Genomic DNA, 102,501 nt, shown 5'->3' on the forward strand with positions numbered 1-102,501 from the left:
TTATGAATGTTGTTATTGCATTGTCTCACATAAATTATCAAACTAAAAGTAATATATCAATAACAGACTGTTCACTATATATATTGCCAGCAACACGCATATTAAAGAACTATTAAACTGTATAGAATATGTAGATTAATTCATGTTCCAATAAATGTATAGAGACCATTACAAAACCCCAAAACAATCTGGAACTTATATATATATGCACTCTATATTCGGAGTGGAAAAGAGAAAAGATGTTCAAGGATGTTTTAATGAACTGTCCGGGAGATGGCAGCATTGAGTAATTTATTTTTTTAGAATTGGATTGCAACACTTCTCGTATCCTCTTTCACCCTAACAGTGAAATAAAAGTTACGCATGCAGCACATTTCAGTACTGTAAACGGCAAATCATGTTGAATATTCAGTTTAATTTAGCATATAATGATTTCGGGAAATATATTTAACGGCTTGACCCCACATTGGAGAAATTCTCCAGGAAATCTCTACCACATAATTCTGCTGTAAAAGATAATGATAGCATAGATTTGGATTTCCAGCTATGATAAATCTCCACTCATCAATAAAAGTCTTTATTCAGGGCCCAACTGCATAGACAATAGGTAAAATCTGTGATTTGTGGCTCCATGCTAATAGGAAACAAAAATAACAAAATAAGTCACTGCTGAGTTTGAACTATAAACATCCCCACAAATGAAAATCACACAAAAATCTTCTATTGTCACTGGTACAGTCAAAATCGGTCTCAAAACTATGCATCCTGTATGCATATCCTATTTTCAATTCCCAGCTCCAAACGTGTCTCTTCTTTTAATTTCTCATACCCTTTTGCTATTATTGGTCTTCTTTGAACGGTACAGAACTTTGGAATCCAATTTATGTGGAAAACATTATGCAACATAAAGTTGCATTATTTATTTTAAAATGTTGCTCACGGGGATAGTCTTAGCTCAGTGTTCTGAGCCGCCCAGAGGACAACAATCTTACTTCGGCACAGGAGAGTCACTCTGTATTATGTTACAGAAATCTCCAATTCCATAGACATTCATGAACGGTTTACGGATGGATTTTATTTGTTTGGGTGGGAGAGGGTTGGGGAACGTTTCTGTTTTGAATTCAGCGGTTGCATTAATTTCTTTCGATCTTTATCCTCTTTGAAAGGGAAGCCTCAATTGCACTAATATGGTGGAGAGCGGAGATAGATGCGGGGGGGACGACATGATTTTCAGCACTCTTATGTCTATATTGCAGATCAGGCAACACTGGAGTTTAGACGCAGCTTGTATGTGGTAGGTGGGGGGAGGAGGGAGCCTCGTGGTTACAACGCAGCAACAGCGCCTCGATCAAAGTTGCCACACTGCAGAGATTCACTCGCAAGCCCCTAGTTTATAAATAACACGCCAGTGAATGGCGTCTACGCCTTTTTACTACGCTCCACTCCTCAACCTAGCCTGGGCGCCTCCCCCCGTGGCGGGGTTGAGGGACAGGCCGCGCTGCCAATAGGAAGGCAGCCCCCCAGGGCGCAGAGCGGCTCAGGGCCCGAAGGTAATTGCAGCCGCAGCGGCGCTGAATGAAAGGAGCGGCGGGCGGGGAGGAGGGGGCGGATTGGAATGCCGCGGCACCAGGCTAGGTTGGAGCCTCCCTCGGCCGCTGCTGGGATGGTCCACGCACTGGCGCCGTCACGTGTTTCTCTCCTTGGAGTGAGACTGAGTCTCGGCGGCGGCTGGAGGGGGCCGGACTCATAAACACAGACACCGCCGCTTGTTTGGGTTTGGGGCGCTCGGAAACTCCGAGGAGCAGCCGGAGGAGGAGAAGTCAGCCAGGCAGCCCCAGACCCGCCTTCAGCCTGGGGCACAGGAGGGGGCTTTGCTGCTGGCCTCGGCGCCTTTCCCGACTGGAATGAGGAGGAGGAGGAAGAGAGGATGTTCCTTCCCCACTTGGGCTGCTTCCCCTCCTGCTGCTGCCTGGTTGCATTTTGTGTTGAAATGGCACTTTCTCTTCCTAACGAGATGGGACTGAATGGGGTCGCCAGCCTCCTCACGCATAAGCAGCAGCGGCCACAGCGCTGATTTTTGGGCTGGGCTGTGTTTTAGGGGGGGAGAAGAGGCGTGTGTTTTGGGGTGTAAGCCCCGGACTTTGCAAAACAAACCGCTACCCAGAGGATCTTTGATCTGCTACAGAGATTGAGATTGCGCTCGCTGAGGCGAAGTTGTGAAGGGGAGGGGTGTTTTGGAGCGAAGCAAGGGGGACCCCCTTCCTGCTCCTCTCTACAGAGGAATCCGACCCATACGACTGAAAGATGCGTTTCTTCTCCTCCCCGGCGGCGGCTGCTGGGAGACCTAGACTTTCATCTGGACTGACTGGGACTGGACTTTTTAAGGATATATTGACCCACCTAAGGGTGATTTGGGCATAAACAGCAATATAAAGGCTGCTGTGGTGCTGGAAGCTGCCTCTGCCACTGAACAGCTGCTCTCACCCTGCCAGTATCCCCTCCCCCCATCCCGTTTTGGAGAGGGGATTCCGAGCTAGTTTGCTTTTTTATTGTGATTGTTGTTGCATGAATTGTATTTTAAGAGGTTTTTTTTCCTGCATTGCTTGGCAGTTTTGGGGGCCTGTGGGCTGATAGCTGCCATAAAAGCACCACCACCTCTCCTTCCACCATGGCTAGCCCCACGGATAATAATGAGGGCTTCTTCTCAGATGTCAGGAAGGTGGGTTACTTGCGCAAACCCAAAAGCATGCATAAACGCTTCTTCGTGCTGAGGGCAGCCAGCGAGTCAGGACCTGCCCGGCTGGAGTACTATGAGAATGAGAAGAAATGGAGACATAAGTCAGGAGCCCCCAAGCGTTCCATCCCACTGGAGAGCTGCTTCAACATCAATAAACGGGCAGACTCCAAGAACAAGCACCTAGTGGCCCTCTATACCAAGGATGAGCACTTTGCCATTGCAGCTGACAGTGAGCTTGAGCAGGAGAGCTGGTACCAAGCCTTGCTGCAGTTGCACAATCGGGCCAAGGGCCACCACCACCTCCATCATCACCGCCACCACCACCACCACCACCACAGTGATGTCTCTTTTGGGGGTGGCAGTGCAGGACTGGGGGAGGCAGGTGATGATAGCTATGGCGAGGTGGTCCCTGGCCCAGCTTTCAAGGAGGTTTGGCAAGTGATCCTGAAACCTAAAGGTCTGGGCCAGACGAAGAACCTGATCGGCATATACCGCCTGTGCCTGACCAACAAAACCATCAGCTTTGTGAAGCTGAACTCGGATGCAGCTGCTGTGGTACTGCAGCTGCTCAACATCCGCCGCTGTGGCCATTCAGAGAACTTCTTTTTCATTGAGGTGGGGCGCTCTGCAGTGACTGGGCCTGGTGAGTTCTGGATGCAGGTGGATGATTCGGTGGTGGCACAGAACATGCATGAGACCATCCTGGAGGCCATGCGGGCCATGAGTGAGGAATTCCGGCCCCGCAGCAAGAGCCAGTCCTCCTCCAACTGCTCCAATCCCATCTCTGTGCCCCTCCGCAGCAGACACCATGTCAACAATCCCCCACCCAGCCAGGTGGGGCTCAGTCGCAGGTCCAGGACTGAGAGCGTGACTGCTACCTCCCCTGCTGGGGGTGGTGGAGGAGGAACAGGGGGCAAACCCAGCTCTTTCCGAGTCAGAGCCTCTAGTGATGGGGAAGGAACTATGTCCAGGCCTGCCTCTGTGGATGGTAGCCCAGTAAGTCCCAGTGCCAACCGGACCCATTCACATCGGCACCGTGGCAACTCCAGGCTTCACCCTCCACTCAACCACAGTCGCTCCATCCCAATGCCTTCTTCACGCTGTTCCCCCTCAGCCACCAGCCCAGTCAGCCTGTCATCCAGCAGCACCAGTGGCCATGGCTCCACCTCAGACTGCCTCTTCCCACGCAGGTCCAGCGCTTCTGTATCAGGCTCCCCCAGTGATGGTGGTTTCATCTCCTCTGACGAATATGGCTCCAGCCCCTGCGATTTCCGCAGCTCTTTTCGCAGTGTAACTCCAGACTCTCTGGGTCACACACCGCCAGCACGGGGTGATGAGGAGCTCAACAACTACATCTGTATGGGGGGCAAGGCTGCCTCATCCTGCAGCTTGGCGGCTCCCAATGGCCACTTCATCCCTCGCAGTTGCCACCCACAGCATCAGCAGTGCCGCTATCCTGGCACCCCATGCTGCCCCCGGAGTGGTGGAGAGGAGGTAACTGACCTGGAGAAGGGCTTCAGGAAGCGGACTCACTCTGCAGGCACCTCACCCACCATCTCCCACCAGAAGACACCCTCACAGTCTTCGGTGGCCTCCATTGAGGAATACACGGAAATGCTGCCTTCCTACCCTTGTGGTGGCAACCGGCTGCCTTCCTACCGGCACTCTGCCTTTGTGCCCACTCATTCCTATCCTGAGGAGCATTTGGAGATGCACCATCTGGAGGGCAGCCACCACCGGACCAACCCCACCCCACACACTGATGATGGCTACATGCCGATGTCACCTGGGGTGGCCCCTGTGCCCAGCAGTGGTGGCGCTCCCAAAGGCGGTGACTATATGCCCATGAGCCCCAAGAGCGTGTCAGCCCCGCAGCAGATCATCAACCCTGGCCGGGGAGGTCGCCACACCCAAGCCATGGTGGACTCCAATGGGTACATGATGATGTCCCCTAGTGGCAGCTGTTCACCTGACGGTGGTCCCACCGGCTATGGCAAAATATGGACGAACGGGGCTGGCCACCACCCAAAGCTCTCGGTGGACAGCAGCGAAGGGAAGCTCCCCTGCAGCGGCAGTGACTACATCAACATGTCCCCAGCCAGCGGCTCCGCCACCAGCACCCCCCCGGACTGCTATTTCGCCAGTTCGGGGCCGCCGGGCGCGGAGGAGGGCTCGGCGCAGGGCCCGGCCCAGCCCCCACACAAGCCCATCTACTCCTACTTCTCCCTGCCGCGCTCCTTCAAACACGTGCAGCGCAGGGCAGCCGAGGAGAGCGGCCCTCAGCTGCGCATCTCCCTCAGCTCCGGCCGCTTGCTCTACGCCGCGGAGGACTCGTCCTCTTCCACCAGCAGCGACAGCCTCGGGGGAGGCGGGGGCCAAGAGGGCGCCGGCGGTCCCTACCAGGCGCAGCCCCCGCCGCCGCAGCCTACCCGTCAGGCGGCCGCGCAGAGCCGGAGCCGCCTGACCAGACCCACCCGCTTGTCTCTGGACGGCCCCAAGGCCAGCACCCTGCCGCGGGCGCGGGAGCAGCCCCCGCTGCTGCTGCCGCCGGAGCCCAAGAGCCCCGGCGAGTACGTGAACATTGAGTTCGTGGCCAGTGACAAGCCGGCTTTCCCGTCGGCCGCGCGGCCCCGAGGGGACGAAGTCTCCGAGTACATGAACATGGAGCCGGGCCCGCCGCGGGCTGCCTGCCAAGCCGGCTTCGCGGCCGTACGGGCGGCAGCTGCGGCCCGGCCCGGCCGAGGAGCTGCTGCCCTCAGCAGCCGGGACTATGTGACTATGGAACAGGGGGGCGGTGTCGGGGGGCCCTGCCCGGGCTGCGGCGACCCCCCGCCCCCCGCCCTCTTGCTCAACTACGCCGACATGCGGACGGGCCGCGCCGCTCCGGAGAACCCCCCCGCCGCCCCTGCCTCCGCCCAGGCGCAGCCGCCGGCCGAGCTGGCAGCGGCGCCACCGCGCTCCTCCTCCCTGATAGGAGGCCCGGGGGTGAACAGCGCCTTCACCCGCGTCAGCCTCAGCCCCGGCCGCAACCAGAGCGCCAAAGTGATCCGCGCCGACCCGCAGGGGGGCCGCCGGCGGCACAGCTCCGAGACCTTCTCCTCCACCCCCAGCACCGCCCGCGGCACGGCGGGCAGCGGCGGCCTCAACGCGCCCTTGCTCTACGGGGCGGGGGGCGCCGAGGAGGTGAAACGCCACAGCTCGGCGTCCTTCGAGAACGTCTGGCTCCGGCCTGCCGCGGGGGAGCTGGGGCCGGCCGCCAGGAGGGAGCAGCAGCCCCTCGGGGCCGGGGGTGGCTTTGAGAACGGACTCAACTACATCGACCTGGACTTAGTGAAGGATTTTAATCAGCGTCGCCAACGCCCCCAGGAGGGCACCTCTGTGCCGGGGGGGAGGCAGCCGCCGCCCAAAGCCCCTAATCAGCCTTGTGGGAGTAGCCACTCTAGCGACGATTTGAGTGCATATGCCAGCATCAGCTTCCAGAGGCGGGAGGACGTCTAATAGCTGGGCGGGAGCCAGAGAGAAGGTGAGTGAATGGGGGGGCGGGGGAGGAAGGCGTTTAAACGAGTAGAAACGCCCACTTAAAACTGAGCCCAAAGGGCTAGCAAAAATCAGGCACCTAGTTGGAGGTTGTTCAGGCCACTGAACTGTGTTCTAAAGGGGTAGCTTAAGGTGCGGTCTGTACTTTTTCTTGTTTTATTGGAACGTTGTTTTTCTCTTGTTCCTTTGCACGTTCACGTCCTACTCTCAAATAGAGCCCTTTAAGTGTGTGGAGTATTTGTTGAGGCGTGGGAAGAAGATCCAGGTTCACTCATTGAGTTAATCTTTTGATAGCTGCAGTTTCAAATATTGCATAATTAAATTTTTGTGGGGAAAAAATAGACCTAAATAGACCTAAGCATGGTCCCTAGTTAAGAGATAACAAAAATAGGTTGGATAAAGTCTGGAACTGTGATTAATCCGTTGAAGCTTATTCCTTCTAGAGGAAGTGTCTGTAATTAAATTGGTGTGGTGACTTTTGTAAACTAGATGGTATGTTCTTTGAACTGAAAATATTTTTTCTATGTGGGAAGTGTTTTGGAAAATATTGCAGCCACATCAAGTCTTAACTCAGAAGTGTTAAATGAATGTTTTGGTTCATTTTGGTTTTAAATATGCTATTGCTTCCAGAAGCAAAATTAGCATTTGACAGTGCCTCCTTGAATCGTGGATGCTTTTCAGACTTGACACACTGTAAGATTCTCCAAGTAAGGGGGAATGGGGTCTCATGTTTTGTGAAAAGTTATGGTGAGGTGGTTCACTCTGTGAAATCTGCTCGAATATTGTTGCGGAGACTAAAATGCTTTTTAGTGGCACTTCTACCTCACTCCTTTAATCTTCAGGAATACATATTTTAAAAGACCCAGTAAGTGGAGGGAGAGGGTGTGGGGGAGGGGATGTGAAAGAAAGGGGTGTGGTCTATGTTGAACATGGGAGTGGGTATAGGATTCAGAAGCTCCTACCTTCTAAATTTAGTGTGGTCAGTTATGACTCCTGTATCCATGTGCAAGCTAATTAACCTTTCTAACTCATTTTTCCCGTGTGTAAAATGTGTGTATCTACCTCACAGGGTTGCTGTGAGGATTAATTAGGTAATGTTTGCAAAGTGCTTTAAAGGAACTCTGATAGACTGTGTGTGTGTGTGTGTGTGTGTGTATATATATATATATACACACACACACAGGCATTTGTGTTTGATATTGATACTTATAATTTAGCAAAGCACAATTTTAAGTATCTGCAAACTGTAGAAGAAGCAAATGGTGTAGAATGGACTCTGATTATAAGCTTAAAATGTTTAAAAATAATCTAGTCAAAATTTGTCAGCCTGTTGTATTAAGATTGGCATTACAAGGTGTGCATAGGACAAAGAATATTTTTGCAACCAATGTGATGGATCTGCCAAATAGAAACTGAATACAAAGTGTTGATTTTTTTAATAAAACATTTTCTCCTCTAAGTATGTATTCCTGTATAATATTGATATTTTATACAACTGAGTTTTGCTCCAAGGTCTCTATTATGAATAGACAACTCCAGTCTAAATTTTAACACTCTTCCTGATCTCTGCAGTTCTTTGTGTATTTAACTCCTAGCAATCACTGTACAGTGAATGGTGAACCTTTACAACAACATAGTTGGACAAATACAGTCAAATAGTATGATACTGTAATAACACACTTATTCAGTGAATATTTTTATTGCTTCTTTGCTTAGTGTAAAGTACTAACACCAGTGGGAGTGGATTTGATAAAAGATTTAACAATCAAATGTAGGATTTTGCTTTTACCTGAACTGGTGAGCCTAGTGTAGAAGTGTGAATTGCAAATACCTGGAACAAAAACAATACACCCTTTCCCATATTTGTTACTTTAACATTTGCAATTATCACTTATTTGAACAATGTATTATTAAGGTAGTCTTATTTTATCTTATCAGCATATGCTAGACTAGTCCTGCCTTTGGGCAGGATTTAAAATTTGGCAAGGGTATTGCTGTAGTGTCAAGGGTTGTGTGCCTTTTGCCTTCCCTGAAAAAATCTGCTCAACATTGGCTATGTTGTAGGGTCCTGAAAAATCTGTTTACTAAACACGAAGTTGTAGAGGCTGACAGCTAAATGACTTCTCTGCAGATTCCATCTGCATGGTGCATACTTCATTCCCACACAGATTCTGTGGGTGATCTGGTTGTCCATGCACCATTTCCACAGAGCCAAGGGAGCATGCTCCATCCTGGAGCTGAGCTGGACTTTCCCTCAAATTCCTCCTTCTGGCTGCTGGGACTGCACCGGTCTGGCACTAAAAAGAATTGAGGGCAGGGAGACACTCTCTCCTGTGCTTTCATTACTCTCTTTGCTGGTGCCCCAGCGCTGAGAAGGAGGAAGCAACGTGATCAGAATGCCGAGAGAGGATCAGATGGATGAGAAGAGGTTGGGGCTAGGCTGGAGGAGATATGAGCTGGGTGTGGCTCAGGGAGGAGGAAGGGGGAAGGAGGCAGGGCAGGGGATAGAGATGAGTAGGAGCAGAGAAGGACAGAGACAAGTTTATGCAACCTTTATTTGGCTCCCTGGTTCACGTGCATTATGATATCTTTAAGCCCCAATATTGGCAAAAAGTTATATACATGATTGCATTCTATCTATCTATCTGTCTATTTTTTTCCTAGGACAGCTTTCATCCCCAAAAGGTTTAAAGTACTTGGGCAGATTTTATTTATCTAGAGCAAAATATTTTGTTGTCCCAGCTTGTCAGATCAGGACTTTCCAGCTTCTCGTTAGCAGGTGAATAAACGTGTGCCACCTTACCACAATCGCTCTCCCTCCCTCCCCCCAAGCCATGCATGTTATGCACATTTAACGATATTGAAACATCTTCCATTCTGTGTCTCCATCAAAAAATCAATTCTGCCCCCCCTAATAGATTTCCCCCTGAACAAATCACTTGTTTCCAAATCTGTTCTGTTTCTCTGCCCCTCTTACCCCCATCCATATTCTTGTCCCCATACCTCTTTGCTGCTGCTGTCCCAAACCCTACTGCTTTCCTGAGTTTACAGGGGGCCTCAAACTCTTTTATTGTTTCTCAACACCAGGGTCCTCTGCTTCCTGCTCCTCTCCCGGCCTGTTAAAGGATCAGCAGTTTAAATTCCACCCTGTTCCTTGAGTTCCTTTACAGTGGTTCCAGCTGCTCTAATCCATCCTTCCTTCCTTCCTTCCTCAGAAAGAACTTCTAGTGCTTAGGATACTCCCCCCCCCCCCCCCCCACCCCTTTCTTTCTGGAGAAGGAGCCTGTAGATCTGTGATTGCACTTACTAGCAACCTTGGTGAGCTGACATGCAACTTTTAAGACCGATGCTAGACAACTACATTCCTTCCCTCCTCCTCCCCCCACCCCCCAGTCTTTCCTCTTCTCTTCCTGTGTTATGGGAAAAGAGAGTTCTTGCTTTCTCTCTGTGCTCTTGGTAAGGAGCAGTAATCTATTTGTTTATGTACCACTCTTAGATTTTCTCTTTTCTGTGTCCTGCCTTTTCTGGTAGCTGTAAACTCTGGTATAGTGAAACTGACAAGATTCTTGTAAGTTTCACTTGGCTTCTCCTGGGATTTCTCAGTGCAGAATTAGCTGAGGCATCTACTTCTTCCAGTGCTTCTGGTGTGGTATTTAGGAGGCTCTCACAGTTGACAACATTACGAAGATGAGCAATTGATAGTCGATGATCTGAATACAGAGTCACAAAATATTTGAAGTATGAAGCCATCTTGAAATTCTTGTGTAATATATTAAGAAAAATTTTCAAATACCTCTTTTTCTCTAACTTTCAGTTAAAATAGCTTTATAGCTTTCTTCCAAGTTTACTTTATAATTTAAAAAACTTTGTGGACTTAAGAAATTACTTTAAAAATGTGACAGATTTATCTACATGCAATTAAAAAAACTGAAGCACTTCAAAAGACAAAAAGATTCAGAAGCCTCTAGCTCTGCGGCAGCAGTAACTTGAACATCAGCAAGATATGAAAGTTATACATGCTACAGCAGTATTATTATAGACTAAATAGGGTGTTTCATACTGTATGTACATATTGTTTTTGTCCTCAACTAGTTATCTGCTAAAACCTAGACTGTGTCACTGTGTGCTTGCAGTGTGTTAAATTATTAGTATATTCTGCACTCTTTAAATACTTTATTCATAATTCAAACTGCAGACCTATTCCTTTAATGTAATTACTGTAGATACATTAAACAGTTAGCCTGGACTTCTGACTTACATGGCAGTTTTAGGAAAATTGCTTTCAAGATTTTTCTCTCTGGTTAATAGAGTCCTATAAATTGGGACTGTGTTATAAGACACCAAGTAGGCAATAAAATAGCATCCCGTGACACGCAGGTTTTGTATTCAGTCAGTATTAAAATAACATTTAGGATCATGTCTAAATTAGAAAAACAAGAAATTCAAAGTTAAGGATGACACTCCTTTTTTAGCTGGTGATTGTAAAAAGAACATGTGTGTTCTGGGTTGGTTTTAAACATTTAACAGCTGGGATGTAGAACCCTAAAGAACATATGTGACCAACACCTGTGGAGTTGGAATGTAATCTGACCAAGATCTTCAGTGTATTCTTTTACTTGTATAACTTATGGGATGCAGCCTGGTGAACAGCTGAACTTGAAAATTTCAATTAGGAACATACAGTTTATAATGGTTTTGCAAAAATTTGATTACAACCACTGAGGCTAATTGAATCCAGATCTGAATATCCTTTTGATAAAGTTGCTGTGACTCTGTGTGTGTGCGTGTGCACGCATGCACGCCTATGTAAAGGAAGGGAATTATTTTTTTACTTTTCAAAACAGACTAAATTCAGTATTGATTGTAGAAACTATTTTTAAAAATGAAGTCTCAAGGGAACAGTCTTAAATTCAAATTTCTATTTTTCGTGACATTCAGGTGAAAATTTTTTTTGTTTGTTTTCAAAACTAATTAGCTTTTGGACTTTAGATTTTGTGTACCAAGTTTCATCTAGATCTTTGATTTGAAAATCAAGGAAGGTGGAACTCGAAATAGAAAAGCTGCTAGTCTGTAAGATTTAGATGCCATGGATAATTTTGAAAAATATTCACAGTAAAAATCATTACACTTTGGTAAATTCATTCATTTATATTTTTCTTTCCCCCTCCTTCATTACTTAGGATAGCTTACTTTGGAAAATAGGCTTTCTTAGAGTACCTGCTTCCTACTTATCACAGAATCCCATTCACATTGTTATGCATCCTATTGTCCTGAGTGAGGGGAGCAGGATTTTTCCACTTGCTCTTTTGTCCTGTGCTCTTTGTCATTGCACTTGAATGCTGTGATTATATAATACACAGAACCCTGTTTGTTAACATCGGACTTTAAGTACAGAATAAGCATGAATGAATAACTCCTTAAGCAACAAGGATCTTGTTGTCATGTAAACATCCTTTTAGTAAAAAAGGAATAATATTCACACTGATTTTTAAATTGCAGTTTTTTTTCTTCCAGTTTTTCATTTTAGCTTTTTTTCTTTATACTGTGTTACTACTGGGACTACTATAATAAACCTGCTAGATGAAAAATCTTGATACATGCTAATTTAATTATTCATATCCTGCATTTATAATTAAATCCCCTTTAAACTATTTAATTTAAAGGGTAGCTCATAAAAAGAAACTCAAATTACAAAATGGTTGTGACTTACTATTACAATAAATCTTCTCTTACATTTTATGGCAAGAGTTGAAATACAAATAACTATGGTTACAATTCCAGGTTGTCAGAATGCTGAAAACTGGAACTTGGTCTCTCAAATATAGTCTGAAAGAGTACATGTTCACTAAACTGAATAGCATTATTTCTCTTTTTAATTGTTCCTTGTTTTGGTAAATTGATGATTTTTGATGATAAACAATTACAGCAGTTTGAATGTTACAAAATAGCAGTGGTGAAGAGGAGAGTCTTGTGTAATACCTCTTTTGATCTATTTAAATATGATGGGAAACTGAACAAAAACAGAGGTGTGACTAGATAAAGGAGATTTAAATAAGCCTGACACTCTTAACTAAAAGATGGCTTGATATGTATTCTCTCTGATCATGCTTGATATATCCAGGTCACATTCTCTGAAGACTGTCATTAGAGATTTAAACTTGAGTAATTGGAAAGTGCTGTGTTCTTCACAATAATTCACTTTGGGGTTGGGAGGACAGTGAAAAGTGTGTGTGTGTATGGAGCTGTTAATCATAATATGAGATTCTGACTAAAAACCTAATGTTTTAGTATTTGAATTGTAATATTGATTAAATCTTCTTGCTAGTAGTGCATAATAGGTTTGCCTGTATATATTCTGTCAGCTGCCTTTAAAATTCTGTTGCATGCAGTGTAGTTGTAGCTGTGTCGGTCCCAGGATATTAGAAAGGCAAGGGGGTGAGGTAATATTCCTCATTCAGAAATTAGGTACATAATCTCTGCATGCAAAAACTGATCTGCTGAATACAAGAATGGAAACACCTCACATTCGCAGAAGTATTGTAGACATTTATTCATGATGACTGCCTGCGCATGTGTTAAAAGCTGGAAAGATACAATCTGTGAGTTCTTAAGACCACACCCCCAATTTGATTTATGTCTTGTTTGCTTTTATCTAGATTTATTTATTTTTTCAACTGCTATGTGGGTGGATGTTTCTAAGTCATAGGAATTCTGAAATCTGCAATCAGCATCACCAAAGGTTTCTTTGAAGCAGTGAATTTCAAGAAAAGAAGGTGGGGTGGGGTGGGGGGGAAGGTAGCCACCTCTCAACCTCAGACATCTTCTTGGACTCCAGTTCGAAGCCTGATCACACGTACTCAACAAGAGAGCTGCTCTGTTTAACTCAACTGCTTCTTGCAGCATGGGAGGAAAAAACCTACCAAAAAATGAGGCAGGAATTAGAAGTTCTAACAGTCCATCCTCCCACAGGAATGGGGAAGGGAATTGAGAGAGACACCAGTGTCATCAGATATACTCTTAGGATTATTTTTTTTTAAGTCTACTGACACTTATTTTGTTTCTAGCTCTGTAAGAGACATGTCCAGAAACAGCTTTCCAGATCAGCAGTTTTAGCATCTATGGCATGCATTTTTGGAGAGTCTCCTTTTTTAGTCAATAATAAAAAGGAGTTCTGCATGTTACTGAATGTTTTTTGAAGATCCACAGTCTGTTTCAATGCAAACTTAACCTCCACAACCTTCTCTCTTCAGGGAATGAAATAGCCCTCTGCCCTGTGTTTTTTACTGAAGAAGAAGGGGGGGGGAAGGTTCTTGATCTTTTGTAGTTCTGCTAGGGCCTGATCTGACTTGCTCTGAAGTCTCTTGGAGTCTTTCCATTGAAGTCAGTGGAAGTTGGATTGTGTCCTTAATGATAGTTGGTGTCACTTGGAGAAAGATTTTTGCATGTACTCTCCCTCTCTCCTGCCTCTCTTTCCCTTTAGAAATGAAATCTGATAGGGGAGTGTCTAAGTGGTTGTAGTAAGTATTCCTAATGCTTGCCTAGGTTTTGTTTGTTTCAAGAAGTGACTCATCAGTAATAATTCTCAAGTCAAGCTCTAGAGAACATGTGAAAATGATGATTTTTGTACTGTGGAAGAATCAGGATGAATTGATTACTGTTTTTTTTTTTTGTTTTGTTTAAATCAGCAAGTAGGGAACCTTGATTTAAATAATTAGTTTTGCTTTTGTATTTCAGTCATTTTACATAAGGGCGGTTGATTTCTCATTGGTTGGTAACCAATAAAACGTATTGATTTGCAACTAAGCATTTACCTCTGCACCAATTTTGGTACTACTTGCTCACCAGGGGGATACACTGTATCTGTATGCATCTAAGCAGTTATATAGCTCTAAAATTATGTATTACTTTTTTATTATGTTAGAAATGGTGACTGATGCATTTCTTACTATAAGAAGTTTTTACTTTCAATTTGTGTCAAGCTGCATTTGGATGGAAATTTTTAGCTCTCTATTAACAATGCGCTAAAATAGCATTTTTAACTAGCCTTATTTAACTAGTAAACAATGTTAAATGTACTGGATGCAGGGTGGTTTAGCCATGTCGGTCCCAGGATATGAGAGAGACAAGGTGGGTGAGGTACCGTAATATCTTTTATTGGACCAACTTCTGTTGGTGAGAGACACAAGCTTTCTTAGCGACAGACAGGGTGGATTTGATTTAAATCACTAGTCAGGAAGACTCGATTTAATCATGGATTTCTACATAAAAGTGCATTCTTGTTGGTTATTATAACCTTAGTACATATTCTTCACAGCTGAGCTAGATGTAGGTTTCATTTTTAGAAGGTACACACTATACATTTTTAAAGTGATTTATTTTGAAAACTTTTCAGATTAGTTTTACAGCTATATCAGAAAATGAATGATTGGTTATTTCGTTTACCAAAGGTAATTGAAGAAGATATTTATGAAGTCTTTGGGAGGTGAACCATCTCCAATTCAACAAGTTAATCATTAATATTTGGAGGATTTTCTTGCCATGCTGTATTAAGAGGAGAACATCACCAGACAGACATTTAAATTTTTATTTAACTAAAACAATGTTATGTATTCTGGATTTTTTTTTTCTTCAACAGCAAACATATAATATTTTAACAAAACAAGCGCATGAGTTTTTGAATTGAGTTAAACATTCCAGTTTTTTAAAATCAGGTTTGTTTTTGTTAAAATTGTTTAACTAAAATAATTAAATAAAATATTTAAAAAAACCAACCCAAATTAAATTGACTGTATCAGCCAGGTCAACATGAGAAACTTAAAATATTGGCTTCTACAGCTAACTCTGTCATCTTCACCTTCATTTTCCTGTTTTGTTCATAACTGGGAAAAGAAGAACGAGCTTTCCTGCTTTTTCAGGTCCCAGACGATTTCTCAACTTGGAATGAATTAGTCCAAAGGAAGAAAATATTCTTTCTACACTGGCAGAAGAAGCTATTGCTGTTAAAAGTGAGATCACATCAACAGTGTCTGAATCAAAGTGCTTAAGTGACTTCCACCAGTTCACTGGTGTGACTTTCTTTAAAACACCATCAGCAAACATCTGTTTCTTGAATGGTTCTTATTCCCAAACTGGGTCTCTCTTATGGGCTGCTGCCATTATAGGTTTTCCCTTCTAGTGAGAGAATGGTATGGTAGATCTCAAATCGGTGAAAGCTACATTCAGAAAGACCTCAAGACTTCTGGAATATGCTGCACAAACAATTCCACTTTTGTTTCTACTGCCTGTCCCTCCCTTCTCACATTTATCTCCAGACTTCTTCTCCTTGTCCAGATCTATTCTGCCCCCAACAATCTTCTGTTCATTGAACTTTTTGAAACTTTGCACTTTTAGGGAGAGGTAAGGGATTGACTCTGTGTACACAAATTTGCAGAGGGGCAATAGAGTTGAGGTCTGTTATTTCTCACTTCTATTTATTTACTTATTTTAAAACATTTTTGCTGTTAACAAGCATGTTACCTCTGGAGAGACAAATCCGCAGTTTGAAAACTGCAAAACTAAGCATCTCTGAGGGTATCTTCTAGACTGAGTCCTGAGTCCCACTGGGTAGATAGAAAGATTAACCTAAACAATCTATACAGAAGCCCCTGGAACCCCATAAAATTTGGGTCCCTAATTCATGAACTATTGGAACTCATTTACAAAACTTTTCTTAAACATTACATGAATATATGGTCTCATACTATAGAATTAGAATTTATTATCCCTATTCCATGATGAGATATCTTTGAGCTATAATGTATCTTAATTAAAATGATCTTTAGATAGGTTTTTTCCTCAAAAAGCATTTTATCAAAAAAATCCAATTTAAATAAATCAGATTTTATTTTTTTATTTTATTTTTTAAATCATTGAGTTTTATCCACCCTGGTGACAGAGTTTTCTTCCTTAGGCCTGGGAAAGGTACTTCTAGTGTCACACCAAAATGCAAGGCAGAACAGATTGCCTTAGGGTAAGTAGTTAGCACACATTGCATGGGACCATTCAAGGCATCTCAGCAGTCATAGGGCAAAAAGAGGGCATTAGTGGGTTATAGGTAGTTGTATTAAGCCATAAATCCAGTGTCTCTGAATGGAAGCAGAAGCTCTGTGTGGCTCAAAAGCTCTCTCTAACCAAAAGAAGATGGTCCAATAAATGATACTATTTCTCACCTACCTTGTCTCAGATGTACTGGATGAATTTATAAACAGTAAGTTGATCAAAACATATTTGTATTTTAAAACTGATTTCTTGAAGTAAGTATTGTCTGTAATTAATGAATGGAATTAATTGTTTCTGGTTATCATGTCCTTCAAGATTTTAGTACTAGTAGATCTCATCCTCTTACTCTTTATTTTTATTCATAGCTTGGAAGCAGAAAACAAGCTTTCCTGCTTTTTTAGCTCTCAATCAGTTCTCAAATATTTGAATGAACTGGTGATTGAATTGAACTTGCTGAATAAAGTGAAATAAAGAAAATAGTCTCTGCAGCTACAGAAGAGGTAGCCTAAAGCTGGTGTAGGAGTTTGGATCCAGATGTGTAGCAAGTGACTTCAACCAGTTCAGTGCTCTGACTTTGTTTATAATATTGATAGCAAACACATACTGCTTGAATATATTTTATTTAATGGCTTTAACAGATTATAAGGTTAGGCTTGAACATAGATTGTCAATTTAAAATTGATTTTTTCAACATTTTTATTTTTTAAAAAGAAATCTGATTTTTATTTAAAAATGGGTTTTTATCCACGTTGTATAAAATTAAGATATCCTATTTAAATTTCAATTTGTTTTGTGTTTAAAAATATTTTTCTAACTGTAAATTTTTAAAATTAAAATAATTTTGTGTTTATAAAAAAAAAAACACGGCTTTACAACACAGAGCACAGCACGGACTGTTTTATATAGAAGGTCAGATTAGATGATGGTTTCTTCTGGCCTTTTTTCACAGAATCATTGGTTGTGTTTTTTTTTTGTTTTTTTGTTTTTTTGTTTTTAAAGAGGTTCCCACGTTCCTTCACAAGCTATTGAACATAAAGACATTCATGAAGTATTCAAGGGTGGATGGTGCCATCTCAGGAATTGCAGAAAAGACAAACATCCTGGTAGAAGGGAGGAAGAACCAAAAAGCCTTCTCAATAGAAAAGTTGAGGCATTCCTGAAGAGATCTAAGTGTTTGGTTCAAGCTTCAGTTTATTCCACTCATGCCTCTTGTGCTGTGGGTAGGTGTCTACAGAACTTTAAATGATCTTCAGAGGCGAAGAATGAGGGCTCTGACCCATCTGCAATGCTCTGTTTTATGGAGTGTACTCTTTTGTTCATCTCTGATGCTACATTCAGAATAATACTTGGCTTCATTTTTGTCAGTGAGGAGAGTCTTATGGCTAAAACAATATACAACAGACCAGTCTTATAGCCTCTATAGTTGCCTTTCCTTTAAAAGAGGCTATTCTATGGAGAAGAGCCTTATCAATTCTGTTTATTTAAATGACTCAAACCAGAGCCTGCTTTAAGGGAAGCTCATTCAATGGGAATGGGTTCAAATCTCCTGGCAAAAGGGATCAAAACCTTCCCAATGAGAGAATGATCTTCAACTGATTTTAGTTCCTTTCATCCCTAGACAACAGGAAATCAGCCACAGGGAGCCCCTTCAGGTTTTAAGGGGCTGCTTGAAGGTCAGGAGGCACACGTGCAGAGCCGCACAATCGGAGGGAGGCCAAGAAAAATAATTCATGTCTAGTCAAAGGTGATTTCCAGTTAGTGGGTCCTGGAAGTTACTGGTTCAGGTATGCAGAAATACTTCATCAACTCTTTTTTCATTCAACTCACCCTGCTCCAAGATAAGCACAATATATCTGGGACAGCTAAACCATCCACTGACATAGAGGCCATCCTCCCAGTCCATTTATGCCTCTATCTGTGATTTTATCTTTCAGTGCAGGCTTTCACGTTAATATTTTATAGGCTGCAGTGTCTCTAGAATATTACAGGTTTCTGAAAAAAAAGAAAATGAAAACCAGGTTGCAATGATTTGGTACTGTCTTAATTCTCCCCTTCCCATGTGTGTGTCTGTCTCGTCTCTAAAGTATGGATTAATTGTTTGCTACTTCACTGCAATGTCCTTTGGACTGATAAGGTGACATTTTATGAAGTATTTTCTTATCTGAACCTCTTTCTGTTTTAGCTTCCACCTGTGCAGAGCACCCTATCTTAGGTTAGCTTATATTGATTGTTTCATCTTGTATTTGTTTTTCGTTTTGGAATTTAACTCTGAGGGTTTCCTTTCATACTGTGGTCAGAATTTATGGCAGTAGCCAAGAGTGATTGGCCCAGCTGCTTCAGTAGTTGAATGGCATAGACGTGTTCTTCAGCTTGTGTCATTTGAAGAAAACAAATCTTACAGTTGAGTGTGTTTTTGTTTTTGTTTTCTTTGAGATGGGGAGTGGGTTCGCTGCCTGAACCTTGTCTCCACTGAGATTTTTTGCACCGAGATAGCTAACGATGTAGAAATACACCTCTTTTTTCGTAGTGAAGACATAGATGCAGACTCTGAAATAGAACCATCTGGTGAAGGCACAACTCGCTTGTACTTTCATTCTCTAATCTTGATTTTCATTTTGCTTAGGAACTGCTTTGTTGAAATGACAATTTTATCTTCTGTCTCTGATATATAAACAAACTTTTTCTCTATGAGTTGTTTACTTTTCCTTTACGAAGTGTGGGCAGAGTTGAATTCCTTCCCTTATATTCCTCTGTGCTCTTACATATTTTATCGAATGCTCGATTTATTGTTTCATGATGTGGATAATTAACAAGGCTGAGTTATAATTCTACAACTATTAATTAAACTGGGCTGATGAATATCTGATTTTCTTGTTAGAAATAATAGAATGTGTGTATTTAATGCTAGCATATGTATACATCAAAGCAATACAAAATTTTAAATATAGGTAAGGGGACACTTCCCAACTTTTAAAAGCACATATTGTGGGGGGGGGGGGAATGAGATTAAAAATCCCCTAGACTCCTAACAACTAGAGAGAAATTTTATCACTTCAGTTATTACAGTTCAAGAACCTCAAAAACAGTAAGCACATTTTACCACCTCTAGTAGTTGTGTGTCTTACGCAGCCTTGCTCCATAACTGCAAAGTTATTTTGAGTAGGCTTATTTTCTTTTTAATAAATTTGTGGGTCTTTTTCCTAACTTCACAACAATATTCAAACTTAACAGAAAAGCAAATTGAATAAGGCTATACAAAAAACTGCGCTGTTAGCAAGCAACATTTTAAAGTTTCTGTTTGTTCCAACATTTGTCAATATTTATGAAAAATAGTATTTTTAACTTTCATTGTTTAGGTTTGTAGATAAGTAATGGGCAATTAATAATTTGTTAATTTTATATGAAATGAAAACTGAGGAGGAAGAAAGAGATGAAAATACACGCCAACCCTTCTGTCCTCCTCTTAGGTGGTGCTCCCCCTACACCCCAATTTAACGAACAAAAGTTAAGAACACGCCCTCTGTAATCAGCATATGCAGTACTAAGTTGTGACTTACAGACATGTAAATGATTAAATATTTCAATCTTAAATGGGTTAACATTGCTGTTGGAGTTATTCTTAATATTTCATTTTGATTAGAATTTCAAGCAGTTTAATCGTTCTGTTTTTTGTTTTTTTGTTGCTTTTTTTTTTAAAGCCATACAAACCCAAGAACCCCCAAACACCTTAAATATTTTTCAACATGCAACTTGATCATCTAGCAAGTTGTTACAAGGGAAAAGCCTTTCAGAAGGTGTGCAGACAAGTAGCTAGGGCATGTTGTTTTTCAGGCCTTTGAACTAAGTTAGGAACGTGTTTCAAGATGGAAGAATGAATGGTTGCTGCCTTTAGCCTCAGGGCTTGAAAATCATGAGGCATGTTGTTGTGCCTTCAAAGCCTGTTTTGCATAAGCAAGATTTTTGGATAGAGTTTTGTATTATCAAGGACACAACAATAAACATTGAGCCACTCAATCTCACTTAATTGGTTGGTGATCAGAAATTTCATGCGTTTAAGGGCCCTACAAACTAGGGTACATCAATAAATGGATTTCAGTTGATCTATTTTATTAGGAAAAATCCCTCAGAACTAAGGGTTTGTCTACGTGGAGAAATTTATATGAATAGTTATATTGCTATAGCCATACAGATAACTCCCTGAATGGACACACTTATTCTGGAATAAGTGTCCTTTTGTCTGTTAGTTTGTCATTTACAGAGGAGGATGAGGTTTAAAAGGAAAAATATGAAACTCTGTCTTCTGGCCCTGTTTAGCTTGAGATGGCCATGGCCCATCTCAGATATGTCTGATCCCCCTGTACAAGATGGTTGAGTGGAAGGGGGCAGGCTAGATTTGGGAATCATAGGCAGACAGATGGTGGTGGAATCCATGTGACCTCGATGCAGTCATCTAGGGATAAGGTAAGAAAGTGAAAAGGTACAGGTCAAGGACATAGCTCTATGGAAACCAAGTGGCAAAAGGAGATGAGAATGAGAAGGTTCCACTAGAAGAAATTCCAAAAATGGTTGGAAGGGAAAATAGAGGAACCAAGACTGGACAGGACTGTGAAAGCCAAGGGAGGATGGTGTACAGGAGGAGTGATCAACAGTATTGAGGGCTGCTGGCAAACTGAAAGGTGAGAATGGAGAAGAGTTCCCATGACTTGCCCAGGCAGAGATAGTTAGAAACCACTGTGAGAGAGCAGTTTGTCAGGAGTAGAAAGGACAGAAGCCAGGTTAAGAGGAATCCAAGCAGGGAGTTAGCAGAGAGGAATTTGGGGCCTAGGAGCTTCTATTTTCAGTGGATGCAAATGGTATTAATGGTTTAGATTAAACATAACATTAGGTTAAACATTAAAAGTAGAAATAATTGGAGTACTTGGGATAATATTTTAGGAAATAGAGTAGCGAAAGGCATTAATGCGTAAAGAATGGTTAAAGAAGAAAACTGTACTGCAGTTACACAATCAGAAATGCCAGTGGTCCTTAAATTTTACCCTTTCTGAGAAAATACTTCTTTGGAGAGATCCATAAACAGTTTCCTCTCTGTATAGGACACTTAGTGGGATAAAACAAAAATTGCTCATCTTGGGCCAGATGTTGAACTTGTGTGACTCATCATAGCCCAACTGAAGTCAGTGGAGCTGGGACAACTTTCACCACCCAGGATCTGGCCCCTTAAACTTACAATTTTCCATCATTTGCTTTCAATAAGCCATTACTAAAGCGTTCTGTTTGAATTAATATTAAGTCCCAGTTGAATTTAATTGCAACTATATTATTAATGTTACAAAATGATCTGATTCAGTGTTAAATTTATCTCATAGCCTTGGGTATTTTATATTTTCAGAAAACTGTTCTCTTGAAGATTGACAAGATACTTGTTTTGGTGCAAGTTTGTTTACTTCTGTGCTTGCTACAGTAACACATCAGCTTTTTATTCTATAGTACTAGCAGATAGATCTTGGGATGTTAATTGCCTTTTACCGATTCAGGTCATACCTTAGCATTCGTATTTATGTTTAAAAAATCAAGAGCAAAAGATGATTATTAGTAGTATTGCTGTACACTTATTGTTTAGCAGTAACTGTTAAAACACTGTTAAACCAGCTTTTGGGTTGAACTCATAATTTTGCTTTGAATAGCTTTTCAGTCAGATTTTTTTTCTTTTTGGTGATTCATTGACTTTCCCTCCCCGCTCCCCAAGCTTTTACAAGCTCATTAGTAGTGGAGTTCATTCTCTGGAGTCTATTTCCAGGTCTACAGATCTCTTATTTTAAATCTACAGATGGTAGTAACTTTTATCATTTAGCTTAAGTTTGTGTGACTGACTGTCTCTGATCCTGGTTCAGGAAAATATTTTAAGCATATTTATCTCATTTCAGGGTGGTATGTCAGAGATTTTAAGGCCAGAAGGGATTATTATTATGATTGTCTAGATAGGCTGTAGAACTTCACTGAGTAATTCCTATATTTAAGCACATATTTAAGTGCTGTCCTGAATGGGTTTGTTTTTCTGAGTCAGTATCTTACTGAACATTTAAGTACCATTTTTTTTTTTTTTTTTAAAAGAAGGAACATCTTATACCATGCCGCCTTCGAGTTCAGGTGGAACATTTTCCACCACTTACCTATTACTTTCTTCTTCTGATCTGGGTGCCACTTCTTGCCAACGCCAGAGACGCTCCTGCATCAAGCTGACTGTTCGGTTTCCAGGAGAGTTTACTTTTTGCCAGAGGTAACCTTGACTCACTTGTAGACAGATCATTAGGGCCACAACTCCAATCTGCACTGTGTTTCCTCAGTCTGTGAGTACCTCTGAAGAGCTGATTTCCCTTATGCTCACCCTAAGCTCTCCCACCAGTAGTTTGTAACTCCTTGCTTTACTAAGGGCTTGTGTACACTAGGAAACCTTGCCACTTTTACTGTACTGGTGTCATTAAATAGCAACCTGCCACCTGTCTTCCCCCCCAGCTCCCCCCCCCCCGAAAGTGAGAGCACGGTTATACTGGTACAAAGTGCTTATACCAGTATAGCTAAAGCCGTCCCTACACTAGGAAAGGTTTGTTAGTATAGCTGTACTGGCAAACCATTGTTACGTAAATGCGGCTTATACCGGCAAAAGAACGCTTAGTGGCAAAATATTCAGTATAGACTTGATCTTATTCTGCTCTAGAAAGCAAAATAAGCTACACTGGTATAAGGCCTCTTTATGCTGTTATAACTGCATCCCCACTAGTACTTATGTTGTTGTGGGGTGGTTTTAGAAAGCCTAACCACCACAGTTATACGGTAAACCCTTGCTATACTACCCTTCGTAATGACGAATCTTTGGCTATAATGAATCTGGTCCTTGGATCCCATCTCCAGCCCCACCACTGTGATTGGGCTCTTTTGCTATAACTATCAAATGGCTTGGATCTCAATGGGTTTGTTATAGTGAGGGTGTATTGTACTGGTGTAAGTTTTCTAGTGTAGAACAGACCTCACATTTGGGAGAATCCTTGAAATCTGACGTTTTGCCTGTAAAATTCTTTTCACATATAAAACAGCACAAATCTAATGGACTAGACACTGTCTTCTACATTTCCAAATATAGATACCTAAGAGTTGAGCTCAAAAATAAGAGCACCCATATCTACCAATCCCCACTTCTGAGTCAGACTTAGAGTGACTATGGAAAAATCTCAAAGTTGATTCGGCTAGTCCAGATTGTTTATGAAGAAGCCTACAATTTACCAATCTCTGCATCCCTCAGACATGTTTCTTTCTGCTTGGCAAGATAGCGATAGATGAGATGTCAGTTGGTGATAGATAAATGTCAGACCTGTTTTTGTACTAAGATTACTTTCTATGGAATATTGACCCTCATCTAGTGGTGTAAATGCTCAAAGCAAATTACACAAGTGGTATGTAAATGGAAGAACAAGGAATAAATTTCTAGTGTAGAAGAAACTGTGGTCAAATTCCAGAAGTTACCTTTAAAAGACAGCTTCTCTCTGCAAATGTTCAGGAACTCCAGTGGTGGCTTGAGTGGGGAAATCAAGATGCGCTGGGAACCACTAGGAATCTGTAGTTTGATTTTTTTTTTTTCTGATTTCAAGTTCTCTTTTTCCATTGTGTATGTTAAGAAAAGTTATTTGCATTTTGTGTGTTAACTAATCCTTCTGCATAACTTACTTTTTGTTGGAAAAAATATAGCATTGTTCCCCTGTTAAAGTTCAGACTGCTTTATTTTTTTAACTAGCAATTTTCTTATCAACTGAAATGACACTAATGGCTCATCCAAACAATGAGTGTTTCTTCTGACCTGAGGAAGTGAGAGTAATAACTGAAGTCTTTAACCATTATTTTAAAGGAGTTTCATGGGTGTCTCCAGAGACTAGGAGAGGGACACAAAGATCTTGTGTATTTTGAAGGAACTGTCTCTAAAGGAGGAGATTGTGAAAATTAAATTAACTTGATTTACTAGTTTAGATTATACACTTTGTCTTTATAGTAGGATAAAAGACGCTAAATTGAGTCTACCAGGTCATGCTGATGGATAGTTTTCTTCTACCTTAAGTTACTCTGGCAGCATCAGATATTTTGGCAGTGGGAGGGTGGGGTGGGTGGGGATATGTGTGTGTGTGTGTGTGTGTTTCTCTGTCTCTGACAGGATTCCTCCAAGTTCATTATGCCTCAGCAAGTGAAGGTCACACAGCACACACTTCCTTTCATTTGCCATCTGGCAGTTTATTATTAGTGATGGTATGGAAATCAGAAATAAGAAAAGCAGGACCAAAATGCTCCACATACTGCTTCAGCTAGCCACTACAAGCTTAGCCCATTTGTACTGCTTGGTGGAATCTCCTTTCAGTTGGTGTCCAATTCAGAATCCTTTAGGACTAGAAGAAACTTACAATGCCACAAGAAAAGTTGGAGTCTTCAGGGTGCTCCTTCCTCCCCTTATTTTCTTCTGGAGCACAGAATGCCGCTGGAGCCTCCCCCGCTCAGGGAACTAAGCTCAGTTTTGAGTTCTGTGGTGCTACCAGCATACTTCTAAGACAGCCTGCCACTTGCACCCCTCCATCCCTTCTGTTGCATGAGGAGATGACATTGCTTATAGACCTGCACGTTGCGAGTGAAATTCTGTCCCCATTGAAGTCCGTGACAAAACTCCCATTAACTTTAGGGGGGGTAGGACTGCACCCAATGTGTCCTTAGAAAAACAGGCGGAATAGATGATAGCAGCTTAGGTTTGTGTCACCCTACTCACTCTCCAGCAGTTCTGAAAAGAGCACAGTGACTGACTAAATTCTCAGAATTACCTTTTTTATATAATTCTGTTCCGTATGTGAAAATCATTGGCAATCCTTATTGACTTCCTTTTCATAACTTACTTATATTCCCCTGAATAGGTATACATGTCAGTACAGCAGGAATTGCAAGCATTGTGCTGCTTTTAAATAAGAATGATCACAGAATGTTTGATTTTTATGATCCTACAGAAAGGAAGGAGTGAGAGTAGGAAAGTGTCTTGGGTCTGGTACTGTTTAACATTTTCATTAATTACTTAGATGTTGGAGAGGAGAGTGTACTTATAAAATTTGAAGATAAGGACAAACTGGGTGGGGTTGCTAGCACTTAGAAGGACAGGAATAGAATTCAAACAACCTTGACAAATTGGAAGAATTGGTCTGGAACCAACAAGATTAAAGTCAATAAATGTATGTGCAAAGTACTTCCCTTAGGAATGAAAAATCAGATGCACAACTACAAAATGGGGAATAACTGGCTAGGTGGTAGTACTGCTGAAAAGGATCTGGGAGTAAATTGAATATGAGTCAGCCATGTGCTGCAGTTGCAAAAAAGGCTGGAGTACTGTGTACAGTTCTGGGCACTCCACTTTAGGAAAAAGGTGGACAAATTTGAGAGAGTCCAAAGGAGAGCACCCAAAATGATGAAAGAAAACCTGAGCTGAGAGGAAAGGTTAAAAGAACTGGGTGTGTTTAGTCTTGAGAAAAGAAGACAGAGGGTTGATTGGATAATAGTCCTCAAATATGTTAAGGGATGTTGTAAATAGGATTGTGATCAATTCTTCTCCATGCCCACGGAAGGTAAAGAGATTTTAAGTTAAATATGAGAAATTTTCAGTTAAGGATTCTAATAACTTACCAAGGGAGGTTAAGGAATTCCTGTTATGGGGATTTTTAAGAACAGCTTAGACACCTGTCACTGATGGTCTAGGGGTTTACTTGGTTCTGCCTCTTCACAGGGCGCTGGACTAGATAACCTCTCGAGGTTTCTTCGAGCCCTACGTGTCTATGATTATATTTTCTGGAGAAGAAGGGGGCATCACTAATTTTAAAATAGCAAACTTTTATTCTATAGTCAGAAATCTCCTTGAAACATTCAAATCATGAATTCCCAGATTCTGCTGCTTTTTTGTTTGCTGAATATATAATATCCTAATTTAATAACCATAAATCTAATTTGGCTGGATAGTAACCTGGTCATATGTCAGTTTTTTTCAAACACGAGACTTTGATTAAGTATGGGGGAAATTTTGTAATGAAACTAAGGACTAATCTATGTGCAGCACCACAATAATAAAAGATTTTGAATTAAAATCAGTTTAGTTATTTTAGTACAAGTTTATGTGTAAACCAGGCATCAAACTGAAGGGACATACAAACATTACACCAATTGTAAACAGTTTAACTAGAGTTTAATTTACTTCATTGTTGTTTGCTTAGCATGGGTTGTAGGTGTAAATGACTGCACAAGGTGTGAGGCAGTGCAGAATTGGACCTCTGGTTCACAGAATATTTAGCCATTGTCTTCCACTGTTTTGGTTGAGAAATAAGTCCCATGAAGAAGTCTTTGAAGAATTTACTGTGATGACTGCAACATCCAACTTTGATGTAAGGAGCATTAACCAAGGCATGTTTTCCATTTCTCCAGCTCAATGTGGAAATATTATGACAAACTTAAAACATATTTAAAGTAAGTTGGTGCAACTCCACTGAGCTAAATTTTGTGCACTGTTGCAAGTTGATTGCTTAACTCGGATACCCTTGAAAAGTCTAAAACAGTAAATGTTGGGATTTGTGGTGTGGTGTTGGTGGTTTTTTTATTCCACTTATGTAGGGACTGGAAATGACCTGTAAATTCAGTAAATGAGGTGCAGCATGACCTCTCCCCCTGAGCTGGCTGGCACATGCACCCTTGGAGCCATGGCTACGCTTACTCCCCACCTATACCCACCTGAGGTGGGGGAGTGTTCCAGATGTAACCACTGCATTCCCCAGAGTCCCTATTTTTCCTACTCCCAGGAGTTCCCACGTAGAGCCATGGCATGAACTAGCCCTATGTTTTATTACTTAATTACTGAGGTTCATGATGGTAGCATTTGAATTCCTCCATAAGAGAACTGTCCATACATTTCAAGCTGCCACTACACCTGGCAACTTTGGTAGTCTTATCAGAGAGGTCAGAAGGATCCAGAAAGAACTTGTGGCAAGTATGGGGAAACGTGCTCAACTTCAGTTAATTGGGATCCTGATTTCTGGATAAATAGAGGTTTTATTCTCCAAAAAGCGTAAACACAACATTTTACAAGGACTTTCTATGCTTAAAGCACTTGAAAAACTTTTCTTTAAAAAGTGTGTGTAATGTAAAATTTGTAATTCTTTTGATAAAAATGCCGAATGTTGTTCTGTAGTATGACCAATAGTTTAACTTATTTCAAATTGTATCTTACTATTTTCCCCAAGGTTTTCTAGCTGCCATTAAACTCTCTACGCCATCTATGTCTTGCTATTCAATACTACTTTTCTTAGCCTAGCAACTTTTGTTAGGTTCCAGCTGCATGAGTCACATGACAGTTTTTACTAGAGCAAGCGATTAGGTTGTTCAGAGTCAGAGAGGGCAGGGCAGCTGCAGAAACTCAAGAGCTCATTGCAGGATCTATGCCACTGTGCATTTGAATTTTTAATCCTAGTTATTCCTCTCATCCTTGTATGCTAAGGTTTGGTACTATTTCAGTCACAGAAGCCGAAGGTTTCCTCATAACTTTTTAGATATTTGTTTTTGTTGTCTGACCAGAATTTACTAATACGTTCTCAGTTACAAGCAACATCACTGTTCATATCGTAAGCAGTTTTTACTACAGCTAAGCAAACCAGTATGTTTTGACCTTGCTGACACTTGTTGGGTGCTGTTGCTCTCATTTAGCAATCTATATGGTGCTGATCAACATGGCAGATCAATTTTGAAAAGATTTTAAAAACATATTACAGTAACTCCTTACTTAACGTAGTTATGTTCCTGAAAAATGCAACTTTAAGTGAAACTATATTAAACTAATCCAATTTTCCCATAAGATTTAATGTAAATGTGGGGGGTTAGGTTCCAAGGAAATTTTTTTGGGGCAGACAAAAGGCATTATATACTGTACAGTACTGTACTGTGGTGGGGAGGTGCCCCAGGTTACCCCACGCAGGCACAGCCTGCTGCAGACAATGAGGTTGGCAAGGACGCTAGGAAGCACCTTGCGCACCAGCAGCTTCCTCCCTCAGAAGAACAGGTGCTGACTTTGCTGGGAAATGCTCCAGGCCCACCTTTTCCCACTCCACCTCCTCCCTGGGGCACTCCGCAAACTTCGCTCCTCCCCCTTCCTCCCATCGCTTCTCTGCTGCCAAACAGCTGTTTGGCAGCACTTACTGGGAGGGAGGGGAAAGAGTGGAGACGTGACATTTCCCTGCTCCTCTCCTTCCCTCCAGTGGCAGATTTAGAGTTACTGGGGCCCTGTGCTAAGCTTCATTTTTGGGGGACCCCCGCAGGGGGAGCATTCTCTCATCTCCCCTCCCTCCCGTTTTTCTTTTTTTCCCCTCCGTTCCCCTCCTGGGGGTGGAGGGTCTGGGAGGGAGTTAGGGTGCAGAAGGAGGCTCAGGGGCAGGTAGGAGGTGCAGAACACTTTCCTGGGACAGCTCCTGTTTGGTGCGAGGGTCTGCAGGTGGCTTTTTATTTTCTTTTTCCTGTATTTAGCAGGTTGTCTTTGTATATATGCATTGGGGAATGTGGACAGAATCTATTTTAAAAACACTAGACCCGTGTAAGGATATAAATACCCCAAGAGTTGAAAATGAGACATGTTAAAAGGTCACAAAGCTAATGAAGTGTCACTTAAGACTTTAGATGGCCACAAGACAAAGACCAAAGCTGAGAGCATATAGCGGAAGTAGTGGAATTTTAATGTTTTCTTCAAATGTTTATGAAGTTGGTTTTAACGCTTTGTTTTCTGTGATCGAAGTAGACAATACGTCTGGAATTGGACAAGGCTGGAAATGATTCTTGTGATGAAAGGAATAACATTTGGAAATAGCTTTTCTAGCAGATCAACCATTTACATCATTAATTTTTAAAGATTTTGTTTAAAATGATTTAAACAAACCCTTCTTGTTTTATTAGAAAAATTGTTAAAGTTATAGTTAAGTGTGGGTGTGTAATTTTGAAAAAAAAATTCCAGAAAGGGAAAAAAAAAAATTCCAGAAAGAATTGTAGGACTTCATTAAATTGTTTGAAATAAGAATTACCTTTAGCTACTTTTAAGAGGCAAACAGTATATCCTTTGTTTCCAGTCACAAGGTCAGAAATAACTTTGTGAGAGGCTATATTTCAGTTCTCTGAGTAGTATCTGTTGATCTGATCTAGGTTGACGTTCCTCCATGACCGTGATTGGAGGAAGCTAGCGCTGTCATTCTGTGGGACTGGGATGAAAGAACCACTTAATGACTTCCTGCTCCAAAGTGCTCTGCTTCCAAGCTGACAGTGCATGACAGGAGCTATCTTATAGTATTCTTATGAAGGTAACCACTTCATTACTTAAGCTTTTTGTACAAATTCTCTCAACCTAATTATCCTATCCTGGGAGTCTCTTACTTCCCTCAGAACGTGGAGTGTCATTTCCTTTGGCTGGGAAGTGCAGAACCAACTGTCCGCTCTCAGAAAAGCCTTTCTAGTGCTGCAACTAAACTGGAGGGAGGGGGAGAACCAAGAAAACAACTCCTGAGTGAGTGCAAATTGAAGGGAGAGCCTTAGGAGGATTTGTCTGTGTTGTGGTTGACTACTAGGGAATAAACATTTAATGCTTCCTGTATACCTCATTACAGAGATCTTGCAGGAGCTTTTTAAAAAAACATCCTGCTATGTTATGAGAGATGTGTGGAGGAAATCACAGCAATTTATTTAACAGATGTCTGCTTTAGAGAAGATAAACTTGCATTTGAGAAGACTAACTTTACCTTTGTACATGCTTCACTGAATGGTTCTGGTATGGACAGATGGCCTATTAGAAGTGGTATTATTATGCAGACCAAAGAAGTCCTGTGGGATTGGTTACCCTGTTTATTTTGGATACATCAGCTAGAGCCATAGGTTACAAAAATAGCGTAATTTCATCCCATGTGCTCTCACCTGTGGCGTGTTGACTTGCAAGAGGATGCTTTCATCCACAAGGCAGTACAAGAAAGTGTACAAGCTGTTGTGTGTTCCCCTTTGCAAAACAGAGCAGAAAGGGTAATCTGTTCTAGGAATATAAATGGAATAAAACTGGGAGGCTACAGTAGAGGAAAATTTACAGAATGGGCCTCGTTAATCTTCAGTCAAAGTGCATGACTCATCAGTGCTAGTCTGAAGAGGATGATGATCTCACGATATGTGTACACTGCAATAGGGAAATGTTTTTGCAGCACCTGTAGACTACTTGAGTTGGCTTTGATCTAGCTATCTCCTGTAACAATAGCAGTAAAGCCCCAGCAGCATGGATGGTGGAATGGGTTAGCCACTTGGTATGTAGCCAGGGTCCCAGGAGGGTGGGGCTAGCCTGTGCTGCCAGCCTGCTACTGTGGCTTCATTGTTGTTGTTACTCTAGCCAGATCAAAGCTAACTCAGCTATGTCTACTTGTGCTGCAGTCACACCTCTGGATTGCAGCAGAGACCTACGCGCTCGTCTCTTCAGTAAAAGATGGCCGGCTACTAGGTAGGTTTTAGTACTGGATAATCTCCAGAGTGGTGACTTCTGTAGAACTAATGGAAATCCGCTAACGCAAGTTTTTCATCTTCGTCAAAAAAATCACCAGAAAATGAAGGGTATGCAGGTTCCAATCCACCATCTAGTCCAAACTGGGATGAGTGGGAAAAGTTCTTTACTCCATTCTGTTCTTGGACAAATGCAGGTTCTTGTTGAGCACCTCTTGTTAAGATAGTTTCCTGTGCAGAAATCCTGGTGCCTATGTGGTGCTCTAGCATCGACAGTGGGAAAGTGGAGTGGATCACAGTGCATCATGGGTGTGGGCTCAACATCTTATGATGCATTTCGTTCCATCCCAACGTTGCATAGGTTTCTGACTGCAATACATGGCATTTTTCAACAGTGTTTACTGTGCACCCACCATCTCTGTCTGAAAGGATGGATCCCACGCTGCTCTCTGTTGTTGTGGTCACTGTTACAAACACATCATGGATGGTCATACAGTATATCATGAGTAAGGCTAAATTTTTGTCACAGATATTTTAGCTCCACAGTGTCCTGCCCCCGCCCCGTTGGCGGCCGGAAACTAGGTGGATCTCCATGGTGGCTGGGAGCTGCGGGGCAGGGGATCCTGCAGCTCTAAGCCAGTGTTGGCTGAAGTTACAGAGGTGTTTGGAAGTCGGACTCCACAACGTTCGTGACTAAATCACAGTCTTAATCATGAGCTCCGAATCTGAACAGGAATCAGAATTGCCTGACCTACTGTTTGCCATAGAAAGAAACAACACCAGATTTCTTTTGGCATTCACAGAACAGCTGAACACAGTGGATAGGATTGGGAAACAAGCACTGAGTGGTGGGATTGCATTGTTATGCAGGTCTAGGATGACGAGCAGTGGCTGCAGAACTTTTGGATGTGGAAAGCCACCTTCCAGGATCTGTATGTGGAGCTTGCTCCAGCACTGTGGTGCAAGGACACCAAAATGAGAGCTGCCCTTTCAGTGAAGAAGCGCATGGCAATCATTGTGTGGAAGCTGGTGACTCCAGACTGCTACTGGTTGTTTGCAAATCAGTTTGGAGTCGGGAAGTTGACTGTTGGGGCTGCAGTAATGCAAGTGTGTAGGACCATTAATCACATTCTGTTACGAAAGGACTGTGACTCTTGGCAATGTGCGTAAAATAGTGGATGGCTTTGCAACAATGGGATTCCCTAACTGCGGCAGGGCGATAGATGGCACACACATGCCAATTTTGGCCCCGGACCAGCTTGCGACGGAGTACATCAGTAGAAAGGGCTACTTCTCTACGGTATTGCAGGTACTTGTGAATCACTGTCATAAAAATAAAGGGAAGGGTAACCACCTTTCTGTATACAGTGCTATAAAATCCCTCCTGGCCAGAGGCAACATCCTGTTATCTGTAAAGGGTTGAGAAGCTCAGCTAACCTGGCTGGCACCTGACCTAAAGGACCAATAAGGGGACAAGATACTTTCAAATATTGGAGGGGGGGGAGCGGCGAAAGCTTTTGTTTGTGCTCTGTTTATGTGGTGGTTCTCTCTTGGGACTGAGAGGCCAGACAGAAATCCATCTTCTCCAACCCATCCTAATCCAAGTCTCCCATATTGCAACCAGTATAGGTAAGCCAGACAAGGCGAATTAGTTTATCTTGTGTTTTATGTGAATTTTCCCTGTGTTAAGAGGGAGGTTTATTCCTGTTTTCTGTAACTTTAAGGTTTTGCCCAGAGGGGGATCCTCGGTGTTTTGAATCTGAATACCCTGTATTTTCCATCCTGATTTTACAGAGATGATTTTTACCGGGTTTTTTTTTTTTTTTGGTTTTTTAATAAAATCCTTCTTTTAAGAACCTCACTGATTTTTCCATTGTTCCAAGATCTAGGAGTTTGGGTCTTTGATGATTTTGTAACAGACTGGTTAGGATATTATTCTCAAGCCTCCCCAGGATAGGGGGTGTGTAGGGCGTGGGGGGATATTTTGGGGGAAGACGTCTCCAAGTGGGCTCTTTCCCTGTTCTTTGTTTAAAACGCTTGGTGATGGCAGCATACTGTACAAGGACAAGGCAAAGTTTGTACCTTGGAGAAGTTTTTAACCTAAGCTGGTAAGAATAAGCTTAGGGGGTCTTTCATGCGGGTCCCCACAGCTGTACGCTAGAGTTCAGAGTGGGGAAGGAACTCTGACATGGTGGCAGAGCGGTGGGATCATTTTGAACCAGAGATCATTTTGACCAAAAGCACAGACCTGAAGAGGTGTGTGGTTTTTTTTTTTTTTTTTTAAGCTGAGAGCAGCTAGAGGGTTTTCTGTCTATTTGCCTGGAGACAGAGGTGTTAGTTTTTTTACAAAGGGATTTTTCTTTTTTGAGCTAGAGTTTTCTCTACCTAAAGGCAGGGTAGTTAACCTCCTACAGGGAAATTCACAAGTTTTTCCCCCCCCCCCCCCCAACTCTCGGGTGTAGCTAGAGTTAAGCACAAGAAAGCAGGAAAATGACTACCAGTGAAGCAGCTAATAAACTAGAGCTGGCCAGATTCGAAGCTGAAGAGACACAAAAAGAGCATGACAGACAGATGGCCTTAAGGCACTTGGAGATGGAGACAGAAAAAGCCAGGGTGGAGGGAGAGGAAGCTGCCCACAAGAGAGCTATGGAGGAGAAAGAAAAAGAGAGGAAGCATGCACTGGAGATGGAGAAGGCAAGGCCTCAGCAGAATATACCAACAAACCCTAGCAATCCTTCTCCAGGTACTGCATTCCCATCCTAGGCAGCTGTTGGAAAATATGTACTACAGGCAGAGTGACAGATTGGTTAGTAGAGTAATACATTGTAACATGGGAAAACTGGGTTTAGAAACACATGTTCCTAGAATTTCTGCTCGTAAGATTCCCGTGACCGGAGGTAAAGTATCTGGAAAACACACTTAAGAATAAAATAGGCATTACCTTACACTGCCTTCTAGAAGCATCTGCAATGGCAATTTTAGGGAAATCCCCCACTGTGGCACTAGCAATGGTAACAGTGCTAGTGTAGATTGCCCACAAGTGTTTAAACTGCAGCGTTTTCTAAGCTTTTTAATAGTAGAACTAGAGACAATGTGGTGTTTAGCAGTGACCCACTGGTAAATTTAATCTACACACTCTCGTGGCTGATTTTGGAAATAGATGACTTTTGTAGCAGATCAGGAGACCGCTTAATGGGTGAAATTTGGTTCACCTGCATAAAGCCTGAATAATTCAGCTTTATGTGGGTGGAAGGTTGGGAGATAAAGTCTTTCCCAAATCTGGTCTCAGAACAGGAGAGTACAGCGCAGTCCCCCAGTAGCTGCTACTCCAGCCTATGGGCTAGATTAGTGGCTGCAGTCGCTCTCTCCTGTTTGAGTAGCATATTAGTACAGCTTGTTCTGTGTAAAATACCTCTTGGCCTTGCAATGTCTGATTCATGGCTTCCCTCTTGTTGGTTTGTATGGAGCTGACATGGAAGCATCTTCTGTAGCAACAGGAGGTGTGCCGCTGAGTAGCTACTTTCCTTGTGATCTCCCATGTACCCTTCCACTTATTCAAACCTGTAACCGTAATGGGATAGCTGTCCATATGTGTGTGAAGTTCACTCTCTAATAAGCAAAGATATGGAAAAACAAATCTAAAATACAATAATAAGCATGCCCTTTATTTTTCTTTGTATAACTATTTTGGTTTTATTTGAGATTTTAGGGAAGGAGGAGCAAACAGGCACATAAAGATGATGCCTCGAGTCTGCTGCTGAGAAAGTAAGTCTTAAAATCTGAAACTTTGTACCAGGTCACATGAATTCAGTATACTCAAAACCCTTTCTGATGGTCTGTGTTACGGCAAAGCTTACATAATACTCTTCTGCACAAGGGGGCCCATAGACTCTGTATAATGGATCTTCAGCCTGTTCCCAGCTCAGGAGGCAGAACTAGAACTATCAGTCTCTGACAGTGAGGAAGAAGTTCAATACCTGAAGACCTAGTCTGCTGCCTCTGTTGCAGGCAAGCTTTTTCAGGCCCTCCTTGCTGCAGAGAAGAAATTGAACCCAAACTGAAACCCCTAAAAGGGGATTTTTAAAATTCCTATTACTGGATTCTAAGCTTTACTGGGTTATTGTTAGCTTTGGGATCTTGGAAGATAGGTTTCTGGAAATACCTAATAAAGAGGTAACTGACCATGGCAGCTCCCTTTACAGTATGTTTGGAAAAGCCTCGCAGGCAGCTGCATCCCCACAGGGATAGGAAAGCCATCAGAAGACCTGTAGCTCCAATCCAACTGGAAAAAGCTAATAGGGTTACCATTCCCTGCTGCTGATGCAAGCCACCATGTCCCACCAAGAGACAGACAAGGTTAGCTTAGCTGTATGGTATTTTAAAGAAGGGGGAAAATATTCTAAGCTCATACAACCAAAGGTTGTCCAATAGCTCATATTCCAAAACATGGTCAAGGTTCTCTTTGGTGCAGCAACAACCCCATATTGGTCAAGGCCAAAACTAAGAATATTCTGGAGTTCCTTTAGCAAACGTTGTCAGTGCACATTGAGCTGCAGACTTTGATAGTCACCTGGCTTGCTGTGTTCAGCCTCTTGTTTCCAGACCTTTCTTATTGCCACTACTTCAGCATCAGAGTTGTCTGGACTCTGTGCATAATCTATTGTACTTTTCATAAGGATAATGTAATACTGGGGACAGACTTTGCCTTTATTTCCAAGTTGAATACTATGCTCCACAGATCACAAGTGATATCCAAGCACCCATCACAAATCTGTGACGGGCACTATGTATTAGTAGAGCATTTAAATTCTTCATAGACTGTTCAGAGGCTTTCAGACACTCTTGATTCCTTTACTCTGTCCACTCTAGCAGCAATAGCCTGGACTGTCCCAAAGAGTTATCCACATATGTGTAGGCAGACAAAGTGCAGTAGCCTACAAATATAGGAGACTTGCTCCTCCTTTACATGTTAGAGGTGAAGTATTGGGCTTCCTGAAGTCAATGGTAGTCTTGCTGTTGACTTCACTGGGGGCCATGATTTCACCCTAGAGCTCGTTCCTTAAGTGTAATGGCAACTAAGTGGACAGAAAGACCTTTTGTTCATACTTTTTACCACAATTATACAAACTAGATGTGGAAACCTTTTCAGTCTTTGCTCCAAGCTGTCACATGGACCAGATGCTAATTTGGTGTATATGGTTATTCCTCCCTGGCTGCAGCAGATGTTCTGCTGTAACATACTGTATTATAAGAGTACTGGAGTCGTTATTCGTTTCAAAGTTAGCTGCTGCCATAGAAATACTTTATTTATAGAAGCTACCTCAAACTGGCTGCTTCTTCAGGCTTTGGATGATACCTTCCTTGTCACTGACTAACATATGTCTGCCTCTCAAACTTGGAGCAGTGAGAAGTCCAGTTGTGAAGGATGTGTGAATCTTTTACGAGAAGAGAGAATTTTCAAGCAAATGCAGAAAGTTCCTATTTTCATTCCATTGTTTATTGCTAATAAACATGCACGTCATTTTATTTTCAGAAGATATTTTTTGCCACATTAAATTATAGGTCCAGTCTTGTCGTTACTCAGGCAGAACTCCTGTTTACGTCAGTGGAAATCTTTCCTGACTTAACACATGTTTGGGCTCTCTAAATATATTCATACATACTTACACATTTGTCTTGTTTTTTCTTGATGCTCAGTTTGGCTTCTAACTTTAGTTTCATATAAACAGCCAGTGAAACCTAGACGTATTGGTTTTCATTGAAGCACTGAGGGAAACCTCAGCAACTCTTGTAGCTCTGCTGAAATGGACATGTATAACTGTATGGTGCAGTGTAGTATAACAGTATTGTGTTGCACTATGATGACTTTAAAAGATTTTCCTCAACGTATGCATATTGAGTACTGATCTTTTTATAACTGTGAAAGAAAACTTTCTACATAGTTTCTTGGTTTTGACTTCTTAAAAGCAATTTAAATGACTGATACTGGATAATGAGTATTTGATTTATTTCTAAAGATGATTGTTATGCTGCAGACTTCATATTTAACAGCAGTTTTTAGTCTTGGGCTTGCTGAAGTCAGTGGTAGTCTTGCTGTTAACACTTGATTTGAAACACCGTCCAATGAATATTATATTAATCTGGTACATTTTCTGAAATTCTGACTTTTTTTGTTTTAGCGATTAATTCTTTGTTTAGCGTGCATGTGTGTATACACACGCACGCTAAACAATTAATCGCGAAAACAAAAGAAGTTTATATAGTGTGTGTGTGCGCACGCTGAATAAAATCTGAACCAGCTGTACTTGTACTCTTACCGAAGCTTGTTTGAAGGCTTCCGTCTCTGACGTTACTCCTATCCATCTGGAATGTCTTTTTGAAAACAAGTTACACATGCAAGTTTTATTTATTAAACCTATGTTAAATCTTTTTTTCTTAAATGGCTAAAACTATTTGTGAAATGTAACTAGGATGTCATAACAATTGTTAACTATAATCTTTTTTATTGACGCTTAAACATTCCTTGTATCTTCCTGTGTATTTACAGTAGCCAGTATAGTTGGGGCCCCAATCCTGATTTACACATCTATGCTGTTGTAATAGAAATAATGTAGTATTAATGAATATTTTAAAACTCACTTATGAACAGTGTGAAATCAACATAAAATGAAAGTTTAATTGAAATTTGTAAATTATATAAAGCTTGAATGGTAATTGTTTTTATTTAATGAAGTTCTACTGCATGGTGTCATGTTTAGAAGCAGTCTTCCTTAAGTATTTTTAATGTTTATCTAGAACAGTGGTTCCCAAACTTGTTCCGCCACTTGTGCAGGGAAAGCCCCTGGCGGGCCGGGTCAGTTTGTTTACCTGCTCCGTCCGCAGGTTCAGCCGATCGTGGCTCCCAGTGGACGCAGTTTGCTGCTCCAGGCCAACGGGAGCCGCTGTAAGCGATGCGGGCCAAGGGACATATTGGTAAGATCTGTAGGGAATTGAAGCCCCATGCTATGGATAGAGATGCTAGATTTGGCTCTAGCCTCATGGAGGCAGTGCTCCGACCTCCATTGGAACTGGGCCACCTGGACTTAGCACCAAGGACTTTGGCATCAGTAAGGAGTCTGCGGCCTCGCTTTGGGACACCCAGTGCTGTTCCCTGATTCCAGTGTCAAGTTGAGACGCTTCATCTGAGGAACCCCGGCACTGTCAATCATATCCGGTTCCAAAGAAAGATATGCTGGCGAGAGACACTAAGCACCGTTCACCATCACTGGTGCCTAGGAAGAAACAAATGAAGACCGACAGAAGCTGATCACCAACACTGAGATTGGCAGGACAAGGGGATATTGCAAGGATGTGACCTGGGTCGGGCCATCCTGTGGTGCTGATAATCCATGCTGCACCATTGACTCCGATCTCTGAACAGGAACCGTTGAGTCCGGCGCTGACAGTCGAACTGCCGCGAGAGAGGCTCTGGAATCCCACGAACCTGCTGGTGTCATCGACAATGGAGGCCTTTGTGACAGTAAGGGACTATTAGCGCTACTGGTGCAGACATCCCCAGGCTGTATGGGAACTATCAAGGGCGGCACTGATCGGAAAGACCTCTGCAGGCTCGAGGTCGCAGGTGGTCGCACAGTCCTGGTCCCCTCCCTCCCGGCGCTGCTCCACCCTGGTCTCCGGAGGATCCTCTGAGGCAGAGTTTTTATGTCTTAAGGAGGAGACAGCACTGCCAGTCTAGGCACTATCCTGCTATAGGCCCAAGCCATGGGGTGCCACTCGTGGCGTGGCTACCCAAGCTGTGGCAGTTCCACATGCAGTGGCCTTTCTGGAACCCATGGGCACTTCCAGCCCAACCAGGGTCCCACTCCTAGGAGGTCATATTTGGTAGCTTCAGAGTCCACACGGCCTCCACCACTAGAACATGACCCAGGCTCCGGTACTGAGGCCGGTGCCGTGTATCAGGAGACTGCACTGCAGGATCTGGCCAGTGCCTAGGGTGAAGAACAGGGCCCAAGCATCCTCCTCCTTTTCCCCAGATGAGATGGTGGCAGGAACTGATGTTTTGTCCCCACTAGAGGATTATAAGGCACATGAAGAATTTCTAAGGAGGATAGCTCAGAACCTGGGGATCCAGGTGGAGGAAATTAGTCCTCCCACTCTCTCTTGTGGGCATCTTAGTGGCAACAGGCCCTGTGAGAGTGGTGTTGCCCCTTGAATGATGCCATCATGGACCCCATCAGTGCATTGTGGAAGACCCCAGGATCTCTGCAGTAAAAAAGACTGAAAGAAAATATTTTGTCTCTGTGAAGAGGTTTGAGTTCCTGTGCGTGCCCAACACTGGTCTCATTGGTGGTGTCCCAGCCAACAAACGAGAAAGGCAAGGTCAACAGGGATCGACACCCGAGGCTAAAGATTCCAAAAAGTTGATCTTTTTGGGAGAAAGGTTTATTCAACAGGGGGTCTCCAGCTCAGGATTGCCAATCAGCAGGCACTCCTGAGCAGGTGTGATTTCAACACCTGGGACTCAGTGCAAAAGCTTAAGGACTTGCTACCTCAGGAGTCAAGATGAGAGTTTGTGGCTCCTATAGAGGAAGATAAGGCCATAGCAAAGGCGTCTCTGCAGACAGCCCTGGATGCAGTGGACTTGGTGGCTCATTCCATGGCCTCGGTAGTCATTACATGCAAGAGTTCATGGCTCCACCTCCTCAGGCTTGCCACACTTTGCACACTTTGCAGGACCTCCCCTTTGAGAATACATCGCTCTTTCCTGAGCAGACTCCAGGTTACACAGCTTAAAGGACTCCAAGGCCACACTAAGTCCTTGGGCCTTCCATACTCCGGCCCCAGTGAGGAAGCACTATAAGCCACAGCTGGCAGCTCACTTCTTCCGCTTGCCTGCTTGATAGGACTATAGCAGGAGGAGGAGCAGGGGCTAGAGGAAGAGACCTCTGCCACAGTCTTCACCTGCACCTTTGAGACACTGGACAGGGTCAAAGCGGGTGTTTTGATGGGACATTAGGGACGATATACCAGGACAGTTAATGGATCCAGTTCCCCCATTTTTTGTGGACTGGTTATTCCACTTCTATCGGGTGTGGTCCTGTATTACCTCGGACCGGTGGGTGCTACACACAATAGCATTGGGATACACCTGTCAGTTTTGTTGTAACCCCTACTTCCCACTCTCCCTCCCCATCCCTCTTCAGGGATGCTTCTCACAAGCAGCTTCTAGCCCAAGAGGTGCAGTTGCTCCTAAGGGTAGGAGCAGTGGAGGAGGTTCTACTCCAGAGCTAAGGTGCTGCGGGTTCTACTCTCGCTATTTCCTAATCCCAAAAGCCAACAGCAGTCTCAGACTGATTGTGGACCTGCGAAACCTCACAAAGAAATTCATGAAGAAGCTGAAGATCCACATGGTCTGCTTGGCCTCCATCATTCCCTTTCTGGATCCGGGGAACTGGTGCACCGTTCTTGACATAAAGGATGCTTATTTCTACATTGCCATGTTTCAGGGACACAGAAGGTTTCTCTTATTTGTCGTGAATCATGTGCACTACCAATTTACGGTGCTCCCGTTTGGTGCTCGGGGGCCCCTTGGGCATTCATGAAGTGCATAGTGGTTGTCACAGCCTTTCTGGGGAAGTAAGGGGTTCAGATTTATCTGTATCTAAATGACTGGCTGGTCAGAGGTCAGTCCAGACGTCAGGCAAAGGCAGATGTGAGACTAATAGTTGACCTTCCAGGACTTTGGTCTGCTCATAAATGTGCAGAAGTACGCCACCTCCCAAGTCCAAAGGATAGAATTCATTGGGGCATTTCTGCACACCATACAGGCTGGGGCTTCTCTCCCAGAGGCTTATAGAAAGCCTCAAGAATCACACTGTCGCTACAGCAAGGAATTGGTTAAAACTCACGGGCCCCATCGCATCTTGTACCTATGTTGTTCAGTACGTGAGACTCCAGCTCAGACCCCTCCAGGCGTGGCTGCATCAGTATACTCTCTAAGCCGACATCAGCTAGACTCAGTCATTGCAGTACCCCCAAGGATGATCACTTCCCTCAAATGGTGGACCCTGTAGCAGTGTGCGCAGGAGTTCCTTTCTCGAGACCCAAACCATCAGTGTCTCTCATCACAGATACGTCCACAATGCGATGGGGAGCTCATTTGGGATCCCTCAGTACTGAGGCTCCCTGATCTCTGGAAGAGCTCTTGTTACACATCAATGTCAGAGAGCTCAGGGCAGTTCGCCTGGCCTGTCGGGTGGTCCATTCCCATGTAGCGAGCAGATGCATGTCAGACAACACAACAGCCATATTTTATATCAACAGACAGGGCGGAGCACACTCCTCTTACCTGTGCCAGGAGGCACTTCGCTTATGGGAATTTTGTGTAGCCCACTTGACTCTCCTTGAGGCCTCCTGTCTTCCGGGTTGTCAGAACGAATTAGCAGATCACCTCAGCAGGGTCTACTCTGACGACCATGAGTGGTCCATTTACCCTGAGGCCCTATAAGTCCTCTTCCAGAAGAGAGGAACTCCCCAAATAGATCTGTTTGCAACAGAGCACACCAGAAGTGTCTCCAGTTCTGCTCCTTCCTGGGACACAGTTCAGTATCTCTGACAGATGCCTTCCTCTTGCCTTGGGCAGGTCATCCGTACTATACATTTCCACCCATTCCTCTCATACACAAGGTTTTTGCTGAGTATTAGATGGGACAGAGCACAAGTCATCCTGATAGCCCCAGCGTGGCCATGACAGCACTGGTTCACTACGCTCACGAACCTGTCAGTAGATACCCCAGTTCCAGATTTGATATCTCAGGACCATAGTTGCTTGCGTCACCTGAACCTCGAGTCCCTTCATCTCATGGCCTGGAAGCTCCATGGCTGAACCCATTGGAGCTAGCATGCTCCAGACTGGTTCGAGTAGTTCTTTGAAGGAACAGAGAGCCTTCCACTGAAGCTATGTACCTGGCAAAGTGGAAAAGTTCTCAATCTGGTCAGTGCGGAAAGGCGTCTTGTCCACGCTTTTGTCAATACCATTCATTCTGGACTACTTACTACACCTGAAGCAGCAAGGGCTATTGGTGGCATCAATTCAAGTCCACCTGGCTGCAATTTCAGCGTTCCACCCATAGGTGAATGGCTGATCTGTTTTTGCAAACTCTATCTGTGGTTGTTTTCTCAAGGGCTGGACAGACTGTTCCCCCAGTTATGACAACCAGTCCCATCCTGGGATCTCAACCTGGTGTTGTCAAGACTCATGGGTCCCCTATTTGAGCCCTTGGTAATGGTGTTCTCTTCTACTTCTTATCCTGGAAGGTGGTCTTCCTGGAGGCCATTATTTCAGCCACAAGGGTCTTGAAGATCAGGGCCCTTACTTCAGAGCCTCCATACACGATATCCTTCAAGGACAAGGGCTAGCTGCATCCTCATCCAGCCTTCCTTCCAAAGGTGGTTTCACAATTCCATGGTAACCAGGACATTATTCCTTCTGATCTTCTATCTGAAACCACATGCCAATAACCAGGACCAGAGACTTCATTCACTAGATGTCAGATGTGCTCTGGCTTTCTAACAGAGAAAGGACTAAATCATTTCAGAAAATTACCCAGCTGTTCGTAGCAATTGTGGCTAGGATGACAAGTTTTCCAGTCAACCCAGAGAATTTCGTTATGGATCACCTCCTGCATTTGCACATGTTACAGCCTGGTGAAGGTCCCTGCTTGGGCCCTGACAGCATATTCCACCGGTCTGGGCACAAGCATCTTCACCTGAATTCACGGCACAGGTCTCCATCCAGGACATCTGTAGAGTAGCAACGTGGTCTTCAGTCCACACTTTTGCATCTCACTATGCCATAATTCAGCAGGTCATAGACGATGCTGGGTTTGGCAGAGCGGTGCTACAGTTGTCTTGTCAGTGAACTCCGAATCCTCTGCCTACACCTGCTTGGGAGTCACCTAAGGAAAAAATGGTTACTAACCTTCCGTAACTACTGTTCTTTGAGGTATGTTGCTCATGTCCATTCCAAAACCCACCCTCCTACCCCTCTGTCGGAGTTAGCAATCAAGAAGGAACTGAGAGGGTGGCGGTTCAGCAGGGCCCTTTATATTGGTGGTATGAGAGTGCAACTCCAGGGGGCACCAGAGCCGACCTGATGGATACTACTGAGAGAAAAGCTTTCCGGTGACAGTGCTTGGGGCAAACACACACCTACATTGGAATGGACATGAGCAACACATCTCGAACAACAACAGTTATGGAAGATTAGTAACCATTTTTATGATATTCCTGTTACTGTAAATGTTTTGCCAAACAAAAACTTATAACACTTTCTTTCATGTAGTGATAGAGAGATTGGTTGTGTGCACTACATTGGAAAAAAAATTTGTTCTGTGTTCTTATTTTTCCATTCATTTAATAATCTTTTACATGTCTTTGAAGGACATGTATCTGGCTTAATTGGTATCTGTTTGTGATCTTCATTCAGTGCCAGTGCATCGCAATTATATAGTAATACAGGAGGTGCAGATGTTTCAGGATGCCATTAACAAACTCCTAAAAGTAGGGAGTGAGGTGTGTGTGTGTGTGTAACTTGTGATCCATAGTAACCATATTTTTTCCCCCGACAAAAAGGTAGGAACAAAACAAAAAAACAAACCCAGAAAGGAAGAAATACTACTCTTCTTGTAATGCCTTTATTTTTACATAATTGCTTATATTCTCTTCATCAAAATACTTTTCAGGCATAAAATATAGCTTTCTTCTCATGATTTGGTAATATGCTGCAAGAACCAATAATTTAAACAGTTTCAAGAGTAGTCTGAATCTCTCTAATCATTGTACAATGTAATTTAGGTATTGAGATTTTTTTTTCATTGAGCCTCTATTAATCATGTCAAATTCAAGCACAGTGTTTTCTTAGTTTTTCTTAGTTTCTTAGTTTTGTTAGGTTTTGTTTTCTTAGTCATCGTTTAACATTATGTAAAATATGGTACCTGTGCCTGTGTTGCAGAGCCATTGGTGACAACCAAGTCAAAATCTGATTGAACGATACCTTATCTGTTGTTAAATAACACTTTATGATTCCTGTTTCCAGTAATGTTCAAGTTTGCCTGTAGTGGAACTGCATTTTGACATTATGCACAGAGGAGGGACAGGATAGCCCTCTTGGTTATACTGAAAAGATCAAGATAGTATTCCATTGCGTACTTTTTTACTTACCAGATGGTATATAAAGCCTAGTAGTTTTGGGTTGGTATGTCAGTGCTTATATCTAAATGTTCATAAATGTATATAATCTTCTTGGATACATTACAAAGCTCTTTTTTGAAAGTATTCAAGTTAAAAGATAACATAAGGAATCTTTCAAAATCTCAGAAAAACGTGCATGTGCTGCAAGTACTGTAGCTTATAGCAGCTTTTATGTCTTGTAGATATTAAAGAAATCTGTGTTCTTGCTGTTAAGTATTAACAGTGTATCAAATTCTAAAGTATAATTAAAAATTTGTACAGTAATCCATTTCAATATTTCTGGCTTTCACCACCCAACACACCAGTTTAAAAATCAAGTAGTTGTATTATACAGTGCTGTATGTTATGGAGTTGGGAGTGTAGTGAGTCAGTTTCCCGAGCTGGCAAGGGGCCAAATCAACAGAACTTGAGGAGGTTCTGGCTGGGCCTCTTCAGTGTAACTTTATCCAAGGAACAGATAAATTCTTTTCAAAGTCAAAGCAAGTAACGAGTTCTCTCCTGATACACAAATGTTATACCAAGTTATAAATGGCTTATGTGATGTTTACGGCTTCCTTATTGGATCTAAAAGGTGTGAGAGGTATAAGAGGGGAAGAACTAACATAGTTGTTTTAAAGAAAATAAGTTTTCACTAAGTCACTGGCACTAATTTTTATTTTACCTAGCATGTTAGGCTTTGTTATACGTATGAGTATACTTTATTCAGTGGAGGATCATTGGATAGAGTTCTGAACCAAAAGTGCCCAGCCTTTTAACTGCATTTCCACTACTCTGAAACGTTCTTTACAGTTCATCATACTCAAGGAAGGAGACTTCTATACACAGTGTTGGAGACTTCTATACGCAGTGTTGGAATTGACCATGTGTAAAATTCTGAGATATGATATCACTAAATGCTAGCAATATTAGGTTTGCTTTTGTAATAAATTCTTTCATAGTAGTTTTATTGACCTTAAATGATTCTTGGATATTTGTCATATTTTTTTGTTTTTACTGAACTTGAGTATGATCCTGTATAACAGCTTTCTGTGAGGAAAATAGAACTAGAATTTATTTTAAACATACCTTGTACTTGAAATAATCCAAAAAGTCGTTTATTTCCTAAGTGGCCTTCCATGTTCTCCCAACTCCACTCCTTCCATGTAGCAAAAATACTTACTAAAATTATTCGCTAATCCTAATGGGCACCACAGGCACCAATTATAAAAGACATTTGAAAATGACTGTAAGAGGATAAATATTGCTTGATAAAATGTGCCTTTTAGTGCTTTTTAATATTGTGCAACGGGTACTCTTATAAATAGGACAAATCCTTTTGTTCCCAGGTAATGTTTAAAATGAAATGACTAAAATTCTAGTTACATTTCCCCTCTGTCCCGCAATTAAGCTTTTGTATAACCTTTCGTTTGGTACAAACTGAAAATAAATGAAAAATACCCAGGAATCATTTGGGATCAAGAGAAGTGCGCTAAGAAGGTATTTTATTACAAATGTAATGCTAACACTACTATCATTAGCAACGCTTCTCCTGTAACAAAATAGCATAACTGTAATTTTGTGGTTGTATACAATCTCATACACTTTAGGGTGCAATGTGAGCAGAGTTACCCCAGCACGTGGTGCTTTTGAAAAATCCAGCCTTAAAAGTCTCTACAGATACTGCTAGATTTACATCCTATGTAGTTGATATTGCTCACAGTATTAAAATCTGTGTCAATATTTCAGTGGCTGAAACCATGCTTTCTAGGATTTCTGTTCCCACAAGTTTAGTATCATGTTCATCACCAAACTTGGTTACAACATATTAGCTATAAAATATGGGTATAATTGGATAAGAATGTTAAAAATATTGGGTGTATTAAAATATTCCGTCTAATACAATATAAAGACGGAATTCAAATTGAAAACTACTGTTTATTCTTTTTGTAAGTGATGCAGTTGTACTCTTTTTAAAAAAGCTAAAAATAAACATAAACTCACATATTTTAAGGACAGGTGTCAGCCTAAGCTTTAGGAGTTTGACTCTTTTAGTTAAATGTAGTAATTTCTATCTAATTGCAAATAAATGTGTACATATCAAACATCCCTATAGTTAATTCTGACATGAATAAGTCTTGGCTTTGTGCCACTTGAACGAAATAATAAAATAACTCTGGACTTCAGGCTAACCTGTATCAGCAAAATAGGAATGTGCGGTGTTCTTTGGTCACTTTTGCAATTGCAAAACCCAGGTTACTTTAATCACTTCCTAGATAGGAGAATATATGTTTGCGGGACATTCCAATGACATGAATGATTTCTTTTTAAGATTTGTTTTTTAGATTTTCTGCAGACAGTGATATGTTTAATTATTGCTTTATCCTTAAGATATACCAATGTCAAGAGGTTGTATGCATAAGTTTAAGTTTAGCGTAAGTTACCATAAACCGTGTTGTTTTAAAACTAGTGTCATTGTTTAGCTCTTATTCAGGCACAGTGTATTTTGATCTGCATAGGGAATATTTTAAAGAGTGGCTGCCTTAGAAATGTCAACAATTGGAAAGGAAAGTGCAGCTGTTTTCTGTTACTTTTTAATCTTGTACCCTTCTGTGGCCTGTAATGTAGCAGGGTACTTGTTTACTTATTATAGTGTGTGAATTATAATTTTATAAATATACTGTTTATTTAGAAAGCCAAAACAACCACAAAGAGAAAAAAATTAAGATGTGCCTGCAAGGATTTCAGTCTTTGAAATCAGAGCAACAAGCCAATGTAAGACTGAATGAGAAAATGGAAGTGGAAGGGTTTTGTATGAAATAGAGTTAATTAACTTCCATCCTCGTACCTTTATTTTAGGGCTCCCTTTGACATATTTTAACCTGTCAGGTGAAATTTTCCATGATTTGGTGTCTACCTCATGTTGAAATTTATTAGAAAGCTTGATCCAGAAGAGTTGGTCATATTCAAGAATATCGTCAATGGGAAAATGGGTAGTTTTAACTATGACAGGTTTCAGAGTAACAGCCGTGTTAGTCTGTATTCGCAAAAAGAAAAAGAGTACTTGTGCCACCTTAGAGACTAACCAATTTATTTGAGCATAAGCTTTTGGGAGCTACAGCTCACTTCATCGGATGCATACTGTGGAAAATACAGAAGATGTTTTTATACACACAAACCATGAAAAAATGGGTGTTTATCACTACAAAAGGTTTTCTCTCCCCCCACCCCACTCTCCTGCTGGTAATAGCTTATCTAAAGTGATCACTCTCCTTACAATGTGTATGATAATCAAGGTGGGCCATTTCCAGCACAAATCCAGGTTTTTTCCCCACGCCGCCCCGCCCTCCCCCCCACAAACCCACTCTCCTGTTGGTAATTGTTAATTGTTAAACCCAACACTCTCACAAATCTTGGGAGACAGGCCAGTCCTTGCCTACAGACAGCCCCCCAACCTGAAGTGAATACTAACCAGCAGCCACATACCACACAACAGAACCACTAACCCAGGAACCTATCGTTGCAACAAAGCCCGTTGCCAGCTGTGCCCACATATCTATTCAGGGGACACCATCACAGGGCCTAATAACATCAGTCACACTATCGGAGGCTCGTTCACCTGCACATCTACCAACGTGATATATGCCATCATGTGCCAGCAATGCCCCTCTGCCATGTACATTGGGCAAACTGCCCCCCCCCCCCCCCCCAATTCCTCAGACGTTCTTGTTAAACCCTGGATTTGTGCTGGAAGAGGCCCACCTTGGTTATCGTGCACATTGTAAGGAGAGTGATCGCTTTGGATAAGCTATTACCAACAGGAGAGTGGGGTGGGGGGAGAGAAAACCTTTTGTAGTGATAAACACCCATCTTCTGTATTTTCCACAGTATGCATCCGATGAAGTGAGCTGTAGCTCACAAAAGCTTATGCTCAAATAAATTGGTTAGTCTCTAAGGTGCCACAAGTACTCCTTTAGTTTTAACTACGTAATTTTTTTTGTCCAGACTATATTTTGAACGTTTCTAGTGTCTTAAAGGTTTTTGAGTAGAACCTTGAAATTTGGCAGGAAGATATCTCTCAAACTTTAGGACTGCTTTACACTGTCCCAGTGAAAATCTGCCTAAATGTGTTAGAGGTCAAAACAGCTGAAAATAGATGCTTGGGCATATGCAGTAGAATTTGTTATAGTCTTGGTCATTAGTTCTGAAAGTTCTAACTCTTTGTCATAGTGGAGTTATCTGTAGATCTTAACATTTTTTCCTTATCATGGTGTTTGATACTAATCCTGTTTTTCCAAGGAACAACCACCACTCTTACTAACTGGTAAAATAGTGAGTAGTATTGTGTAAAGATTAAACTAGGAACAGTTTTTCCAAATTTCAGCTAATATGCTAGAACACTTAACATTCTTCAAACCTGGCTGTATAGAGTACAGGATGGTAACCCTAATAAGTTTGAATGAGAAGATTATTCGTATTTTTGAGAAATCTGTTTTAATAAGAAATTGACCTGAAAATCTTTGCTTCTGAAAGTAGCGTGGTTACTTAACTGAGCTAAAGAATAACCTATCTTGTTTGTTGTCGGTAGTAATAGCGCTGACCCATTCTTGCAAGCAACTGCAGCTCACTTTGACTCCCATAATTAGTTCATCGGAGTGTACATGGATACTTCTGCAGTATGTTAATTTTAGTTTGTTATAGTCTTATGCTTTATGTAATTTATACTATACAGACAAGTAGTAGATTCTTGTATTTATCACCCTTTTCCTGCAATGCCCATCCTGACAACAATTCCCAACTTTCTAGAGGGTATGTATATTTTCAATATGATAGTTGAACCTCCAAGTTCTTTCCCTTTCCCACCTATATATGAACGATTACACATTAAAACAATCACGGTTAACTATATGTTCAACCCCCCACTTCCCATTGCTTTATAACTTATAAATACCCCACCCTATTTTTGGAAAACCTACCCTCTCTGCCCCAAAATAACATGGTTTGGCATGTTGTTTTGTGGTGGGCAGGGGGTTTTCCAAGAACTTGAGAAAATGAAGGTTTGTAATGAAAGTGCTGATTCTACCTTAGCGGCAGTACAGTATTGTTATGTGAGGCCACTTGGAGCCAGTGTGTCCCTAGCCCCCCTGTGCACGAGCGTACAGGTGGAGGAGAGGTGCAAGGTGCTTTCTGCCATCCTGCTTCACATTCCTCCTCTCTCGCCATAAGGGCTGGGAGACATTCATAGTGCCTGGGCTCAGGGGAACACAGGGACTGCACCCTGCATGCATCCATGGAGTGCAAACCAACCAAAAGTATTCAATATATCGAAAAAAGACAATATAAAAAAAGAAAAACAGTCTTAGGAAGCAGCCAGTTCACTTAACACTGTTGGCTTTTAATAAATAGGTAATGTAAGGCTAATTTGGTGGCCTTAAAAAACATAAATTGGTACATGAATTGGAACATACGTTTTGGAAGTTAAAAGTACTATTTAAACAATATGCATTGCCTTTCAGCAGTGTAGTACATTTCCGCTCATTGATCGTGGGATAACCAATAAACGTGACTTTGGTGTTGAGACAGCAAGTGTAGGATTTTTGCTGGGATGACACAAGTAGTCTCTGATTTTCTGTGTGACAAATATTATTATGTAGCCTGCAGATAGTGCCTAGTGTAGGGTGTAAATTACAGATCCAACATAAATATACTGACACATGAAGAGAAGGGAGTTATCTATTAATTTTAAGATGCCTTTTAATATGGTATATTTCTTTGTGTAAGAGGCCCTCTATTTGAGTTACATAACCACTGGTGGTGGCTGTTTTTTCTATTCAGTCTTTGGTGAACCTAAATCTCCTTATTGTTCCCTTTCCTAAAGTCATAAATATTTTTTCTTGCCACTTTTCTGTCACAATGAAATAGCATCTCTAGGGTAATAATGAAGAGAAGGGGGCCTAATGTAATCAAATGTCAGATACTTAAGGGATATTCCTTGCATTAAAATTTCATTGAGTGAAAAACTCAGCCTTGGCCTTGCAACTAGTTGCCTAATAAAGAGACATGCTGATTCACAGGTGTCTTACTAATGTTGTTCACATAGTTTAAAAACTTTTTAACTGGTTGTTGCCACTGCTGACCTGATTTAAAACTGCACTGTTTGTGTTTTGTTGCAGGTGCTGATCTGTCCCAGTGTTCCCCCCACTCCTCCAATCTCAAACATACAATGAGCCATTTGTTCCTTGCATTCTTTTGAAGTACATTACAGATTCGTATACATTGTGAACATCTAGTCTGACCTCTAGCATAACACAGGCCATAGAATGTTACCCAGTGTTTGATTTAATATGCTCTTTGTAGAGAAGTAACACAGTAGTAATAGTAGCAACATAGTACTAATATTAAGAAAAAAATCACTTAAAGACTTTTCATATAAATGTTTGAAGAGTTACTGAATTCAGCAGTGTATCTTCTTTTCCTCCTTGTCTACCATGCGCCTTCTGCTCTGCATAAACTCTAATTTTTTTTAAGAACATAAATAAAAATGCTGGCGTACTGCAGTTCTGCTCTGGTGCCAACAGCCATCCTTGCCTGTTGACTAATACTCTGTCAGCTGCCAGTTGGGTAATCCATTTGACAAACACTGGGGGAAAAAAAGGTGTTCTGAAAATAACTCTCTCGGGTAGATTAGCCAACAGGAATTTTGAGTCTTCAAATATATTACAAATGTTAATACTTGTGTTAAATTGTAGATAAATAAATCTGAAACAGAAGTTTATGATTGTTAGACAATATGTGGGTTTCTTGAAGCACAAGGTAACAAGATTTTCTAACAGTTTGACTGAGAAAAGTTTCCTTGAATATTCGAAACAGATAAGTGTTTATCCTCCTCCTGATATTCGCCCACCCACCGTTTGCATATACATAGCTGTTGTGACGCGTTTCATCACAGAAACCCCCTTGGGGTTGCCAGCTGATGTGCTAAGACTACTTCTGCCCCTGCTTTCCCTGCCAGCTTGGGATTCCGGCACCCTGTCTTGTTGAGCCAGACACGCGAGTCTGCTCCAACACAGACCCAGTGTCTGAACCACATGTTCCAAAGCTGGAGGCTTAACTGAAAGCAACTTAAGAAGTGTTCCTGCCTTTAACACTCAGATGCCCAACTCCCATTGGGGGCCAAACCCTAAATAAATCCAGCTTATACAAGGTAAACTCATAAATTGTTCGCCCTCTAACACTGAGAGAGAGATATGCACAGCTGTTTGTCCCCACCCCCAGGTATTAATACATACTCTGGGTTAATTAATAAGTAAAAAGTGATTTTATTAATGACAGAAAGTAGGATTTAAGTGATTCCAAGTAGTAACAGACAGAACAAAGTGAATGACTAAGCAAAATAAAATAGAACACGCAAGTGTATGTCTAATACAGTAAGAACTCTGAATACAGAAAAAAAACTCACCCTTTGAGGAATTCCAGTAAGCGTCCTTTTACAGACTAGACTCCTTCTAGTCTGGGTCCAGCAGTTACTCACACCCCCTGTAGTTACTGTCCTTTGTTCCAGTTTCTTTCAGGTATCCTTGGGGGAGGAGAAGCTGTCTCCTTAGCCAGCTGAAGACAAAATGGAGGGTTCTCCCAGGGGTTTAAATAGACTTCACTCTTGTGGGTGGAGACCCCCCTCCTCTCTCCTATGCAATGTCTGGCTCCAAGATGGAGTTTTGGAGTCACCTGGGCAAGTCACACGTCCATGCATGACTCAGAACTTACAGGTGGCAGCCATGGATCACATGCTTCCTTGAATGTCCTCAGGTAGACTTCTTAAGTGGATTGGAGCATTCCAAGATTCATAGTCTTTTAAGTGTTTCTTGATTGGGTACCTAATTTGCACATTCCTTTCTCAAGGAACTGACCAAAAGCTCTGTTAAGGCTACTTAAAAATCAAGCCAGTACACAGCCAATATTCATAACTTCGAATACAAAAATGATACATGCATACAAATAGGATTAACAGATTCAGTAGATCATAACCTTTACATAGATATGTTACACGGCATATGTAGCATAAAACATATTCCAGTTGTCTCATATATACATTCATAAGCATATTTCCATAAAGCCTTATGGGGGCACCGTCACAGCTGTTACAGAACTAAAGAGTATTTTGGCTTGTTAAAATCCAACTGTGTGCCTTGTCCTGGGCATGAAGGGAAACCATGCCCCAAAGAATGTATAATTGAAATGCAGACACGCACAAAATTGATAGATTCAGAGAATGGTGCCTAAGTAGAGTATGTCCAGACTAAGATTAATTTAAGACTAAAGTTTTTTTTATTGTGTTTAAAATGTTTTAAAATACAACTTACCCTGTCTTTATTAGTATTTTAACATGTTAGTTGATTGAGATGGTCCCTTAGCTATAGACATAAAACCAGCTATAATATATTTTAATAAGCTTGCCTTGTTGATGCTAGGGTCCTTTAATCATAGTCTGTGTACTCATAGAGGAATTTTAAGATGAGTTCACATTTGTAAGTCTTTCAGAAAAAGTGAGTCTAAAAGAAGAATATGTTGTATGCCTGACATATAAGGGCAGAGTGGATGTCCCAGGCATATGGTGCATCATAAAAAGAAGGCACAGAGAAAGAAACATGGAGATGAATGAGCATCTCCTAGATAGAGTAAAGCAGGGACTATGCTAAGCAAGAACAGAAAAACAGGTGTGGGCAAAGTTTGTGAAGAGCCTTGAAAGTGAGGATGAGAAACTTGAATTTAGTGTAGCTGGTGAGAGAAAGTCATTGGAGGAATTTGCAGGGGACTTCATGATCTTAGCACAAAGTAGTGAAAATCATTCTCACTTTTGAGTTTAGTGCTGCAGCGAGCTAGATGGAATTTGGGGATGCCAGGAAATTCATTAAGAAGAGTAATGAAGCAAGAGTGTGCTGAACACAGCAATGGACTTGTATTTAAAGTTATAACAATTATCTTAGATTGGAATTAACATGAGCTATATTGACCTTTTATTAGGTGGAATATACAGAAGACTACACATTTGCATTAAACGTTATTTTAAAAGGATAGAGAAGACTGCCAGACTGAAAACTTTGTGAAAGAACTAATTGTACTGCATAGTCTGGAGCAGTGGTTTTTGAACTGGGGTGTGAGTTCACAAGCTCCCATCGGGGGTACGTGAGAAAAATCCTGTCATGGCAAACACCACATTTTATTTAGTACAGAGGTTTTCAAACTGTGGGGAACACACACACACACACACACACGTGTGGGGGAACATTCAGGGAGGTGAGCAGTCCTGTGGGGAAGGGCTTGGGGAGGGAGTGTCACCTCCACCCGCTGACTTACTGCAGCAGGACACCCAGCCTGTCTCGGTTGTGGGGAGGGGCACAACCAAAAATTGGAAAGCAAAGGAGGAATGAGTGTGCAGTTGGCAATCACAGAATCCTAAATTCTAGTCCCAGTCTTGCTGATGACGTGTTGTGTAGTTTTGGGCAGGTCACTGCACATTTCTGCCACAGTTTCCCCTAAGGTAGCCTAGTGATTATGATTGTAATTAGGATTAATTAGCTAATGTCTGCAGAGTGTATTGAAGTTGTAAAATGCAACATAGGTGCAATTTCCATTTAGATATATTGGGTGACATTATGGTCTCACTGATTTCAGTGGAGCCAGGATTTCACTACTAGAACAGTGCACATCCATCATTGGTAGGGAAACCAAGGATTGCCAGCAAAACTGCAGAAATGAGCTGGTAGTCTCTCGCAGTATCTCTGAGGGCAGACATGCAGTATGGCACTGCTGGGTATGACTAGAACAAAATTAAACTAATTATTACAATAAGGCTTAAGAAATCTTTTGCACTCTCAAGGTGAGATTCCATGCTCATCTCCCGATTATAAATATCTAGATGGAAGGTCAGGGCTGATTCTTCTAGAGCACAAGCTGTTGTCTTGGAGGGAGTGAGGAAGTGCATTTTTTTTCAGTAAATAATTTGTGATATCCTCATTTAGAAACCAATCTGCTGCTTCACTGACTTACTCTATGGACTAAAATCATGCTCCTGTTGAAGTTAATGAAAGTTCAGACATTCATTTCAGTGTGACCAGCATTGACCCTTTGTATTAGATGTACACAGTTCGTTGATGCAGCTCTTTTTGTCAAATGTTTGTTCCTCTCTGACCCTTTGTGCACTACTATAGATGAAATCCCATAAATCAGGACCTTTTGTTTAAAAAAAAAAATACGATTTCAGAGGCTTGGCTCAATCACTCTGGGGTCTCACCAGTTTTCAGAGTGTACTTTAGCTTTCTCATCATTGCCTCAGTATGATTTTTCAGGTCCCTACTGCTCTCCTCTTGCACCTTGGTAAAATTCTTATGTACAAAGGAATTTAAAAGAATTTAAATAATCTGTGGCTACCTTGAAATCTTGACCTGGTGTTTGGTGTCTGCTGCCACAAAACTAATTCTTCTGTGATGAGTAATGTGTATGTTCATAAATGTGAATCTGAGTTGCAGAACCTGTTATCTATTTGGGAAAAAAACTAATACCTACTTTTGTGGGGGCGGTTTTTGTAATCTGAATTCCATAACTCTCCCTCCTTATTCTTTATAAGTACATACTGGTAACTGTAAATAGTATTTATTTGTTAATACTGGTGTGAGTTACCAGTAGTTTTATCCAATTATTTTGTCACCCTGCTTTGGGAAACTGTTGTTATGCTAGTCAAGCAAATATTTAAAAATGTGAACATTGCAGAAAGGTTATCTTTGTTTATGCTACAATGTTTATTTTGAGTAATTTTAAATTAAGTTGATATATCAAGGATAATGATTCCTGTAAATGAGTTGCTTTCTGGAGAGGCTTAGGCATGGCATCAATGATATCTGTAATCATTGGGGGCTTGTATACAGAGACGCTTAGTACATAACAAGCCAGAGTATGCATCTGCACTGCACTATCTTACCATGTGCTGACTTGCTGTAGTATGTCAAAGTGCATTATGGAACTTCTAGTGTAATTGGTATAGAATCAAACAAGAAAATGGGTTGCTTATATTCATGACTTAGTCATCTGTAACACATGTTACTGATGTGTTTATAATCCTTTATAAGTAGGGCCATAAATTAATGGTCCATTTTGGTCAATTTCACAGTCATAGGATTTTAAAAATGGTATATTTTATGATTTCAGCTATTTAAACCTGAAACTTCGCAGTGTTGTAATTATAGGGCTCCTGACCCAAAAAAGGAGTTGTAGCGGGGGTCACAAGGTTATTGTAGGGGGATTGTGGTACTGTTACCCTTACTTCTGCGCAGCTGCTGGCGGTGGCACTGCCTTCAGAGCTGGGCAGCTGGAGAGTGGTGGCTGCTGGCTGGGAGCCCAGCTCTGAAGGCAGTGCAGAAGTAAGCGTGGCAATACCGTGACCCCTTAAAATAACCTTGTGACCCCCCTGAAACTCCCTGTGGGTCAGGACCCTCTATTTGAGAAACACTGGTCTCCCCCATGAAATCTGTATAGTAGGGGGTAAAAGCACACAAAAGTCCAGATTGCGTTTTTCATGGCCGTGAATTTGGTAGGGCCTTATTTATAAGCATGCCTGTAACATGCTGATAACCTCTACTAATCCATTTATTAAGCCTCTATAAACTCTTAATATACCCTTAATGGTAAGTGTGACCAAAAAGATCAGTCTCTTACATAATTGGCTACTACAACATGGTATTGGTTATTTACTTACACATTTAGTGAAGTTATTGTAAGCCATTTCCATTTTGTGTATCAAATGACTTTAACTTACTACAAGTTTAAAAGATTTTGTAATTTTTATTATTGAATTAAAATATCTTACTCGTTCTCAAAATCCAGTTTGAGTATCAGCTTCAATTATTTTCGGTACAATTATGCAAGCAAAATATTATTCTCACATCATTAGATTTGTTAAAATAACAGATTATTAATGTAGCTGTTCAACAATTTTGCACTTAAAATCTTAGTTTTAATACCTGTAAGTATTAGTTCAGTGAACATTAGGTCCATTTATTATGTTAGTGCCTTTAAATTATAGCTAGAGCCCTACCAAATTCATGGCCATGGAAAACTTGCCACAAACCATGAAATTTGGTCTCCCCCCATGAAATCTTTAGTGGACTTTTACCCTATACTATACAGATTTCACAGAGGAGACCAGTGTTTCTCAAATTGGGGGTCTTGACCCAAAAGGGAGTTGTGGGGGAGTCGCAAGGTTATTTTAGGAGGGTTGTGGTATTGCCACTCTTCTGCACTCCCTTCAGAGCTGGGTGGCCAGAGAGCCGCGACTGTTGGCCAGGCACCCAGCTCTGAAGGCAGCGCCAACTAGCAGCAGAGCAGAAGTAAGTGTAGCAGTACTGCAACCCTCCCTACAATATCCTTGCAACCCTACCCCCCCCCCCCCGCCCTAACTCCTTTTTGGGTCAGGACCCATACCATTACAGCACCATGAAATTTCTAATTTAAATAGGTGAAATCATGGAATTAAAGATTTTTAAAATCCTATAACTGTGAAATTGACCAAAATGGACCATGAATTTGGTAGGGTCCTAATTATAGCATTAGCAGTATTTCAGGCTTTCAGCATTTCACTGAATGAAATTGTAAAACAGCAGAAACAGAGGGCTGTTTTTATTTAATCTATCTTTCATAATTAATCTTAATTTTATTCACAGCTGCATCCAGATCAGCACCCCAGCTCATGCTAGATTCTTCTTCCTGTGTCCACCTAGTACAGCTGTTCTCAGACTGTGGGTTGGGACCCCAAAAAGGGTCGCGACCCCATTTTAATGGGATCACCAGAGCTGGTGTTAGAGTTGCTGGGGCCCACGGCCAAAGCCCGACCCCCACCTCCTGGGACCGAAGCCTGAGGGCTTCAGCCTGGGGTGGCAGTGCTCAGGCTTCGCATGCGCCTCCCCCCGGGTCAGGGTCATGTAGTAATTTTTGTTGTCCGAAGCGGGTCACGGTGCAGTGAAGTTTGAGAACTCCTGACCTAATGCAGACTCTGTGAATGTTCCCCCTGGGGTGCCACCTGGAACTGGAGTACCTCTGAGCCTCCTGACCCACCAGCCTGGGCTCCCTCTCACAGTGTACTGCTTTGACAAGCTGCAAAGCCCTCCAGCCTGCCCTTTCATCAGCATTCATACAGTAGGGGCATACGCAGCTGCCGTTACATGCAGGCTCTCTAACCACAAGCTTCCCAGTCTGGGACCACAGAACAATACCGTCGTGCCCTGGTCAAATCTGGCTAGAATATGGGTTTAATACCTGGTCTGCCTCTCATGTGAAGAGAATAATGCACATTTGTGGTAACCAGGCAGAGATTTACCCCAAGCACTCCAGTCAAAGCTCACTGGTATAGATTAAAACAAAAACAAGTTTTATAATCACTTAAAATCTAACCTTCTGTAATTAATAGTGATTTCAAACTGATCAAAGCAGATTACCTATCAAATAAACAAAAATGCAAACTAACTTAATATACTAAATAGATTGGATATGAATTAGCAGATTCTCACCCTGAGAAATGATACAAGCAGGCTGCAGATCCTTATGGGGCAAGCTGTACTTGCTTGACAGCTTGGAATCCTCAGGTGTTTAATACACAGGCTAGAAATCACTTTAGCCTGGGTCCAGCACTTCCCCAGTTCAGCCTTTGTTCTTCAGGTTTTTCCAGGAGTTGTCTTGTGTGGGGAGTGGAGAACCACAGATGATGTCACTCACTGCCTTATATAGCTTTAGCATATGGTGGGAGCCCTTTGTTTCAAAACTTGGTTCCCAGACAGGTTTGTGGAAAAATACTGAATTCCCAAGATGGAGTCCAGAATCATGTGGCTTGGTCACATGTCCTTGTAGAGTCATAGCAGCCATTACTTACAGGCTGTTCGGAGTGTTCTCAAGAAGGCTCTCAGGAAGTTTTTCCTAATGGCCTATTGCCCTGAATAGGCCCTACCCCACTCACTATCTAGACTGAAAGCATCTTGTCTAGTGAGCATTACCCAGGTGTAACTACATTTGAAGTACAGATACACAGTCAATATTCATAACTTCTGATACAAAAATGATACATGCATACAAATAGGATAATCATATTCGACAAATTATAACTTTTCCAATGACAACTCACGTGACTTATCTTGTATAAAATACATCATAATTATGCTATAATCATATCATATAATAATATCACTATGAAGCATATGGGGTGCAGTGTCACACTCTTTATTTGCCTTATTGTTCTGGACTAGAATTGACTATTTTTCCTTTTCCTAATCACTGTCTAGCCCTTATTTTCCTACTACACAGTTTTCAGAGAACAATTAGAACGACAGTAATTGTTTTGATACAAATAAGTATTACAGTGTCTAGCAGGTTCACCAGCTAATTCAGCCCTTGCACTGAAAGCTGATTAAATTGCTCAATGCTGTTTTTGAGGTTAATCCCATTGAAGTCTAAAATATCTTGATAGTTAAATCTAGCGGAGGGCGGGTGTATGTGGCATGCAACTGAATGATCAGGGAGGTGCCAGCCTAAGAATCCCGTGTCCATCGGCTGAAGAAGGTGTCAAGTGGAAATAACCAGAGGACCCCCAGAAGGCAGACTGGAATCCACCCAACAGCCTCAAGAATGGGAGAACCAAAGAACAAGGTAACATCTGGCAGCACGGAGCCATCAGGAATGTGCTATCTGCTGATTGATTCAGCAACAGCATGATGAAGCAATTCCCATAGACTGGCATAGGAAGAAAATCCTATAAAAATAGACTCTAAAAAGTGAGAACTTTGGGGTCTGATTCTGCAAACCAACTTCCAGGAGCATCAGATGAGCATCTGACAAGGCCCTGCTCCCTCCTCATGTCCAGGCCACCCGGCCAGTGGCTTGGCATGAGCAACTCTAAGGCTGGTAACTATGATAACAACCTTGCAGAACCTGTGTGTGTGTGTGTTTGTATGAATGAATGAATGTGTGAATAAATATGAGATTGAATGGAATGTTATAGCTATAACTAACTGCTTACTATGATTCTTTCTGTATTCACAATAAATGTGGTATTTTGCCTTTTTCCCTTTAATAAGATCCTGCTGGTTTTTATTTTATTGGTATAACATAATATCTGTTTTACAGATGAGGAACCTGAGACAGAAGAGATAAGTGACATGTGTAAGACCAACAAGAAACCAGTAAAAGACCCAAGATTAGATTTAAGGATCTCCTGACTTTGAATACTATGCTTATTCCTCCAGACCATACTGCCTTATTATCAAAATTTCAATAACTTCCTTTGGCTTAGTTGCAGTTATGAGTGCCCAGCCCTTCTGAGAATCAGGTCCCAGGTGTCAAATGGGGAATACACAAATGATCACCTGTGAAAAATCAGTTTAATTTATTCTTTCATGTGCAAAATTGTAATTTCTTATGTACAAATTTTCCAAATATATGTGGATCTTGATGATTGACTATGTGAGAATTACTTGCACTAAGCACTGCTAGGTCTTCAGGGAAGGGCAAACTGAGTGCAGATTACTGGAAATATATGTCAGAAATGCAGTGAGAATATTCTTATCAAAAGCAATTTTTTGGTTTAAGTGGCAAAGATTTATTTTAAGTTCTCCAGATACATAATTTGCATATGATCTGTGTTTTCTTGACATCAAGATGATCTTTTAATCAATCAGCTAAACTAATCTCTTTAATGCAGTCACCATTAGGAGGACTGTGGCTTATGGTCAAATGACTGCTTTATTTTCTTGTAGGCTAGTCTGAGCTAGTACCTCATCTCTCTGTGTTGCAGATTTTTCACTCGGGACTTCTCACTCTCCTTTTAATTCTGTATTTACTTGAATTACATTTTTTTTTCCTGCTGGGCAGAACCACTTGCTGTAAGGCACAGCGAGCTCTTTTAACAGAAATGTAAGGTGCTGTACTACACCTCCTCCTCCCCCAATAATGTGGTAATTGGCTGAATGGACGTTTCGTATACTTCTCGTGTCCCAGTTTCTCCTCCGCCTCCTCCCCCCTGCACTCCATTTTTGGCAACTTTGTGTTTTTTCTGGTTGGTTCAATCTATTTTGTGCTATTTTTCTGCTTTCTTGGATGTCTGTTCATTCTTCTGGTCTGCCTCCCAGTTGCTCCTTTCTTATCATTGTTGATCCTTAGTGTCGTCTTGTTGGACACTAGAGAACGTGTTTCTTCTACAGTCAGTAAAGCAGTTGTTCCTTCAGCACTTCAAGTAGTGCTGTATTGGCTAACCCATTCATTTGGAGAGGCAAAACTTCAGGGGGACCTGGAGGAGTGGTGCTGTGGCCAGGTTACTCCAGAGACTGCTGTATATTTTCCTTTCTTTCACAAAGGGTATGTCTACATAGCAAAGAGAAACCCATGGCTGGCCCATGTCCGCTGACTCAGGCTTGGTTGGTGGGACTGTTTTCGCTGCTGTGTAAACTTCAAGGCTCAGACTGGAACCCTCGGTCCCTCCTACCCCACAGGGTCCTAGAGCCTGAGCCCGGAAGTCTGCACAGCAATGAAACAGCCCTGCAGCCCGAGCCCCGCTAGCCAGAATCAGCTGGCAGTGGGCCAACTGATGGTTTTTCTTTGCTGTGTAGACATACCCAAAGTCTCCCCCACCACATTCAGGTTCTGCACTCCCCATACATGTCTATCAAAAGAAATGGCCCTAGCTAAGCAGAATTTTGCAGGCTTATCTTTATGGTGGACATACATGAACTGTTATACATACAAAAATCCAGAACGGTCACCGCAAGGCTTCTGTAGATGTGGCTGTAGGCACATATTTCTTTAAGGTGCTGTCAGGAAGACATTTCTGTCTCACTGTGCTGCCTGCCAGTTCACTTATCCTTGGACAAAGAAGACTTGCTAAGTGTAACTGCACTTTTTGTGTTTTAAAATTGCTCTTAAGTTGTCTAGCATTCATTTTATATTAGGAAACAATAATATTACTTAATAAAAGTTGTCTTTGATATCTGTGAATTTTGCCTCTCCCTTACACTGACCCTGGAGATGCTTCATACTAAAAAAAACTTTGGTGCTGAGAAATCCAGTTTTATATATAGGTCCCACTCTTCTTGTTTAAACCAGCAAAGAGAATGCCTTCACTTTGAAAACAGCATGTGAATTGTTAGCAGAGTTTCAGAAAGACGGCACAAGTGACCGCCTTGAAAATTGAGCTCTGGGATAGTCATGTTGGATGCTAGAAAACCTTTTATCTTTTGCTATGGTGGTCATACCAATATACGGGAAGTCTCAGTGCATCTTTGTAAGTTCAGGCAGGATTAATTGTGTGTGCTCAGACTAGCTACAATTTTGAGGCTGCGTTAATATACCAAGAGGCAGGTAGGTTACCTACTTTTCCCCCCTAGAGAGACAACAGTTCCAGTTGTTAGTAGTGTTGGTGGGATTGTTCAACTCATAACTATATTAAAAGAAATAAAGCAACATTCTTTTGTAAGAAATTCCTTTTGAGAAATGAATTGCATCATGAAGAATCATGCAAGGTAACATCTTCCAATTATTAGTAATCTTTTATACATTCAGCTGTAAATGGCACTTGTTTTGACAGACCACTTATAACGTAACTACAGTATTTTAACAATCAGATTGTGTAGTTTTAAAATCCATCAAATAAGAGTTTTTTGAAAAGACTTTTGGCATCCTTGTGGTTTTTTTTTTTTTTTTCATTAAAAAAATCTGGATGCAAAATATGTTTGAGTTGGTAGCGTATTTAAAAAAAAATGCAATACACTTTTTTCTGTTCCCTATCTTTGGAGATGTACAATAGGGCAGGATTTATAGTAGTTCCCAAAACAAATATTTTTATAATACATAACCTTGATTTAAGATTTTTACAAATCTTTGGCATAAAAATAAAAGATGAGATTTTTCAGAAAAGCTCAGCATTTGGTTCACTCTGCTCTCATTGAAGTTAATGACAATTTTACCGCTGATTTTTATTGGGAACAGTGAGGATATTGCTAAGTGCTTTTGAAAATCTCACCCAATGTATCATCATTTAATTTTATTTTAAGGCCCTTGGGGTGAGGAGTAGTTTACATTGACTGCATGATGAAAGTGAACACTGATTCAACTTTTACTCTTCAAAGTTGAAATTCAACATTCAGTTTAAAAGGAAGAGAGTAAAAAGGGGTTGTAACTATCAGGTTTTCTACTTTGGATTCTCTAGATTGTGGGCCCAATCCTGAAAGGCACTCAGCATCCTTAAATTCCATCAAATTGGGAATAGATAGCTTGGTCTTCTGCGGGAACTGAGGATGCCCAGCAACTCTCAGGTCCTTCAGATTCAGCAAAAGTGCAACTTCTACAATAACTAGTTACTCTTTGGCTGACTCAATCCATTTCTGTGAGAGTTTTAGAGCAGCAGCAAACACTTTGTGCAATTAATATTGAAACTATTAACATGATGATACACATTTGGTATCTGATATTTATACTCTATGCGGCAAATTGCAATTTTGGGGAGGGGAAAAGAGGATGGGTACCATCACTATTCTTACGTAAGGAACATCAGAGGAAGTTTAAGTTGCCAAGAGTAGTAGAGCAGCATTATAAAAGGTTTCAAGGTGATCTGGATGAAACAAATCTAGTCGGAGTCTGAATTCTCTGACTTTATGGGAACCTTTATTACTTGTCTCTTTTCTTTCTGGGGAAAAAAAATTCCCTTCATATTGGTTGGAATGGTGCTTTAGTTGAATCCTCAGCCTGGATTATTATTAAAAAAGCCTGTAGAGAGGGCAAAGGGATCCAAAACACATTGTGTTTTTATTAAACTGGGGCAAAAAGCCAACAAGAGCTTCACTAAAAATGTAACATTTTTCCACAGGGATATACTCTCTTCTGTGTTTCCCATCTTATAAGAAAAAGAAACCCACAATCTGCAGGCTGCAACTCACTTTCCTGTTACTCAACTCATTGATGGACAATAATTTCTTTTGCAAAACTGGAAAGGTAAAAATGATAAACTAGAAATGCAGTTTGAGCTGTCAGCTGTGTTCAAGCTTCTGTCTGCTATTGAACTTCCATAATAAAGTAAAAAGGAGTTTTGGGAGTCTTCAGTCACCCTAATATCTCCTGGGAGAGCAATACAGTGGTGCATAGACAATCCAAGAAGTTTTTTGGAAAGTGTAGAGGACAATTTCCTGGTGCAAGTGCTGGAGGAAGCAACCAGGGGCAGAGCTCTTCTTGACCTGCTGCTCACAAACCGGGAAGAATTAGTAGGGGAAGCAAAAGTGGATGGGAACCTGGGAGGCAGTGACTATGAGATGGTCGAGTTCAGGATCCTGACACAAGGAAGAAAGGAGAGCAGCAGAATACGGACCCTGGACTTCAGAAAAGCAGACTTTGACTCCCTGGGAGAATAACGTGAGGGGGAAAGGAGTCCAGGAGAGCTGGCTGTATTTTAAAGAATCCTTATTGAGGTTACAGGGACAAACCATCCCAATGTGTAGAAAGAATAGTAAATATGGCAGGCGACCAGCTTGGCTTAACAGTGAAATCTTTGCTGATCTTAAACCCAAAAAAGAAGCTTACAAGAAGTGGAAGATTGGACAGATGACCAGGGATGAGTATAAAAATATTGCTTGGGCATGCAGGAGTGAAATCAGGAAGGCCAGATCACACCTGGAGTTGCAGCTAGCAAGAGATGTTAAGAGTAACAAGAAGGGTTTTCTTCAGGTATGTTAGCAACAAGAAGAAAGTCAAGGAAAGTGTGGGCCCCTTACTGAATGAGGGAGGCAACCTAGTGACAGAGGATGTGGAAAAAGCTAATGTACTCAGTGCTTTTTTTGCCTCTGTCTTCACGAACAAGGTCAGCTCCCAGACTACTGCACTGGGCAGCACAGCACGGGGAGGAGGTGACCAGCCCTCTGTGGAGAAAGAAGTGGTTCGGGACTATTTAGAAAAGCTGGACGTGCACAAGTCCATGGGGCCGGATGCGTTGCATCCAAGAGTGCTAAAGGAGTTGGCGGATGTGATTGCAGAGCCATTGGCCATTATCTCATGGCGATCGGGGGAGGTCCTGGACGACTGGAAAAAGGCTAATGTAGTGCCCATCTCTAAAAAAGGGAAGGAGGAGGATCCTGGGAACTACAGGCCACTCAGCCTCACCTCAGTCCCTGGAAAAATCATGGAGCAGGTCCTCAAGGAATCAATTCTGAAGCACATAGAGGAGAGGAAAGTGATCAGGAACAGTCAGCATGGATTCACCAAGGGCAAGTCATGCCTGACTGATCTAATTGCCTTCTATGAAGAGATAATTGGCTCTGTGGATGAGAGGAAAGCAGTGGACATGTTATTCCTTGACTTCAGCAAAGCTTTTGACACTGTCTCCCACGGTATTCTTGCCAGCAAGTTAAAGTAGTATGGGCTGGATGAATGGACTATAAGGTGGATAGAAAGTTGGCTAGATCGTCGGGCTCAACGGGTAGTGATCTAGTTGGCAGCCGGTATCAAGTGGAGTGCCCCAAGGGTCAGTCCTGAGGCCGGTTTTGTTCAACATCTTCATTAATGATCTGGAGGATGGCGTGGATTGCACCCTCAGCAAGTTTGCAGATGACACTAAACTGGGAGGAGTGGTAGATACGCTGGAGGGTAGGGATAGGATACAGAGGGCGCTAGACAAATTAGAGGACTGGGCCAAAAGAAATCTGATGAGGTTCAATAAGGACAAGTGCAGAATCCTGCACTTAGGACGGAAGAATCCCATGCACCGGTACAGAGTAGGGACCGAATGGCTAGGCAGCAGTTCTGCAGAAAAGAGCCTAGGAGTTACAGTGGACAAGAAGCTGGATATGAGTCAACAGTGTGCCATTGTTGCTAAGAAGGCTAACGGCATTTTGGGCTGTATAAGTAGGGGCATTGCCAGCAGATCGAGAGACGTGATTCGACATTGATGAGGCCTCATCTGGAGTACTGTGTCCAATTTTGGGCCCCACACTACAAGAAGGATGTGGAAAAATTGGAAAACGTCCAAGAACAAATCATGTGTTCCAGTCCCCTAATCATATTTATGAGGAGATGCTGAGGGAACTGGGATTATTTAGTCTGCAGAAGAGAAGAATGAGGGAGGATTTGATAGATGCTTTCAGCTACCTGAAAGGGGGTTCCAAAGAGGATGGATCTAAACTGTTCTCAGTGGTCAGTGGTAGCAGGTGACAGAATGAGGAGTAATGGTCTCAAGTTGCAGTGGGGGAGGTTTAGGTTGGATATTAGGAAAAACTTTTTCACTAGGAGGGTGGTGAAGCACTTTTTCACTAGGGAGGTGGTAGAATCTCCTTCCTTAGAAATTTTTAATATCAGGCTTGACAAAGCCCTGACTGGGATGATTTAGTTGGGGATTGGTCCTGCTTTGAGGAGGGGGTTGGACTAGATGGCCACCTGAGGTCCCTTCCAACCCTGATATTCTATGATTCCTTGCAGCATCTCTTTCCGTTCATAATCTGATTAATTGCATTTTTTTCTAGCATCTTTCTACAACAGCCCAGAAACTGACTTGTTTTCTCCTCCTTATAGGTGAAGCATACACATATGACCTGTAATTACATCACTCCCTCCTATATTGATGTTTCTGGTTGTCATCCCCTCAGTTTCCTGTCGCTAACCTGTCGAAGTCTTCTCTTACTGACTGAACTGATTGGTTTGGATTTTGTGCTGATTTTTCACTGAGTAGACAGGCTGTAAGGCTGAATTGAAACTGGTTAATTCTTACAGTTGTTCCTTTGCAGTATTGCTATAGCCATGTTGGTCCCATGATATTAGAGACAAGGTTGGTGACATGATATCTTTTATTGGGCTGTTTGTAAAAGACAGGCTTTTGAGCTACACAGAGCTCTTTAGGTATGGGAAAGGTCACAGCTAAATACCAAGTGGAACAGATTGTTTGGAGTAACTAGTTCACAGCTACTATAAGAGACTATTCAAGGTGAAGTGGCCTGTTAACACCTCAACAGAAAAGGACAAAAAAGGGGGAGTTGGTGGGTTACAAACAGTTGTAATAAGCAATAAATTCACTACCTTTATTAAGGGCATATCTACATGTACAGTGCTGCAGCTGCAGGCTGGTGAAGACTCTCTATGCTGACGGGAGAGAGCTCTCCCATCGGTATAATAAAACCACCTCTGCAAGCAGCAGAAGTTATGTTGGCAGGAGAATCTCTGTCCACACCAGTGCTTTGGTCAGTGTATTTATGTCGCTCAAGGGGGTGATTTATTTACATCCGGACATAAGTTCTGCCGACTTGAGCTGTAGTATAGACATAGCTTTAGACCAGGATTTTTATTGTCTAAAGTTATCAATGTTAAGTTCCCAGGCTTGTCTCTTGAAGATGATGTGCAGATTCCCTTTGAGGATGAGGGCTGAGAGGTCAGATATAGAGTGATTGTTTTGTGAACAGTGTTTGTGGTGGTCTTGTCTCTTATAATTTTTCTATGTGAGCTCATTTGAGAGCATAGTGATTGTCTCATTTCACCCACATTGTTCTTGTTGGTGCATTTAGTGCATACTGGGTGAGGTATACCACATGTTGTGATTACCACATGTTGTGATAGACGTGTAGCACCCATGAATCTTGCAAGGTGTGTTCTGAGGTGTATTGACCCTCGTACCAGTGGAGATATGTCTGCAGGTTTTGCATCTGTTATGGCAGGATCTGGTGCCACTTTGAGTTGGTGGGTCTTGGTCTGTTGGGAGCTTATTTCTGATGATGAGCTTGGTGACGCTGGTGGGGGATTGTATTCAATGTAGGGATGTAAAAGGTTAAACAAAGTATTAGGCTTACCGTTAACCGACCTTAACCATTAACCCCAGAGGCCCCGCACCGGCTGGAAGGACCCCAGCCGCACCGGCTGGAGCAGCCCTGGCTGCATCAGGCCAGACGCCCAGAGGGACCCCAGTCCCGACTGCGCCAGAGTGGCCACAGCCTTGGCCGCGCCATGCCAGCCAGCAGGACCCAATCCTGGCCACGTCATGCCAGCCGGAGCAACCCCAGCCTCTGCCATGCCAGGCCGGCTGTAGCTACCTTGGTTAACGATTACAATTGTTTAACTGGTTAACTTTTATTAACTGATATTTACCTCCCTAATAGAATGATGATCTTAAGCAGTGGCAGTTCTGGCTAGGCTGCTGTCACCCTTTCCTCCATTGGAGTTCTGAATGGGACAGTGGTCCATTTGACCAGCTCCTGCTCAGCTTTGGTGTGTATTTTAAAGTCCATTCTTGATAAATGCAAGATGTATCGGGAACTAGCCCAAGTGATACATCTCTTGTTTATAATTTTTCCTGCAGACACGGAATATAATTTTTGGGGAGGTGAAAAAGGGAGGATTCATTTTTTTTGGTATTAGCCCTTTCACAACCTGGCCAATCACTCTGTATGGTCGGTCATCAGTCTTTTTTGTAAGTGAGCCCAATCATTTTTCCCATGAATTTCAACTGTAATCAAGGCATAAATTAGATCATAGTTTAAAAAAAAAAAAAAATTCACAATTGGATAAGGATATATTCCACTCTGTCACAAGCCCCATTGCACTATTTATCTTTTCTCTTTCATGTAACCATCTGCTGCTCCATTTCACACCCCATTCGTTGCCTTCTCTTCTACATCTTGCACTCCTTAAATTTCATTTCCCCCCACCTCCACAACCCTTTTCATCATGTCTTCTGCACCATTTCCCTTTTCCTGAAATGGCTAAAACAATAGCTCTCATTTTCTGTAAGACCGTTCTCTAAAGCTGTTTTCACTAGGAAGAAAGGTGTGTTCTTAACTCAAGGTAGCAAACTTAAGGTGAAAATCTTAATGATGACAAGATGGCTTGTAGCTCTCACATCGTCAAGGTAAAGCCATAGTCTTTAAGTAACTCAAGTTGAGTACGCTGCTTTTTTGTACTTCTTAAGACAAGGCCTGCCAAGCAACATCTACTTGAAAACGCCTCACCAGAGTACCTTCTGATTTGTTAGTGGAGAAGGTAGCGTTCAGGCTTCCAGCAGATAGGGTAGAGAGAGTCCTGCATTTCTCATTGGCAGAATGAAGAAAACTGCATGTGAGATGAAATGGGATTTAGCTGAAGGAGTGAAATAGTAGGAGAGGAGAAGAACACTATATGAAGTAAGGAAAAGTAGTCGTCGTCGTCGTCATCACCACTCCCATAACTGCATTGGTCGTTGGGGCACCATCACTGATGAGCAATCAACCAGTTGTCTCCACCCCTGACGATTGTGTGTCAGTGCTTGAGTCTCTGTGAAGTCCATTCCTGTCAACTCTTTTATGTTGTCAGTCCATCTCTTCTTCTCTTCCCCTGTTCCTTGGAGGATGATCTTGGATAGGCCCGATGATCTTGTTACATGGCCGCACCAATTCAGCTTGCGCTTCTTCATGGTCGTCAGGAGGTCTTCATATGACCCAGAGGATTGGGTGATGATGTTGTGGACCTTTTCATTAGTGACAAGGTCGAAGTAGGAGAGGCGCAGGATTTTACAGAACTTTCTCATCTCTTCTACCTTTATTTTCTGTTCAAGTTCTGTCGTAAGGATCCATGTCTCGCATACATACAGAAAAATGGAGATGACCAATGTGTGCAGCAGTTTCAGTTTGGATTTCAGAGCGATATTCTTATTTCTCCAGATTGGCTTCAGCTTTGCCGCTGCTGGTGTCTGCGCAGTTCTTGCCAGAATTTCTGCCTTTGATCCTTCATCAATGATGGTTTTCCCCAAATACTTGAACTGTTTCACTGTCTCCAAATCTTGTCCACTGACAGTGATATGTGAGCTGATCCCGTCACATTTCTTTGTCATCAGCTTGGTTTTCTCTGTACTAGTTTCCATGCTGTATTTTGTGGAGGTTTCATCCAATTGTTTCACAAGGTTGGCAAGTTCATCTTTGCTGCCTGCCAAGCCATCAGTGTACCGAAGATTTGAGATTATTCGCCCCCCAGTGCTGACTGCATACGTGATCTTCTAGGGGATCAGTCATTATGCACTCCAAGTAGATGTTGAGCAGTGTGGGTGAAAGAAGGCTCCCTTGCCGGACTCCAACAGTGGTGCGAAACCACTCTCCTGTTGTGCCATTGACGAGAACTGCACTGCTGGCCTTGGCATACAGTTGTTTAATGGTAAGAATAAGCTTATGACCAACATTTACTACTTCATGGTTGCCCAGAGAGCTTTGTGCTATGCTCCGTCAAACGCCTTCTTGAAGTCAACAAAGACGTGGTAGATGTCCTTCTGGTGTCATAAGTACTTCTCACATCGAACACAAAGGTTGAAAATCTTTTTCTGTCTTACTTCTTCCAGCACAAAAGCCAGCTTGTTGTGTAGTGATGATATTTTCCGCTTGCGGCTTCAGTCTGTACAATATGACTTTCAACATCACTTTGCTGGGATGGCTAATTAAGCTTATGGTCTGGTAATTTTGACACAATTGCAGGGCACATTTCTTTGGCAGAGTGATGATTAGTGACTGTGTCCACATGGAGGGCCACTCATCGGTCTGGAAGATCTTGTAGGAAATCTTGGTGAGTACATCTATGACTATTTCTACTCCGAATTTCATCAGTTCAGCTGGGATGTTGTCAATACCTGTACCCTTTCTGTTCTTGAATGATTTCACAGCTGTCTCCACTTCTTCATGCAGTATTGGAAAGTCATCCTCTGAATCTGGGCTGTCTAGGACACTAGGATCTCCAGTTGTCTGGTGGTTGTATAGATCAGAGCAGTAGTTTGTCCACCTATTGATGATGTCCCTTTCTTCTGGAAGACCGTTCCCTTCTTTGTCTTGAATTGCGTTAGCTTTGGTCCATCTTTCCTTCAGATATTTTACAATCTGGAAGGCTCATTTGCTATTTTTATTATTGATACGCTCTTCAATTTTAGAGCATTGTTTTTCAATCCATATCTCCTTGGCAACCTTCATTCCTTTCTTGATCTTTCTGCCAATCGCTCTGTACTTATCAGATCCCTCGGTGCTGTTCTTGTCTCTCTTAAGGTCTCTTCTAATGTCACACATCAGTAGTATTTCATTTGTGACCCATGGTTTTGTCGTCTTATAGTGTTTCCCAAGGATGTCCATTGCTGCCTCATTTATTACAGTGTTGAAATTGTTGGTCATTGTTTCTACATCTTCCTCTAGAGCAAGCAATGGGGCAAATTTTCTGCCAATCATTGGTTGGAATAACTCTGCAATGTTTCGGTCTCTGAGTCTTTCTAAGTCAAACTTGGTTCTGGTGAACTTTGGCCTAACGATTTTCCTTAGCCGCTGCCAAAAGTTTAGCATCACAAGTGTCATAAATATAAAGGGAAGGGTAAACACCTTTTAATCCCTCCTGGCCAGAGGAAAAACCCTTTCACCTGGAAAGGGTTAAGAAGCTAGGATAACCTCGCTGGCACCTGACCAAAATGATCAATGAGGAGACAAGATGCTTTCAAAGCTGGAGGGGCGGGGGGAGAAACAAAGGTTCTCTCTGTCTGTGTGATGCTTTTGCCGGGAACAGAAAAGGAATGGAGTCTTAGAACTTAGTAAGTAATCTAGCTAGATATACATTAGATTATGATTTCTTTAAATGGCTGATAAAATAAGCTGTGCTGAAAGGAATGGATATTCCTGTTTTTGTGTCTTTTTGTAACTTAACGTTTTGCCTAGAGGGATTCTCTGTTTTGAATCTAATTACCCTATAAGGTATTTACCATCCTGATTTTACAGAGGTGATTCTTTTACTTTTTCTTCAATTAAAATTCTTCTTTTAAGAACCTGATTGCTTTTTCATTGTTCTTAAGATCCAAGGGTTTGGGTCTGTGTTCACCTATGCAAATTGGTGAGGATTTTTATCAAGCCTTCCCCAGGAAAGGGAGTGTAGGGTTTGGGAGCATTTTTGGGGGAAAGACGTTTCCAAGCGGGCTCTTTCCCTGTTATATATTTGTTAGATGCTTGGTGGTGACAGCAATAAAGTCCAAGGGCAAAAGGTAAAATAGTTTGTACCTTGGGGAAGTTTTAACCTAAACTGGTAAAAAATAAGCTTAGGGGGTTTTTCATGAAGGTCCCCACATCTGTACCCTAGAGTTCAGAGTGGGGAAGGAACCTTGACAACAAGGTTGTGATCACTTCCAATAACAGCACTGGGGAGAGCTCCTTCTTTTAGCTCTGTTAATGCCAGAATGAAATCGGTTTTGCTCCATGATGTAGTTGATCTGGCTGTGATGTAGACCATCAGGTGCGTGCCACATTGATCATCTGGATGCTTAATGTGCTTGCAAGAACCAGCTGTTATAGCTGGCAAACTCCAAAAGTCTCAATCCTTTCCCATTTGTTACCGCATTACAGAAAAGGCCACAATAATCTCACCAATCTGCCTGTGCATCAGTACCTACTTTAGCATTCCAATCTCCCTCTACAATCAGGATATATTTCTTGTGTTCCTTAATGATGATGTCTTGGAGCTGATCGTAAAAATCTTTGATTTGTTCATCGTTATAGTTTGTTATAGGGGCATATACTTGTACCACTGATATTAAATGATATTGCCTTTAGATGGATGGAAATAAGTCTGCTGGACATTGGGCGGCATCCTAATACTGAATTCTTGATATCTTTATGCACAAGAAATCCTATGCTGTTGATATGTTTGTCCTCTCCATTGTAATAGAGTACATAGCCTTCTTCCGTTAGTGCCTCTCCAAAGTTCTTCCATCTGACTTCAGAGATACCAAGGAGGTGCCAAGTGTATTGTTCCATTTCGTATGTGAGTTCTTTCAACCTCTCTATTTGTCTCAATATCCTTACATTTCGTGTGGCTATAGTGATGTTATCTCTTCCACGGATCCTCTTTGTTGGGGTTACACCAGTAGTATACGTGTTGCATCCGCCCTGTTGGGAGACGGATGGCGCCGTCATTATTAACCCAGTCTGCAACCAATCCTGTGTGGACATAGTTGACTTGCTCATCATATGGTGTGTCTTGGGAAAATTTCTGACCTGGGAGAGCCCATCCCTCTCCAGGCAGCCCCCTTTTAGTCACCTCTTACTACGTACAGGAGGAGCAGTGGGCATATTCTGTGTCCGGACTCACAGGGGGAGATAGGAAGGATAGAGAGAGAAAAGCAAGGGATGGGGAAGAGATTTTTAAAAATTAAATTCCTCCTCCCCAATAATTAGTCTGGCCTGGTCTGTAACAGTCTGGAAAAAGGTTCTTCCTACCAAATGAAAACAGAGGCTTGAAGTTGTGAAGAGCTTGATTTCTGCATATCTGTTGTAGGGATGGGGAGGGGACCAGGAAAACTGGGGGGTTTGGAATAAAGTGAACCTCTTCACACAATTCCCGGTTTGAAACACTCTCTGTATTGAATAGGGGTCGTGAGTGTTTTCCCTTTCCCAAACCTCCAGGGTAGCTGCCTGACCAAAAGCTTAGCAATTGCAGAGCAGACTGCCCATGTTCAACGGAGATGCATCTGTCCAGGTTTTGCAGAGCAGGATTCGGAATTAGGGGCAGCGAAAAACTATGCGAGCAGTCTGAAAAATCCAGGCTGTACATTAGACAGGCACTATTTTGCTTAGACTGAAGCTCATCCAAAGTGTGTGTTGGGTTTTTTTCCTGCCTACAATACAGGAAGGTGGAATGGTAGCCCAGTATATCGTTACAGTAATCAGTATTCTGTCACCATCCCATAATTGACAGTTTTCTAGTCTGTCCAGGAATATTTCCATGTATGGTGATCCGTGCTCTCTCTCTCTCTCTCTCCCCCCCCCCCCCAAAACAAAAAAAACAAAAACAAACCCCTACTTTGGCAGTTTATTAACTATTTCCCTGTTGCTACCTTTGTGGCGAGGAGGGGAGAGACATCCCTACCTTAATCACCTTCTAGCTGTTCCGCCCCCCATTTCTGTCTCTGCTCTTCTAACTGCTTCCCCGTTTCTGTCTGTGCTTTTTTTATTGTGTTGACGTTCAATTGAAATTACAATGTAATGTCACAGTATACCAAGTAGGTCCAGTATTACTGGAGATGCACTTTGCCCGATTTGCCTGGCATGTTAAACAATAGTAAAATAGTTGTATCTATTTGCTGAACTGAGAACAGTTTCAGCTGAGTCAAATTATTGTGGAGAAAAGTGCATAATTATACTTCTTCTTTGAAACAGTATAATCCTGTAATTTGCATGGGACTGTTTTACATATGCCTTGTACAGCACCAAACACAGTGTTGGCACCCAATAAATCAGAATAAGAAATTTAAATGGGAGGCTGGAATGCCTCTTTTGCTTTAACAAGCCTTATTTTTCATTTTCATAGCTTGGAGATACTTTAGTCTTGTGTTTTTCAACGAGAATTGCTTGGGGAGGAAAGAATGAGGATGATAAATTGAATACGTTTTAAGCACACTTCCCTTGTATGCATGAGGTTTCATTTGACTTCAGGGGAAAAAAATCCTTTTTGTCTAGACTGTTTGGTGTTTTAGGATAGTTAAAGTCCTAAATGCCCCCCCCCCCTTTTTTTTTATTTACCCCTAAGGGGAAATAAGTGAACTTCAGGAAGTCTTCAGTTGCTTTCTCCAGGAGATGTAAATGACATGTTGCTAATATGAAATCTTAAAATAGGCTTCAATAGTAGTGGGACCTACAGTTGAGCTGTCTTGTGTCCAGTCTGGCCTAAAAACCCGGTGAAAAGAGAGTTCTGCCAACTGGATCATACATTAGTGTTAACTGTATCTTCTAACAGATGATGAGCAGAGATCACTTGTCAAACATACCATGTAGTAGCTTTTAAAGATGTTTGTTTGTTTCAGTACATTTTTCGTGCATTACCAACTTCTTCCATAAAGTTAACCACAAACCATATTACTGGGGACTCAGCTACAGCCTGTGGTGAGTAGGAAATAAATTAAACACAGGTTTTCCCTTTTGTTAAGCTGCCAACGGTGATGTCAGTAATGTTAATGATCCTTACCTCAGCTCGCTCTAGTCCTAGCACCATCTATTAAAACATTTGTCTCGTGTGTGCTGTTTTGTATGTTGTTAAGGAAACACTGATGCTTGTTGATAAGAAACAATAGGACACCCAGATGATGACTTGAATCCATATCAGGCGCTTTCCCCATTGAAACATTTTATAATACTACCCTGGGGAGAGGACAAATAAAATGCTCTTACTGTTTAAGAGAAAAACTTTAAATACTTAAAATAAATATTTTGAGTCCTTTTTCATTTAGTAAAATTTTAGAAAGTATAAAACATGTATTTGTATTTATACTACCAATGGATTACAAACTAAAATTTGTCATGTTCTGTTAAGGCTGTTTTGAGTCTGTAAATCAGATGTTGAATATGTGTATTAACCCTGCTGTTTCACAGTTGTGGAAAATTTCAACTAAAACATGCGGCATAAACTCTGGACAGCAAGTTCAGTGCCTAAAATTAGAACATGATGCAAAAACACCATAATAAAAGAATAATTTCTGCATTTGCCATCGAATAATTTTGAAGGAGACACCACAACTTTTGCCATTGAAAAGCATACTACTTGTCATGTAATGCTCACCAATGTGAGTCCAGGTTGCACAGTCTAACACATGCAAATTAGTGAAGTAGGTTTATCTTTGTCAGGATAGGTAATATAATTAGGCACTACTTAATTTATGGTGTAATTTAGGAACCTTGTATAAAATATGTGTAAAATGATATACAGTTTCATATTTCATTGTGCCATGTATATCTAAGTCATAATTTTAATGAAAAATTCCCTCTCCTTTTTGGTTTTCTGGATTTGCACCTGAAGTATTGTGTTAAATCTCAGTATGGCGCGTTACTGAGACCATATATTCCTAATGGATCGTGTGATGTGGTCCAGCTTTCATCCAGACCACATCACACAATCCATTGTCTACAGCCAAGCTCTAAGATACAACATTTGCTCCAATCCCTCAGACAGAAACAAACACCTACAAGATGTCTATCAACTGTTCTTAAAACTACAGTACCTACCTGCTGAAGTGAAGAAACAAATTGACAGAGCCAGAAGAGTATCCAGAAGTCACCTACTACAGGACAGGCCCAACAAAGAAAGTAACAGAACTCCACTAGCCATCACCTTCAGCCCCCAACTAAAACCTCTCCAGCCCATCATCAAGGATCTACTACTTATCCTGAAGGATGATCCTTCACTCACAGATCTTGGGAGACAGGCCAGTCCTTGCTTGCAGACAGCCCCCCAACCTGAAGCAAATAGTCACCGGCAACCACACAACAAAAACACTAACCCAGGAACCTGTCCTTGCAACAAAGCACCATCATAGGACTTAATCACATCAGCCACACCATCAGAGGCTCGTTCACCTCTACATCTACCAATGTGATATATGCCATCATGTGCCAGCAATGCCCCTCTGCCATGTACATTGGCCAAACCGGATAGTCTCTATGCAAAAGAATAAATGGACACAAATCAGACGTCAAGAATTATAACTCTCAAAAACCAGTCTGAGAACACTTCAGCTTCCCTGGACACTCAGTTACAGACCTAAAAGTCGCAATTCTTCGACAAAAAAACTTCAAAAATAAACTCCAACAAGAAACTGCCAAACTGGAATTAATTTGCAAACTGGACACCACTTAAATTAGCCTTGAATAAAGACTGGGAGTGGATGAGTCATTACACAAACTTAAAGACTATTTCACCATGCTAATTTTTCTCCTACTGTTACTCACACCTTCTTGTCAACTGTTTGAAATGGGCCATCCTGATTATCACTACGAAAGTTTTTTTTTCTTCTGCTGATAATAGCCCACCTTAATTGATTAGACTCATTAGAGTTGTTCATTTTTTCATGTTCTGTGTGTGCGTGATATCTATCTTCCTACTGTCTTTTCCACTGCATGCATCTGATGAAGTGGATTTAGTCCACGAAAGCTTATGACCAGATAAAATTGTTAGTCTCTAAGGTGCCACAAGTACTCTTCATTCTTTTTGCTGATACAGACTAACACAGCAACCTGTCTGAATCAGACTGAGAGGATCAAAAATAACACAAACAGAAAATCCATAATAAAACAAAACACAAAAGATAGAGAATTTTGATACTGTGGCCAAGGTCTGTGGCTCTCTAGATAAATTATATTTATATCCCTTTGCATGCTCTGTGGGAAGATATCATAAGAAACTAATAGGATTTTCTAACCATCCCTAAGAATAGGAAAATAGCAGGTCAGTGTCCCTTGCTGTGTCACCATGGTCCTCCATCTGGGCTATTGTACCTAGCTTCTGCTGCTGCAAGTCACTGTGCCATTCCAACCAGGCTGTAGTGCTTAGCTGCCACTGTGGATCATCACTGTGAACGACACGGAAAGTCACAGATTCGTGACTTCTGCAGCGGCTGGCTCTGGGGCTGCCCGAGCAGATCAGGCAATCCCTGGGCCAGTTGCACTGGCCACTGCTAGGACAGTGTGGGTGTGGGAGGGGGTTGAGTGCTGGGAGTTGGGGTGCGGAGCGGCACTTACCTCGGGGGCGAGCGGGCTCTCCGGAAGCGGCTGGCATGTCCCTGCAGCTCCAAGGTGGAGGGGCCAGAGGGCTCTGCGCACTGCTCCTGCCTGGAGGCACCACCCCTGCAGTTCCCATTGGCTGCAATTCCTGGCCAGTGGGAGCTGGAGCTCGTGGCAGGGGCAGCACATGGAGCCTCCCTGGCCTTCCCTCCCCCTTGGAGCTGCAGGAACATGCTGGCCACTTCCAGGGAGCTGCACGGAGCCTGGTAGGGAGCCTGCCAGGCTGCCCCTCGCCTTCCCACCCAGCACCAGCGGGAGTCCCAGGCCACATGCCCCCCCAGCACCAGTGCGGGTCTCGGGCAACCCCCCTGCAGCCCCTTGGCCCAAATTTTAGTTAGGGGTATATAGCACAAGTCATGGACAGGTCATGGGCTGTGAGTTTTTGTTTACTGCCTGTGACCTGTCCATGACTTTTACTAAAAATACCAGTGACTAAATCGTAGCCTTAATCATCATACCCCACCACCTTCTACATCCCATTCCCCCCGACGCTGCATGTGGAAGGATGAGAGTAACCCAAGATGCAGAACAACATCTTGCCCCACCATTTACTACTTTGCAGTCCTCTTGCCTTCATTTTAAAGCATACAGTTTATTTGCATGTAGCAGTCTAAATACAAACTGGTGACACTACAGAGGATGGACAAGGCTATCTTTCCTGGTGGTTAAAGATTCGGCATTTCTAGCTGAAGGTTATTTTTACCTGAAAGAGTGGGCTTCTCACTCAGGAGGAATTACAGGGGATTGTCTGACAATCTAAGGACCTCTCCAACCCCCACATACCTTGCATGAGCAGTGCTAATGTTTGGTCGATAGTACTGCATGTGTAGTGCCTCTCAAAACTAAAGATTTCACAGCCTAAGAGCTTCTCTCTGGAAAATGTCTTTTGACAGCCACTTTCTCTGTGATCACACTAGGTATGCCATATATCTCTTACTCAGAATAGTGGGATACAACTCTGTTTTTTGTAGGCATGAGTGTCTTTGGTTAATGAGAGCGAATTCCTATACAAATCGGCTTCATGCTTTCTTGTTATATCAGTGGAAAATGTTATGGAAGACAAGGGACAAAGTTAGGGTGAACAGATGTCCCGATTTTATAGGGACAGTGCCGATATTTGGGGCTGTCTCTTATATGGGCACCTATTACCCTCCACCCCCTGTCCCAATTTTCTACACTTGCTGTCTAGACATGGTGGTCATGGAGTCATCAGAAAAGTCAAATTATAATCCGGGCACCTGCCAAACACAATGCAAAGGAATACAGATCATATTGCAAGTTGAAAGAGCCCCTGAAGTACAACAGGAGAAATTACCATTTTGCATTGGTGGTTGGAACAAGTTTGGGGTGAAAGGAGTTAAAGTGATGATGGATATTTTCAGAGCAATCTTCATGAGACTCTGCCAACTGTGTCTTGAATAGACCTTCACCCTGAGTACCCCCCCTCCCCCCGATTGGTGCCAGGCTCTTTAACTTTGGGAACTAATAGGTACTCACCAGTGGTCAAAATTAAGTTCCTGAACATTGTCCATAGGGGGTGATTCTGAGCTGTCAAGAGTCAAATGGACAGTTTTGTCTCAAGTCAACTATGGAAATGGCAGGACATGAAGGCAGTCCACCATCATTTATTACAGATTCGAGTAATACAACCCATTCCCTGGCAGAGGGAACTCAAGGGCAGTTCCTCATCCTACTATATTTCTAGCCTGGGAGAATTGGGGACAGAAAACAGATTTTCAGGCAGAGCCCTGAATAAGTGCCTACAGGAGCCTTTGTTCATGATGGGAATGTTCTCAAGTCTACTTGACAGCTGTCTACAGAGAGGTTTTCTGTCTTCCATGGATCTGAAGGAGACTTGTCTTCATATTCTCATTGTATGATCTACAGACAATAATCCTACTTGGCACATGGTTGCCAGCTTTTTCCACTCTGATTGTTAGTGTTTGGTGTGGCAAAGTGCTTCAGGATCTCTTCCAGGATCATGGTAGTTGTAATAATGAATGAAGAAGGAGGAAATGATCTCATATCACTTTCTGGACAGTTCTGCTAATCAGGGTTCTGTGTGTAGAGAAATCAGATACAGAATGATAGTTTCTGAAGCATCTTAGGATATATTGGGTACTGTAAGATACAAAGTCTTGTCTTGGAGGAATGTTAAAAATGAAGGCACCGGTAATGAAAAACAAGTTGTGCCTTAACAAAAGTCCAGTCCCTATTGAAGCCTATTGGGAATGCTGGTTTCATGCATAGATAAGCTTCCCTGACAAGAACTCATGTAAGAGAGATCCATTAATTCCTGTTTATCCCATCCGTATTTCACCCTGTCATGTCCATTGGCTGAGGTGAAGGTCCTGTGATTTTTCTTGTTTGTTCCCTCAACTGAGGAACACTGGAAATCCTTGGGTGGTTTTTTTTTTTTTTTTTAAACCATCAACCTAGCGTAATATCTCTCGATGCCACTGACTCAGATATCTGCCATCACAAGGGCCAGTCTTCTATCCAGGACCAGACCTGGATAGAAGCTCATCCTAACTGTCTTGTGTTTTGAAAGAGGTGACATAAACAAAAATTGACCCAGGTTATCAACAGTAATAGCTCCTAGAAAGAAGTCTATAAAATGAACTTATTCTACTTGCAAATGAAAAGTCCAGGGGCTAAATGTGATGTTAAAGTTGGTTAGAGGTTGCCTGCAGTTCATCCAGGAGGACCTTTTTAAATAGGACACAAGTGTCCAAGCTAAAAAGTCTGTTCGCTACATTATGTTCTTAAGTAAAAGGAGGTTTTCTGCACATCCCAATGTTAAGTGGCTCTCTACGAGGGCTACTCTGATTTCACCCTACAAGGTTGTAGAGCACAACTGTCAACCAGCATTCTGGTTCTTACGATGCTAACTTGATTGAACTCCTATGAGATGTGTTGTTATATTTCCTGTCAAAGTTGTCTTCTCAATAGCTGCTACCTCCACCAGGTATCTCTCTGATGTTGGGAGCTCTTTCTGATGAGACCCGGTATTGTCCATTTAATTCAGACAAGGTTGTCCTCACAAGATGGGAATCATTCCCAAAATAAATTCAGTTATTTTGTCACAGAAGTCAAGAAATACTCTATAAAGTTTTTAAGTCCTGATGGTTGTGCACTTCATAAGTTCTAATTTATGTGTGTACACACAGATCTAAGGCCCTGTTTGTTCTATATAGTTATGGTGATATTACAGTGACCTTGAGGAAGCAGGTCTGCTTTCAGTAGAGATGTTATCTTTGTTTTTGTTGTGTGTGGAATCAGTCAGACCACTCATCACAGTTGTGCAGTTATAGTATGGGTTGTCAGTATCTCCATTATACGTTTTTTTTGGGGCAAAGGGGGATAAGGAGTTGATAAGTAGGTCATTTTAAAATCATCTGTCTAGGCTAAAACTTTCCTTAGCAGAGAATCCAGTGTTTCTAAATGTTTTTGTCACTTGTGTGTTATGTTTTTTTTGTAATTTAGAACATGCGTAACACGTTTCAGATGCCTACTTTAGAATCCTTGTAACTCACATAGTTTTGGTTTTTTAAAAGAAATTTTGAAGACTTAGACCAAAATAATATGGACTGTTTGCCTTATTTTTTTAGATCTCAATGAACAATACAAATTGTTTAAAAGTAGAATCTCTTCACTTAAGTAGGATAACTCTTTCTTTATAGATCTATGTAAGTGTTTCAAAGGATGTAGTATAGAGCATCTCTTCATTCCTGTTTCAAAAACAGCTGATACACTCAAAAGCTTAATTCAAATGGACAGAGTTCTGAGATCTTGAAAGATTCTCCAGTTAAAATGGTGTCTTTGCTCCAAACTATCTTACAGGGAAACCGAAGTTGCTTATATGGTGTCACAGTAGTGTCACAAGATAATTTGCAGGAAATCTTTACAAGAGTATCGTATCCTGTTGTAACCCTGCAGACACTGAAAGTGTGGTAATAGATCTGAAACTGACCCATGTTACAACTACTACTACAAGTATCCTTTTCATGGTGCTTTTCTAAGGAACTACTGAGAGCCAGTTTACATGCATTGAAAGCGTACTACGGTTACTGCTCCATATATTTTTGGACAGTCATCCTGAGTCACAGAAATTCCTAGATCTACAACCTACTCCAGCCTTCACCCTGTTTCACTTTTCCAAAGGTTTTGGTAGCTTATGCACCTAGTCTTCCATAATTACTATTTTCTTCAGGACAGTTGAAGTTTCTGAATGATTTCACTAGATAATAATTTCCCTGTCTCCAGAAAATGCTTTTTCTCTTGTATTAGTTTCTGTGTATAGAAGACTGGAGAGTAACACCCAGAGATTGCACCAGGTTTCTTTACAAAAGAGTCTTGATGGTACTGGTTGTGTTGGGGGAAGCAAGAGAGGATTTTTAGAAGTAATGCATGACAGATTTGGGAGTTTAGGTAGATTACAGAAACATTAGATAATAGATATGATATATTGCTTTGACACTGAACATTGTTTTTATTTATTGAAAAATCTCAAAACAACAAGCTTGACATAAGTGGAAAAATTGTCCATTTCCCTTCCTGTTTCTTCCACTGTGCAGGTTGGAGCTTGTGACCATACTACTGAGTACAGTTTGTTCTTGCACTAAATTCATTCAGCTATGCTGGATTAGAGCCAGATATGAAATGAAAAGTAAATCATGCGCATTTCACTACTTCTCTGTTTAAATTAGGTGATTTCTTTCTTTGTCACTCGTCCTTTAATAAAGCATGGCATTACTGTCTATTTTTAGGTCCAACATAGTTGAAAGCCGTGAAGCTATGTTAAGCTGTATATAGATATTCTGGTAGGAACATTCCAGTAGATTGCAATATGAGTTCAGGAGAAAGTTGAAAGTAAATGAGAGATCTGTGAGAGAATTCTCCAGGGAGTTTTCACAGCATACCATGCATCATTTGCAAGGATAGATTTTCCTTTCACTTGAAGGACCACACAAAGTAAATTCTGTTTCTTGGGAAATGAGAGTATAGGACAGGAGGCCTTTTCAGTTTTTACTCCAGTGTCCCTTGGGAAGTCTTTATTTGCAGGGGGAAATATACTGTTAATCTCTCTTTTTAAGACAGAGTATATGTTATGAAAATTATACATGTTTGTTAAAATCAGAATCTTAGCTTATAAATTGTATTTAGCCCAGAAGTAAAACAGAAAGTAGTGGTGTTTATGGAATATTTTTCGCTGGCGGGTCACTTTTTGTCGAAGTCCTAGTTTTAATGATGTCATAACCTCCCTACTGAGAGTAGGCTCAGAAGCAGAATTATGGCTGCAACATCTTGTGAGGAGTCAGAGGTTGTCTATATGATGCATTAGTCCGCATAAGTGGGATGTAAATTCTAGTCTAGTAGCCCTGGTACACTAGGGAACTTCTAGTGCATACCACCAGGGTCAACATGGGCCAGTTGATGCATGACATGCTGGGTTACACTAGAATTTATACCCTGCTAGTACAGACTAACACACCGTGTGGATGAGGCATCAGTCTTCTCTCAATGATATGAACTATATTTTTAAAAAGACGTCAGTGGATATCAACAATAGGTCCTGACTTCTTTCACCATAGGAATGTCCAAAATCTGCATTTTTATAGTTTTTCGTAACTTATTAATGCTGCATGTTGAGGTTGCATGGCACCTTTTCATACAAGAAATTGTGCACCTGGGTAGGCAGGAAAGTGGGGTCAGCAATCTAACCAAAAACTTCCTTGCGGAGAGTACAAAAGACCCCAGAAGGATAATGGTCTGGACTCTTTTCTTTGATATAGAAATTAGTGTCAAGAAATCTAATCAGTATGAACACTCTTGTTTTCTTTTTTCCATATGTGAATCTCTCAAATATGTTTAAAATATATTTCTGATTTTCTGCATCTTTGATGCTTTAGTAATTGTTACATGTTTGAGTACAGTTTATGTATGTCATTCTTTTCTAAGGTGTTAAAGACTGAAGTTTGAATGGCACATGTCACTTGTGTTGTTCAAAGCAGTAATTATAAGCAGTGTGTTTACAAGCCTAATACGGTTACTTTCTTTCTCTTTCAATTTCAGAATGATGACCTATACAACCTCAGCAAATCCTTCTTTTTACTCATGGGTATCCAGACTATAAATGTTACATGAATCACAACTAGGACCTCACATCCTCCTCCTCGTCCATAGATGGGTACGATGCATCCAGTTCAGTTTGTTTACTTTACACAAACCTCAGGAGTTAGTTGACTGAACTGCACATTCTGTGTTGTGCCAAGCAAAAGCACTGTGACACCTGGACAATGAGTCTCTATTACTTCATCCTCTACCATAAGGACTTAGCTGGACACAGTGAACTGATGTGCCCACCACTATGTCATGGTGAGAATGGGAATTGTACTAGCACATTTACGTGATACATTACATTTCATTTGCTGCTGAAAACCTGTATGACAAATCATCATTGTAAATTATTACATACAAAACTGTTAATGTTGGTTGAAGAGTATTAAATATTTAACATAGGTTTTGATTTATACATGTACTTTTTTAATTAAAATGTAACTTTTCCTACAGCACATCTTTTTTGATGTGGAACTGAGGTATACTATATTCTGTTGTAAACAGAGTGGGGAACCTGCTTAAAACAAGGCTAATAAGAATAGAGTAGGGTACTATTCTTGTTTTAAGATTGTAATTCAGAAAATAATATAATATGAATCATTGGCCCCTGGGCCTTGATTGTACAGTCATATTTACTGATACTATCAGTTGTAAGATAACCCTGATGTTGAGCTAAATTCTTTCCAAAAGAAAAAATAATAATTTTGTACTCCTCTTGTAAAATAGGCTGTATTAACTCAAATGAAGATAAACTTACTGTAGATGGTATTTACAAGTGTCAACTTGAACTCATCTATTGCACAGAAACTTACAAAAAGCAGAAAAAAGAAATCAAAGTCTTCCATTGTGTATATATTAGGAGAAAAAAGGAAAAAAAAGAACCATGGGTGAAGTCTTCAAATCAAAACTCTTCCTGGAATGAAATATGTGGGTGTTTGTAAATTCTGGAAATCTTTCTATACGTAATAAACTAGATACTGTTTTATCTGCTTATTTTTTTTCTTAGTAAATGGTCTCAGTTTTCTACCCATCCACTCAGACATTCTATTGACATTTTCTTTTTGCGCTACCACGAATGGTGGCAGGATACCATAGAGCTTGCTACTTCAGAGTTCAAATTTCAAGCATAATTAAGTAATACAGTATATTAACAGGAAGCACACATCTCTGCGTTACTTCACTAATACTCTTCATGTTTCCAGGAAATTATCACTCCTCCTTATTCCATTGAAGTCAATGAAAAAATTCACACAGGCTTTACTGGAAGCAGTGTCCGGACTTTTGTTTTTCGTTTTAAAAAAGTGGCCTAGACAATTTTTGGGAGTTCCCTGTGTGCAAAAGAGGCAGTGGGGCAGTGCTGTTTCTGTGGCACTATCCTCCTCTGATCAGTGAATTTCCATGAATAGCACCTGCAGGGCTTCACTAATTTGCTGTGGGGTAGAGCAACAGAGGTCAGGCTCTGCTTCTGGATTTCCATGTGAAAAGATGGTCAAGAAATAATATAACTTGAAGCTGTATTGGTTCTTCCTATGTCCTTTCTGCTGCTTATGTGAAGCAGCTCTAGGCCACTGTCAGTTCAGGAGGTGCATTCCCAAGGAGAGACAGGCCACTGGAACAGTAGATGTCTCTGCAGTATGGCCCTTGAGCCCACAGGGAATGGGTTTCTTTTCTCATCCTTCTTCAAGATAGGCAGAATTAGAAGAGGGTGCTGCCTTTGAAATTCTTGCCTTTGCCCACAAAAAGGGTCTCTCCAGAGAAGTTGGTGCCAGAAAAAGGCACCCTTTTCTTTTCCCGTCTCTGATAGAAAACACCAATCTCGTCTCGGATTTGTTCCATTATTCTTGAAAGGCATTGACGTGGTTTTTACTAAAGAAACATTAATGACTACATCATAAACCACATAAATGTCAGACCAACACTTGTAAATCTAAGTTACCTTTCTTCATTTGTGTTGCACCTTGGACTCCTTATGCTTTTCTTTACAGATCTAAATTTCAATGAAAACTCGCATGTGTTTTAAAGTAAATGTCTGGCACGCAACTTTGTCTGTTTTAACAAATTAACATGAGTGTTCGCTGCATTTAATTCAGTTGCTGAATATTGGCCAGTGCTGCTGTTAAATTAACCTTGATGCTTTAGTATTTCGTGACCTGTGCACTCTGCATTGTTTCAGATAATTTGCATGCTCTAACAATTACTGAAATAAATAGGTTGTAGCTACCGTAGGCTACACTGAAGTGGTTTTTTTAAAATGAAGTATTGACTAGCCTTTCTAATACATATATCTATGAACAAAACTTGTGTAAGGGTATTGACTTTTTAATTTAATCGATTTAATTTAAAAATCAGCATTTGTCATCATATTGGGTGGAAGGGAATGTGTTGGGTGAGAGCACTCTTCCATTCCTGTCGCAATTAACACTGTTAAGCATATAGTAAATTAACAAAGTTAGCACTAACTGTTTTTATATTGGTGCTTATTTTTTCTTAGTAAAATAAAAATCCCTATTTCAGCAAATATTTATTGAAAAGTCTCATGAAGCAAAATGCATTCATAACCAATTTAAATCTCATAATATTTTTTCTCCTTTTTTTTACACTTGTAAATTCCACAACTTACTTTAAAAAAAATTCAGACATCATGAAGGAAACTCTATTATATTAAAGCTTATAAACTTTTTCAAAAATGTGGTATTATCTTGTTTGTTTATGCATTCTCTTGTTCTGTCCATTGCAAAAAAGATTTTTTTTCATTTCTTAAGTTACTAAACTGAACAAATGGGATAGGTTTTACATCAAATTTATTTTCCCTGATTGGTTTGGCTTAGTTTTGCCTTCAGTCTTTTTCAAAGGAAAGCTGCCTATATCTCAAGTTTTATCTGACTGGGACAATTACAATAGAGAAGTCCGTTCATATGTGGCTTTAGCAATAGTTTCCCACCACCATTAGAGAACGAATGGAACTGAAGCTGGAGAAAGATTGAACCAGTCTCCTGTGGTATTAGCCCCATTTACATCTTGTGTTCTGAGGATTGCTGTAGTCAAGCTCAATTTGCTGCTGAGCTGGCACACGTACCACAGAACTGTAAACAAATCCTGATCCTTTGTCTTTGACATTAACCTGGTTTGTTAGCATTTTAAATGTCAGATGTCTCAAATATTAAACATTTTCCAATAAAGGCACACTTAGGAACAGGAAGGAAGGTATGTTCATGTTATAGGCAACGTCTAATGCTGCCTTCTGTCTGTTACATATTTAAATAGTAGACTATTGGAGAATCTTGCTTTCAGCTCAGTTTTGTCTGAAGAGGCAGTTCAGTTGTTCTCCTAATTGACATCCTTTAGAATACAATAAAATATCAATTGAAATGTATTAAATATTTTTGGATCTTTCTACTTTTTCAAATATATTGGTTTCTAATACAACACAAAATACAAAGTGTACAGTGCTCACTTTATTATTTTTATTATAAATATTTGCACTGTAAAAATGATAAACAAAAGAAATAGTATTGTGCAATTCACCTCATACAAGTACTGAAGTGCAATCTCCTTATTGTGAAAGTTTAACTTACGAATGCAGATTTTTTTTGTTACATAACTGCGCTCAAAAACAAAACAATGTAAAACTTTAGAGCCTCCAAATCCACTTAGTCCTACTTCTTGTTCAGCCAATTGCTAAGACAAACAAGTTTGTTTACCTTTACAGGAGATAATGCTGACTGCTTCTTATTTGCAATGTCACCTGAAAGTGAGAACAAGCATTCCCATGGCACTCTTGTAGTCGATGTTGCAAGGTATTTACGTGCCAGATATGCTAAATGTGTATGCCCCTTCTTGCTTTGGCCACCATTCCAAAGGACGTGCTGCCATGCTGATGATGCTTGTTTAAAAAAAAAAATGTTTTAATTAAATTTGTGACTGAACTCCTTGGGGGATGATTGTATGTCTCCTGTTCTTTTTAACCACTTTCTGCCATATATATCTTGTTATAGCAGTCTCAGATGGTGACCCAGCGCATGTCCATTTTAAGAACACTTTCACTGCAGATTTGACAAAACGCAAAGAAGGTACCAATGTGAGATTTCGAAGGATAGATACAGCACTCGACCCAAGGTTTAAGAATCTGAAGTGCCTTCCAAAAACGGAGCTTGCTTTCAGATGTCTTAAAAGAGCAACGCTCTGATACGGAAACTACAGAACCCGAATTACCAAAAAAGAAAATAAACCTTTTGCTGGTGGCATCTGACTCAGATGATGAAAATGAACATGTGTCTGTCTGCTCTGCTTTGGATCGTTATCGAGCAGAACCTGTCATCAGCATGGACGTGTGTCTTCTGGAATGGTGGTTGAAGCATGAAGGGACATATGAATCTTTAGCGCATCTGGCACATAAATATCTTTAGACGCCGGCTACAACAGTGCCATGTGAACGCCTGTTCTCACTTTCAGGTGACTTTGTAAACAAGATGTGGGCAGCATTATCTCCTGCAAATTGTAACCAAACTTGTTTGTCTGAGCGATTGGCTGAACAAGAAGTAGGACTGAGTGGACTTGTAGGTTCTAAAGTTTTACATTGTTTTATTTTTGAATGCAGTTATTTTTTGTACATAATTCTACATTTGTGAGTTCAACTTTCATTATAAAGAGATTGCACTACAGTACTTGTATTAGGTTAATTGAAATATACGATTTCTTTGTTTTTTACAGTGCAAATATTTGTAATAAAAAATAAATATAAAGTAAGCACTATACACTTCGTATTCTGTGTTGTAATTGAAATCAATATATTTGAAAATGTAGAAAACTTCCAAAATATTTAAATAAATGGTATTCTATTATTGTTTAACATTGCGATTAATCACGCAATTAATTTTTTTAATCACTTGATAGCCCTAGTTTGCTTTTGAAAAGTTCAGTTTTTTCAGTGAAGTAATTTCAAATCAGGGAAACCTAATAAAATATATACGTTTAGTTTTTGGCAATAATAATTTACTATAAAGTGTCACTAGTGTTTTAACCAGTTCCTACAGAGGAATGATATTGAAGCCAGTGATTTTATGTAATGTAGCAAGGGACATCATGTTCTCTAACACTACAACTTGTGCAGGATATTCTCATTCTTATCTCCTTAGGTATAGACTGGTGGAGCTCCCTTAGCTATCAAGCTTTTTGATTCCTGAGGTCAGTAGTAGTAAGGTAAAGCACAGGCCAAGTCTCCTGCTGCACACACCTGTTGAGTATAAATGCTGCTTTCCAAATGTTTCAGTTGGTTCCTTTTTGACGATGGTCATCAAAGGAGGTTCCTGCAAGATATAGTGCTGCAGTAGGGTGTTGGTCCAGCTCTCTTTCACATCCCAGCAATACGCCTTAGGTATCCTTTCTTCGTTCCTTCCAGTCCTGCTTTTCAGGCCAGGTATGTTTCAGCAGTTCTAAATCTGAGCCCTTTGTTTTCAGTGCATCTCTGAGAGACTTTAGTGCCTGTCTTGTTTTTTGTGATGGAAACTCATTTCTGTATTGTACTTATAGTTTGCATGGCATGTTTGCATATGAGGCAGTTTTGTGGACTAAGATCATGGAAGCAAGTAATACAGAGACTCTCACGCCATTGGCTAATAGATGATTTTTATCTTGGCTGATCATGAATGCACTCTAGGAACAATCTGTAGCTAGGAATGTGCCAGGCAAGAGAAACACAATTGCAGACAATTGGTTTGTAACCAATCCTTGTAAGAAGTCTCTGGATCAGAACATGAGGGACCAGATTTTCCTACAGTGAGAGACACTGCTTCCATCTTACTTACGCAGAAAGCTATCAAAAGGAGGTTGTGGTAGCAAGGGCTGCCTTCTCCATTCACTGGTGAAGGAGACTTCTGTATGCCTTTCTACCAGCCCTTCTGGTAGCAAAGGCCTTAGCAAAGCCCAGGATTGAAAGATGTTCAATAATCGTAACTACCCTGTACTGGTCCAGACAGGTATGGTTCTCAACTGAGTTCTGTTGAGCAAACTTGATGAATTCAGGCTGAAAATCTAACTTCAGCTTATCACTTGAAACCACAGCTTCTTGGATGGGGTCTCTGAGCAGGTGCCTCTTGTCCCCCTGCCATTTTATAAGCCATCTGCCAAATAGCCATACAATTTAATGTGGAAAAGATTTCATGCCCATGTACAATAGCTGCTTGTCTACCTTCTTACCTAATTTAATGCTAACTCCACCTAGATAATTGGAATTTGGCCTATCATAAGCTAATGGACAGTAAACCAGGATCCCCTGTGGTACTTAACACTTAGCTTCACTCCTATTTTAAAAATCCATTGTGTTGTGGGATATTAATGTGGCAACAAAAATTATGAATGCTCATTTGAACCAACTGTTTCTTGTCTGCTTGACTTTCTTACATGGGAAGCCCTTTTCCTCTTGGTAGTGATTTCAGCTTAGAGTAAGTGAGCTTCAAACTTTAGTGATAAACTCACTTTTTATGAGGTTTTACAAAAAAATGTTCAGCACCTCTGTCTTGATTCTTCTCCAAAGTTTTGTTGGACTTCCATCTTAGCCTGTCAGCCTGCTGACAGTCACCTCTCCCAGTGAAGCCCTTCTCCCTAACTAGCTTTGCTAGGTGTCCAGTTTTTGACTGGAACATCCGGTCAAAAAAGAGATCCTGGTGGCTTTGAGTAGGCTGTTAAAAGTCCAGTTGCTGCGGGGCTGGCAGGCTCCCTACCTAGCTCAGTGTGGCTCCAGAGAAGCTGCCGGCATGTCCATCCAGCTCCTAGGCATAGGGGCAGCCATATCAGCCTTGTGCGCTGCCTCCGCCCTGCTGCCTGAGGTAAAGGCTGCCTGAGGTTGCACCCCTCACCCCATCTGTCAAGGTTCCTTCCCCACTCTGAACGCTAGGGTACAGATGTGGGGACCTGTATGAAAACCTCCTAAGCTTACTTTTACCAGCTTAGGTTAAAACTTCCCCAAGGTACAAACTATTTTACCTTTTGCCCTTGGACTTTCACTGCCACCACCAAACGTCTAATTGGGTTTATTTTATTAGGAAAGAGCCCCTTTGGAAATGTCTTTCCCCCCCAAAATCCTCACCAAAACCTTGCACCCCCCTTCCTGGGGAAGGTTTGATAAAAATCCTCACCAATTTGCATAGGTGACCACAGACCCAAACCCTTGGAACTTAAGAACAATGAAAAAAGCATTCAGTTTCTTACAAGAAGAATATTAATAGAAGAAAAAGTAAAAAAGAATCACCTCTGTAAAATCAGGATGGTAAGTACCTTACCGGGTAATTAGATTCAAAACATAGAGAATCCCTCTAGGCAAAACGTTAAGTTACAAAAAGACACAAAAACAGGAATATCCATTCCATTCAGCACAGTTTATTTTCTCAGCCATTTAAAGAAATCATAATCTAATGCAAAAAGAAAAGGAGTACTTGTGGCACCTTAGAGACTAACCAATTTATTTGAGCATAAGCTTTCGTGAGCTACAGCTCACTTCATCGGATGCATACTGTGGAAAATACAGAAGATGTTCTTATACTTACAAACCATGAAAAAATGGGTGTTTACCACTTCAAAAGGTTTTCTCTCCCCCCCCCCCCACCCCACTCTCCTGCTGGTAATAGCTTATCTAAAGTGTTCACTCTCCTACAATGTGTATGATAATCAAGGTGGGCCATTTCCAGCACTGACCGCTGTTCCTACCTACATGCCTCCAGCTTTCACCCTGACCACACCACACGATCCATCGTCTACAGCCAAGCTCTGCGATACAACCGCATTTGCTCCAACCCCTCAGACAGAGACAAACACCTACAAGATCTCTATCAAGCATTCTTACAACTACAATACCCACCTGCGGAAGTGAAGAAACAGATTGAAAGAGCCAGAAGAGTTCCCAGAAGTCACCTACTACAGGACAGGCCTAACAAAGAAAATAACAGAACGCCACTAGCCGTCACCTTCAGCCCCCAACTAAAACTCCTCCAACGCATTATTAAGGATCTACAACCTATCCTGAAGGATGACCCAACACTCTCACAAATCTTGGGAGACAGGCCAGTCCTTGCCTACAGACAGCCCCCCAACCTGAAGCGAATACTCGCCAGCAACCACATACCACACAACAGAACCACTAACCCAGGAACCTATCCTTGCAGCAAAGCCTGTTGCCAACTGTGCCCACATATCTATTCGGGGACACCATCACAGGGCCTAATAACATCAGCCACACTATCAGAGGTTCCTTCACCTACACATCTACCAATGTGATATATGCCATCATGTGCCAGCAATGCTCCTCTGCCATGTACATTGGTCAAACTGGACAGTCTCTACGTAAAAGAATAAATGGACACAAATCAGATGTCAAGAATTATAACGTTCACAAACCAGTCAGAGAACACTTCAATCTCTCTGGTCACGCAATTACAGACATGAAAGTTGCGATATTACAACGGAAAAACTTCAAAACCAGACTCCAGCGAGAGACTGTTGAATTGGAATTCATTTGCAAATTGAATACAATTAACTTGGGTTACCTTGCATAATGACTTAGCCACTCCCAGTCTCTATTCAAGCCTATTTCCCCTTGTTTTTTCCTAAGGCTCCCCCCCCCCCCCCCCCCCCATTCCTCAGACGTTCTTGTTAAACCCTGGATTTGTGCTGGAAATGGCCCACCTTGATTATCATACACATTGTAAGGAGAGTGATCACTTTAGATAAGCTATTACCAGCAGGAGAGTGGGGTGGGGGGAGAGAAAACCTTTTGTAGTGGTAAACACCCATTTTTTCATGGTTTGTATGTATAAGAACATCTTCTGTATTTTCCACAGTATGCATCTGATGAAGTGAGCTGTAGCTCACGAAAGCTTATGCTCGAATATATTGGTTAGTCTCTAAGGTGCCACAAGTACTCCTTTTCCTTTTGCGAATACAGACTAACACGGCTGTTACTCTGAAACCAGATAATCTAATGCATATCTAGCTAGATTACTTACTAAGTTCTAAGACTCCATTCCTGTTCTGTCCCCGGCAAAAGCATCACACAGACAGACCCAGACCCTTTGTTTCTCCCCCCCTCCAGCTTTGAAAGTATCTTGTCTTCTCATTGGTCATTGTGGTCAGGTGCCAGCAAGGTTGTCTTAGCTTCTTAACCCTTTACAGGTGAAAGTTTTTTTTCCTCTGGCCAGGAGTGATTTTAAAGGTGTTTACCCTTCCGTTTATATTTATGACACGCCCCCCCCAAATCACAGTTAGGGTGAAACACTGGCTGGGATTTCTTCCTGGAGCTCTAAGAAAAAACAGAGTTAATAAGACACATGCACCTCTAAATATACTACCAAGTATAGAAAGATTAACAATATTTTCCACATCTCAAGGATGATTTTAACCAGTTGATTCTGGGAAACTTTCACAGGAGAGTGCATCAGCCACTTTGTTAGAAGCTCCTAAGATGTGTTTGGATGTCGAAATCAAAATCTTGGAGAGCTAAACTCCACCGAATAAGTTTTTTTGTTATTTCCAGTGGCGGTATGAAGCCACTGTATCGCAGCATGGTCGGTTTGCAGGTGGAAATGCCGTCCCTAACCATATGGGCGTAGCTTTTCCAGAGTGTAGACAATGGCGTAACAGTCTTTTTCAGTGACTGACGAGTTGCTTTCCCTCTCAGACAGCTTCTTGCTGAGAAACACTACAGGGTGGAATTCTTGATCCAGTCCTTCCTGCATTAAAACTGCTCCCACACCACGCTCAGACGCATCGGTGGTTACTAGGAATGGTTTGTCAAAGTCTGGGGCCCTTAGTACAGGGTCAGACATGAGTGTCGCTTTAAGCTGGTTAAAGGCCTTCTGACAGTCTTCGGTCCATTGAACAGCATTTGGCTGTTTCTTTTTGGTTAGGTCTGTCAGTGGGACGGCGATTTGGCTGTATTGCAGTACAAATCGCCTGTAATAACCGGCCAAGCCTAAGAAGGATTGAACCTGTTTATTTGACTTTGGGACAAGCCACTTTTGGATAGCATCCACTTTGGCCTGTAGGGGGTTGATAGTTCCTTGACCCACCTGGTGTCCAAGGTAAGTCACTCTGTTTAGGCCTATTTGACACTTCTTAGCCTTAACAGTTAGTCCTGCCTCCCTTATGCGCTCAAAGACTTTTTGTAGATGTTCCAGGTGTTCTGCCCATGAATCTGAAAATATGGCCACATAGTCAAGGTAGGCAGGTGCATTCTGCAGCCCGAAAGGGAGTACATTAAATTCATACAGCCCGACATGGGTGGTGAAGGCTGACCTTTCCTTGGCGGATTCATCTAGCGGTACCTGCCAGTACCCCTTGGTTAAGTCCAAGGTAGAGATGAACTGGACCCATCCCAGTTTCTCCAATAGTTCATCTGTGCATGGCATTGGATAGTTGTCTGGGCAAGTTACAGCATTTAGTTTATGGTAGTCCGCGCAAAAGCGTATCTCCCCATCTGGTTTGGGAACTAGAACCACTGGAGATGCCCACGCACTGCCAGGGGGGCGGATTACACCCATCTGTAACATATCCTGGATCTCCCGTTCTATAGCAGTTTTAGCTTGAGGGGACACCCGGTAAGGTTGGACTTTAATTGGGTGAGCATTACCTGTGTCAATGGAGTGATATGCCTGTTCAGTCAGTCCTGGGGTGGCTGAGAACGTTGGCGCGTAGCTAGCGCACAGCTCTTGGATCTGCTGTCGCTGCATAAGCCCAAGGGTCATGGAGAGGTTCACCTTTTCCACCCCACCAGCACTTTTCCCTTCATTGTAGACCCCTTCAGGCCACTCAGCGTCATCTCCTCCCTGGGCTGTAAACTGGCAAACCCTTAATTCTCTGGAATAAAAGGGCTTTAGAGAATTAATGTGGTATACCTTAGGTTTTCAGTTGGAGGTGGGGAATGCTATGAGATAATTAACAACTCCCAGGGTGAATGGCCCTTCCCACGACGCTTCTATTTTATGGGCCTGGAGCGCCTTTAAGACCATGACCTGGTCCCCTACTTTGAAGGAACGCCGTCTGGCATGTTTATCATACCAGGCTTTTTGCTCTTTTTGAGCATCCTGTAGGTTTTCTTTAGCAAGGGCTAGAGAGGTTCGGAGGGTGTTTTGTAGGTTGGTTACAAAGTCCAGAATGTTAGTTCCTGGAGAAGGTGTAAATTCCTCCTATTGCTGCTTCCCCAACTGTAATGGCCCCTTAACCTTGCGGCCATATACAAGTTCAAATGGTGAAAACCCTAAACTAGGATGTGGTACAGCTTTGTAGGCAAAGAGCAACTGCTGCAACACTAGGTCCCAATCATTGGAGTCCTCATTTATGAATTTATGTATCATGGCCCCCAAAGTTCCATTAAACTTCTCCACCATGCCATTTGTTTGATGGTGGTAAGGAGTGGCAACCAAGTGATTTACCCCATGAGCTTCCCAAAGGCTTTCCATAGTTCCTGCCAGGAAATTAGTTCCTGCATCTGTAAGGATGTCGGAGGGCCAACCTACCCTGGCAAAAATGTCTGCTAGTGCATGGCACACACTTTTAGCCCTGGTGTTGCTTAGAGCTACTGCTTCCGGCCATTGGGTGGCAAAATCCATGAAAGTCAGTATGTACTGCTTTCCTCTGGGTGTCTTTTTCGGAAAAGGACCCAGAATATCCACAGCTACACGCTGAAATGGAACTTCAACGATGGGGAGTGGCTGGAGAGGTGCTTTGACCTGGTCTTGGGGTTTTCCCACTTTTTGGCATACCTCACAAGACCGGACATAGGTAGAAACATCCTTGCCCATTCCCTCCCAGTGGAATGACCTCCCCAACCGGTCTTTGGTCCTGTTCACCCCAGCATGGCCACGAGGATGATCGTGGGCTAAGCTCAAGAGCTTGACCTGGGACTTAGTTGGAACTACCAACTGTCTCTGAGGATGCCAGTCTTCCTGATGTCCACCAGAAAGAGTTTCCTTGTATAAAAGTCCTCTTTCTACAACAAACCTGGATCGATTAGAAGAGCTGAGAGGCGGTGGGTTGCTCCGTGCTGCCGTCCAAGCTCTCTGGAGGCTTTCATCTACCTCCTGTTCGGTCTGGAACTGTTCCCTTGATGCTGGAGACATCAGTTCCTCATTGGATTGTGGACCTATGCTTGGTCCCTCTGGAAGCGATGTAGGGGATGGGGCTGTTTCCGTTGACTGTGAACCGCTCTCCGCTGGTGCACTATGTTGGGGTTCAGGCTCTGGCTGAGCCTCTTGTGTAGGGTTATTGGCTGCTGCCAGTGCAGGTTTGGTGGGGTCCTCTGGTGTTGGGGTTGCAAGTACTGGATTCAGTGCTGGCAATAGGTCTGGTGCTGGTGGTTCCACCAGTTTTGGTTCTGTCTCTGTCTGGGTCTCTGGGACTGGATCCACTACTGCTGTTGCAGACATTGGCCTGGTGTCCGGGTCCATCACCTCTGACCGGGTCCTGGTAGAAGTTTCCGGAACAGAGCTAGGCATGATGGCTTGTTTAGCCTGGCTGCGGGTGACCATTCCCACCCTGTTGGCTCGCTTCACATGATTGGCCAAGTCTTCCCCCAACAGCATGGGGATGGGATGATAATCATAGACTGCAAAAGTCCACGTTCCTGACCAGCCCTTGTACTGGACAGGCAACTTGACTGTAGGCAAATTGAAAGAGTTTGACTTGAAGGGTTGAATCATCACTTGGATCTCTGGGTTGATTAAATTGGGGTCCACTAAGGAAGCATGGATGGCCGACGCTTGTGCTCGGTGTCCCTCCACTCGGTGACCTTCTTCCCACCCACACTCACAGTTTCCCTCTGCTCCAAGGGTATCTGGGAGGTATCTGGGCCTGAGGATCTCTGGTGTGATTCTGGTGCAATGAACTGTAATATGTTGGGGTTCTTGGGGCAGTTGGCCTTTACATGCCCCGGCTTGTTACATTTAAAACATCGTCCAGCTGATGGGTCACTGGGGCTAGGTGGGTTGCTGGAGAATGGTGTGGCGGGACGATAAGATGTCTGGAGGGTTCCTTGGGGGGTAGTTGGGGCCTTGGGCGGCCCCCGGGAGTAGGGGGTGGTCTAAGGTTGTCCCTTCTGGTATCCGCTCCATCTGCGACCAATTTTTTTCTTTTCTGCCACCTCCACCCATTTGGCTCCAATCTCCGCTGCCTTGATTACAGTTTTGGGCTTCCCATCTAGGATGTATCTTTCTGTTTCCTCAGGAACACTCTTTAAGAATTGCTCCATTTACATAAGGAAGGGCAAATCTTCTGGAGATTTAACACTTGCTCCTGATATCCAGGCATCCTAATGTTTCACAGTGTGGTAGGCATGTCGGGTAAATGACAGGTCTGGTTTCCACCTTAGGGCTTTGAACTGCCGATGGGAATGCTCGAGTGTTAGCCCCATTCTGACTCTCGCCTTGGTTTTAAACAGTTCATATTGGTTCATGTGTTCCTTAGGCATTTCAGCCACCACCTCAGCTAAGGGTCCACTGTGAGCAGCCTCTTAGTGGTGTTCTGCCTCTTTAGCTCTCCTGTGAGCAGCCTCTTGGTGGTGTTCTGCCTCTTTTGCTGCCTCCATTTCTTTGTCCTTTGCCTCCATTTCTCTCCTGTGGGCAGCTTCTAGGGCTTTTTCTGCCTCTTTCGCTGCCTCCAGTCTGGCTAACTCCAATTTGTGTAGTGTCTTGGTTTCTGTCATCTTTACCTCTCTGGTTTTTAACTAACTTTACAGCCGAGAGTTAGAAATAAAACAAACAAACAAAAAAAAACTTGGCTTGTAAAATTTTGCTGTGCTGTAATATGATACCTCTATTCTCTGATAGTGATTGTCAGCCTATAGAAAAATCCAAAAAAAAACCCCAACAATAACAAATCCAAAAAAACCCAAAAAATCCCTAACACCTTTGTCTCCAGGCAAATAGGCAGAAACCCCCTCTAGTTGCTCTTAGGTTAAAAAAAAAAAATCTTCTTCAGGTCTGTGAAGACTGGTGAATTTCCCTGCAGGAGGTTAACTACCCTGCCTTTAGGTAGAGAAAACTCCAGCTCACCAAAGACAATTCCTTTTTGTCTCTGCTCTGGCCACAAAGCAGAAAAAAAAAACCTAACTGCTTTCAGCCAAAACCCTGCTTTTCAGCAGCCCAAAGGAAAAAAAAATTCCTTTTCAAATCTCTGCTTCTAGTTCAAAAAATCTCAAATTGATCTCGAAATGATTTCAAGTTAATCCCACCGCTACCACCATGTCAAGGTTCTTTCCCCACTCTGAACGCTAGGGTACAGATGTGGGGACCTGCATGAAAACCTCCTAAGCTTACTTTTACCAGCTTAGGTTAAAACTTCCTCAAGGTAGAAACTATTTTACCTTTTGCCCTTGGACTTTCGCTGCCACCACCAAACGTCTAACTGGGTTTATTTTATTAGGAAGGAGCCCATTTGGAAACGTCTTTCCCCCCAAAATCCTCACCAAAACCTTGCACCCCCCTTCCTGGGGAAGGTTTGATAAAAATCCTCACCAATTTGCATAGGTGACCACAGACCCAAACCCTTGGATCTTAAGAACAATGAAAAAAGCATTCAGTTTCTTACAAGAAGAATTTTAATAGGAAAAAAAAGTAAAAAAGAATCACCTCTGTAAAATCAGGATGGTAAATACCTTACCGGGTAATTAGATTCAAAACATAGAGAATCCCTCTAGGCAAAATGTTAAGTTACAAAAAGACACAAAAACAGGAATATCCATTCCATTCAGCACAGCTTATTTTTTCAGCCATTTAAAGAAATCATAATCTAATGCATATCTAGCTAGATTACCTACTAAGTTCTAAGACTCCATTCTTGTTCTGTCCCCGGCAAAAGCATCACACAGACAGACCCAGACCCTTTGTTTCTCCCCCTCCTCCAGCTTTGAAAGTATCTTGTCTCCTCATTGGTCATTGTGGTCAGGTGCCAGCAAGGTTATCCTAGCTTCTTAACCCTTTACAGGTGAAAGGGTTTTTCCTCTGGCCAGGAGGGATTTTAAAGGTGTTTACCCTTTCCTTTATATTTATGACACCATCCCACACCTTCACCCCCTGCCCTAGCCTAGAGCCTGCACCCTCTCCCACACACCTTGGCACTAGCCCGGACCCCCTCCTGCACCTCAAACCTCTCATCCCTGGCTACAGCCCAGAGCCCCCGCCCCCCCGCTTCCCAACCCCATGCTCCAGCATGGAGCCCCCTCCCCCACCCTGAACCCTTCATATCTGGCCCCAGCCTAGAGCCCAACCCCCTGCCTCAGCCCGGAGCCCCATCCTGCACCCTGAACTCCTCATTTCTGTCTCCACCCCAGAACCCTCACCCCCAGCCAAAGCCCGCACCCCAACATTTCACTTGCCCCGGACTAAGGAGCTAAAATCTAAGAGTGTGACTCTTGAAAAAAGATACCTTCATAGAACCAAAATTCTAAAAATAGCTTTCAGAAAAAAGGAAATTTTAAATTCACTGGACAATGGTCTCTTTGTTATAAGATAATTTTGTTACATTTTTACAATAGTAATCCTTCGCTTCAGTTGATTTTTTTTTTTCTGAGCTTGTTTCACGTTCAGAACATTTTCATGAATACTTAGCCTGTTGAGGGTACGCTCACTCTCCAGCAGCTGTCATTTCTGGAAAAGGGGCTCAGCACTGAACTAAAACAATATCTCAGCCGCAGACATTGCACTCTCTAAACCATATGGTTGTTGGCATAAAGTGGTAAAGCTTTCACATCCCCAGTTCACAAAGCATTTGCCTACTTACTATCAAAGAACACAATTTCTCGTAGCTGCTACTATAAGGATGCTATAAATTTATTAATAATTTAATCACATGCCTGTCAGATTCTCCAGGCCCTGGCATACAGACAGAAAAGAAATTAAGGTCACCACACCAGTCTTCAAGAGGAAATTATTTGTAGGTAAGTGAAATGAGTAATCAGGATAAGATTGCCCAACCTTCTTCCACGCCGTATGTCAGAAGAAGAAATGAAAAGAGGGTGAGGGGCTAATTAAATTGTTGGAAAGGAAAGCGTGGCAGAAAGACGGTTGGTAGAAATCAGTAAGTATGTTCCTGGAAACAGACAATATGTGATTTCCCTACAACAGATTTCTTTAAATATCTGTAAGTTAAAAAGCCTGTGTTGACTTAAATTTGGGTCAGATGTAATTTTTTTGCTAGATGAGATATTAAAATGTGTGTGATGGGGTTTTTGGGGTGCAGCCTGAACTGTGGGACCACTGAGCGCTCTTCTGTGCCACCCTGGGGTATTCTTCACACCGTGATGCTGTGACAAGCTACAAACCTCTGGCAGGTACTTACCTTACACAGACATCCACAGGCGGCAGGGACAAATCCAACTGTTACATGAATGCTTCTCCCAGCCACTCATGAACGAACAATAGAGAGGCTCCAGCCAATTCCCCCCAGCTTCTTAGCCTTGCACCCCCAAATATACCATCTTTTCCTGGTCAGAAGCCTGACCAGTATATTACCCAGCCTGCCCCTCCCTCGGTGTGGAGAGGTCACACGCGAGCCTTCGTAACCTGAGTTCAGATTTCCCAAGCACTTCAACCAAACCACGCTGTTTTAGGTAAAATATAAAACAGATTTATTAACTACAGAAAGATAGATTTTAAGTGATTATAAGTAGTAAGCATAGAAATCATAGTTTGTTACCTAAGAAATAAAAGTAAATTCGCAATCTGAGTTCTACAAACTAAACAAGATTTGAATTAAGCAGATCGTCAATACACAGACTGGAACTCTCCTCCAGCCTGGGGCTACCCTCCCCAGTTCAAAGTTTTTGTCCTCCAGACGTGTTTCCAGGTGTTGAGTTGTGTGGGGAGTGAGGCCAAGTCATGATGCCACTTCCCCTCTTTATAGTTTCTTCTAGCTTGTTAGAAAGATCTATGCTTTTGACATTGGGGTCCGCCCCCATTGGTCAACATTCTCCATTGTCTATGTGCTCTCTGAGAAATCTCCATTGTATACAGTTCCTGGGATAGTGGATTCTCTTTAATGGGCCATCAGTACATATGGCTACTCTATTGTTGTACTTGAAAGACTAGTTCTGGGTGTTCCCAACCTCACAACATATTTTAGTAACACACAAGTAGCAAAACTCCATAACTTCACATACAATGGTAGCTCATGCAATCCAACAGGATATTAATGTTCAACAGATCAAGACTTTCAAAGTGATACCTCACAAGGCATAGTTTTTACAAAACATATAATTATATGACAGTGATGAATATGGGGGTTCTAGGGTGTTGCTCTGTGGTATGGAGTGCCACAATGTGTTCTCCTCAAGGCCATTTCCTTTTGTCAATTCATAGCAAAACGTGCAATTCCAGTTTGGGTCTCAGACAATTTAAACTCCCTGTTGATTTAGCAGACTGGTCTGAGTTTTAATTTAAATAGCTCTTCCAATTTTATATTTGCTTCATCTATTCCAAAAATGTGTATGCAAAGATAAATACAGCCACATTCTCAGCATGTCAAAAGTATGAGAGCCCCAAAGTGGTCTCCTTACATACTACTGCACTGTATTCAGAAAGAAAAATGTCACAGCTAGCTACTTCCTAAACATGGACCTGATAGGCTCTTATTGATGTCAATGACAAAACTCCCTTTGGTTTCAATGGGAGCAGGATCAGACTCTTCAGGCTCCATAAGAACACTAATCCAATAAATGTAACCAACCAGATGTGTGTTTGTTTTTAGAGAGATTGAAGTAACCTAACTTGACCTCTTTTAAAAAAAATTACATTTTGCTTCATGGTTCTGACTAGGAAATATCTTATATAAGTGAGCCTGTCCCATTCTCAACTCTGTTTGAATTGATGTTATTCTTTGTTGTAAAAGTGGTACTTGAAGCACACAAGCCATTAGACTTTTCCATGACCTATGGGTAATGCTGCTTGGGAATTCCCATAATACTACGCAAACATAAAGAACTTGCTGCCTGAAGATGCCTCTTACACCATGACTACTCCAGCACCTGTCATCTCTGATGTTATATTAAGAACTCTGAGATTGAAAGCAAAAAGCTTTATGCCCTCTAGAGATTAGACAGATGGAACCAGTCACATAAAAAAAACTACAGTAGAACTTCAGAGTTATGAACACCTCGGGAATGGAGGTTGTTTGTACCTCTGAAATGTTCACAACTCGGAACAAAACGTGTTATTTCTTTCAAAAGTTTACAACTTAACATTGACTTAATGCAGCTTTGAAACTTTACTATGCAGAAGAAAAATGCTGCTTTTAACCATCTTAATTTAAATTAAACAAGCAGAGAAACAGTCTCCTTACCTTGTCAAATCTTTTTTTTAAACTTTCTTTTTGTGCGTGTGGTTTATGTTTAACACATTATTGTACAGTATTTGCTTTTTTTTTTTGGTCTCTGCTGCCTGATTGCATACTCTCAGTTCCAAATGAAGTGTGCGGTTAACCAGTCAGTTCATAACTCTGGTGCTGGTAACGCTGAGGTTCTACTGTACATTATTTGTAGGAAGCTAAAGGGTGTTGCATCCAAATTGAAGGAAGGGGAGCTAATCAGGATCATGACCTGCAGAAAATGTATTTCCAACTGGTCTCTTGCACCATGCTTCTACAGATTTTTTTTATCTAATTTTATTTACATAGAATTGATTTGTAACTGATGTATGGGAAGAGTTGTCTTTTTGCTAGGTGAAAAACTTAAAAGTAGTAAACATTTTATATTAAAAATTACAAATATTTGCTATGTTGCCTTTGCTATTTTTGCAGATACTTACCTGTGAATAGGAAGTTTTCCCTTACAACCCAGCTTCTGCTCGAAAGTAAAATGAGTGAAAATTATAGTTTTGTGACATCACAATCTATTGCTATATACTGATATCACAAATTCTGTGTTTTGATGTGAAGACAGGCAAGGAAACAGGGATGAAAGATGAATATACATAGTACATCATGTGATACGCTAAAGCTGAGTGTGAAAGTTCCTCTTTTGGGGCCTTCCTAATATCAGTGTTTCATCCAGGAATCAGTGGTTCTACTGCCATATTCTTTTCAGGACCTTCTTTTCAAAATAATAAATTACTTACACTTTGGACCCAATACCAATACATTTCTAAATGATTTACAGTTAATGTTATATAATTGAAATAATATCAAAGGTCAAGTACCGGAAACATCTAACTCCCCCAGCTTTACCTTGTGCTTGTGGCATTCCCTTAAGTAAGTTTCCTAAGCAAAACTGCTCTCCTCTTTGTCCACTTGTCATTTTGATTTGAACAGTAAAACTGAAGGAAAAAGGCACAATATTTATAAGGTAATATTAATATATTGTACCATTTTAGCGTATGTGACTGAATTTTGACCATTTCAACTTAATGTTTTGAGTTCTTATTCTTAGAATTTTGGGAAAGAAGGGGATGGAGACAGCCAACAAAATGTGCCTTATTCTTCGTTTTGAAATCAGTACAGGGCCAGATTGAAGCATAAACCTATAAGCCTTTGCCACAGGCCCCAGCTCCTGGAGTTCCACGATCGGGTTAGGATTTCAGCTTTCATTTTAAAAAAGCCCAAAAACCCAATGCAAGTTTCTTGCTTTCATGATTGTGGAAAAAACCTTGAAAACAGGACCAGAATGTGACACAGTGATGCCTGTCTGAGTCTGCAGACAGCATGAAGCATTGAATTTGAGAGAGA

General features: G+C 41.8%; 1 protein-coding gene across 7 annotated transcripts; it reads left to right on the forward strand.

Annotated features, from left to right (window-relative positions):
- Positions 1 to 1,529: 1,529 nt before the first annotated feature.
- Positions 1,530 to 83,796, forward strand: IRS1 (insulin receptor substrate 1). 7 transcript variants are annotated; one of them, XR_006283591.1, is made up of 4 exons: positions 1,609 to 6,260; positions 29,549 to 29,703; positions 34,584 to 34,639; positions 82,759 to 83,796. XR_006283591.1 is itself a non-coding variant. In XM_037909012.2 (2 exons), the coding sequence occupies exon 1, from the start codon at positions 2,669 to 2,671 to the stop codon at positions 6,233 to 6,235; it is 3,567 nt and encodes a 1,188-aa protein (XP_037764940.1). In that variant the 5' UTR covers positions 1,530 to 2,668; the 3' UTR covers positions 6,236 to 6,260; positions 82,759 to 83,796. The 7 variants fall into 7 exon arrangements, 3 of the variants coding, with proteins under 3 accessions (XP_037764940.1, XP_037764941.1, XP_043377886.1); XR_006283593.1 differs by lacking the exon at positions 34,584 to 34,639; XR_006283590.1 differs by lacking the exon at positions 29,549 to 29,703.
- Positions 83,797 to 102,501: the final 18,705 nt, after the last annotated feature.

The sequence above is a fragment of the Chelonia mydas genome, chromosome 9, assembly GCF_015237465.2.
Source record: "Chelonia mydas isolate rCheMyd1 chromosome 9, rCheMyd1.pri.v2, whole genome shotgun sequence".
Classification (NCBI taxonomy): Eukaryota; Metazoa; Chordata; order Testudines; family Cheloniidae; genus Chelonia; species Chelonia mydas.

Coding starts and splice junctions, on each gene's coding strand:
- IRS1 (XM_037909012.2), top strand. CDS start 2,669: ATGGCTAGCCCCACGGATAATAATGAGGGCTTCTTCTCAGATGTCAGG.